The sequence below is a fragment of the Pseudorca crassidens genome, chromosome 20 (genome assembly GCF_039906515.1).
Source record: "Pseudorca crassidens isolate mPseCra1 chromosome 20, mPseCra1.hap1, whole genome shotgun sequence".
Lineage (NCBI taxonomy): Eukaryota > Metazoa > Chordata > Mammalia > Artiodactyla > Delphinidae > Pseudorca > Pseudorca crassidens.
The window spans coordinates 4,254,932-4,396,928 of NC_090315.1; the positions used below are offsets into that span (position 1 = coordinate 4,254,932).

Sequence of the window (141,997 nt, forward strand, 5' to 3'; positions counted from 1 at the left end):
GAAAACAGCCATGATGGGGAGTCAATGGAATAGTATGGCTTAGCCTTTAACAGGCAGTGGGCAGCAAGATGTGGAAATTTTTTACTTTAATTTTTTAATTAAAGTATAGTTGATTTACAATGTGTTAATTTCTGCTGTACAGCAAAGTGATTCAGATTATATATATGTATCAGTTCTTCTGAATATTCTTTTCCATTATGGTTTATCACAGGATTTTTTGGGGGGGGTGGGGCATATTTATTTATTTATTTGGTTGTGCCAGGTCTTAGTTGCGGCAGGCAGGCTCCTTAGTCGTGGCACGCAAACTCTTAGTTGCGGCATGCATGCGGGATCTAGTTCCCTGAGCAGGATCGAACCTGGGCCCCCTGTATTGGGGCGTGGAGTCTTATCCACTGCGCCACCAGGGAAGTTCCCCTATCACAGGATTTTGAATATAGTTCCCTGTGCTATACAGTAGGATCTTGTTGTTTATCCATTCTATATATGAAAGCTTACATCTGCTCACCCCAACCTCCCACTCCATCCCTCCTCAGCTCCTCCCCCTTGGCAACCACCAGTCTGTTCTCTATGTCCATGGTTCTGTTTCTATTTCATACATAGATTCATCTGTGTCATATTTTAGATTCCACATATATGTGATATCATATGGTATTTGTCTTTCTCTTTCTAAGTTCACTTAGTTTGATAATGTCTAGTTGCATCCATATTGCTGCAAGTGGCATCATTTCATTCATTTTTATTGCTGAGTAATATTCCATTTTGTGTGTGTGTGTGTGTGTTTGTGTGTGTATATGTGTATGTATACATATCTTCTTTATCCATTCATCTGTTTATGGACATTTAGTTTGTTTCCATGGCTTGGCTATTGTGAATAGTGCTGCTATGAACATAAGGGTGCATGTATCTTTTTGAATTATAGCTTTGTCTGGATATATGCCCAGGAGTAGGATTTCTGGATCATATGGTAATTCTATTTTTAGTTCTCTGAGGAACCTCCATACTGTTTTCCACAGCAGCTGCACCTACATACATTCCCACCAACAGTGTAGGAGGGTTCCCTTTTCTTCACACCATTTCCAGCATTTATTATTTGTAGACTTTTTGATGACGGCCATTCTGACTCGTGTGAGGTGATCCCTCATTGCAGTTTTGTTTTGCATTACTCTAATAATTAGCGATGTTGAGCCTTTTTATGTGCCTGTTTACCATCTGTATTTCTTCTCTGGAGAAATGTTTCTTTAGGTCTTCTGACCATTTTTTGATTGGGTGGTTTGTTTTTTTGTTGTTAAGTTGTGAAAAGGTTTTGTTTTGTTTTTTTTGCGGTACGCGGGCCTCTCACTGTTGTGGCCCCTCCAGTTACGGAGCACAGGCTCCAGACGCGCAGGCTCAGTGGCCATGGCTCACGGGCCCAGCTGCTCCGCAGCAGGTGGGATCTTCCCGGACCGGCACACGAACCCGTGTCCCCTGCATCGGCAGGCGGACTCTCAAACACTGCGCCACCAGGGAAGCCCAAGTTGTGAAAAGTTTTAAAAGAGAGAAGAACACAAGGCAAGCTCTCGATGTTGAGTCAATGGTACAGAGATGCTTGTGGGGGAGATGACTCCTTCAAGAGAAGAGATGCAGAGAGTGGCTGCATCTCTCCAGCTTTGGCCTCCCTTGTAGGTGCACAGATACTATTAGTGGAATGGAAAAGGGGGTAGAATCTTGAAAAGTGTGGGAAAGGAGAGAGCATTCTGCTATTGGCTCTGCCGGGAATGCTCCTGTCAGATATGGCACAAGTGACTCTGTTCCTTCAGAGTCTGCAAAACTGTACAGTGAAAAGAAAATTTTTTTAATAGTAAAATAAAATGAGCTAAAATATCATAATAAAAAGATGGGGCCAGACCTTGTCATGACCCTGGCAGGCTGTGTACTTCTTGTTAACAACTCTGGTTACCATGACGGTTTGAGGAGGGCTGTTAAATGTTTTGATGGGAAAGGGGGGTTCTCTCTAAACAGACACGTGAATGATTTTGAATTTTACGTCTTCTGAGTTAGGCAGTTCTAAAAAACCGCTGCCCACGTGATGTGTGGTCCAGCCACTTGGCATTTGTAAAAATCTGCTCAGATTGAAAGTTGTAGACCCATACTTGTCTTTTCAGTCTTACCAGAGAATTCCCCTCACACACACACAATGAAGCAACAAACAGGACGTCCTTGTGCAGTTGGAAAACCATTTGCATGAAAGCTTTATTTCTCTTTCCTGCCTGAGAAAGGAGGTAAGAGAGATTTCCGGGGCGTCAGGAGACAGGCATCCTTCTTTCCCGTGGCTCAGCTTCGAGCAAGCACCTCTGTCCATTGTGCTGAATATTCCTGCATCTCCCTCAATCAGTTCCTCCTCATCTTGGACCAAAATCAGGGGATTACAATGAACCCTCTAAAGGACATGGGTGTGTTATTGTTGGGGCTGCGGGTCTGGATTAGGATTAAGACCCCTCTCCCTCTCCTGCCCGTAAATAACCCAGAGGTCAGTGTCATCCCAGTGCCCCCCACTTCCCCACTCCTGTTTTCACCACTTCACGCCCCAAAAAGAAGGGATTTGGGGAGTCAAGCTTCAGTCGTTGCCCTGACTCGAGAGGGGCCGTGAGGAGGCATCTCTGCATCTCACTGGCCGACTGTGGGATTGTGGTAGATTCCCTGCGGGTCTGTGGACCTCCATCTCCTCACTGGTTACCCGGGGAACCCATTGTATCTTGTTTTTTTTCCTGCGTTTATGGAATGTGTTGTGCCATTTTGTGAGTGGGGTGGGGGTGGTGCAAGAGATCTGATTATCTTTCTTTCATTCTCCCTGCTGTCACCGCCTGGAATGTTTCGAAGAGAGAAGGTCATGCTTCTGCGGATACTTCTAGTTCATTGCCTCCAGCTTTGGGTAGTATTCAGTAAAGTCATAATTATTGATTAAAAAAAAAATCTCATACCAGTAGTTACCAGTGCTGGGTTGATGACTTATTGGGCTTCTTTACGACAGACCAGCAGGATGCAGCGCTTGCTGGATTAGGACTGGATGAACCAGGGCTGTGTGGTTGGTGGGGAGGGATGCCGAAGCGGGGCTGCTGCTTAAAACTGGTTCATGCCGCACCAGACGGTCAACCTCCACACCTGGCTGCTCCTCTGCCAGACAGAATAAACCTGGTCCCCACACCCACCTCGCTGTGTTCGAGTTAACCTCTGACTTGGCAGGAGTGGTGAACCAACCCCTCTCCAAACAACTGTTAGCCCGACACAGTTTCATTTGCAAGGAGTTACAGGAAACTCGGGGTGGGGGGTGGTGTTGTTGTTGTTGTTTTTAACACTCTAGCATGATTTTATAAGGTTGCAGAGCTGAATTCTCACCCTATTTCTGGGTTTTGGACAACTTTTCCTGAACAGCGTGCGTGCACCTCCTCTGCCCCCTCTCCCAGGGTGGACGTCCGAACAGCCTTGCGAGGCACAGGGCTACACAAGTGCTCCTGTGTGTGGCCGAGCACGGGAGTTCATCGGGGTGGGGCGGGGGCCAGGGCGTGAGTCCACCACGGACGATGCTGACACGCTACAGAATCTGGAGTCCTGCCAGCTGGTTCTGCTTGCGCCCGCCTGCACTGTCAGCAGCAGGGCACATGCTTCCTACCGCCGTGCAGAGGGTCTTTCTGTTCCATTTCAGCCTCCCAGCTTCTCCTTCCCACCCTGACCCCGGCCACTGTGTGAGCCTTGGAGGAAGGCATGGCCCATCACCAGGTGTGGGAGCCAAGGTGGGACCAGCGCTCCCCGGCAGGCAGAAAGGGGGTGCCTGCCTGCACCAGATGGGGGTGGTACCTGCGTGGAAACAGGCGAACCTCCAGCTGTCAGAGCTCTTCATCTTCCCAGCTGTCTTCATCTTCCCAGCTGTCGGAGGTGTTTTCTCCCCCTCCAACCCCTACCATGCCTGAGGCTCATCCAGCACTGTGATCCCCAGTGACACAAAGGTGGAGGGGGTGGGACATCTCGAGGGACCGTCCACACTGATGGATGCAGTGTGTTGGGGTAGGAGGTCCCCAGACGGAGGTCAGGGATGGAGGCTTAACAAGCCCAAGCCACGGTTGTGCTGGTGGCAGAGGCTGGGGCCCCTGAGCGACGGTAGGAGCTGGACTAAGTATTATTGCTGGGTGATGAGCAGACGTCAGGACGCCGGGGCCAGACACCCAGCTCAGATCTGTGACTGCGGCCCAACCACGCAGCCTTTCGATAACTTGGGCCCCTCATCTGCATGATGGGAGTAACCACAGTGCTTGCCTCCTTGGGTTATGACGATTAAAAGACCTGATGGCTTTAAGTGCTTGAAAGAGGGGCTGGCGCATGGCACGCTCTTGTCAGACCCAGTCTTCAGCCCCCAGCCCCGTGGCCTGACACCTCCACTCTCCTGCCTTGTGCTCCTGCCAGCTCCCTTGTGAGGTTCTGCAGCAGATGACGTGGCCTCTTGAAGCCGGCTTCCTCTGCTATAGACATGGCCACATGGACCTCGAGTGTGGAAGGACAGCCCTGCCACTAAAGGTGCCCTCGGTGCTCACTGCTTCTGCTGGCCTGGCAGTGCAAGCGTTTGCTGTCATTCCGTCATTTAGTTTCCAGAATGGGCCCCTTCTCAGGGGCCTGAGATCATGGAGCCTGGGAGCTGTTAAGGCCAAGACTCCAACCCAAGCCGTTGGGTGCTGGGCTGAGTCCGGCCTGTGTGCAGTGGAAGCAGGGAGACCTGCTCCTGGGGCAGTGAGTGGGCTCCATAAGGTGGCGTGTGCCTGCGTTTCCCCCACAGTGCAGACCCCCACGGGAACTCATCTCTGTCACCTCTCACGGGGTTCATCTCATCTCTAGGCTCAAGGACAAGGAACCAGCCCCCTGGGCCCAGGGCCCTGCCAGCTGGGAAGGTCTGAGGTGGGGCCCACAATGCCCCTCCCATCCTGGGCAGCTTGGGGAGGGCGGCCCCCAGGACAGAACGCACGGCACTTGGGGTCTGCACAACTTATCAGTGGCTTTATTACTCTCCAGATGCTGGTGAACTGTCGTCTCCGACACGCTTCCCACGGGCAGGCATCTCTGTCCATCCCATGCCTTCTGGCTCGCAGAGAGACAAGCCAGACCAGGGAGCCCACTGCCAGAACCCAGGTCTGTCCTGGCGGAGCCGTCCCCGACTCCGCCCTGGGGGGTGTCTCCTGGGGGGGGTGCCTCCTGGGGGGGGGTGTCCTGTCAGAGCCGTCCTCCACTCCGTCCTGGGGGGTGTCTCCTGGGAACAAGACCCAGTCCCCTTCCTCCAGCCTCCTCTAGACCAGGGGCCCCGCCTGCTGCTCCTGGCCAGTCCTGCCCCCCACCCGGGAGAGGGAAGGACTGCGGAGTCTCCTTCTATAGGCGGGAGAGACTGCGAGGACGAGGACGGCGTGAGATCCGAACAGGAGTGAGGTTTGGGACATAAAGTGAGAGTTGGTAAGGAACAGAAAGCTCTAGGGCACCAGGAGGTTCGGACAAAGGAGGGGCCGGTGGAGGAGAGAGACAGGGGGCAGAGGAGCCGGTGAGGAACGGGAGGGGTTGCACGGCGGGGCGGGGGCTACCCCAGCGGCCAGGGCGGGAAGGGACCCCCGCCTTCGGGGCCCGGCGCCGCCGCCCCGCCCGCGCCCGCCGCGCGCCCGTGGATGCGCTGGTGGCGCAGCACGTGCTCGCGGCGCCCGAAGCCCTTGCCGCACTCCCAGCAAGCGAACGGCCGCGCGCCCGAGTGCGTCTTGCGGTGGCGCACCAGGTGCTCGCGCCAGTAGAAGGTCTTGCCGCACTCGCAGCAGGCGTGTGGCTTCTCGCGCGCAGGCAGCGGGCGCAGGGCCGGACCCGGGCCGCCGGGGTGCGTGCCGCGGTGGCGCCGCAGGTGCTCCTTGCGCCGGAAGGCCTTGCCGCACTCGGGGCAGGCGTGCGGCTTCTCGCCCGAGTGGCTCTGCCGATGGCGCAGCAGGTGCGCCGGCTTCAGCGAGGCCTTGCCGCACTCGGGGCAGGACGCAGAGCCCGGGGCCGCCAGGAAGGCGGGCAGGCCGGGCGCCGGTGGGGGCGGTGGCGCTGGCTGGGGGCTGCCCGGCTCCTGCTTGTAAGGGCGCGCGGCCTGGGCGTCCCCCGTCGCCAGTTCCTCAGCCCCGGGGGCCGCGTCTCCTGCAGGCAAAGGTGCAGTCAGGGCGGGCGCAGGGCACAGGCGGGCGCAGGGCACAGCCGGGCAAGGGAAGGCCGCAAGGGCGGCCCGTGTCCTGCCTAGAGGGGTGGTCCCGGGGCAGGAGGGGAACGCTTAATGCCAGGGAGCCCTCCGGGAGGGAAGAGCGTTGTCCGCCAGCTTCTGATTCATCCCTGGGTCCCCGTACCGCACAGGGCCTGGTGCAGAGTAAGTGCCCAATAAACGAATGGATGGGTGGATAGACAGGAGGAGGAAATCGATAGGTAGGTAAGTGGTAAATGAGAGTGTGTAGACGGATGTTGGAGTGGATGGATTGGGTGATGGATGGATGCGTGGGTGCACGGGTGGGTAAGTGGGGATGGATAAGTCGGGTGGGTGGATGAACCACACATTTCCTTTCTTCAGGTTTCCAAACTGCTCTATGGAATTCCAAGGAGATAAGCAACCTTTAGGTGTCACACGAGGACAGGTGTGATAAAAACCTGTTAGTCTCTCCCTCTGTGCCGGCACAGTGCCGAGCACGTTGGTGTGCCGTCTCATTCCACCCCCGCTGTGGTCCCCGTTGAGGGGCATAAGAGGGCACTGCCTCGGGTTCCCAGTCACCGTCCCAGCGCTGCTCCCTCTCCGACCCACGCCTCTCTGGAGGTCCACAGGCACCCCCCCCCCCCCCCGCCGACCCGGGCTCTACAGATCCTGATGATGTCATCAGAAGGGCCCCCATCCTGACACCTCTATACGTGGCCTCAGAGATGATCCTCAGCTCCTCCGTCCTCTCCAGCCACAGCCCTGGCACAAGGTAAGCGCCACCCTCCCCCACCGGGTCTCGAGGCGCCTGAGTCCAGGCCGGCTACCAGAGTCACCTTTCTGCCTCTGGTGGGCATCCTCGGGTTTTGCCTCCCGGGTCTGTTCCCCGCTTTGACGAGATTCAATCTGATTCTCCCTTCCTCACCCTAATGCCTGTGGTCGGGGTGGAGCCAGCACCTTCCCCAGCTCCCGGCCGGGGCTTCGGCTCCAGGCTGGCCAATGAGAAGAGAGTCCTGCACAGTGCCTGGGTCAGGAGGAGCATGACTGCAGGAGGTCTCGCCACGCGAAGAACTGGGGCTCAAAGGCTCTGGGGTCAGGCTGCCGGGGTGCAACCCTGGCTTGGCCGGCACCCGAACCTGGGTGAGTTATTTCACTGCTCTGGGTCTGGGTTCCTGCAGCTACAAAAGGTAGCTGATGACGCCGGGGATCTCAAGGGCGGGCGCGGGATTCTGGCGAGCTGGCAGGACCACGCCTGGCGCATCATGGGTGCTCGCTGTCCTGTCTGACCCCCCACTCGCCGTGCCCTCCAGGGCACGGCGTGTCTGATTCAGCTCCCGTCCTGGTGCCAGCACGGGGCCTGGCTCACAGCAGGGATGTTCACTGGACAAATAAAGGGCGGACAGGAGAGGGCCCCCCGGGGCTGGGAGCGCTGTGGGGAAGGAGTGAGCTGCTCACCTGAGGGCGTTACCCCACCGTCTTCCTTTCCCACGCCGACCCCGGAGCCTTCTGCCGCATCCCGAGGTGCCCTCATTGCTGGTCCCTGAAACCAGAGATACCACAACCCCAACTGAGCAACCTGAGCCACAGCCTCTACTTCTCTCCCTCTCAGTCCTACCGCTCGCTCCGGGGGAAGCCGGTTGCCAAGCTGGAGGGTGCTCGGCCACCCCACGGAGAGGCCCATGTGGCGGGGACGGAGGCCTCCAGCTGACCACCGCGTGCGGGAGCCGCCTCAGGATCAGATCCTCCAGCCCTGGGCCAGCCTCCAGGTGAGGACAGCCCCAGTCGGTCTTAAATGCAACCTCGTGAGAGACCTTCAGCCAGCACTGCCCCAAACTCCTGACCCACAGAAGCTGCCTGAGATGACAAATGTTTACTGTTCTGAGCCACTAAGTTTGGTGCGATTTGTTACACAGCAGATAACTGATGCACCTGCTTTGAATCTTATTTTAGCTTTTTAATGCCTTTTGCAAACTCCTCGACAAAATGCAGAAGGAAAACAGAGAAGCTACTTTTAACTCAGCAAAAAATAAAGCAAGTTGAAAAGGGAACTTCTCCCAGCTCAGCCGGTGGACAGCTCCAAGCAGCATGGCGCCAGCCAGACCAGTGGTTTAAAAAGCAGCTTCACACTACTCTGGTTCCCTTATACTCTTTCTCATTGTTCCTCGAGCCCATGCCTCCAGGAAAAGACCAGAATTCTCCTGGTGCTGATGAGGAAGAGCTGTCAGGGGTTACAGGCACCCAACCCCGCTTCTCACGTTTCACTTGTTTCAGTGCTTTTGGACCCAAGCAGCTATTAGGCTGCAGATGCCGACAATTCTGCCAGCTGGCGAGCAGATGGTAGGAAGCTTCCAGGGCCTTTTATGAAAGCTCGTCGTTAGGAATCCCTAAGTGCCCACCTTGTCTGGTGGTGGCGGGAGAATCCACGCGGTCACCTTGCTACTGCAGCACACTAGTGTGGCTCAGGGCGTTACGGCAACGCAGGTGCTGCCACGTCACTCGCGTCTGCTGTGGCCTGGTCACTGCCACGTGCTCAGCTCCTACCTCTGCCCGGGGCCCCGCCTGCACCTCCAAGCCCAGGCAACAGCAAAGGGCCAATGGTGTCCTGAGTGTGCCAGGCGCTCAGAGCCCCACGCTTCTGCACGCGCTCTTCCCTCTGCCTGGAGCCCCATTCCCACCCGTGCCCGGCCTGCCCTCCTACACACCCTGCAGGCCCTGGCCAAGCGCCGGCTCTGCCACCTCCCGCAGGCTCAAGGGCGCCCCCATCCTGGTACCCTCCACACTGCACTCCCAGCAGCTTCACCGAAGCGTGACACGCGTACAGTGAATGCACATGGTTCACGGCACACGACCCGAGTTCCACGTGCGTATGTGCTCGTGGCTCCCACCTTCCCTCCAGCAGGGCAACCACTGATGGGCTTCCCGGCACGATACAGTGGTCTCTGTCTTCTAGGACTTCATGTTCATAGAGCCATACAGTAAATCGGTACTTCTTCGGGGGGGAGGGTCTAGTTTCTTTCACTCAACATCATTATTTTGAGATTAAGGAAGAAGGCCTACAGTTGTCTTCCCTTGGTTTTGGTACCAGGAAAACGCTGGCCCTGTAGAATGAGCTGGGACGTTCCTTCCTCTTCAGATGTCGGGAACAGTTGGTATGGTCATTTTCCCCGCAAAAGGCCTGGTCGGCCTCCCATTGGAGCTGCCTGGCTCGCACGCTCCAGGAGGGCGGGGACTGGCCTGTCCCACTTCTGTGCTGACCCTGGCACCAATCTTTTTATAAACAGCAGCTTTATCGCGACATGACTCATGCCAGAGAACTCACCCACTTAAATTGCAATTCCCCGGTTTTTGGTACATTCCGTTGTGCAACCATTACCACAATGGATTCGAGAATATTTTTATCACCCCCAGCCCCCGTACCCCGTCCCTGTCAGCAGTCACTCCCCATTTCCTCCCCGCCAGCCTCCGGGAACCGCTAATCTGCTCCCCGCCTCTATGGACCTGCCTCTTCTGCGAATCTCACGGCAACGGAATCATGCAACGGAAAGCCCTTGTGACCGGCTTCTTTCATGTTTTCCTCGTGTTTTTGATGTTCGCCCACGGTGTAGCCCGTCAGGGCTTCACTCCTCTATGGCTGAGTGGTGTCCTGCTGCGTGGACAGGCCGCGTTCTGTCGATCCACTCACCAGCCGGTGGATGTGAGGGTTGTTTTCACTTTTTGGCTGTTACAAGTGACGCTGACTTGCTACCACTCAGGTCGTATCGCATGCGAGGTACGTGTGGACGTGTTTTCACTTCTCTGGGTTCACACACAGGAGTGGGGCTGCTGGCCCACGTGGCCGCTCCACGTTCAACCCGAGGAACTGCCAGACTGCCCCCCACCGCGGCTGCACCATTTTACATCCCCACCACCTCAGAGGGTCCCGACCCCCAGAGCCTCTCACCGCAGCCCTCAATGGACACTGAGCAAGTGCACAGACAGAGGGATGGAGGTGTCCAGCCACCTGCCTTTGCTCCAATGGCTCAGGACATGCTCCTCGAGGAAGAGGGTCAAGACAAGGGCGTGCCGAGGTGTGGGGTGGGGTTGGCACGGGGCCACCTGGGTCCTGGGCGCCTCCAGCCACAGACCTGCTTGGGGGGCCCAAGTGAGTTACTTCCCACGGGGGGGTCAGTTGTGGGGGGAGGTGGGCAGCACATGGTCTCACTAGGAGACCCCGCTCAGACTGACGGACGCCAAGCTCCCAGCTCCCTGGCCTCAGTGGGGCCCAGTAACCCCAGGCGACGCCTGCCGGTGTGCAGGCAGGGGGGGAGCAGGACGCGGGCTGGCTCGCCCCGGAGTGGAGCCTGGGAAGCTGCACTGACCGGCCACCCTGCGATTCCCAAGCACACAAGCCTGGGAACTTTCTACTGCTCGGGGCGGGGCGGGGGGGGAAGGGGGGCCTGCAGGTGCCCTGCGGGCTCTCTGGTTCCAGGTCACAGGCACAGGATGTTGGACTGTGCCAAGGCTGAGCCCCATCCCCAGGAAGATGCTGGGCCAGGTGTTGGCACCCAGCAGGGGACAGAGGCAGGGATCTCAGGCCACAGCACATGGGTTCTGTCCCTCTCACCCCCCCCCAACTGGCTGTGTGACCTTGGGCAAGTCACTTGACTTCTCTGAGCCTCATACCTTTATCTCTGAAATGGAGAGGAGGATAGCCTCCAGTGCCCACCCCTCAGGACTGCATGGGGACAGGCAGGCCATGCTGATAGTGCGATCTGGGGGAGGCTTGGCCCTGCTGTATCAGCTTGACCTTCAGACGGACCTGCGATTAAGGTCAGCCTCCCCGATTGGGAAGCCACGTCTACAGAGGCTGGGGAGGCCCCCTGGTTGGCAATACTCATGCTGTCCACGTGACCCGGGGCGAGGGAGCTCCGTGAGGGTCTCCCTGCCCCACCCGCCTGCTCCCTCGGCCGATTTTAATCTGTGTCCTTTCACTGTGATGAACAGCAGCTTTCCTCGAGCTCTGAGTACTTCCCATGAACGACTGAACCCGGGGGTGGTCCTGGGACCCCCGAACTCTGCACACGCGAATCACCTGGTACCTGCCCAGTGCCCAGGCTTTTCCCTGAAAGGGCCAGGGGGCAAAGGTTTTCGGCTCTGCGGGCCCTCTGGTCCCTGTCGCGACTGCTCAGCTCTGCCCCCGGGAGAGTGGATGGTGAGGCCGTGGCCCCGTGAGGCTGTGTCACACCACAGCCCCAGAGGCTGGCAGATGTGGCCCTCAGGCTGCAGTCCGCTGACCCCTGGGGTGCAGCCAAGGGCTGACCTTACCCAGAGAGAGGTCTGGCCTTTGCCCTCACACTGGGAGGGGAACCGCTGAGCCCTCACTCAGCACATCCTCCTGCCAGTGGCCTTGGTCCAACAGCGTAATTCATGTGAAGGCTCTGGGCCACACGGTATCCGCTCAGCCTTTCGCGGGGGCTGGAGCCCCAACACCTCCAGGCGCGGAGGTGCGGGGAGCACCCTGGTTGGTGATGCTTCCCTGTGTCTTGCACACGTTGTCGCCAGGAGTTGGCACCGCCCACGAATCCCCTGGGAGGAACCCTCCTGGACCCTGCCCTGCTGCCCCCTCCTTGGCTGATTTAATCTGTGTCCTTCCGCTGTGACCAGCCACAGCTGTGCGCAGGATGGAGCTCTGAGTCCTTCCACTGAGCTGTGAGACCTGAGGGTGGTCCCGGGGACCCCGAACTTGCACTGAGCATCAGGAGGGTGGGCTTGTGTACAGTCCCTCTAAATGTCCTCGCTGGCCTGACTTTCCCACCCGACTTGACCACACCCTGGACCTCAGGGTCCCACGGAGCCTGTTGTGTTTGTCTCAGTGTGGAGCTGAGGACCCCCGGCCCTGGGGAAGGCAGACGGCAGGCCCGGGGTGGGGGGACGCGGCGGTGCAGGCCCCTCCCGCCAGCCGCCTCCGCTCACCCAGAGCTCCTCCAGCAGGGCCACGGCCTCCTCCCCGCTCTGGGGCCGCCGGCTGCACACCCAGGCCTGGAGGTCAGCGGGCAGGGCGCTCAGGAACTGCTCCAGCACCAGTAGCTCCAGCATCTGCTCCTTGGTGTGCACCTCGGGCCGCAGCCAGTCCCGGCACAAGGCGCGCAGCAGGCCCAGCGCCTCGCGGGGGCCCGGGGCGTCGCCCAGGTGGAAGTGACGGAAGCGGTGCCACGGCGAGTCCAGGGTCAGGCCCTCGGCGGCCCGGCACTCCTGCTTCACAGGCTGGGCGGCCGGGGCCTCCATGGGGCCGGCGGGACGGCAGCGCCTGTCGGGGGGGAAGGGTAGCGGTGAGAACCCAACTCCGACCATCCCCCGGAAGCCCCTGCCTCTGCCATGGGCATGGGGTCGAAAACCACGCTCCGTGCGCGCATGCGTGCGCGCCGCCCACGCCCACCCAGGAGCGGCGGCGGCGCCGCGCTCGCCGGCCTCGTGTGGCCTCCCTGTCCTCCCTCTAGCCCCGCAGCCTCTCCGCGCACCAAGATCTTAGAACGGATCCCGGCACGTAGCACATGCTCGAGAAAATGTGAGTTGTCATCACCACCATCGATGCCTGGTTACGTCCCAACCCACGTCCCCGAGGCAGACACCCTAGGATGCTTGCTCCAAAGCCCCCCCAATCTCTTCCTTACTAGCCAGTGTGCACAGAACTATGTCCGTCCGTACCCCCCACCAGGTTCATATGTGGAAGCTCTAACCCCAAATGTATTTAGAGATGGGGCTTTTAGGAGGAAATTAAGACTAAATGAGGTCATCAGACCGGGCTCCTACAGGACTAACGTCTTCGTAGGAAGCGAAGATCTGTCTCCCCTGAGTGTGAGGACACCGCAGGAAGCAGCCATCTGCAAGCCGGGAAGAGGCCCTCACCAGACACCGAGCCTGGCTGCACCTGATCCCGGACGCCCAACCTCCAGAACTGCGAGGAATAAACGTCTGTTGTTGAAGCTGCCTGGTCGGTGGTGTTGTCACGGCCGCCCAGCAGGCCACGACGCTCAGGGGCCCCCAATCACGTCTGCGTACAGGGAAACGCGAGAGACTGCAAGAGGCCCCCCTTATCCGTTCTCCCCATTCTCCTTTTCTAAGACCTGTGCCCCGGCGCCCCCAGGAAGCCGTGTGCCCTCCACTTCCTCCTCCCCTTCCTGAAGGAGGAAACAGACGTGCAGCGGCTTCAGTCGCGGGGTGACGCAAAGCAGTGGCTCTCGACCAGGGGTGATGTTACCCCGGGGAGGCACCTAGAAAGGTCTTGTTGTATGGGGGTGGCGGTGCTGCTGGCATCCGGTGGGTGGAGGCTGGGGGTGCTGCTAAGGACCCTACAGTGCACAGGACGGCCCCCCAGCAGAGAAAGACCCAGCCCCTAAGAAACCCCGGCCTAGAACTGTGGTCCTCGAATGGGCTGGGGACCCCTGGGATCCCCAAGATCCTTCCGGGGGGTACCTCGAGGTCAGAACTATTTTCCTAACACAGGTTCCCAGCCTCTTTCACTGTCATTCTCTCCTGAGTGTATGCTGGGGCCTTCCAGAGGCCACAGGCTGCGAGCAGAGGCAGATGGGAGAACCCAGCTGTTCAAGTCAGACACTGAGATGTGCAAGACAATGATGCCATGTTTCCAGCTTTTCGTTTGGGGAAACATGGTTATTTTTCATTTAAAAAGTGTTATTTTTAAAAAATAAATAAAATAAACTGTCATTTGCTGGGGGGGGATAAATCAGGAGATTGGGACTGACATATACACACTACTATATATAGAATATATAACTAATAAGAACCTACTGTATAGCACAGGGAACTCTACTCAATACTCTGTAATGACCTATATGGGACTAGAATCTGAAAAAGAGTGGCCATATATGCATGTATAATGGACTCACCTTGCTGTACACCTGAAACTAACACAACATTGTAAATCAACTACACACAAATAAAAAAAAATTAAGAAAAAAAGTGTAATTTAAATCTTAACATATGGAAAGTTGATTACTGCAATTTCTAAATGCATTAATATTTTGAAATTTTCTCAGCTTTAGTTTCTAACATGACACATACCAATAAATGTAATTCCTGTAAGCAAAAGTGCTTTGGGGGGGTCTTCAAAAAAATTTTAAAGTATAAAGGGGTCCTGAGTTTAAAACCTTCAGGAGCCACTGGCCTGCAGCCTGGGTTTTGCTTTGTCTTTTCTTGTTTGCTTGTTTGTTTTTTCCCACACTGTGTGGTATGTGGGATCTTAGTTCCCCGACCAGGGATTGAACCTGCACCCCCTGCATTGGAAGGGCAGAGTCCTAACCACTGGATCACCGGGGAAGTCCCTGCAGCCTGTTTGTTTAAGTCAAGTTTTACTGGCGCACAGCCATGCCTGTCTGCCACACACTGATGATCTTCTAAGACTCAAGGCTGGCCCAACCTCAGGGCCTTGGTACTGCCATTCTCTACCTCCATCTTTGCTCCGCTGGCTCCTTCTCACCTCTGAGGCCCAGATGCCATCCTTCCCTCCTTGGACAGCCTCCCTGAATCACCTACACACCCTCCCCTGCAGTTACTGTCATGTCACCGTATTAATTTCATCTCAGCGTTTAATAAGATCTGGTCTTCCCATGTCTGGGCGCTGATTTCCCTTGCTAGAATTTGAGCGTTGCAAGAGGCCACATACACAGAGCCCAGCATGCTGGTTGGCACTGACAGAAAATTTATAGGATGACCGGTCCTGTGTAATCAGCATTATTGCCCCCATTTTGCAGATGGAGAATGTGAAGGCCTTGCCCCAAATCACCCAGCTAATAAGTGGCAGGGGCTGAACTCACACTGGCGTCTGTCTGGCCCTGGAGCTGGTCACAGCATCACCTTCCACCCACCCATCCTTCCATTTAAGGACTGACTAGCCCAGCAGCGGCAGGAAAGATTTCCCAGAAGACCTGGGCCAGAGCCGAGTCTCAAAAGAGGCAGAGAAGCCTGCTCTGTTGTGAGAAAGGTCCCTCCGGGACAGGAGTGGAGTCTCACCTGAGTGAGTGAGGCCCTGGGAATCACGCTGAAGGGCCTTGTGACCTCAGGGACCCACGCTCTCAGCTGTCCAAGGTTAGCCCCTGAGGCAGGGCCAGACGGACTCTTCCCTGGGTCCCAGGGTCACCAAGCTCAGGGGCTGCTCCTGAGAAAGCACATACTGACTGATAAATAAGGTCACCCCATGCAGCCACTATGGAGGTTCCTCAAAAAATTAAAAATAGAACTACTGGGGACTTCCCTGGTGGCGCAGTGGTTAAGAATCCGCCTGCCAATGCAGGGGACACAGGTTCGATCCCTGGTCTGGGAAGATCCCATGTGCCACGGAACAACTAAGCCTGTGTGCCACAACTACAGAGCCTGCACTCTAGAGCCCACGAGCCACAGCTACCAAGCCCGTGTGCCACAACTACTGAAGCCCATGCGCCTAGAGCCCGTGCTCTGCAACACGAGAAGCCACCGCAATGAGAAGCCCGCACACTGCAACAGAGAGTAGTCCCCGCTCGCTGCAACTAGAGAAAGGCCGCGCGCAGCAACAAAGACCCGACACAAGCCAAAAAAAAAAAAAAAAAAAGAAGTAATTAATTTAAAAAAAAATAGGTTAAAAAAAAATAGAACTACCGTTTGATCCAGCAATTCTACTTCTGGGTATGTATTCAAAGAAAACAAAAGTACTAATCTGAAAAAACACACGCACCCCGACGTTCATAGCAGCATTATTTACAATAACCGCCAAGACATGGAAGCAACCTAAGTGTCGTTGATGGATAAATGGACAGAGAAGATGCAATATATATATATATGTGTGTGTGTATATATATATATATAAAGCGGAATATACAAATATAAATACATATATAAATAAATATAATGGAATATTATTCAGCCATAAAAAAGAATGAAATCCTACTATTTGTGAAAACATGGATGGACCTCGAGGGTATTGTGCTAAGACAAAATAAATCAGATAGAGAAAGGCAAATGTATAATTCCCCTTACATGTGCAATCCAAAAAAAACAAAAATAAAGCAAACTCATAGATACACTGAACAGATTGGTGGTTCCCAGAAGCAGGGGTGGGGGCGCTGGTAGGCAAAATGGGTGAAATGAATCAAAACTTACAAACTCCCAGTTACAAAAGAACTAATTCCTGGGGATGTAAAGTACCACTTGGCCACTACAGTTAATAATACTCTGTTGTATATTTGAAAGTTGGGCTTCCCTGGTGGCGCAGTGGTTAAGAATCCGCCTGCCAATGCAGGGGACATGGGTTCGAGCCCTGGCCCGGGAAGATCCCACATGCCGTGGAGCAATTAAGCCTGTGAGCCACAACTACTGAGCCCGTGTGCCGCAACTAATGAAGCCCACGCGCCTAGAGCCCGTGCTCTGCAACAAGAGAAGCCACCGCAATGAGAAGCCCACACACCTCAATGAAGAGCAGCCCCTGCTCGCCGCAACTACAGAAAGGCCGCGCGTGCCAACGAAGACCCAACACAGCCAAAAATAAATAAATAAAATAATTTTTTTTTAAAAAAGCATTAAAAAATATGTATCTTAAAAAAAAAGAAAGTTGCTGAGAGAACAGCTCTTAAAAGTTCTCATCATCGGGCTTCCCTGGTGGCGCAGTGGTTGAGAGTCCGCCTGCCGATGCAGGGGACACGGGTTCGTACCCCGGTTCGGGAAGATCCCACATGCCGTGGATCGGCTGGGCCCGTGAGCCATGGCCGCTGAGTATGCGCGTCTGGAGCCTGTGCTCTGCAATGGGAGAGGCCACAACAGTGAGAGGCCCGTGTACCGCAAAAAAAAAAAAAAAGTTCTCATCATGGAAAAAAAATTCTATAACTCTGTATAGCGATGGATATTAACTAGACTTATTGTGGTCATCCTTTTGCAATACATACAAATATCAAACCGTTATGTTGTATACTTGAAATGAATATATGTCAATTATAGCTTGACAAAAAACAAGAAGAAACAAAGCAAAATACATCCACACACACAAAAGGTCCCTCTGCTGTGGAAAGCAACTCCTCTTATTCAGTGAGGGCCAGTGGCTCCAGCAGCTGCCACAGTGCTCTGTGCTGCCTCCATGAAAGCAACTGTAACACGCCTTTGTGTGTCCCGGTAGCATCATCCAGCCCCACCAGGCACCCTGGAGGCCTCAGGAGACCACCACGAGGCCTGTGTCTTACTCTGCCCCACCCGTCCCTCCCAACAGCCCTGCGACTTGGGGAGATGAGCCCCACTGTAAAGAAGGAGAGAAATGGACATGCAGAGAGTGACAGAGAGGCAGGATTCGAATTCAGAGCCCACGCCTGCTGCATTAACTTAATGGTTAAGAGGCAGGGCTCTGGAAGAACAGACTGGTGGTTGCCAAGGGAGTGGGGGAGGGATGGAGTGGGAGTTTGGGATTAGCAGTTGCACACTATTATATATAGGACGGATAAACAACAGGGTCCTATTGTAGAGCATAGGGACTATATTCAATATCCTGTGATAAACCATAATGGAAAACAAAATAAAAAAGAATGTATATATGTGTATAACTGAATCACTTTGTTGTACAGCAGAAATTAACACAACATTGTAAATCAACTAAACTGCAATAAGTTTTAAAAAACGCAAAAAAAAAAATGGAAAAAACAAAGAGACACAGCTTCTGGAGCTTGCCTGCCCAGCTTCCGCTTTTAATTCAGCCATTTATCGGTGGTGTGACCTTGGGCCCTCTCTGGACTTAAATTCCCCACCTGTAGTACAGATCTAAGAGTAACTCCTTCCCCACAGGGGTTGCTAGGAGCATGAATTAGAAGAAGCGTTCAGTGAAGACCTGCTGACCCACGCCTGGGCTTCCCACCCCTGCACTAGTGACATTTAGCGCTGGACAATTCTGTGTGGCAGACATCCTATGCAACCTACAGTGTTTAGCAGCATCCCTGGCCTCCTTCCACAGTATGCCAGCAGTATCTCCCCAACTGTGACAATCAAAAATGTCTCCAGAGAGTGCCTCGAGGTGGGAGGGGGGCAGGTACAGTTGACCCTGGTGGAGAACCACCAGTCCACTGAACAAATATTTACTCAGAGCAAAGGGCCCTGGAGCAAATCCCAGCCCTGCCCTCTCCCAGCTAGTCGTCCCAGGACAAGGTATAGAACCTTTTACACACTAAATCTCCCTTCCCGGGTTGTAAAATGGGGAGAGAAGTCATACCCAAGAGTAGCAGTAAGAATTCAAGATGTAAGAAAAACAAAGATGCTGAGAAGAGCACCCAGCTGTGCTAAGCAAGCCTTCAACCAGAGTTAACCTTTACTATTACTGTTACTTGGTGAGATGCTAGGGATATAGCTTCGATGAGAAGCACACACATTCAATCCAAGTATGAGAAAGAGCAGGGGTTAAAATAGCAAATAAAAGAGGGTGATGGGGGCTGACGGGGAGGAGGGCAGCCTCACACGTTAACAAGAGCAAACACAGCCTTGAAGCACTGCACGCCCACGAAATTAGTCCCTTGCAACAAGCTAGTGGGGGGGGAGGGCACCCGAAAGAAAGAAAGAAAGAAAGAGGACAATTCAGCTCATCCTCGGGAATCTCACAACTCCACAAAAGTGAGACCCAACTTGTAAAGACATGCACGACGTGAACCACCTGCACCCCACCCACGTCTGGACCACGACCCTCCCCCAGAGCCCCTTCCAGCAAACCTCTCCGACCCGGTCCTTCCGGCGCCCCCGGACTCCTCGGCAGGGCCCAGCCCACCCGCTGCTGGAGTCCCCTCCCCCTCCCCCCACTTCCCGACCCTCCCCCACTACCCCTCCTCAGTTTCCAACTCTCCCCCGCGTTCTCCGCCTCCGGGACCCACAACCCCCTCCCACTTCCCGACCCTCCCCCTCCCGTTCACGCTCCCCTCCCCCTCCCCCTTCTTCTCGGGCCCCCTTTTCACTCCCTCCCCCAACCCTCCCGTTCCTTCCTCCTCCGGCCTCCAGCCCCCCTCTCCCCAAAGCTCGTCCAACCGGCCCCCTCCAATTCCTCCTTGCCCCCCTTGCTCACCTCACTCTCCCGGGCGAGGCCCCCCAAGCCCCCTCGCCACCTCGCACATGCGCACAAAGCTCACCAGGACTCCATGCCCCGGCAGGCTTTGCGCCAAACTCATCTGTCCCCCTCCCCCCAACACTCCCAGAAACCCAGTGGTCCTTTCCCCCAACTACCCCGCCGGCTTCACCCAGAACTACATCTCCCACGAAGCATCGCGGCAAAAGTGGATTCCCATTGGCTCTCGCCGTGGCGACCCACTCACTCCCGTCCCCGAATGGCTCCGCCAGAGCAGGAACTACATTTCCCAAGATGCATCGAAGGGCTGCCAGCGGCCTATGGGTCCTCGCAAACATGGCCTTTCAGAGCGCCAGGGTTTGGACTACATTTCCGAGAATGCACGAGTAGGTCTTCCCATTGGCCCGCGCGCGGGCGGGCCCCGGGCATGCGCAGACGTGCCGAAGGCGGGAGCCGGTGGGCGAAGGGAGAAGGAGGAGCCATGGCGGCGTTGCCGTGGAAACTGGAGGAGGCTAGAGGCTCCTGGCCCCCAGGAAATGGGGCCTCTGTACCCTAGGAGCGGGCGGCCCGGGCCTGAGTTCTACGCCAATCAGGGCCTGCGGGGTGCGTCTCCTTGACAACGGGTCGCGTTTCACCCCACCCCCACCCGGGCAGAAGCAGTGATGTCCGAGGTTGATGCGCGGTCTGAGGTTGATGCGCGATCCGAACGTAAGCCGGCTGCCGGCCTCAGGGGAGTGTGGGCCGGGGGCCGACCCAGGCGCCCTGATCTTTTCTGTGAGTCCGGCACGCGGTGTCTGGCCTCAGTTTACCCCCCTTTGAGTCGGGGAGGGAACTGCCTGAAAGTCTTCGACGTGCCCCCGTTGGACAGGGCCTCAGTCTCCCCATTTCAGCAACGGGAAGATGAGTTGGAGCTCCGTGCACAGACGGTTCCAGGCCGGAGGACGACCCAGGAGCCGCGTGGACCCAGGGCTAGTCAACGCCTGATCCACACCTCGTTTCCTCGGTGCAGGAAGGGTGAGAAGGACACTCCCCTCGCCTCCACCTCCACCGTCCGGACTGGTGTGCAGACAGGGTGTGACAGTGGCTGGCGCGTAACCATCATTCATTAGATGGACAATCACTTTTCCCCTGGTTTCACAAGCGGTCAGTGGCTGAGTCACAACCTCCTGTCCGAGAGCGGGTGAAAACCAACCTCCTCACTGATCTAACCAACCCTGGCCCACCTCTCTGCCCACTTCTCCCCTCTTGCCCAATGTGTTCCAGCCACACAGGCATCTTTTCTGCTCCAGGAAAACACTGATCTTTGTTCCCACTCACTTCTGATTGACCACTTGACGTCTCCACTTGGATTTTTTTTTTTTTTTTTTTTTTTTTTTTTGCGGTACGCGGGCCTCTCACCGCTGTGGCCTCTCCCGCCACGGAGCACAGGCTCCGGACGCGAAGGCTCAGCGGCTATGGCCCACGGGCCCAGCCGCTCCGCGGCATGCGGGATCCTCCTGGACCGGGCCACGAACCCGCGACCCCTGCATTGGCAGGCGGACTCTCAACCACTGCACCACCAGGGAAGCCCTCCACTTGGATTTTTTAAGGGACATCTCAAACCTTAAGGTGGGCAGAGGAGAATATTTTGCCCCTCCCCCAGCAAAGAAGCTTGCTTTCCCCCCAGTTTTCTCCCCTCTTAGAAAATGAATCCAGGGGACTTCCCTAGCGGGCTAGTGGTTAAGACTCTGCGCTTCCACTGCAGGGCCACGGGTTTGATCCCTGGTCGGAGAACTAAGATCCCACAAGCGGCGCGGCACAGCCAAAAAAAAAAAAAAAGAATACAGTTCCATGGCATTGAGTACATTCACATAGTTGTGCAACCATCACCACCATCCATCTCCAAAACGCGATTCGTCTTGCAAAACTGAAACTGTCCACACTGACTCCCCATTCCCCCTGCCACCAGCTCCTGGCAGCCACCATTCTACTTTCTCCCTATGAATTTGACTATTCTAGACACTTCAAGTAAGTAAGTGGAATTATACAGTACTTGTCTCTTGTGACTCTGGCTTATTTCACTTAGCATAATGTCCTCAAGTTTCATCCATGTCGTCATGGCAGGTGTCACAACTTCCTTCCTTTTTAAGGCTGAATAATATTCCATTGCATAGATAGACCACATTTTGTGTGTCCATTCCTCAGAAGGCGCCTCTTAAAACTTAAACCCTTGGATTTCCCTGGCAGTCCAGTGGTTAAGACTCCGAGCTTCCACTGCAGGAGACATGGGTTCGATCCCTAGTCGGGGAACTAAGATACCGCATGCCGAACGGTGCAGCCAAAAACAAAAAAAACTTAAACCCTTGACTCAATCGGACCCTTTCAGACCCAGGATTCCTCTAGCTTATGTGGTGCCTTTGTGCAAATTACAAGAGGGCACCCCGCAGAAGGAGTGCAGGGGCTTGGCAAGCAAATGTTCCTCTAACAGTGGTTCTCAAAGTCCGGTCCCCAAAATAGCTGCAAAGCATCCCTTAGCAGCCCGTTAGAAATGCAAATTCTGGGATTTCACTGGTGGTGCAGTGGATAAGGCTCTGTGCTCCCGATTCAGGGTGCGTGGGTTCTATCCCCGGTCGGGGGAACTAGATCCTACATGCATGCAGCAACTAAGAGTTCGCATGCTGCAACTAAAGATCCCACGTGCCACAACTAAGACCCCAGCGCAGCCTAAATAAATAAATAAGAAATGCAAATTCTCGGCCCCCAACTCAGAACCTCAGGGGGCAGGCCAGCACTTTGTTTTAACAAGCCCTCCAGGGCATTCTTATGCTCCTCACGTGCATCCACGCCTCAGCCACACGCTAGAATAGTAACCACTCCTCAGGGTTCCTGTCGGGATTCACGAGTGAATACATGCAAAGCACTTAGGACACTGCCGGCAGAGAGTAAGGCGTCAGTCGATAAACATTAGCTATTTTTCACTTTACCTATCATTGAGTCACTAATGAAGGCAAGCCCAACCCGGATGCAAAGTTGACCCCACCCCACCCCCAGCCCACCACCATGTAACGAACGAAACAGCTTATTTCACCACAGACTATCCTCTACTCATCACTTGTCCGATTCCTGTGTACTGGGCACTTATCATAACGACAGCTCCTGGGCAGGCTCAGAGAATACAGGGGCAGACGGCAAACTGGGTCCATTCCGAGCTTCAGCATCACACAGTGGGTGTGTCCAGGTTCAGAACGGCCCCCAGCACCCCTCCGCGGAGATGCAACACCCTGGGTGGACCAGTTCATCAGTGTCTTCATCCGAGTTGGAAGTGACCTGGCACACAGAGTCCTGTGGGAATGATGAGGGCCCAATAAAGGGCAGTGCTTATTGGCCTAAGCCAATCAGACGCTCCCGTTCTCCTTGCCAGCAATTGGCTGAGGCTCAGGTGTGTGACACCCTCTGACCAATGAGGCGTGAAGGCAGGTTTGTGGGGCACCTCAGGGAGAGGTTTCCCCAACTCTCAAACAGGAGGTAAGCAGTCAGAGTGGTCCTGCACTGTCTGGTCTGTGGGTGACACTTTAAGCGGCGGCGGCCGCCATGAGGGGTGACAGTCGGAGATCCCACTTAGGATGGAAGGGAGGAGAGGGGGGAACCTGGTCCTTTTTTTCCCCCCTATTTTTAGTTTTTTGAGGAACCTCCATACTGTTTCTCCATAGTGGCTGAACCAACTGACATTTCCACCAACAGTGTAGGATGGTCCCTTTTCTCCACACGCTCACGGCATTTGTTAAATTGTAGTTTTGATTTGCATTTCTCTAGCAATTAGTGATGATGAGCTTCTCTTCATTTGTTTATTGCCCATTTGTATGTCTTCTTTGGAGAAATGTCTATTTAGATCTCCTGCCCATGAACCTGGTCCTTCTTAGCATGGTTGAATTAACCGACCAGACTCCTCTTTACCATCACATCCCCTCAAGCCTTTTCATGCCAAGCTGTCTGCTCTCGAAAGCAAAGGTGACAAAAGTCACACACACATCCAGGGCCAGTTCCCTGGAATTGCAACCTGTATGGTTGCCCAGGGCCCCACGCTCGGTTTAATGCTCTCCTGTGGCCATCTTCAAATTCTTTTTTTAAAAAAAATATTTATTTATTTGGCTGTTCTGGGTCTTAGTTGTGGTATGCGGGATCTAGTTCCCTGACCAGGGATCGAACCCGGGCCCCCCTGCATTGAGAGCATGGAGTTTTAACCACTGGATGACCAAGGAAGTCCCCATCTTCAAATTCTAAATGCTTTTTTTTTTTTTTAACATGAGGCTCTGCATTTTCACTCTTCATTGGGTCCGCAAATTAAGTAGCCATTCATGTAACATCACCTGATGGTTTATGCAGTATCCACACACCACGGCTGTTTCTCCAGCATTAAAGTATACCATAGTTATTGGTGAGGAATAGAATGAAAGAAGGACTCCCTGGATGTCCTCCTTCCATTTCTTCACCTGGTAACATCGTACATCCCTCAGTGATCAATTCAGATGCTGCCTTCTCCAGGAAGTCCTCCCTGACTATGCCCACCGCAATAAACCTGGATGAAGGGCCTCATCTGAGCTTCCACGGTGCCCCTTCTCTCTCCACCTCATGCTTCAACTATGTGTGTGTGTGTGTGTGTGTGTGTGTGTGTGTGTGTGTGTCTGCCCCGCCGACCCTCTGGTGAGGAACTCAATAACACAGACCCAGTTGTTGCCAGCTCCCAGCTTGGGGCCTGCTCCTGAATGAGTAAATAAGCATGGGAGGAAAGTGGTTGTCACCCTTCTTCCCAGGCCCGAGGGCGAGAATTCCTTTGGCAGCAAACTTAGCCATACCCTATAGAAGCTGCTCGGCTCCTTTGTAGCACCAATGTAATTATTACTCAAAATAATAATTAACGTTTTCTCTTTGTATGGTGTTTAAAGCAGGGAGATCCTCCAGGGCCGGGAGGGCGTTGGGTTCACGTCTGGGTCTCCAGCCCAGAGCACCCGGGAGGCTCCGGTAACGTTTACTGGATAAACAGGTGATGGATGAGCCTGTGAACAAAGGAGGGGAAGAGTCCTGGGATGAATGGGTGGTGTGTCTGTGTAAGACTGCACCCCCCAGTGAGGGCTCCCGGGGCGGGGGGGCGTGGTGGGGGGCTGGATTTGAGAGTGAATCATCTTCACCAGGCCGCAGGTACCAGTCAAGGGTGAACAATGAAATTGTGAATGAATTGCTTAATGATGGGGTCACACTGCCCCCTTTATGTTAGCTCACCGGCACGCTCACCCAGTGAGAAGGCAGAGCAGATCAAAGCATCAGCCCATTTTACAGTCGGGATAAGTGAGGCTCTACGAGGTAAGTGCACTTTCCCCAAGTGACACAGCAGGAGAGAGGCAGGGGTGGGGCTGGACTCAGGCTTTAGGACCAGCAGTGGGTGTGGTGAGCCTCATCTGAGGCCATGGCCCAGCCCAGGGTGGGGGGCAGGTTCTCCACTGGCCTGAATACCCCCTTCCCTGGGCACGCCGACAGTGAGCAGGGCCTACAGTAGGAGGGAGTCAAACAGGCGTTTATTTTCTCACCGTTCTGGAGGCTGGAGGTCCGAGATCAGGGTGTCAGCAAGGCTGGTTTCTTGTGAGTACTGATTTTGGGTACTGGTTGCGGGTAGCACACTTTAGTGAGTCGGCGAGTTCACAGGTATGGAATCCACATGCAGTGAGGATCAACTCTTTTTCAAAAAATAATTTTTAGTTTCATTTGTCAAGAGAGAATCCCCACAAAAACAAGAAATAACATTCTTGTAAATATGAGATACAGGTCCCTGTGTTAAGCAGCCTTTTCCCAGTGCCACTTATTCTGGGATGCTGACTCCCCAGAGGGGACCACCGGAGAAGCGGGCTGTCTTTGTGAAGGTGAAGGGCCCGACCCTGGACTTAGATTGCCAGGTGGTAATTCTCAGCTCCTCTCTCCCGCGGCACAGGGTAGGAGGGGGGACACGGGGGCGGAGTCAGGGAGATGGGAATGAGAACAGATGCAGAGCCAGCAACCCAAAACATCTCATGTCCTGTGATATTGTCAGGAAAAACTGCCAGACAGAAATAAACGTTTATTTTTAAACGAACTCCTTCAGCAGCAAGAGAGCGTTCCTCATAACCTCATAACCATTTGAATTTATGCTGAACTTTTTATAGCTCCGGGAAACAACTCACCCCCTGAAGAGGAAAGTTTAATGGGTTTTATAGTTTGTTTACACCAACCAACGCCTCCTCCAACTCACATTAACTTTCTCCTGACGTTTTGTAATTGCCAAAGCAGGCTTCCCGTGAACTGAAATCTACAGGATCTTAATATAATTGTCCTATTCCGTAATAAGAATCATAGTATATTTCATAATTAAATGTAGTAAAAGCTCATTAGCTTTATACTTAAGGAGGTCTTTGGGGTTTTGCTTTATTTCTTTCTCTGGTCAACCTTTTTCTCCTTGGGTGTCAAGAGTTTTAGGAAGCGTGTGTATAGTCAATGTAGTCTCACTCGGGGATTTTTTTAAATTGTTTTATTTATTTATTTATTTATTTATTTTTGGCTGCGTTGGGTCTTCGTTGTTGCACGCGGGCTTTCTCCAGCTGCGGAGAGCGCGGGCTACTCTTCGTTGTGGTGCGAGGGCTTCACATTGTGGTGGTTTCTCTTGTTGCCGAGCATGGGCTCTAGGCACGCAGGCTTCAGTAGTTTTGGTGCACAGGCTCAGTAGATGTGGCTCGCGGGCTCTAGAGCGCAGGCTCAGTAGTTGTGGCACTCGGGCTTAGTTGCTCCGCGGCATGCGGGATCTTCCCGGACTACGGATCGAACCTGTGTCCCCTGCATTGGTAGGCGGGTTCTTAACCACTGCGCCACCAGGGAAGTCCCTTAATGTTTTATGATTCTTTTATTATTTTATTATGTTTTGGCCTAGCGTCATGCTGGGATCTTAGTTCTCTGACCAGGGATCGAACCCATGCCCCCTGCATTGGAAGCTGAAGTCCTAACCGCTGGACCACCAGGGAATTCCCCCGTCATTTGGGTATTTTTATTTTTTAACAGATGTAGTTAGAAAAGCCTTTTAATGAGACACACATTTCATTCTCAAAGAAGAAATACACAGTTATGCTTTCACACTTCCTTTACAGAGGGAGTTGCCATGGTCTGAATATCCGTGTCGCCCCAACATTCATGTTGAAATCCTAATGCTTCGTGCCTTGGCACTGGGAGGTGGGGCCCCTCAGAGGTAATTAGGTCATGAGGGTGGTGCCCTCAGATGTGGGGATCAGTGCTTTTATAAAAGCGACCCCAGAGAGCTTGCTAGCCCCTTACACCGTGTGAGGCCACATCGAGAAGGTGCTGGCTATAAACCAGGAAGAGCGGGGCCCTCACCAAGAGGCAATCATGCTGCGGCCTTGATCTTGGACTTGTAGCTTTCAGAACTGTGAACAATAAATTTCTGTTGTTGATAAGCCACCCAGTCTGCTGTGTTCTGTGATAGCAGGCGGAATGTACTGAAACAAGAGTGATACATTTATGTGTGGGTCCATATCTCTGTTTATCTTCCACGTCTAGCACCCGCTTCGTGGGATTATTGTGAGGATTAGTTGAGATCACGTAAGTGAAGAGCACACCAGTGTCCCCCTGGATAAATTTTAGTTGATGTTGTCAACTCCTTGTGTTACCAACCAGGGTTCTAGGCCTACTTAATCAATAGAAACTGATCAGAGGCCAGACAAGAAATTCAGGCAAGGCTTTATTGGGGCCCCTGCTGCAGCAAGGGGGAGCGACAACAAACAACAGGCTCCCTTGCTGGCTGGCTTGCTGGGGGGGGAATGGTGGAAGCTTGTTCCTTATCTGGGGTGAGGGTAGGGGCGTGTCCAGGGGTCAGGCCAGAGGAGTGACTTAGGTGGTTTGCCCACCCCTCTGGTAGTGTTGTGTACAGGGGGCATGCTCAATACCTGCTTTGGGTCCCAACACCCTGTTTTTGCTCCTGGCTCTTCAGAAATGGCAGTTGGGTTTTTCGGTCTCTTTGTATCTTTTGTCCATAATTCTACCCCAACTGCACTTTCTTGCAGTTATTTTTAGTCCCATACAGTTTGATGTTTGTCCAGGTGTAAGCATTGCAGCACTGCAGCAAAGGGTCCCGGGTCCCAGCCTGTCTCACTTGCACAGTGATGAAGGTAACACGAGGAAATGCCTGTAAAGTACCCAGCACGCCCACCTGTTGCCAGCCCGGACCCTTCCTTGAGACCATCTTTATTCTCCTGGTACCCACTCCGTTGTCTCTGATAACTGCACCCAGTTTTCCTGGGGAGTCGAGTGGGCCATTTCTCCCCCACTCCCCTTCCCCCTGGTTTTGGGGAAGCTGGCTCCATTACCAGCTCTAGGAGTGATCATGTGACTCACCCCCTCCCCGGCCACTGTGATTGGTTCAGGCCACCCAGTCAGATTCAACAAAACAGAATGGAACGTTTGCCAGAACAAGTGAGAGAAAGGCAGGCACCAACTTTCCCACCTAACTTTTAGGGAAGTAAGTGTAGCTTGGAAACTGCTGGAGGCTACCTTGCCACCATGTGGATGCCTAGAGTGAAACAAAAGGGAGGGTAGCAGAGCCAAAAGTTAGATGGCAAGGGACTAGGCCTTGGTGACACTCTTTGAGCTCCTGGATCAAACCATACCTGAAGGTGTCTATATATATGGGTTTTTTTGTTTTTTTTGTGGTTCACGGGACTCTCACTGTTGTGGCCTCTCCCATTGCGGAGCACAGGCTCTGGATGCGCAGGCTCAGTGACCATGGCTCACGGGCCCAGCCGCTCCACGTCATGTGGGATCTTCCCAGACCGGGGCACGAACCCGTGTCCCCTGCATCGGCAGGCAGACTCTCAACCACTGCGCCACCAGGGAAGCCCCTATATGGGTTTTTTTTGATGTTATACAAGCCAACACAATTTTCTCCTTTTTTTTGCCTTAAATCTGTTTGAACTGTGTTTCAATTTCATGCAACCTGAGCCCTAACTGTCATAGTCCTCCTAGTTTATGATCCGATTCCTGGGGATTGGAATCCTTGAGATTTGTGCAGATTGCATGGAGCAGCCACACACCTGGATCATAGAATTCTAAAGTGTTAGGGCCACAAGGGGCCTTCAAGGAAACCCCAAGCAATGACCAGAGTTTCAGAGCCTGATGGGTGTGGGATCGAATCTCAGTTCTGCCCTTGCTCACTGTGGGTTCTGGACAAAAAGGGGTCATTGTAATAATGGGGATGGCACAGGGAGGTGGTGGCGGGTGGCACAGGGGAGGTACCTAACCTGGTTGAGTCGTGAAGGACGAGAAGGAATCATCGAGACAAAATGAGGGAGGGCAACAGAGGTAGAGGGAACAGCTAGAACAAACATGTAGAAGTGGAGAGATGGCAGCACAGCTGGGAAATTTTCCAGTAGCTCTCTGTGGCTATAGTTTACTGTTCCCTTGGGGGTTGGGGGCGGCTGTCAGATATGACTCTGGACGAGTGGGCCAGAGCCACACAATGAAGGGTCTTGGAGCTCAGCCAGCTCTGACTTCCTCCGGAGGGCGTTGGGGAGCTGTAGGAGGGCTTCAGACAGGGAAGAAATCGTCATTTCGGGGTGATAGAAAGCTGTTTCTGAGGCTGATATGGGGAGAGGCCGGAGGCAGGGAGGACAGGACAGAGCCAGGGGTAGGATTGTCCCCTCCCTCCCATGCACCCCTCAGCACCTGGGATGCACGGAGTAGGTGTGGAAATCTGGGGACGGCAGTGAAGCAAAGAGGGTGGATGGATGTTGTAGGAGCACCCACCGTGTCCCCTACATGGGGCTGTCAGATTTAGCAAATAAAATTAAAGCATGCACAGTTCCATTTGCATTTCAAATAAATGACAAATAATTTTTTAGAAGTATCAAGACATTTTCTACTAAAACATTTCTCATCCAAATCTGACCGGGCATCCTGTAGTTTATGTGGCACTGGCCCGTTTCAGATTTTCACGTGGGTGAGAATCACTTGAGGATCAGGTTAAAAGGCTGATTCTGCCTCGGTAGGTCAGAGTGGGGCCTGGGATCCTGCACTTCTCAAAGGCTCCCGGGTGGGGCCGATGCTGCAGGTTGGAGACCCGCACTTTGAGGAAGTGTCCACACTACCTTGTGGGGGTGGAGAAGAGGATGACAATGTTAATCGAAACAAAGCCCTCAGCACTGTGTCCAGCCCATGACGAAACCCCAAGAGATGGTTCTCCTCAGCATGATAATTTGAATAGTGTGTGTGTGTCTCTGTGTGTGGTCTTTCTCTGTATCTCAGGGGACTTCTCAGCAGCTGTGCTGCAAACTCTCCACCTCCGGTCTGCCCAGGGCAGCTGCTCCTGTCACTTGGAGGAGAAGATATAATCAGGAGGACGTAGGAAGGGGGTTTGTAAAGGGCTCCAGCATGGGAGTGTTCCTTGAGCCCCTGCACCCAGGAATCCCTCTGGGTACAGCCCTGGGGGTTTACGTATCACTTCATTCAACACTGACCGATGCTTGCAATGCACAGAGTGCTGTGGGGGACTCGGGGCTCTTTTGGTTACAGTGACAGACACTCGAGTGGAATTTGCGGAGGCGACAGAGGGGATTTCCTGGGAGAAACTCACTGGAGGGAAGGCAGAGCTGAACAAACCAACCTCAGGAAGGTTAGGGGGTGTTGGGGGGGCACCTGAACTCAGCTGAGTCATCCTCTCTCTCCCCTCTTGCTTCTCCGTGCAGCTTCATTTTCTCCTCCTGCAGCCTGGCTTCCTGCACACGATGACAAGCCTGCCATCAGCTCCCAAGTCTCCCATACCCCACAGAGATAGACAAAAGCTTTTCTCAATTCCAAAGGGGAAAAATCCCAGGGAAGGCTGCTGATTGGCTGGCCTTGGGTCAGGTGACCACTGCTTGCTTCTTTCTTCGATCTCAGACTCCATTCTCTTCCCAGCCCCCGTGATCTTATCTGGTCCCACGGCTTTCATTTCCATCTAGATGCTGACGAATCCCTGAAGGGGAGCATTGGAACTGTTTTTTGAGCCTAGCATCCAAAAACCCTGAATTAGTTAGGGTGCGGGAAGCTTCCATAACTAGGAAACCCACACTTCTTAATCCATTAGGGCTGCTATACTAAAATACCACAGACTGGGAGGTTTATGAACAACAGAAGTTTATTTCTCACGGTTCCGGAAGCTGGAAGTCCAAGATTAAGGTGCCAGCATGGTTGTGTTCTGGTGAATGCAGTCTTCAGGGGTGTAAATGGTGGGCTTCTTGCTGTGTCCTCACTTGGTGGAAGGGGCAAGGGAGCTCTCTGGGTCTCTTTTATAAGGGCACTAGTTACAATTATGAGGGCTCCACCCTCTTGACCAAAGACCCTCACCTTGTCTTGTTCCAAAGACCCTCACCTTCTAATACTATCACCTTAGGGGCTAGGTTTCAACACATGAATTTTGTGGGGACACATATGCAGTCCACAATACCATACATTATAATGGTAAATCACAAGCTTTTTTCTCTTAAAACTTTTAATGATTGTAAATACACATAACATAAAACTTACCACCTTAACCATTTTAAAGTGTGCAGTTCAGTAGCATTAAGTACATTCACATTGTTGTGTGACCATCACCACCATCCATCTCCAGAGCTGTTTTCATCTTGCAAAACTGAAACTCTGTCCCCATTAAACTTTAACTCTCCATTCCCCCTCCCCTAACTCCTGGAAATCTCCATTCTACTTGACCTGTGAACTTGTCTCTGTGAATGTGACTACTCTAAGTACCTCATATAAGTGGAATCATACAGTATTTGTCTTTTTGTGGCTTATTTCACTGAGTATAATATCCTCAAGGCTCATCCATGCCATAGCATGTGTCAGAATAGTCTTCCTTTTTTTAAGGCTGAATAGGGACTTCCCTGGTGGTCCAGCGGTTAAGACTCCTCGCTTTCAGTGCAGGGGGCGTGGATTTGATCCCTGGTCAGGGAACGAAGGTCCCACATGCCACGTGGCAAAAAAAAAAAGGCTGAATAATATTTCATTATATGTATATACCACATTTTGTTTATTCATTCATCAATGGACACTTAAGTGGTTTCCATCTTTTGGACTAATGCTGCTGTAACATGGGTGTACAAATTAGAGATTTATTTATTTATTGATCATGTAACAATTTGGATGGATATTGGGTTTTGGGTGATGGAGATTGTCTCCATGAGATGGTTGTTAAAGGACCCTGAGTTTTGGGGCTACACCATTGCCTAGGGTTTTGTTATCCTCTCTATCCAGCTAGCAAGAGGGGAAAGAATATGGAGCAGGCATGCTTGTTTTTTTTTTTTTGTCTTGTTTTGTTTTTGCCGTACGCGGGCCTCTCACTGTTGGGGCCCCTCCCGTTGCGGAGCACAGGCTCCGGACGCGCAGGCTCAGCGGCCATGGCTCACGGGCCCAGCCAGCCGCTCCGCGGCATGTGGGATCTTCCCGAACCGGGGCACGAACTCGTGTCCCCTGCATCAACAGGCGGATTCTCAACCACTGCGCCACCAGGGAAGCCCGGGATGCTTGTTTTTAAGCACCTTGGTGTGCAAATGGCCACTGTCACTTCCATTCCAGTCCTATTGGTGGTAACCGCTCACAAGTCCACACTTAGATGCCAAGAGGACTAGTAAATATAGTCCCTGTATGGGAAGGCATTCCAGGAATAATTCCATACATTGGAAGGGAAGAGCAGGTTTTGTGGTGAATTAGCCATCTCTACTGCAACTCCATCCTGTGTTTGGGAAATAGCTCAATACTATTGCTTTGGCTGTCTTAAGAGAGACTCATAATTACCAATAGTTTAAATCAGATAGAAAGCAATTTCTCTCCTGTAACATCTCAGCCAGCACAGAGCTTCTTTTCCACAAAGCCATCAAGTGTCTATCTTACCCGTTCTAGATTGTTGCTCCACTATCCTCCATTTATGGCTTCCATCTGGTGATGCAAAAGAGCTGCTCTGGATCTTGCCATTGGGTCCTTAATTTAGTCAGCTGTTTCCCCCACCAACCAGAGAAGTTCCGAATGATCTGATTCAGAGGAGCACAAACGTGTGACCTTTCTTATACACAGGTATCGTGGGGGTGAAGTTCATACCCATATAAATAATTTGTATTATTGTTAATGTCATAGCCCTTTCCCTCCATTCTAAGATGCATTCAAAATTTTACCTATGTAGTATTTCTGAAGGTGAGACACAGGCATACCTTACTATTTACACTTAATACAGGACTTTTTTTTGTTTTTTCCTGAAAGGATATTATTAAATCAACAATGCACATTTTATGATTGATGCTGGCTGAGCCTTGAAGGCATACAGCAACCACAGTAGTAGAAATAATACTACTAGTAAGTAATATTAATCACTACCATTTCCATTGAGAGCTTACTATGAGCCAGGTATTGAATTAAGCAAATGTACACAGATCATCTCGTTAAATTGAGGCTGTGAAAGGTGTTATTCAACAAGCTAATGACTTCCAAGCTTATGACTGTTTTGGTGATGACGATAAGAAAATAATTATAAATAACATCGATAAATCATCTGTTGCTTAGGTGACAGCCAGCCAACTACAGACCCGGGAAAGGACGAGAGGGTCCCAGCCTGCAAGGACACTGTGGTGTAAAGAGGAATTTGAAAAGCATATATTTACTAACAGAAACAGCTAACTAAGCTTACAAAGCACCCTCCTCACAAGAGGGGAGGTGGATCCCTAGCTGCTATGATCAATATTCTGTGACAGATACACTATTGATACTATGTATAAAATAGATAACTAATGAGAACCTACTGTATAGCTCAGGGAACTCTACTCAATGCTCTGTGGTGACCTAAATGGGAAGGAAATCCAAAAAAGAGGGGATATATCTATACGTATAGCTGATTTACTTTGCGGTACAGCAGAAACTAACACAACATTGTAAAGCAACTATACTCCAGCAAAAATTAATTAAAAAAAAATTGTTACAGGAGGTAGTTTGCACAGGCACGGGTCAATGCAAGAATTTGGAGCCAGACTCCACGGGTTCGAGCCCAGGCTCTGCATTCTCGGTTGTGTGACTTTCGCCAAGAGCCTTGATCTCTCTGTTCCTCGTATCTGCAAAACTGGACTGGGTACTCAATAGGACTTAATGTATCTAAAAGCCCTTGGAGGCAGGCGTGCAATGTTACTTTAGAAAGGAGGACACAGGCTCAAGAGATGGACGTCGACGCCGGGCGGCGCCTGAAGTGCTCAGTCCAGTAAAGAAAGGACCAGCGTGGCAGACGAGGGACCGCTCCGGGCACGCGGGCTCCAACCGCTGAGAGCGGCGTCGGCAGGGAAGGGGTTACAACGATAGAGACGACAGGAGGACCATGGGTGGCATGAGTCGCCCTAGCTGCCGTCCTCACGAACGCCTCCCGTCCCGGGCTAGCGCCGGGAGCCGAATGCGCAGGCGCGAGAGCCCGGCGTGGGGGCGGGGGGCACCTCCCTAGACACCCGGAAGTCTCCGCGTAACGGGCCGAGCCCGGGCCTCCTGTCCTGGAAGGGGGAGGGGCCCGAAGCCCCTCAGAGCGCGGCGCCATAGAGCGTGGACGGAGGACCCTTGTCCTAGACGCATCCGGAAGTGGCTCCCTGGGGCGCCCGCTTCGCACCATTTAGCTGGGGGGGGGGGGGGTCGGCAGCTAGGGGTTGCCGGGCTCGCCTTCCTAGAGCGGCGAGGACGGGGTGGAGGCTGGAGGTGGGGTGGGAAGGGGAGGGGGGAGCGGCGCGGGCGGAAGCGGCCAGGAAGGTCACTTCCGGCCTGGGCGCCCGTCCCCCTGACCCCAGGGTCTGAGTCGCCGCTGCCGCCGCTGCCACCATCCGCGAGGGAGGAGAGAGGAGGAGGAGTGCGGCGCGGCGGCCCCGGGACCGAGGAGGTGAGGGGAGGGCGCGGGGGCGGGGGGCATGCGCCGGGGGCCGGGTGGGCGCGCGCCTCAGGGCGCCGGGCTGCGGCCGGGGGGGCGGGCGGGGAGGCGGGAGGCGAGCGCGACTGGGCGGGCGAGTGCGCGTGCGCGCCGCTGGGGGGGCGTGAGTGGGCGCGCGGCCGGTGACGCGGGGCGGGGCGGGGGCACCGGGAGGGGCTGCGGGGAACGCGCTTGGGGAGTGCGCGTGCGCCGCTCCCAGGAGCGCGCCCGAGGCGGGAGCGCGCGCCGGGCCGGAGGCTCGGGCGAACGCGTCATCCCTGGCTTCCCTGGCCGGTCGTGGCCGGAAGCGGTGGCGACTCCCGGGGGAAGTTGAGGCCCCGGTGGGGGAGGAGGCCGCGCGGGCCCAGCCTGCCTGACCGGAAACGGCGGCCCCGGGGGGCCCGTCGTGGCCCCGGGCCTGCCCCCATTCCTTCCCCCTTTCAAAGGAACTCGGTCCCGCTGTCGTCCCGGGCGGGCTGCGTGCGGCCTTTGATCCGGCCGATAATTACGGGCTTTCCGGCCGGCGGGAGGCTCATTCATTCGCCCCTGCGCGGGCGGCGGGCAGGAAGCGCGTGCGCCAGAGGGGAAGTGATGGGCCAAGGTCAGGCACCGCGTGGCCCGCGGGGCAGGGCAAGGACGGTGGCCAGGCCCGATGGCCATCCCGAGGCCTCCCGGGCGCCGAACCGCGCCCCTGAACCCCAGCTCCCAGTCTCCGCCGTAAAGGGGGACACCCCAGTTCGTGGAAATGAGTGCCCTTCGGTCCTGCGGGGTCGGGCAAGCTTGGGATGGCGTGATCAGTCGGAAAAGTGAGCCACAGCGAGTGTGGACAGAGGCTGTTACAGAGCCGTTACCAATGCTTGGCACCAAGGACAGGGAGATGAACAAGGTCCCTGAGGGAGCGGGTAGAGACCTGGACAGAGGTCCGTGCCCCTCTCCCCTCTCCACCCCCGTCCTCATCCAGGGGGCCGAGGGAGCCAGGGAAGACACCCCACCCAGCCCAATCCAGAGGGGCAGTCAGCGTTCTAGGAAAGGACTGACTTGGTTTGGGTTTTCCGTGTGGTTCCTGGTGCCCGGCCCTGCGTTGGGCAATGCTGAGGATCCAGCTAGGAGCTGGGTCTGCCCTCGCTTCTGGGGAAGCACAGTTGCTGTTGATCCTGGCTTATCTCCTAAGACTGTAAGCCTCTTTGGCTAAGTGCAGCTGGCATTCACCTACCTGTCTCTGCTGTAGTCTCCTTTGTCCTCCGCCTCAGCCACAGAGAACATTGAGATCAGATTCCTTCTAATGTTATCTCTTGTATTAGCCCTTTTCCTCCTGGAAGTCATCCAGGTCTGACCACCACCCAGCAGAGCTAGAGAACAGGGAGGGCTTAGCACCATGCTGGGCCCAGGAGCAGCACTGTAGTGTGTTAGCCCGGGGCTCTGGGGTCAGACTGACTTGCTTTCAAGTCCTAACTTCACCGTTCATCACCTTTGTGACCTTGTGGCACAAGTAATTTCTCAGTTTCTACTTGAGTGAAACAGGGATAATAACAATAGTATTGATCTTGGCAGGAAGATTCTTAACGCTTTCCTCTTAGAGCCAAAGCAAATCTCATAAAAGTGGGTGTAAAGCATGTGGACAGGCCTCTGGGGCCAGGCATTCCTAGGCCAGGCTCTGGCTCCGTCTCTTCCAGCCCTGTGACCTTGGACATGCCACTTCCCCTTTCCCAGGCTCAGTTTCCTCTTCAGTCCCTTAAGATGGAGAGCACAGTCGACCGTTCGCTGGATAAGCCTGGTCCATCAAAGCTGCTGCCCAGGCCCCGCCCTGTGCTGGGCCCTTGGACACAGCAGTGGTCCTGGTGCAGTGCTCTGCGGTGGGGTGGGAGAGGAGGGTCACTCGGCTGGGCAGCACTTCCTGTCCTGGAGCAGCTCAGAGCCCTGGCGGGGAGGCACGTGCATGGAAGCCCAAGGCTCGGGAATTTGCCAGGATGGCCCTGGGAGCTAGAGGAACCCAGAGGGAGGGCATTCTGGTCAGGGAAGGATGTCTGGGGAGATGGCGTGTTCCGAGTCTTGAAAGACAGAGGAATTGGCCAAGAGGACTCTGGGACTCCGGGGAGGAGGATGGTGAGTTCTGGGCAGGCAGAGGTAATTTTGCTCCATGGCCTCCAGCGACTGCCTGGCTGCCCTGTGCTCTTTGGTGGTCACTCCTGGGCATACAGATCTCTGGGCACCTGTGCTCAGATGAGGCCCATAGCCCCCTAACCCTGGCTGGCTGTCCCACAGTGCTGCTTGAGGTCTCCTGCCTGCCGAGGCACGTGCCGGGCACTGCCCCCAGGGACTCAGCTCTGGCCCTGGCCTCCTGGTGGAGACAGACTGCAGATCTGACGACACTCTGGCTGAGCCCTAGGCAGGCGGCTGGCCCTGTGCCCGGTACTCAGTGTCCTGAGCCCTCGGAGGCCCTGGGATGGGGTGGTCACCCCACTCTGGGGGGGACTGAGTCCCAGGCGCCACGGCAGCACCGGAGCATGGGTCTGTGTGAATCCAGAGCCTGGCCCTTTCCCATGATGCCACCGCCTGCGTCAGCTTCTTTTGGCCAGGCTTGGGGCCTGGGGGAGACAAAGGCTGTTCTGAAGGAGGTCTCTTAGGTGTCATTAGTTGGTTTGGGGACTCGGGGATCCCCTTCCGGTGGGGCAGCTATCGTGAAGATTCGTACAGGCGGGGCCGCTGGCTCAGGGGATTCTGAGACCCAGCCCCTCATTTCAGGTGTGCCTTTCACAGGTGGTGAGGACACGGGCAGTGTGTGCTGAGATGCAGGTGTCAGGAGGCCTCACTAACCTATGAGGCAGGTAGGGGAGTTCTGTTGTCACGCTAGTAGGGTCAGCAGCCCTGTCGTAGGAGCAGAGAGAGCCGTTGCCTCACCCCACTGTACAGCCAGCCAGCAGAGCTTGGGGTGAGGGGCTGGCGGGGAGGGCCCTGGGCTGCTCCTGGGCCTGCCTTGGCGGGCTTTCCCTGGCTCCGTCTGCCTGGTCTCTGGGCTCTCTCATGCCGAATGAGGAGTCCCGTGTGGGCAGCCTGGTAATGAATGTTTCTGGGGACCTAAAGACGCATCAGACGTGGCCCCAGCCTTGAGGCTCAGGGTCAGGCCGGCCAGAAAGTTGTGGCCCCGTGGGGCTCTGTGTGCAGGGTCTGCTGGGAGGTCGCAGTCCTCCAGGGCTGCGTGGGGGACACGCAGGGGTGAGTAAGCCGGGGAGATCCTCCCAGGGACATAGGCTGCATCTGTACTCGTGGAAATAAGGGGAGCAGGTGCCCCTGTCCTCGGTGGAAGGGGAAGAAGTGCCTTGGAGTCTGGCCCACTGGTTTCACCTTGGCCCTTCTGCCCTGTGGCTCTGTGGCGTTGGGTCAGCCAGTGAACTTGTCTGAACTGGGCTTTAGACTCCTGGTTCACACTTACTAGGCAGTACCGGGCACCTGGCTCCTTGTGGAGCGCGTCATCTCGTCTGATCTTGACGCCAAGCCCACGAAGAGGAGACACGGGGTGAAGCAGCTGCCCTAGGCGGTGGGTGGTGAGGCCGATCCCAACCCCGGCAGCCTGCCCACCTGCCCGGAGAGGACGGCCTCTCGTCTCTTGGTGGTGGTGGGGGATCAAGATTATGTACCTGCTGCACCCTGTGCGCGGTCTGCAGTGTGTAGCCTGTGCTTGATGAGTGCGAGCTGGCCATTTTTTTGAAAAAATTAATTATTTATTTTTGGCTGCATTGGGTCTTTGTTGCTGCGCGCGGGCCTTCTCTAGTTGCGGTGAGCGGAGGTTACTCTTCGTTGTGGTGCGCGGGCTTCTCATTGTGGTGGCTTCTCTTGTTGCAGAGCACAGGCTCTAGGCACACGGGCTTCAGTAGTTGTGCCACGTGGGCTCAATAGTTGTGGCTCACGGGCTCTAGAGTGCAGGCTCAGTAGTTATCGCGCACGGGCTTAGTTGCTCCGCGGCATGTGGGATCTTCCCGGACCAGGGCTTGAACCTGTGTCCCCTGCACTGGCAGGCAGATTCTTAACCACCGCACCACCAGGGAAGTCCTGCGAATTGGTCTTATTTGATAAGAGGGGACAGTTGAGCTGAGGGAAGGGAGAAGTCTGGGAAGGATTTCTGGAGGAGGTGCTGTTTTTGCTGGGCTCTGGTAGCAGATCTACAGGGGGAAGGCGGGTGGGCAAGGTGGAAGGAAGCACCGTGCAGATCGCACAGATTGCCAGGTTGGGAGAGTCCATGCTCACCTGGAGGATGGGGAGTCTGGCCCGTTGGCCTGATTGAGGGGTGACAGAACATGAGATGCCCCATAGGTGCAGTTCTGGTTTTTGTTTTTTGTTTTTTGTTTTTGTCCTGAAGAGTATTTTGTTTGTTTAAACAATTTTCAGTTGCTCACCAACATTTAAGAATCAGGAGTGGTCACAAATGTTTCGGAAGCTCTAGAAGCACTAGGTGGTGGCCGGTGGCTGGGACGGGGCAGAGGCTGCAGTGCTCCCCTCTACTCCTGGGTGGGCCTGCGGCCGTAACAGTAGGTCAGGGTTCTAGGAGTTCCAGAAACTTCTGTCTCTCGTGGAGCAGATGGGGAGTGGTGACTGGGGCTGTGCGTGTCTACCCTGAGCTCACTCTTTTCTGAGCCAGCCCGGCCCTGCTGGGCCCCTGGGAAGGGCTTCAAAGGACCTGAGAGAGGCCAGGTGTGGGAAATAAAGCAGTGTAATAGACTTAGCAGGAGGCAGCCTAATTGAAGGAAAGGGGGAGGAAGCAGAGAGACAGAAGGAAACTGGAGGGGGAGCCTCAGGACCTCGCTCAACCCTGTGTGTCTAAGCATGCTGGAATCCTTGTAGGGAAGAGTGGTCTGCCCAGCTGGCCCCAGACCAGACAGAAAACATCTAAATGGTCAATCCATGGAGGAAACACGGACAGTTGCCACCCAAAAAGGGGTGCAAGATCCTGATGGCATCACAGAGACATTCCCCCAACATTCAAACCACAGGTCTGACGTGGGGAGGGCTCCCGGATCACCTTGGGGGCCCGGGGGGCCCAGACAGATGCAGAGGAGGGAACAGACTGGGTCTTCAGGCCTGGAGTGAGGGGTGAAGAAGCCTACAGAACAGGGAAGTGAGGAAGGAGCTGGATGGGAGATGTAGGGGTGTGCCTGCAGCCCTGGGGGTACTGGGGGGCACCTACCATCCAGGGAGGGCTGAAGAGGGGCTGAGGGTCCGAGGCGGCCCTGTTGAGTCGGTGGTCTGAGAGCTCCAGCCCACTCACCTGCAGGGAGCTGGCGTGCACAGGAGCGGATGCTGGAGATGAGGAGGGCCATCCCAAACAGTGGTGGATGGTGGCAGCCTTGGAGGGAAGTAGGCCCTGCGCTGGGATGTCGGCGGGGCTTGTTGGGCTAGGGATTTGACATTTGAGCAGACCCTTGAAAGGTGAGAAGGGGCCAGGCAGGTGGAGGACTGGGCCAGGCTCTCTGGCGGGAAAGAGGAGGCCTGGGCGGGAGGTGGGAGTGAGGGGCTGGAGGAGGAAGTGAGTTTACAAGGGTGACTGGGGCCGATGGGGCCCTGCAGGACCTGCAGAGGAGTCTGGATTTTGGACTGAGTGCAGCGGACACATGTTGGAGGTGGTTCAGGCAGGGGAGTGATGTGAACTGAGCTACCTGAAAAAAAAAAAGTAACAGTTTCATTGTGATGTAATTCCCATGTTGTACAGTTCACTTACTTAAAGTATACAGTTAACGTATTCACAGGGATGTGCAACCATCACCACGCTGATTTTAGGACTTTCTCATCATCCCCTAAAAGGCTGTGTACCCACTCGTGTCCCCCGGCCCGGAGCCTCTGAGAACCACTGGTCTGTGTTCTGACTGGATTTGCCTGTCCTGGACTTTTCACGTGAGTGGAGTCACACACCACGTGGTCTGTGTCTGCCGAGGTCCATCTGTGACGCAGCACTGGTCAGTGCTTCCTTTTCCTGGCTGAGTAATACTCAAGCTACAGATGGACCACGTTTGTGCGTCCATTCACCTGGTGATGGGGGTTTGGGTTGTCTCCACTTTCTGGCTGTTGTGATTTATGCTTCTGTGAACACGTGTGTATAAATTTGGGGGCGGACATGTTTTCATTTCTCTTGGGTACGTGGCCAGAAGTGGAGTTGCTGGATTATACTGTAATTCTGTGTTTAACCTTTTGAGGAGCTGCTAATCTCTTTTCCACAGTGGCTGCACCATTTCACAGTCTCAGCAGCAATGCACGAGGGTTCCAACTTCTCCACACCCTCTCCAACACTTGTGTTTTCTGTTTTTATTATGTCCGTCCCAGTGGGTGTACAGTGGGGTCCCTCTGTGGTTTTGATGAGCGTTTCCCTGAGGGCTGATGATGTTGAGCATCTTTTCATGTACTTAACAGCATGCTGTCTTTGGAGAAACCTCTCTTCTGATCCTTTGCCCGTTTTTAGTTGCTTATTTGAACTGAGTGCCTTGAAAAGATGAATTGGTCCGTGGTGTGGGGAATGGACTCTGGAGGGGTGTTTGGCAGGAGTGCGGGGGGTGGGGTGGGGGGGTGGGAGTTGGGAGTTGGGAGAGGAGGGTGGTGAGGATGGCAGGCAGGGGAGAGGGAGCGGGGAGGGAGCTCCGGGAAGGGAGGGAGCGTGTGTGCACACGATGGTGCTGCCTACTGCCCCCGGGGTCAAGGCTGAGAAGTAGCCACTGGATTTGGTGACCAGAAGGTTGTGGGAGTGGCGGTTGGAGGATGGCGGGGGAGGAGGTGGGGGTCACAGCTCAGCCCGACAGTGGAGGGAAAGCAGCTGGAGAGGAGAGAGAGGCACGCGGGGTGAGGGGACAAGTGAGTGGGCCCTCAGGAGGGTCTGGGGCGGAGAGCGAGGACAGGGGGAGCAGGGAGCCGCCGGCAAGCAGAGCTGGGGGAGGAGGACGAGGTGAGATTGGCAGCAGAAGAAAGAGCTGGGTAATTGGTGGGCAGGCATCCAGAGGAGGTGGGCGGGATCTAATAACAACAATAATAACGATAATTTGTCTTACACTTAATAGCCAGCGCTAATTGAATCGCTCAAGGCCCCAGCAGCGGCGTGCCTTCGTCTCTGCAGAGCGGGGGTCCGAGCAGGGTGAGGCTGGGCCGGTACTGTTGAGCGTTTGGGGGGCCGGGGGAGAGTAGGACCCTCTGCTTTTGGCCTCCGGGGCTATCAGAGTCCACAGTCAGGCTGGCTGCGGGAATTGCCCCTTCTCCCCCAGAGAGCCGCCCGGGTCCTGAGAGCAGCTAGCTTAGGGGCTGCCTGAGGCCCTCAGCTCTGGCCGCTCCCCTCTGAGGTCCTGGGGCAGGACCCCAAGCCCCCCGGATCAGGACAAGAGGGCCCAACAGCTGCGTGAGTGGATGAGCGCATGAGTGACTGGCTGGACGGGGGAGGGAGGGACCTGGGTAGGATGGTTTAGTGAACGCCCTCGGCTCTTCACCAGGATTGCGGTTGGCCCCCCAGCACGCGCTTCCTGACCTCTCACTCAGCTCCAGGGGTACCTGCTGGTCCCTGTTGCACGGGGGCGGCAGCCGAGGCCCAGAGAGGCTGAGCCGCATGTGCAGGGTCACAGAGTGGAGTGGCCGAGGCACCAGGCTCCAGCCTCCGTGCCAGAAGCCAGGGCAGCACCGCCACCGGGGCCTTTTCCGTGGAGACAGAGGAGATGCCGGGGTGTTCTCACCTCGTGGCTGGTTTTCAGTCTCCCTGGTGGGTGGTGTAACCTCCCTCTGCTCAGGGCTGAAACCGAAATGCAGAGCGGACTGTCCCCGAGTCCCCAGGTGTGCCCTGCGCCAGGCACCCCTGACCAGCAGCGCCAGTGGGAGCCCCTGCCGAACCCCCAGAAGTCAGCGAGAGAAGCTGCCTCTTTCTAGGGCCTCGTAGTAGAGTTCTGCCTAGTCAGGGCTTCCTGTCGTGTCTGGAGTACCATGCAGACGCCTGGCTGGGCCTGCACGGCCCTGCTCTGGCCCCTCTGCCTCTAGTGCCTCATCTACTACCCCAGGGCAGGGCTGGCTCCGTCGTTTTCAGGGCCTGGCATGAAATGAAGAGGTGAGCCCCTTGGGCAAAAAGCAAGAGAAAAGCTTTTCCCTTTCTTCCGAGGTCTCTCAGCCTGTCAGGGTGTTTTTAACTTGGTATTTCGTGTCGCACTCCCCCAGGTACAGGGTTGCCCTCGGGCAGGCCTGGCTCCTGCCCGGGCCCCCGTAGGACCTCCTGTGCAAAACGCGGATCCCGAGATAAGATTAGCAGTAGTCTCAGGGCGGCGACCACAGAGTATTGACCCCCATGCGCTGGGCTCCCTCACCACTGGTGGCCCTGCTGTGGCCCCTGCAGGCACCCCACCTGCCCCTTCCCGCCCTCCATTCCACCATCCAGGACTCAGCCTCCCTCAGGCCCACCTATCCTGTCCCCGCCAGGCCTTTCCTGTGTGTCTGCTTGGCCTGGGACGCTTTCCCCTAAATCCTGGCATCCGTCATTCCTTCGCATCTGGGTCGGCAAACTCTCCTTAATGAGCCAGAGAGTAAACGTTTGAGGGCTTACAGACCAAGAGGCCATGGTGAGGGTATATGTTGACACCTACATACCAGTTAACATGTGACCATTTAAACCCCATGAGAATCGTTCTTGGTTGGAGGGCAGCTCCCAGGAGGGTCATTGTGTACAGACCCTCCCTTACGTTATCCTGTCTTGGCTCCAGTCTGGCCCATGGAGGGGCCTTTGGCAGTCTGTAGGGGGTGTAGGATTTTCCTCTGCCCTCCTAGGGCTTCCGGCTGGACTGACTAAGGCGGATTAACAGGAGAAAAGCATACGAATTTTATTTCCGTGAGCTTGGGAGCCCTCAGGAGAAAATCGCCGGAGTGCTCCTTATACACCAGGGTGAGCAGGTGCCATGGTGGGGAGTAACCGCGGGACCCAGGGGGATGCAGGAAGGAAGGTCATTTTAGCAGGTCTCTCGGGATGTTTCTTCTTCCTGGAGCCGGGAGGGCACTTTCACGTGCCCCCTGCTTTCAGGGGAGAAGGTGCGTTCAGAGCGTCCTTGTTGCACCTGCTGTTTTCCGACTGCCCTGAATTCGGGGTCATCAGTGTGGTAAAGCAGCCTATCAAGGTGGAAGTTCTGCATCTCACGTCCTGGTTCAAGAGCAGCCCCTTCCCCTCCATGCCCAGCCTCACTTTCCTGCTGGCTCTTCCCACCATGGAAATCGGGGTGTTGGTTCCCTCACTGCCTTGTTCTGGGCAGTGTGGCTCCCGGTGCTCAGTAAGCACCTCTGGGTGCAGGGAAATCTCTGGTGCAGGGCTGGCCGCTGTCACCTCCCTGTCCTCCGTCCCTTCCCCAGAGCCTGTGGGTTCCCTGGAAGGAGGATGGAGGCCAGCCCAGGCCTTGTCGCTGCAGGAAGCTGGCCTGAGGTGGACGCTCGAGGCCAGGAAGTCCCTGCTTTATTGACTTATATGTGATTGTTCCAGTGGCAGCACATGATAACCGCCTGGCAAACGAGTTTCAACCCAGAAGCCACAGAGGAGCGGCCTCTGTCCGTCCCACCTCCTCAGCCCCCGAGCCCTTGGCCTCTCTTCCTTTTCTTTCTCTTGTGTGTTTCTGTTGTTGCTGGGGTTTGAATAAGAGGGCCCCGTACGAATTCTTAGGTCTTTTTACTTTTTAATTGAGATATAAGTCACATATTGCGAAGTTCGCCCTCGTAAAGTGTACAGTCTAGTGGTTTTTTAATATAGTCACAGAGTTGTGCAACCATCACCACTGATTCCAGAACATTTTCATCGCTCCAAAAAACCCCGTGCCAGTGTGCGATCCCTCCCCATCCCACCCCCAGGCTGGCAGCCGCTTATCTCGGCCTGGACGGTTCACATCCCGGAGCCGCGCTCTGAGTGGCCTTGTGTGCTGGCGGCTTCCCGGGGCGTTGGAGTTGTCACCCCGTGTTGGCTGTCACGCACAGCACTGCTGTGAATAGCACTTAGGAGTGGGGTCCTGGGGTCACACAGTGACTTCGTCATTATCAGGACGTGCCAGGCTGTCTTCACAGCAGCTGCCCTACTGGCACACCCGCCCGCCGTGCAGTTTTCACGTTTACCTGTGATCTGAGGGCCCGCACAGTTCTCTCTCCCCAACACCCCGATTTCCCTGTTGTGATACATAGGCCTTGTCACCAGAAAGAAGCCAACCTTTAGTCTTTTCCCCTCGTTACACAAGTAATTATCCATTAATGTAAAAAAAATTGAGAAGGTGAAGGTAAAGGAGAAGAAAACGTTAAGATGGCTCTTCCTGTTATTGGCTGGGGGGGGTGGGGGCGGGGCGGCCACTTTACAGCGTTGTTTCAGAGGCTGTGAGATGTCCGTAGACCCGCTTCCCATGGTCTGTGATCTTATTACACTTTCTCCCACCACGGGGCTGGCGGGTTCTTTCCGGTTCTTACCCTGTTCTAAATCTTGCTGTGGCAGACCCTGCAGGAAGCATTTTCCGAGGTTTGGGTTTTCCCCGCAGATTAGCTTATGAAGTGGGCTTCCCCGGGCAGGGGCCGTGAGCTCCACAGCGGCGTTACCTGACTGGGCCCTCGTCACCCGATGGGTCCAAGGGCCGGTCTGTCCTTCCGGTATGGGTCTCACCACTTCCTGCAGTGGGTCCTAGAAGGGGGGTGGTCATGGGGGTCGGATTTGGGGTGCACTGCGTTCCGTCCCTCGAGCCTCTGCTCTGTTAGTTGGCCTGTCACCCACCCGTTGGCAGCACATGTCTGTGCCTGGCGCTGTCGTGGGGCCCCCGGAGGGTCTCGGCAGGGCCCTGGAGGCCGGGTACATCCCCTGCCCCGTGACCTTCAGCGAGACCGTGGGCCCGGGAGGGAGGCAGGGCAGCGTCCTCCTTTGTCCCCTGGCTGCCAGGGTCCTGGGAGTCGTCTCAGCCCTGAGTCCCGCACCACCAGCGCTGAGTAACTCCTGGCTGCTGTCCAGGTGCTCCCTGCTGTTGCTGCAGGGGACCCGGGATCTGGCCCCGCTGCGTCCCAGATACAGTGACGGGAAGCTGCCTTGGTTTTGTCATCAACCCTGCCGTGGCCTCCAACCAGAGCTTGTCCGCCTCACCACCGGCCTCACCTCTCGCCACTGGCTCCATTCCCGTGAGCTGCCTGGTTCAGGCTCCCACCTTCTCGTCAGATTTCGGCAATTCTTGCGTGCTTGGTGGGGGTGTCTCCCTCTTCGTGTCCCGACGGTCTGCTCACTGCCGGGTCCAGGGGGTGCTTGGGCAGCTCCGCCCGGAGGTGGCCCAGGCCCCGACAGGCCTCTTTGAGGGGCGTCTCCCTCCCTGGCCTCCTGGCTTGTCTTGCCCTTGGATTGTGTCCCTGCTCTTAGAGTCCTTGTGACCATTTGTTGAGCGTCAGGATGGTGGAGCGGGTGAGCCACGCGGCCTGTGTCCCTCCTCTGCTCCTGGGCGCTTCCACCTCTGTGCCCTGACCCGGGGGGTGGTGGTGGTGGTCACGTGGGGCACTTGGGCGCAGGTTAATGTAGGGCTGCGTCTGACTGTGGGACCTGGGCCCGCCTTCCCTCCTGGCCCGCGAGCTCTGCGGCAGGCCTGGCCTCTCCGGTTACTGCCCGTCTGCTGGTCTCAGGACTCCGTGAGTGAGCGCTCGGGAGAGCCAGGCCCAGACCCTGAGCGGCAGCTCTGCTGGTTCTGGGCACAGCCTTGGAGCCGGGACGGTCTGCCTTCACGTCCCGGCTCTGCCGCCCCTGCCTCGGAATCCTCACGGCTGGGGGTGAGAGTCGCATCTGCCCAGAGGGTTGCATCAACCATTGAGAACAGTACCTGGGGGCTTGTGAGCGACTTGCTCGGCACAGCCGCGTGCGTTTATTACTTAACTAAACAGGCCGGTTAAACAGGCCAGTTCTCTGAGCTTCTGGCAGATGTCAGCAGAGGTTACTGAGGGGCGGGCCATGGAACGGGCTCCTTTCCGTGCCTGGATGGTGGTGAGCCCCTTGTTACTGGGGGATTCAAGAGAAATGGGTCAGGCTTGTTGTGCCAGGGTGTGTGATGCTTGGGGCTGGATGGCCTCGTTCCCAGATGCCAGTTCCCCCAACTGGAGTGGGGGACAGAAGGACTGTGTGGGGAGAGGTTCTCTGAGCTGTGTGCATGCAGACAGACGGGCCTTGGTTTGCACCTGAAGGGGCCTGAATACGAGAGGAGGAACCGAGGCGCCGCCCCGGGTCCCAGTCGGTGTGCCCCTTCTTGTCAGAAGGCCTGCCTGCCTGCCAGCGTCCTGCTGGAGAGGGATGTCACACCAAGGAGCAGGGCCCAGAGGGGACCAGAATGCCGTGGCCCCAGTACCAGGCTCCGCTGCCGGGGCTGGGTGCCTGCCCACACCTCCCCGCCCTGCACACTGAGTCCAAGATGCAGGCAGACCCCTGCCGGCTCTGCACCTCTGCGCAGCCTGGAGCCCAGGCCTGGCAGCTCCTGCCCTGCCCACCCTGCAGGGGCCAGAGCGGGAAGGGGAGGAAGGCTGAGCTGTGCACCCCGAGGGCCAGATTCTGCTGTGGCGTTGCCCCGGGCAGCGGCGGGGAGTGGAAGTGTGGGCTCTGGAGGCAGGCCACACAGTATGTGAGGGACGTGCACGCCAATGTCCACAGCAGCCGTGCTCACTTTAGCCAAAGGGGAAACACCCAGGCTCTGTCTGTCACCCAAAGAACAGAGAAACAAACAACACGTGGTCTGTCCCTGCAGGGGAGCATTACTCAGCCGTGAAAAGGAAGGAAATCTTGACACGCTGCTCCGTGGGTGAGCCTTGAGAGCGTGCCACTCAGCGAGAGAAGCCAGACGCCAGAGGCCACGTGCTGTGTGATGCCATTCATAAGAAACGTCCAGGGTTAGGGCGAGTGGTGGCCAGGGGCTGGGACCAGAGCAGCCGGCGCTCCTCCCGTGCAGGTCCCTGGAGGGTCCATCGTCGCTGTGTCCAGGCCTGGTGTGGAGTTTTGCTTGGCTGGCCCATGTCTGGAAGCAGACCTCAGACTGTGAGCTGCTCAGACGCTCAGTGCCCGCGTCACCTGTCTCCCTGTCACACACTGTCACGTCTCAGTGGGGTTTGCCTCATCCTGGTCCAGGGAGAGGCCTTAGGACGGGCCTGGCAGGGGAGCCCTTCTGGCCTTGATTGGTGGGATGGGCCCTGGCCTGGAGTGGATTTAGGGTTCCCTTGCTTGGGGTGAGAGCACCGTCTGTACTTGTCTCGCGTAGACTTCACGACCCATGTGTCGGGCTGTCCTCCATCTTCCTGGTGAGGAAACCGAGTGGGGGGGTGGAGGGGGTCTCTTGCCCCGGCCCCAGCTGGGCAGCAGTGGAGCTGGGATGCTAGCCCCGGCCAGGTGGCCGCAGCCGGAGCACTTCCTCCTCTCCCAGGTTGCGTGTGGCCTCGGGCTGGACCCCTGTCCAGTGGGGGAGCAGAGGGCCATCTCTCCCTTGGCCCTTAAGTCCCCGCCACCATGCACCTCCTGTCTGCTGGGCCTGAGCCGGGCGCCTGGAGCCCACATAGCACCTGTCCCCCCACCCCGGGGCCCTCCGTCCAGTCTGGCGTCCTGTAAACTCTGTCCTCTGTCTCGTCCCCTTCTAACAGGGACCCAGACATGGAGCTGCGGGAAGAGGCGTGGTCTCCGGGGCCGTTGGATTCTGAGGACCAGCAGATGGCCAGCCATGAGAACCCAGGTGAGGCGGCCTTGAGGAGTTCTTCCCAGCTGGTCCCTCACCCTTCCCTGGACCCTCGCTTCCTTTGTCTCCCCTTCCCCTCCCGTGGCTCGGGGCTCACCATCCTTCCTCTGGGGGCTCAGCCAGGCTGCCTCCCGGGCCTGTGTGGAGTCTCTGAGTTCCCTCCCAGCTGGGAGCGCCTGGGGGCTGCCCCCTCCCCTCGCTGGGTGCTCGGCACCGTTTCTAGGTGGCCCCTTGGACCTCCTGGGCGGGATGCTCTTTAGACCAGGGTGGCAGGCCCACATACCAGTGGGCCAGGACGTGGAGAGCTGGGGACAGACTGTGATGTGTGGGGAGCGGCAGGCTCACAGAGCAGGGCCAATGACCATCCTGAGGGACAGCTGGGTGTCTGGGCTTTTATGGGGCTTGTATCTTTCTGGGGTTTAATCTGTCACTCTTTAAATATTGGCCACATGTTTTGTTTGACAAAGTGTTATTTGGGTTGAATAAAACTCATCTTTGAGCCCTTGGGGACTAGGCTTTGCTTGCTGAGACCCCATCTGGCCCCGCTGGTCCCTTCACGGCCTCACCCCTTGCCCTCTGGTGAAGATGTGCTCCCCGTTTCCGGGGGTTTTCATGCAGGGCACCTGAGAAATAAAGTATGAGCTCTTTTTCATGCTGCTTTTGATGCGTCTTCGTGCGGGCATCCCGTCCTCGTGCGTTTTGGACGGGGTCAGCCAGCATTTCTTGCTGTGAGGGGGCAGAGGGGAGGTGTTTTCGGCATTGTAGGCCTTGTGCCCCTGCAGCATGGAAGTGAGTGGGCGCGACCACCTTATTTATAGAACAGGCTCTGAGGTCGTGATCCCGGTGCCAGCGTGTCATAGTCGTCCAAGAGAGGTTACGAGGGCCTGGGCGGGCTGGGGATAGATTGCATAAAGCACTCGAGCCCCTTCGCCTGATCTAGTTCTAAGATCCACTGAGGGGGTGAGGGAAGCTCCTTGCACTGGCTCCGGGCAGCCGTGGTTACACAGGAGGAAACAGATTTCAGGGCACATGGCACGTGGGGCACAGACCCTCCACCACCCAGCAGGAGGGCGCACGGCCCATCCTTCCCCATTTCATGCTGCCGGGCCTGCCCCTTCCTGCTTTCCCTGTCTTTTAGCCTTTTTAAAATTAATTTTACAGTCTGTTTCATGCTGGAAATTGCAAACATCGATAGTGTGGTGATTGCACTTCCCACTGCCTAGCCTTAGCGGTGAGCAGTACTTTGCGGTCTTTTCCCTGGTTGTGCCTGCTTTTTCTTCTGGAGAATTTTAAGGAAAATCCCAGATATTGTATCATTTCACCTACAGATTCTCCAGCAATAACAAACGCTCATCTCACCTGACGAAGCGTTGCCCAGTGTGTGAAGGTGTCCCCAGCTGTCTCCAAAATGCATGTTTGCCTTGAAGTAAGGTGGTTTTAATTTTACACTCCGTCCACTAACTCATTCTCTTGAGGAAACCTCTACAAAGCACAAGTGGGTTCTCATATCCCCTTTGTCCGGCCTGCTGTCCCCAACCCAACCCCCCACCGGAGTGTGTTGCAAGTCTGCTCCGGCCCCTCCCTGCGTGGTACCCCCAACCGCATGACACCCCTCCGCTCAGCTTGTAAGCCGTGTGGCCCAGATGCCTCCAAGCTGCCGTGCGTCCCCTGGTTCTGGGCCTGCCCTGTTGGGTCCTACCTCCGTGGCAGCCTCCTGTGATGGCACAGGGCCGGACCCCTGCCCTGAGACACCCCCCCCCCCCGGCTGATGCCTGGACGCAGGAGCAGGAGGCTTGGGCTGGCGGTAGCCCCTGTAGGCTGTTTCCCTGTTGGGTCGGGACGAGGGGTCCGTGAGCAGGGCTGTGAGCGCTTCCTGTGTGCCCCGAGCTTGAGGCCAGGCGCCTCGGGCAGGCCCTCTCATGGAATCCTCACACCCTTCGAGCTCGGGGTGCTGATCAGAGGGTGCTGGGCAGAGAGAGGCCAGGCCACCGCCCAGGGTGAGGCAGCCGGGAGCCAGTGGAAGGGGCCTGGGGCCTGGACGGTCCATAGGCTGCAGCCAGAGTCTGTTGCGCTGCCTCACTGGCGCACTGACCCCAGCCCACCGCCCGCAGGTGCGAGAGCTGTCCAGGCTCTGCCTGGGGCCTTAGCTACAGGATGTTCAGAAAGAGAAGCCATCCAAAAATGAATAATAAAGAGACATCCCAATTCTGAGGTGGGAAAGAGTCTTCAGCTGGTGTGTTGGAAATCACCCACCAGGGACAGGGTCCCGGCCTCCCGCTCTCACGCCCGCCTCTCACGTCTCAGTGCCCTCCAGAATGACCCCGCAGAGTTCACCGCAAATGCCACGTCTGAGCCGGATGACAGCAGACCCACGTAAAAACACAGCAACTGCCTGCGGGCAAAACCCATGTTCCCGGGTCACACTGGCAGCACACCTTAGGTGCAAAGCCCCAAAATACAGCTGGATGGGGACAAGCCAGCAGCCAGGGCAGTGTGGTGTTAGCAGGGGCAGGAGGGGAGGACGCCCCAGGTAGCCCTCGGGGGTTCACCGGAGGACTTGGGGCTGGTCACGCTGCGGCCAGCAACTGAAGCTGGAGGGGTTCTGTCCAGACCAGGAGCAGGGAGCGCGGGGCTGCTGGGGCCCATGGCTTCCTTTACCCAGGTAAAGTGCCCTGCCCTGGCAGGACCCACGCAGAGCAGAGCCCGTCAGGAGGGGGTTCAGGATCGAGTGGGACCCCTGTCATTGGCCACAAGGGAGAAGGGAAGGTCCAGATAAAATCAGGGGTGGCCGCAGAGCAGGCAGCCCTGCACTCGGAAGAGGGAGCCCTGAGGAGCCAGAAACGCTGTCCAGAGTGTAGCCTCCCAGAAGTTCAGGGAGACTGACCACAGAAATGAGCGAAACTGGAAAATGGTGAGTTCAGTCCTCTTGCTTCCACCCCCCAGGAAGCTATTAGAATAAAAAAGAAGAGGGGCAAATAGTGTCTCCACAGACGGGGAGGGTGGTCAGAGATACACCTGCAGACAGGTCAGGATTGTTCAGAGTGGCCAGGAGATGACGGCCCCTGGAAGTGCAAGATCAGAACAGCTCAGCCCAGGGGGCAGAACTCAGCAGAGAATTAGAAACAGAGTCAAATTAATTTCAAAGTGAAGTAGGAGGAATTCGAGACTGAATAAAAATAACACATTGTTCCTTAAGAAAAATCGAAGGTGAAAAAGAGGGCCATTTTAAAATCAAAAAGAAATGAGTAAAGATTAAGGCAGAGTAAAAAAAAAAAACAGGTACTGAAGTTAGGTAAAGAAAGCCCTTTGAAGAAGAAATCCAAAGGAATATAATGGTAAAAAACTACGAGTCCAGAAAACATTCCTGAAATGTCAGAGTTAGGTATTGAAGGAGCAAATCACAGATCTGAGAATATCAGCTCGGATGAACAAGACATATTCTATTCAAGTCACGGGGCTTTAAAGGAAGAAGCAAATCCTTTGGGGCATCTAGGCAAAAAGAGCAGATGACTTACAAGGCAAAGTAGATGGGATTGCTGTCAGACTTTGCCAGCAATGCTTTATGCCAGGAGAAAATGGAGTCATATTTATGATTCTCAGGGGAAGAAAAGGTAGAGCTAAGGATCGTATTCAGGAAGACTGCCTTCCACGTTGGAAGGGCGCAGATGACCTCAGCCAGCAGGAGCTGAGCAAACAGGGTTGTCGTGGGGCCTTCCCGAGGAGTCTGCAGGCAAGTGAGCCTTGCGCAGCCCCCGTGGCCAGAGAGATGGGCGCTGAGCCGGGGCAGGCTCCACGAGGGCTCAGGCGGTGGAGGTCTGGCAGTGAAATCAGTGAGGGGAACAGGAATAGTTCACCTGATTTCTCAGGAATGGTACTTGGCAGTGGTGGGGGTGATTCTAACCGTTCAAGTTAGAATGCTTATCGTGAAGCTGTGTGATGTGGGTTCAGCAAATAAGCAGTTATGGGCTAGTCAAGTCCTCTCCTCCCCTAGTGAGGAACAGAGATGCAGATGTCCTAGAAAAGACCGCATAAAAGCCTTTTGGCCTGAATTTGTATGGGAAGTATCAGAAGTCACAGGAATTTTATCTTAAAAAAAAAAAAAAGTGAAGATCATTTCCACATTTTGGTTTTGAAATTGTTTCCCACGAAAAGAAACCAGAGTCCCTTGGAGAAACGGCCAGTTGCAGGTTTGGGGTGGGAAGTATGGATGAACCTGTAGCCCCTTGTTAGGCTGGATGGCAGAGAATCTGTTAAAGACCACCTGGGTCCCGTCCAGAGGACTCGGAGCTCACTTGAGGCTCCCACGCGCTGAAGATGGCAGGCAGTGCAGCCTACCGGATATATTTAAATCCGTGATCTCCTAATGATGTTAAGAAAGGAAAGACTATGTGGTTACCTTGGAGGGTGGTAGGGAACCAGTTCGTAACCTGGAAAACTGGGCAGGTAAGGGGAAATGAGATTCATCCTGCCATAACCACATGAAATTTACCACTGGATACCAACCAACAGATGATGTAGAGTCTCTAAAAGCTATTCCAGCTCCTAAACGCAGGAGAAACCACAGAGCAGCCCCATTTTGCACCCCTCGACGAATCAGCAGACCTAAGCGTTGAGCATCGGTGGCCCTTGATATCACAAAAAGAGAAACACGAGATATCGGGTGCCTTCAGTGAAAGAACAGGATTGCACCTTCAGAATGACTTCAGGGGCCGGCGGGGCTGGGTGAGCCAGCTGCTAACCGGCAGCAGATGCAGGGCACCAGGAGCATGCAGTCAGCAAGGGTCCAACTGGCCTTAGGGCTCCGCTTCTTAAAAGGAAAATCGTAAGGAAAAGCAAGAGATGGAGGAAGTCGTGTCTTACAGGAGACTTAAAGACATACTGAAGTAGGGCTTCCCTGGTGGCGCAGTGGTTGAGAGTCCGCCTGCCGATGCAGGGGACATGGGTTCATGCCCCGGTCCGGGAGGATCCCACATGCCGCGGAGCGGCTGGGCCCGTGAGCCATGGCCGCTGAGCCTGCGCGTCCGGAGCCTGTGCTCCGCGCAACGAGAGAGGCCGCGGCGGTGAGAGGCCCGCATACCGCAAAAAAAAAAAAAAAGACATACTGAAAAAGTAACGGGCCGAACTGTAATGTCTGGGATGTTGCACTTGGGTGACAACCGTACAGAGATGCAAGGGAACGATTACTGCACAGGTCAGGATGGTGGTTATATTTGGGGTTGAGAGGGGGTGAGCTTGGGAAGGGCACGGAGGGACTCCCGGTGGGTGGCCAAGACCTGTATCTTGACGGGGCATTTGTCTTTCTGCATTGATTGTGGTCAGCTCTGCATTCCGGGCTCTCTGCATGTCGTGTGTTTTAGGGGAAAAAGGTTAACATCCGGTAAAGCCGCAGGTCCTGCCCTTCCCCAGAAGGTCTGCTTGGGAGGATCCACCCTGGGGCGGGAAGCTGCGTGGGCGGCAGGACCCTGCCTGGGCCCAGAGCGCAGGAGCCGGAGCTGAGCCCTCCTTCAGCGAGAGAAGGACAATGACAGTTGTTGTGGGATGACGGGACCTGGAGCCTGGGACACCCCTCCCCTTCCCTTCGGGAATGGCGATCACTCGTCATTTCTGTGCTTTTGATTGAGTGAGCCCATTGTGCTGGTCGCTGTCCTCTCCGCTTTCCGGGAATTCTTGCATCCTTTTAAAGATGACGTTTGTGCGGCAGTGAAGTTGCCCCCATGAGGAAGGCGGCCCAGAGGGAAGCCGCTGACTTCCAGCCTGACCTGGAGGGGTGCAGACTCAGACTCTGGTGTGCGTGAGAGCCGCCCGCTGCTTGGAGAGCGCCGGTCCCTGCACCCACTCGCAGGGGGAGCCAGGAATCCGAAGGTTGAGAGAGAACCCCGCCTCCCGAAATGATTAGACCCTTTTCCATTCAACAGCTTAACACCTGCTTAAAAAGTAGTGAGTGGGGGAAACAGAACGCAGCAGCGGAGAGAAGAGTCAGGTAGCCCAAGGCTACAGAGGAAGCCTGCACCCGCTGCACGCACCTCACTGCCCAGCCGGCTCCTCGGGCCTTCTCTCCCTGTTTCTGGACCTGGACGGGTGGTCGGCCCCTCGCCAACCGCCCCCCCACCCGCATCCAGGGCCCCGGATTGAGTTACAGGTGTTTCACAAGTTCAGATGGGCTGTGTTCAGTTCCTGTCATCATGATTGTAAATACTCTTCATCGCTGAGTCAGGCGGCATATTGTTAAACTTTCTTGACAACTTTGAAAACAAGACGTTTATTTCAATCAAAGGAGTGCAGAATACTTGCTATGGGTCAGGTGGTGCGGCTCATTTCCCGCAAAGAGCAAGTCTCCTTTCCAGCCCAGCCCAGTCCACCCCTGCTGCCCGGACACACTGCTCAGAGGCAGACAGCTCCCCAAGGTTCAGTTTTTTATTCTTGAATATCTCCACATAATGTGCTTATGACTCTATTGCTTTTTCTTTCTTTTGGCTGTGCCTGGTGGCTTGCGGGATCTTAGTTCCCTAACCAGGGATCGAACTGGGGCCCGTGGCAGTGGACGCCTGGAGTCCTAACCACTGGACGGCCAGGGAATCCCCATGATGCCACTTCTTGATTTATGTTGACACCAAAGTGGGCCCTGTGTCATCTCTTGAAAAGCGGCCCCCACCCGGCCCAGACTTCCTACCTGGATTTTTTTTTTTCCTGCTCCATATATGATTCTATATCCCATTACCCTTTCCAGTACAGGCGGTCTTGGGACCCAGACTACCCGTGCAGATACTGCTTTGCTGCTCCCAGGCCGTGTAGCCTTGGGCGGTGGTTCATCTTCCTGGTGCCTTGGTGTTCTCACCTGTAAAGACCCGAGTTCCATGGAGCCCACCTTACAAGACTTAAACGCATGGATGCTTATGAAGTGCATGGGACCACTGTCTCAGGACAGTTGGAGCACTTTGTTCCCGGCCAGGTGCTGGAACACAGGGATCGGGCCGCTGTCCTTGTGGGCTTGCAGGCTAGTGAGAGGGAGAGGGAAAACAATGTTTGGTAGGTTATAATAGGATTCACCTTTGAAAGACACCTTCGCGGTGCACCTAGGGGCGGGGCCAGGGGCGGGAGGGCGGGGCTGTGATCAGGGGGCGGGGCCGGAACCCAGGCACGAGTCCGCGCTCGAGCATGTGCTCCACCTCCATTCTGTAACTCAGGCCCAAGCCGGACAGGGAAAGCAAATGTCGCCAAGGGTGCACACAGAGCAGGCCAAGCGTGCACACAGAACAGTCTCGGAGAGCTGGGCAGGCTGCGGGGAGGGGGCAGGCTCTCGTCTCTCCCGGGAGGCCGGCCGCTCAGGCCAGGCGCGGCGTAATTGTGTTAGAGGCTTTGTTGGGCAGATGGCCCGTGGTGGTGTCCTCAGTTTGCAGACGCCAGGACCAAGGCCCCACGCTCCTTTATTGTTTGCACTGGGCATACAGTACCTACAAACCCAGGGACCAGGGTGAGGAAGTCTGTAATAGAGGCTGCGGTGTTTGGAGGTTGCACTCCCAGTTAATGGAGGGTCAGGACTTCCATGCGGCCTGTGATCCCATTAACCAGTCCGGTGACCCCTTGCTCTTCTCTCTTCTCCACCCGCAGCCAGGATTATCTTCCGAGAGCCCAGATGTGACACCATCGTTTCCCGCTTGTACACCCACAGGGTGCTGCAAGCCCTTGTCCCTGGGCTAAGGTGGAAACCGCGCTGCGGCTGCCTTCCGGTCTGGCGGGGACGCGCTCTGCTGGCCCCCAGCCTGGGGCCTGGGCTTCGGGAGGCATTCTTTACTAGGAGCCTTCCCTAGACCTCCATCCCGTACCCCCGTTGGTTTCTGTTGTTTCCTTTAGCAGACATTTCTGGCGTCCCTACTAAGTCCCGGGCATTGTTCTAGATGCTGGGGAAACGGCCGTGAAGGAAGGAAGAGTCCTAAGGGATGGGTAATGAATGTTTAGTAAAATGCCGGGGCGTGTTCGATGCCCTGAGGACAGACACTAGGAGGGGTGAGGGGAAGGGGACCGATGGGAGGGACGTCTGACCAGGGCCAGGTCCGTGAGGAGGGCTCCGCACTGGCAGGGCCCAATTGCCCTCTGAGGGAGGTTCTGCCACCGCCCCCGTTATAGGGAAGCCTGGGAGGGCGCACAGGTGAGCAAGGTTCCTGGGGGCACGCAGAGCAGCAGGTGGAGGGGCCCCAGGCCGCCCTCGCACGTAGGCTCTCTGACTCCCTCCTCTCCCCTCTTGCCTTCCAGTGGACATCCTCATCATGGATGACGACGACGTCCCCAGCTGGCCCCCAACCAAGCTGTCCCCGCCCCAGTCGGCGACCCCGGCTGGTCCCCCGCCCCGGCCGCGGCCGCCCGCCCCCTACATCTGCAACGAATGCGGCAAGAGCTTCAGCCACTGGTCCAAGCTGACGCGGCACCAGCGCACACACACGGGCGAGCGGCCCAACGCCTGCAGCGACTGCGGCAAGACCTTCTCGCAGAGCTCGCACCTGGTGCAGCACCGGCGCATCCACACGGGCGAGAAGCCCTACGCCTGCTCCGAGTGCGGCAAGCGCTTCAGCTGGAGCTCCAACCTCATGCAGCACCAGCGCATCCACACGGGGGAGAAGCCGTACGCCTGCCCCGACTGCGGCCGCAGCTTCACGCAGAGCAAGAGCCTGGCCAAGCACCGGCGCTCGCACAGCGGCCTCAAGCCCTTCGTGTGCCCGCGCTGCGGCCGCGGCTTCAGCCAGCCCAAGAGCCTGGCGCGCCACCTGCGGCTGCACCCGGAGCTGTCGGGGCCTGGCGTGGCGGCCAAGGTGCTGGCGGCCAGCGTGCGCCGGGCCAAGGCACCCGAGGAGGCGGCGGCGGCGGACGGCGAGATCGCCATCCCGGTGGGCGACGGCGAGGGGATCATCGTGGTGGGCGCGCCGGGCGAGGGGGCCGCGGCGGCCGCAGCCATGGCGGGCACGGGGACCAAGGCGCCGGGACCCCGCTCGCGGCGCGCCCCGGCCCCCAAGCCGTACGTGTGCGTGGAGTGCGGGAAGGGCTTCGGGCACGGGGCCGGGCTCCTGGCCCACCAGCGCGCCCAGCACGGGGACGGGCTCGGGGCGGCGGGGGGCGAGGAGCCCGCGCACATCTGCGTGGAGTGCGGCGAGGGCTTCGTGCAGGGCGCGGCGCTGCGGAGACACAAGAAGGTCCACGCCGTGGGCGCGCCCTCCGTCTGCAGCCGCTGCGGACAGAGCTACTACCGGGCAGGCGGGGAGGACGACGACGACGACGACGAGGAGGCGGCGGGCGGGCGGTGCAGCGAGTGCCGTGGCGGGGAGGGCCGGTAGGGGCGGGGGCCCGGGGGGGCAGGGCCCCTCGGGCTTGGCGGGGACGACGGCGCAGGACCCAGAGACCCGGGGAGAAACGGACAGAGGGCTGCCCCGGACCGGCGGCGCGCTCTACCCCCTCCCCTCCCGCGGCCTGTGCGGCCTGAGAGGTGCGGCGGGCCTGGGGCGGGACACTGGGGACGCTCACCGGGCCGCCCGGCCCCTCCACGCGCCCGGCCCTCGGCCTGGCCTGACCCTTGTAGGTTCTCGGCCGAGCCCGAATCAAGACGTGTGAGAACTAGAGAGACCAAGATACGACAAAACCCACGAGCGAAAGACCATTTTCCCTCTTTCTCTTCCCCACCAACGGGGGGTGTTGAGAAGATGCCGAACATTGGGACCTTTCCACTCGGAGGGGCCCCAGAGAGGGAAGGGAAAGAGGGGTCCTTTTCCCTTTTAGAATTTTCTTTATAATCATATCCCCTTCCTGACCCCGCCTACCTATTATTTTCTCTCTTCTTCGCGGGTCCCATCCTTTTTCCTCGCCCTAGTCCTTCCTCCCCCTCCTGGATCTGGGGTAGCAGAGAAGTGCTGGAGCGGAACTAGCCCCTGTCCCAGGCGCACCCCGCAGAAAACGGGTTCCCGTCTCATCCCAGGCCTGGGCACGGTTGGAGGAGGGGTGCGGGGGGCAATAAATCGCACTATCCAATTGTCCCTGCTGTGCGTGTTTCTTGAGTTCGGGTAAACGGAGGGCTCTGCACCGGGCAGTTGCTGCTGAGGGGGTACTGACCACGGGCCAGGCCCGTGGAGAGAGGCTGCCGGCTCGGCCCGCACTCGCGCCCGGGTGCAGACTGGGCGGTTGTCCTGGAAGAGTGACCGGCCAGGTCACCGGCAGCGGGTTCTGGGCCCCAGCGGAGTGGCCGTCAAGTATCCAGGCTGGAGGATGGGCAGGCCTGTGAGGAACTGGGGCGGTTGTTCAGAGTAAGGCCCACCCACTGCTGCTTTTGAAAGGAATCTCACCGTCTGGAGCTGCAGGTGGGAGTTGCACAGGCCGTGCCTCACCTCACAGTGGAGGGCAGCCTCCCCCCACGCAGTAAATGAGCCCATGCTCCCGTCTGGGCGTCCTCCCCCAGCCCCTGCAGCCCCTTCCTGCATCCAGCTTCTTGGAAGACTTGGCCTGGACGTTGCACCTGTGTCCCCCTGCTCAGATCCCATCGGGGGAGCAGGGGACAGTCACGGGGTCACATGTCACTGCAGAGGAGGCTGGAAGTGTCCCTGGCCTGCCACTGCTTCCTAGCAACAAAACTATCCTAGAGGCGGGAGATGGACTCTGGTGGGTGGGTGGATACCTGCCTGCCCCCAGGGCCCCACTGGAGGAGCCAGCCAGGGGTCTGGCGGGAAGACAAGGCTGGGCAGTTGCTTTCTGGTGTTTCTTGTGTTCTAGGCGCTGTGCTACTTGCCAGATGGACCTGGTCCTGCAGCATCATCGCAGCAGTCCTGGGACGTTGAGGACTGCTAGCAGGTCAGTCCTCAGGGTGGGGCCCAATGATGCCAATTCCAGTGTCCTGGGACCCTCAGCTGGAGTCCTGGGGACCACGTCCCTGGGATCTTCAGGGGTTATTTCCAGCCTGGCCAAATGCCGTGGCTGGACTCAACGTTCCTTTTACCTCTGCAGAAAGAGAGAGGAGTTTACCAGCAGAAGGGGAGCTAAAGGAGGAAGGAGGGTTTCTACCTTGAGCCCTGAATCTCCCCCTGGTGCTTTGCTGCCCTTGAGCAGATCCTGCCCCCACCCACCTCAGGGCCTCAGGTTCTCACCTGGTGAACCAGGGGCTCAAAACCAAGGTCACGGATGGCCATCTGGTGGGCAGAGACGTGACTCCCCAGGAGGATATATTAGAACATCTTGGGTGCGATCGTAGGTCAGAGAACCCTGTTCTCAAGTGGCCATCGCCTCGCTTGGAAGTTGGTTGAGGCCGTTCAGTTTGAGATCTCAGACCCCTCCAAAGGAGGGAGGGGTGACGCTGTTGTTTGTCCAGAGCGGGCTTGGGTAAACAAAGGCTGAGAACACATTGCCCGTTGCCCGCAGTCCCTTCCCTCTCATCCAGCGCTGCCCTTGGGCGCTTCCGGAGGTGGGGGAGGGAGGGAGGGAGGAGTCGTGCCTGGTGGGTGGAAGGGACGTGCCCCGTCACTTGGGTTGAAGTAAGGGCTTGGGTTGAGTCATTCTCTCCCTACCCCTGGGGCAAGAAAGATTCTGGGCCAGTTTCCACGGTGCTGCATATAGGCTGTGTGACTCTGGGCAAGTGAGCTAGTCCCTCTCACCCTCGGCTTCCTCCTCTGTGCAGAGAAGATCTTGCCTGTCTCGACTGTCTCAAGGGATCCCTGGGAGTGTCTGTAAGTGCCTGGTCCTTGGTCACTGACAGCTAATTCCTGTCCCGGGAAGGCACCTAATGCAGGGGTGAGGAACCAGGGTTCAAGTCCCTGTTCTGCCAGCAGGTGCCGCTTACCCTCTCCAGGCCTTGTATGCACTCACCTCCTGAAGGACATCTTGGTTGCTTCCAAGTTTTGGCAGCTATACCTTTGGGTCTACGAAACAGCTGTCCTCCTACGAGGGAAACGAGAAGTGGCCACACCCTCAGCATTACACGCCGATGTGGGCTTGCCAGGGAAGCAGTTCTGTCCCGCGGGGTGTGGCGGTGCTTCCGAGGGAGGTTTCTCTGTTTAACGTAGAGTGGCAGTTCTCGGATGGTGGTGAGTGTGCCCCAAAGGTAGCGTCTTGGCGATGTCTGGAGCCGTTTTTAGTTCTCAGGACCGGGGGTGGGTTGCACCTGGCATCTAGTTGGTAAACGCCAGGGATGCTGCTCGATGCCCTACCGTGCACAGGACAGCCCCCTTGCCCACCACAAAGGAGTATCCTGCCCCAAAGTTCGACAGTGCTGAGGATGAAACACCTGCCCTGGGGACGTGTGAGCCGTCCTTTCTGGGTGACGCTCTACCGCCACCTAGTGAGCTCCAGGGGAGGTTCAAGGGAATGGCAGGGAGGTGGGTTGAGATCCTGCTCTCCCGGTGCTGCTGAATTCACTAAACTCACCAGTCGAGGAACTTCTACTCAGTGACCTCAGGTCAGGAATTCTGTGACTTGTAGCTTAGAGGATCAGACCTGACATGGCTTCACACCACACACACCCCCAACATTACCCACCTGCAGAGTGTGAGGAGTGGGTAGAAGGGAGTGCTCCATCACATGACACGGGGAAAGGATCCAACTGGAGAAAATGACAACGGAAGAGCCCAGAGTCATCCAGGAGGCAGCATGTGCCCACCCTGGGTCCCCACCCGTGGCCAGACGTACTAGGTCAGGGCGATGTCCCTGGATTTGCCAACGGTCGCCTTCCAGGAGATGTTCCCTGTCCTCTTGCTCTGCCTTCCGGGGGGCGCAAATATAAAAAGAAATGTGCATGCAACTATGCATCATACTTTAGATCCCACATATAAGTGATGCCACATGGTATTTGTCTTTCTCCTGATTTACTTCATTTAGTATGATCACCCATGTAGCTGCAAATGACATTATTTCATTCTTTCTTATGGCTGAGTAATACTCCAGTGTATACGTGTACCACATCTTTATCCTCTCCTCTGTTGATGGACATTTAGATTGTTTCCCTGTCTTGGCTATTGTTAATAGTGCTGCTGTGAACATTGGGGTGCACATGTCTTTTCCAATTAGAGTTTTCTCTGGATTACTAATTGACTTTGTGACACCAGACAGACAAATGTCAACATCCATCGGCCTCTGTTTCCTTATCTGTAAAATAGGGAAACTATTACCTACCTCTTGGGGTTGGTTTGAGGGAGAGACTGTGGTAGACCAATTGTTCTTTACTACACTAAGCAATAAATTCAGCTTTGTGTTTATATCTCAGATGTTGAATGATAGTCACATCCTACTTTGAAATTCAGATATGTGCTTTAAAAAACCAGCAGATCTGTGTTATCAAAATTTGGGGGCACTTTTAAGGACCTAAGTCCTCCCTCCTCTGCTCTGGAATCACACCCACATTGATCAAGAAGGCCACCAGAGGGACTTCCCTGGCGGTGCAGTATTTAAGAATCCGCCTGTCAACGCAGGGGACATGGGTTCGATCTGTGGTCCAGGAATATCCCACATGCCGTGGAGCAACTAAGCCCGTGTGCCACAACTACTGAGCCCATGTGCCACAACTACTGAAGCCTGCACGCCTAGAGCCCGTGCTCTGCAGCAAGAGAAGCCACCACAATGAGAAGCCCACACACCACAATGAAGAGTAGCCCCCGCTCGCCACAAGAGAAACCCCACATGCAGCAACGAAGACCCAACGCAGCCAAAAAAAAAAAAGAAGGCCACTGGATGCTTTTTCCAAATGCTCAGTGTTTATTTGATTCTCTCTCCATGCCCTCTGGACAGACATTTCACAGATACTGAGGTCCTATAACATGAAGTTCACAAGCACACCTCAGGCAAATGCAATGACCAAGTTAAAGTGGACACACAAGAATCACTACCTATGAGGGCTTTATGAGAATCAGAAATCATTATCCATCTTTGAAAAGGAACCCCTGGGCACAGCTGGACCCTAGAAGTTTCCTCCATCGGAGTGAGTGTGGGTGGGGAGGGTTTTTACGTCTTCAGTTTTTCCACCAGTACCGGTCATCTTCCGCAAAAGAATACCAACCGTCACCAATTACAATGTGCGGCTTGAGTCGCTCTAGCTCCTCCAGAAGCCTTCTTATTCGAGCAGGGTATTGCCATTTCCACAGCCTGGGGAGCAAAAAGGGGACTTACTACTCTGAGAATTTGCTTCTGACGCTTCTCCCTTCCTCAGAATTCCTGGACACCCCACCAAGGGGCTGAAACCTCCTCTTGCACTTTTTTTTTAAATTTTTGGCCACACCACACGGCATGTGGGATATTAGGTCCCTGGCCAGATATCAAACCCCCATCCCCAGCACTGGAAGCACGGAGTCTTAACCACTGGATCGCCAGGGAAGTCCCTCCTCTTGTATTCTTGAGGAGAAACAGTGTGTTCCCCATAGAATGAAAGTCAGTCCCTCCTTGTAAAGGAACTCTTTACCAGGCAGACACTACACTGAGTTTTTACAGGCACCTGTCCCTCATAGCTATCTGAAGAGACAGACATGGTTATTCATCCATTCACGAACTCCTTCCTGAGAACTGACTTTGTGCCAGGTCCTGTTACAGGGTTTAGAGGCACAGTGATGAACAAGGCAAAATCCCCACCATCATGAAGCTTATATTCTGGGAGAGAGAAACAGGTATTCAGATAGACACATGGTATTGTCCCCATTTGACAGATAAGGAAACAGCCTCCTGAAAGGTCCATTAGTAAAATCTAGGTCTGCCTCTTCTCATCTTTACCTGCTAAGTCCCCTAAGTCACAAGCTTATCTCATCAAAGGCTCCATTGCCTCGTGAGTCACCGACACAAATATGCCCCTTTTCAACACAGCCTTCTGCCTTTTCAGCTCACTCGCTGAAGTGATCGCTGAAACCGTTCTCTTTGGCTGCATCAAGATCTCCAAATCCACTGAGCCATGCTTTCCAATCCACCCTCCGCCTCGGATTTCACACCACAACCATTGTGTTCTTTCTGGTGACGTCCATCAGTCAAAACTTGACCCCTGGATAAATCCACCTGCTGTACGCTGGACCATACAGGAGAAACCAGTTAGTCAACCGGGAAGTTTGCTACTGATATAAATACATCACAATCGACCACAAGGGGCCTTCTGTGCTGCCACAAGTTTTATGTTTCTCCAGTCAGGTCTTTACTTCCCTCAATCACAGCTGTACTTCTTCACCTCCAGGGGTGCCCTGAGCTTCTATTTTGTCTACAAACATGAGGTGCTAAGCAGCAAATACTTTTTCTATCGTCAAAATTAATTCCACACCCGGTCACTCTCTCTTACTCTTTTGTTTCCTTCTTGGTGTTTACCACCTGCAGTAATCCTGAACATTAAAAACATTTAATGGTGGGAAAATACACATAACCTTTACCATCTGAACCATTTTTCATCGTACAGGTCAGTGGCACTCAGTCCATCCACACTATTGAGCAACCATCAGCACTGTCCATCCTTATAACTCTTTTCATCTCCCCCAGCTGAAACTCTGTCCCCGTTAAACAGTAACTCCCCGTCTCCCGCTCCCCAGGCCCCCACCATTCCACTTTCTGTCTCTGTGGATCTGATGAGTCTAGGGACCTCACCTAAGTAGTATCATGTAGTATTTGGCTTTCTGTTACTGGCTTATTTCACCAAGCATAATGTCCTCAAGGTTCTTCCACGTTGTAGCATGTGTCAATTTCCTTCCTTTTTAGGCCGAATAATATTTTATGGTATGGACAGACCACACGTCATTTATCCATTCACCCATCAGTAGATACCTGGGTTGCTTCCACCTCTTGGCTATTGTGAATAATGCTGCTACGGACACAGATGTGCAAATATCTCTTCGAAAACCTGCTTTCAATTTTGTTGGGTGTATACCCACAAGTGGGATGGCTGGATCCTATGGTAATTCCAGTTTTAGGGTTTTTTTTGAAGATAAACATTTTATTTGTATGTCATCCCTCCACGCTCCCCAAACCCATCCCCAGAGGAAACCCCATGGTACCAGGCACTGTACCCACCCTGTATCCACAGCACCCCAGGCGATGCCTGGAACACGGTGGGCACTTAGCGGTTGGATAAAGATCTGGTTGATGAGACAAGGTCTCAACTTCTCAGATCCACTGCTTCTCCGCCAATTAGTGTGCCTTAGCAGAAGGAGGTTCGTATTTCAGAAGACATCGCCGGGGACTTACCCGATGGTTTGTAGATTAGATGTGGGTTGTGCAAAGGCCAAACACAGCTTTGTCATCCCTCTGGGACCGAAATTGTTCTGCATCAGGTTTAGGCTGGTCAGGTGCTGATTGCAGGAGAGGGCAGAGGAGAGGGCCTCACAGCCATTGGAGGTCAGTCCACATGTCTCCAACCTATAGAGAGCACAGCACAGCCAAGGAATGACCCCAAGATCCGGATCCTTCCTTCAGCACATGTTTGACTTCCACCACAACTTTAAAATCACAGCGGGGGGCTTCCCTGGTGGCACAGTGGTTGAGAATCCGCCAGCCAATACAGGGGACATGGGTTTGAGCCCTAGTCCAGGAAGATCCCACATGCCATGGAGCAACTAAGCCCGTGCACCACAACTACTGAGCCTATGCTCTAGAGCCCGCGAGCCACAAATACTGAAACCTGCGAGCCACAACTACTGAGCCCGTGTGCCTAGAGCCCATGCTCCGCAACAAAAGAAGCCACTGCAATGAGAAGCCTGCACACCACAACTAAGAGTAGCCCCCACTTGCCACAACTAGAGAAAGCCTGCACACAGCAACAAAGACCCAATGCAGCCAAAAATAAATACCACAACGGAATACTACTCAGCCATGAAAAAGAACAAAATCTTGCCACTTGCAGCAACATGGGTGGACCTGGAGTGTATTATGCATAGTGAAGTAAGTCAGACAGAGAAAGACAAACACTGTATGTTTTCACTTAAATGTGGAATCTAAAAAATAAAATGAATGAATGAAGAAAACAGAAATAGGGTCATAGACACAGAGAAAAAAACCAGTGGTGGGGGAGGGGCAATAGAGAAGTAGGGGATTAAGAGGTACAAACAACTAGGTATAAAATAAATCAGCAGCAGGACTTCCCTGGTGGTCCCCTGGTTAAGAATCTACTTTCCCAATTTTTTCAGATTCCACATATATGCATTAATATATGATATTCGGTTTTCTCTTTATGACTTACTTCAGTCTGTAGGACAGTCTCTAGGTCCATCCACATCTCTACAAATGACCCAATTTCATTTCTTTTTATGGCTGAGTAATATTCCATTGTATATATGTGCCACGTCTTCTTTATCCATTCATCTGTTGATGGACACTTAGGTTGCTTCCACGTCCTGGCTATTGTAAATAGTGCTGCAATGAACATTGGGGTGCATGTGTCTTTGAATTACAGTTTTCTCTGGGTATATGCCTGGGAGTGGGATTGCAGGATCATATGGTAGCTCTATTTTTAGTTTTTTAAGGAACCTCCATACTGTTCTCCATACTGGCTGTATCAATTTACATTCCCATCAGAAGTGCAAGAGGGTTCATTTTACTCCACACCCTCTCCAGCATTTATTGTTTGTAGAAACAATGTAGTTTTTTAAAAATATTTATTTATTTATTTATTTTTGGCTGCATTGTGTCTTCGTTGCTATGCGTGGGCTTCCTCTAGTTGCAGTGAGCGGGGGCTGCTCTTTGTTGCCGTGCGTGTGCTTCTCATTGTGGTGGCTTCTCTTGTTGCAGAGCATGGGCTCTAGGTGCGCGGGCTTCAGTAGTTGTGGCATGCAGGCTTAGGTGCTCCACGGCATGTGGGATCTTCCCGGACCAGGGATTGAACCCATGTCTCCTGCGTTGGCAGGCAGATTCTTAACCACTGCACCACCAGGGAAGTCCCAAAACAGTGTACTTTAATTAAAAAATACTTTATTGCTAAAAAATGTTAATCTTCTGAGCCTTCATCAAGTCATCAACTTTGGTTCACCAATCTGGAATTAACAGATACAAACTACTGTATATAAAATAGGTAACCAACAAGGACCTACTGTATAATGCAGGGAATATGCTCAATATCCTGTAATAACCTATAAGGGAAAAGAATCTGAAAAATAATATATGTATAATGTATAACTGACTCACTTTGCTGTATACCTGAAACTAACACAACATTGTAAATGAACTATATTTCAGTTAAAAAAAATTAGAAAGTAAAAAAAAGCTCATTGCTCACAGATCACCATCACAAATATAATAAAAATGAAAACGTTTGAAACATTGGGAGAATCACCAAAATGTGACAGAGACACAAAGTGAGAAAATGTTGGAAGAATGGCACTGATAGACTTGCCTGATGCAGGGTTGCCACAAACCTTCCATTTGTGAAAAACACAGTATCTGGGAAGAACAATAAACTGAGGTCTGCCTGTAATCTACTTTCTGTCTTTATGGATTTGCCCATTCTGGATATTTCATAGAAATGGAATCATACAACACGTGACCTTTTGTATTTGGCTTATTTCACTTTAGCCTAATGTCTTCAACGTTCATCCACATTGTAGCATGTGTCAGTGCTTCAGTTCTTTTTTTAAAAAAATTTTTATTTTACATTATATTGTTGATTTATTGACACAATGTTGTGTTAGTTTCAGGTGTACAGCAGTGATTCAATTGTGTATATATATATATATATATATATATATATATATAATATATATATATCCATTCTTTTTCAGATTCTTTTCCCATATAGGTTATTACAGAATATTGAGTAGCATTCCCTGTGCTGTACAGTAGGTCCTTGTTGGTGATTTTATATATATATATATATATATATATATATATATATATATATATATATATTAGTGTGTATATGTTAATCCCAAACTCGTAATTTATCCCTGCCCGCCATGTTTCCCCTTTAGTAACGATGTTTGTTTTCTATGTGAGTCTGTTTCTTTTTCGTAAGTTCATTTGTATCCTTTTTTTTTAGATTCCACATATAAGCCATATCATATGGTATTTGTCTGTCTCTGTCTGAATTCCTTCACTTAGTATGACCATCTCTAGGTCCATCCATGTTGCAGCAAATGGCACTATTTCATTCTTGTTTTATGGCTGAGTAATATTCCATTGTATGTACTGGCACACTGTTTTAAACAAGCCTCTGGGGTGATTCTGATGCTTACTAGGGTTTGAGAACCAGCCATGTCATCATTTGCTCTTTGGTCCACCTTTCTCACTAGACCATAAATGCACCACTCCATGGTCCATATATGTCCATACCTCCACCATTTGGCACTGTGCTCAGCACACATGGGTTTTCCAGTAAACATGCATCTATTTAGTTCTCACTACCTCCAGACCCTGTTCTCAAGCGTTGGCTATTTAATTCATCCACATAAAGGAGCCCAGTTGGAATTTGTGCCTCAGTCTGTTACTCTGCCATGGTTGTATGCTGTCTAATTTGATGGAATTGTGAAAATCAGAACACGGTCTTTGTTCAAGCGACTTAACGTTTGGGTCCCCTTCACTCTGTGCCCAGCCCTCAAAGAGGTGATCCCAGGAACGTACCCAAGTCTCCTCAGAGAATTCTTCTGTTTCAATCCCTCACACAGCGCTGCAATCCCGTGGTCACCCAGGGCATTGGCGGCTAGATCCAGGCTCTTCAGGTGTTGATTTCTTGTGATGACATAGGACAGATTCTTGCAGCAAGCGGCAGTGAGACGGCACTTTACCAATCTGCAAGAGGAGGGAAGTGGGGGTCGGTGGGGGAGAGAGAGCGTGAGAGAGAGAGAGAGATGGAGAGAGAGAGAGAGAGAGAGAGAGAGAGATGAAGAGAGAGAGATGAAGACAGAAAGAGAGATGAATAGATATAGAGAGATGGAGAGAGAGAGGGAGAGAGAGAGAGGTTGAGATGAAGAGGAGAGAGATGGAGATTATTGAGCAAGATTTAGAGAGAGAGACAATATCTGTACCTTTTGAGGAGAGCGCCACAGTGGGATAAGGTTCAGAAACGTTAGTAGAGATTCCCCTTGTTCCTTCCTAACTGGGGATCTTTCTGTCCATCCCTGTGAACAGCTTAGGACAGTTTATCATCTCAAGAGACAGATAATAGCAGAGGGTGGGGAAAGTCTTTGAAGAGACTGGAGGTGTCTTCAGACAAAGAAATGAGCTATCAGAGCATTCTTTTCACCTGAAAATGAGATAAACATTCTCCCTGGTGGAGGGCAGGGAGAGAGACGGAAAAAAACACCAGTAGAAATTGGTAGAGCCTCTGACAAAGGGACAGAGTCCTGAGAGGGACAGAAAAGATGATAGAAGTCACTGAAACACTAGGTAGGGTTTGGGATCCAAAAGGAGAAGGGGTCTTGTGTGTCTGTTCCCAGGAGGAGTGGGAGAGGGTGGAAATGGCCCCTTCAGTAGTGACTATATGAGTCATCTGAGTAGACATGACAGAAACAGCTCCGGAGTCTCACATCATCAACTTAGTGTGCTCAGCACAGAATGATCCCACTGGGTCCATCTCCATGAGGCATTCACATCAAGAACGAGGAAGGAGGGCTTCCCTGGTGGTGCAAGTGGTTAAGAATCCACCTGTCAATGCAGGGGACACGGGTTTGATCCCTGGTCTGGGAGGATCCCACATGCCGTGGAGCAACTAATCCTATGAGCCACAACTACTGAAGCCTGCACGCCACAACTACTGAAGCACGTGCACCACAACTACTGAAGCCCATGTACCTAGAGCTTGTGTTCCGCAACAAGAGAAGCCACCGCAATGAGAAGCCTGCACAAAGCAAAGAAGAGTAGCCCCCACTCGCAACAACTAGAGGAAGCCCGCATGCGGCAACGAAGACCCAACGCAGCCAAAAATAAATTTAAAAAAAGAAAAAGAAAAAAGAACGAGGAAGGACTCACTTGTGAAGACCAGGTGGGAATGAACAAGTCTTAGAGGCCAGTATGGACCAATGGTGATGGTGAGGACCAGAAAATCTCCTAGCACTTAAGTGCAACCCCAAAGAAATGGCATCTCCAATGGACTAAGCTGAATTTTCTATACCATGCAGCATTAGGGCTCAAAATGCCAATTCCATGAAAAGAAATAGAAGAATTAATACTTGGGGGCTACTCAGAGGTTTGTGTACTATGATCTCTATCCAATTCCTTTCGTTTACTTATTTTTGGGGAGGGAGAGCTCTCAAAGTGGTCCCACGTTTTGGTCCACTAACTCTACCTTTGTAATCGATCATAAGAAAAGGCTATCAAGCACACAGAGTTTGATAAGGGACACATGACTAAAACACTGGACATAAGCCCAGTGTCCAGCTTTTGGGGATTTTATTTATTAAAATTTTATTTTTTGGCCACACCACTTGGCATGTGGGATCCTAGTTCCCTGACCAGGGATTGAACCCGTACCCCCTGCAGTGGAAGCACAAAGTCGTAACCACTGGATCGCCAGGGAAGTCCCAGCTCTGGGGGGTTTTAAAAGTTATTATGCACCATTAAATGGAATACCATATCGTGCTTCATTTATTATTATGATTTGCTTATCCTCAAGGACAGAACGTGAGACCCAAGCAAGGTTTATGGTCCTTGGGAGTTTTAGTTCCCCCTGGTGTATGATTGGTGGGGGAACTGCAGAAATATTGAGAACCACATGCCTGCCACATGGTAAGAATACCTGAAGTGGAAACTGCTAGGATCCTTTCTTTGTGACACATTCAATACTGCTTATGCATCCGGGAGACATTAACTGAAATATTGAGTGATTATTGCTTGGTTTCAAGCTTAGAGATTTATTTCTGTTCGTTGAGGTCCTTTAATTTTTTCTAGTTGGTTTAGTGATGGAATACTCCTAGTATATAAAAATGTTCCAATAGGGGTGAAGAAATTTGAGCCCCAGAGAGAAAAGGGATTGAGAGATAGACAGCTGCCCCCCTCCCCCTCCACCCCACAAACAGAATGAATAGCTGAAGATTAACCTGGTGCAAGATGTTCTGAAAAGTAAAGAGGTTTTAGAGATCAAGCATGTCCTAGAATCCCACAGATCCTTCCACGGGGCTCCCATTCAGAATACTTTCTCTTTCCTTCCCATACTCACTGCAGTGTCAACACATCAACTTACGCAGAGTGTCCACTGGAAAGAATGAGCCTCAGTCGACCCTAGAACTCATTTGTGGTACCATCGCTCTTGACATTCTAGAACCTCAGGCCCCCCCATGGTAGAGTTGATCCCCAACAACCAGGGAAACTTACTCAAGGTCCTGGAGGAGACAAGACGGCTCCATCATGACCTCACACAGAAGGTTCATCCCGTCATCTTCCAAGGGGTTCATGCTCAGGCTCAGATGCGTCAGATGTCTGTTGCCCATGAGTGCAAACGCAAGAAAGCCACAGCCAGCCACATCCAGGTTGCACGCGTTTAATCTGCAGGGCACACACAGGGAAAGAGGACGGTCATACATGTTCCTCAGTGTGACCTCACGTGAGCAACTCCCCTCGGCCTCAGTTTTCTCCTCCTGTGGGTGTCAGGGATGGGATGACCTTGGAACACCTGGCACAGTGCACGTGCTGGATGCTACTCAAAATCCATCTTTTTAAAATTTTCCTCCATACTCAATGCATTCGCTTCCTGTGGCTGCTGTAACAAGTGGCCACAAACTTAGTGTTTTAAAAACACACCTATGTTATCTCACGGTTTTGGAGGTCAGGGTCTCACTGGTCTGGAAATCAAGGTGTCAGCAGGGCTGTGTTCCTTCTGGGGAGAATCTGTTCCCTTGCCTTTTCCAGCTGTTAGAAGCTGCCCCCATGCCTTAGATCTCGATCTCCAGCCAGCAACTGTATCACTCTGTTATCACCCCTCCACCTGTGAGTCTCCTACCTCCTTCTTTCCTCTGAAGGACATGTGTGATTACATGGGGACCACCCAGATAATCTAGGAGAATCTTCCCATCTCAAGATTATTTTTAAAATTTTTTTCTTTTGCTCTTTTATTCTATTCTATTTTATTTTTACTTTGGCTGCACCGCACGTCTTGAGGGATCTTAGTTCCCTGACCAGGGATCAAACCTCCGCCCCCTTCAGTGGAAGCATGGAGTCCTGACCACTGGACCGCCAGGGAAGTCCCTCAGGATTCTTAACTTAATCACACTGCAAAGTCCTTTTTACCACGTAAGGTAACATATTCATAGGTTCCGGGGATTAGGACACGGACATCTTGGCGAGGGGGTGGTGCCCACTAGTCTCTCTACACTGCTATCTCCCCATACTTACTCACTGGGGAACCTTAGAACTCGTCGTAAGGTAGACATATGAATCAAAGTTATATGCTTCAACAGAATTTCTGGCTACAGGTACACCATTAATGCACGAATATTTTCCCCTCACATGACGTTGTTGGTGGACTAATGGGTCAAAGAGGTGAAACGGCAGAGCTGGTTGTCGGCCCTGAGCAGGGCTGACAGTCTCACATTCTTACCGTCAAACCAAAGATTTCTGATGGAAGAGTCTGGCAACACGAGGGGGCAGTATTTAAAACAGTGACAGGGACACCTACACCTACTGTAAAATAGCTAGGGTACGCAGCACCCCCAGATATGTGTGGGTGTCACACACACTTTCTGGCTAATAATCCTACATCACCAGTACCCTCGTCTAAAAATCTCATCTCTCTCTTTTTTTTTTTTGGCCACACGTCACGTGGGATCTTAGTTCCTTGACTGGGGATCAAACCAGTGCACCCTGCATTGGAAGTACAGAGTCTTAACCACTGGACGGCCAGGGAAGTACTGAAAAATCTCATTATTCATGGACTGTGCATTCCTGAATCCGCCTCCTTGCGAACACTGGTGTCCCCCAAAACCGATATTTTCAAATCAATAATGTGCAGAGCAGAGAAAAATTTGAGTTGTCGGTTGCACATGCTCCTAGCTGAGGTTGGAATTTTTCAGCTGTCCCACCATAAACAGGCATCCTTTTCACGGTCCAGTTAACGCCATGATTTTTTGCATTTTTGTGTTTTTTTTGGTTGTTGGTGGTGACTTCATTGTTTAAAATGGCCCCCAAGGGTAGTGCTAAGGTGCTGTCTAGTGTCCTAAGGGTAAGAAGGCTGGGATGTGCTTTATGGAGAAAACATATGTATCACATAAGCTTCCTTCAGGGAGGAGATCTAGTGCTGTGGGCTGTGAGTTCAATGTTAATGAATCAATAACATGCATTAAATAAAGTGTCTTTAAAAAGAAACACACAAAACAAGGTTATGTATTGATTGGTTGAAGAAAATGTGACACAAGTGAACTTACCTATGAAACAGAGACAGACACACAGACATAGAGAACAGACTTGTGCTTGCCAAGGGGGAGGGAGGCTGGGGGAGGGATGGATTGGGAGCTTGGGATTAGCAGATGTAAGCTATTATCTGTAGGATGGATAAACAACAAGGTCCTACTGTATAGCACAGGGAACTATATTCAGTATCCTGTGAAAAACCATAATGAAAAAGAATATATATATGTATAAATGAATCACTTTGCTATACAGCAGATGTTAACACAACAATATAAATCAACTATACTTGAATAAAATAAATTTAAAAAAATATGACCAGCGGCTCCCAGGAACCTAACCCTGTATTCCCCCCAGGAGCAATGGTTCAGTATTCGCTAATTCAGCATTTGCTAATTCAGTATTCACGGCAACTTTACAGAACACAACTGCCACCAGTAATGAGAATCGGCTGTATTTGGATAAATGAGGACTTCCCACTGTAAGAGAACACAGAGGCAGAGGTGGAATTTTCCACGGAAGGATGAAATATAGACGCTCTCAGGAGGAGCAGGATGTGGCACTTATCAGGTCCCTTCGTCCTGACAATTTCCACGTTCCCCACTGCTTTCTGCTCTTTGTAATAAAGCTACGAATCCTCGCAGGGCAGCGAGTTGGACTCACATCAGTCTCTGTAGACCACAGTTGGGAAGTTTCACGGCTCGACACAGCAGATTCATGCCTTCACTCCCCAGGCTGTTTCCTGACAGGTACAGGTGTGTCAGGCTCTGGTTCTTGGTGAGAGCCGAGGCCAGATGCTGGCAGTCAGTGGCTGTGAGGCCGCAGTTCCCCAGTCTGCAAGGAGAGAGTCCCAGAAAGGCAATGATATCTATTCTTAGATTTCCATCTCTCCCTCCCTTGCAAGGAAGGGAGAGAAAGGTCACCCCCATAGCCGACACGCCCTGGCAGATATCTGGTGATGTCACATCATGTCCGTGTTTAACTTGCAAGCTCAACTCCAGTGATTCAGTCCCCAAATTGCACTCTGAAAGAATGAAATAATGCCATTTGCAGCAACAAGGATGGACCTAGAGATGGTCATACTGAGTGAAGTAAGACAGAGAGAGACAAATATCATATGATATTGCTTATATGTGGAATCTTAAAAGAAAAGATACAAATGAATTTACAAAACAGAAATATGACTCACAGACATAGAAAACAAACTTATGGTTACCAAAGGGGAAAGGTGGCGGAGAGGGATAAATTAGGAGTTTGGGATTAACAGATACGGACTACTGTATATAAAATAGATAACAAATAAGGACCTACTGTACAGCACAGGGAACTCTACTCAATGTCTTGTAATAATCTACAAGGGAAAAGAATCTGAAAAAGAATATATATATGTGTATATACATACGTATATATACCTACACATATATATACATATATACATGTACATTTTTATCTGAATCACTTTGTTGTACACCCAAAACTAACACAACATTGTAAATCAACTATACTTCAAATCAAAACTAAACAGAACAAAGTAAAACAAAAATACTACTCTAAATATCGTGGGTGATTAAATCTTCCATCAACCACCATGGGCAGCGCCTGGGCAAAGCAAATCTCTCTATCTGGCTGTTTTACTGTGGTGTGAGGTTTTGCAGAGATGGGTGACTTCCCTATTTAGAAGGACTTAACATTTAATACACCATGACCCATAGATACAAACTAGATAGTCCACCACTCTAGCAAAGCTTAAGAAGCAACAGTACTTGAAAATGAGAGTTTAATAGTACTTCTCTCATGGGATTGTGACAAAATTAGATGAATTGACACATCTGACGTGCTTAGAGCAGTGCAATGCCCATAGCAAGCACTTCCGCTGTATTATTGGTGGTGGTTCCTTTCGATGAAGGAAGAAATGCTTGCTGGGTTGGACTTGAAAGGGATCAGGACAGGCCACCTCAAAAATATGCTACTTTGACTTAAACAGTATTTTGAGCTGGAGGCAATTAAGAAAAACCAGACACAGGAGGAGCTCTCTGCCCTCCACCTATCTGCCTGAAAGCAGCCTGAAAGCATTTCCCCCACTTCCTGTACCAGGGAAAGAACAACCTTTATCACAGAGATAGAGGTGGCACTGAGGCAAGTCTTCCTAGAACCCTTATTTTCTATTAGTTTCCCCCATTTACTTCCTAGTCACCTTCCCATAATTTATCAGCCCATAGAAGCCCCAAACCCCTTTCCTTTGTCTAGTCACTTCTCCGCAATTCATTACCTTTTGTTAAAATGATATATAAGCTCCTGAGTCTAACTGCTTCTTCGGGTTTTTCACTTTCTTTCCGTGAAGGCCCCACGCGCGTTAAAAAAAATTAACATCAATAAAATTTGTATGCCTTTTCTCCTGCAAATCTGTCCATTGTCTGTTTAATTTGCAGGCCCCAGATACTGATCATAAGAGTGCAGAATAAAGTTTTTCTCCCCCACCCCTCCACAGGTTGATGGCTAGAAGGTATGTTGGCTTCCACTGTGATTTTTTTTCCCCCTTCTGGGCTTGAAAGGGTAATTAGTGCCACTTGGTTTTCAACTTTTGCTCGGATTCAGAACCAAACTCCCACTGAAGGAGGATGCTCCTGCCATGGCACGCTTTGGGAATGGTGGGGAGAAACAACCTTGTCCGAATTGTGGGATGTCAAGGAGGAAATTCCCAGGTAACAGAGCAGTTCCCTAGGTATCAAACGGGAGCTCAGAGTTTAGTTGTGCCTTTTATTCCCTGTGTGACCTGAGACAAGAGACTTCCCTTCTTCTGGATTCTGTTTTCCTTACCAGCAAGTGGGAGGAAAAAATTCCCAGCTGGTAGGTTTCTTGTGAAAATGATGTTAACGGGAGAGAACACTTAGCACAGAGCCTGGCGCTTAAGGATGCCATAGATGGCAGCTGAACCACAATCCTACGTCTCTTTGGGATTTGGGCATTGGAGAAAGTTTCAAGTATATAGTACAGTGTTGTTAACTGTAATCTGAATGCTGTATGTTAGATCCCCAGAACTTATTCCTCTTATAACTGGAAGTTTATACCCTTTGACACATAGCTCCCCATTTCCCCACTCCCAGCCTCTGGCAACCTCCATTCTACTCTGTTTCTGCAAGTTCAGCTTCTGCTCTGGTCTTTTATATCCGTTTGGAGTCAGTAGCAAAGACACAGATGTTAGTTTTTGGGTCTTTCTCCAACCTCCACATTGGGCTCTCCCACGAGGTCCCATCTCCCATTCTAACCCTCGGCTTACTCAGCCAATTCCCCTCCCTTTTCCCACAGACTTGGATGATCTCAAGAGAAGATAACTCTGGTGAACAGAGTTCAACTCACATAAGCTTCTGCAGGGTGCACTGTGTGACCTTCAAGGCATCACAGAGAGACTTTATGCTCTGGTCCGTCACCTTATTTCCTGCCAGGCTCAGGGATTTCAGGCTGATGGACGTAACAAGCATTTGGGCGATCACCTGACAACAGGTGTGGGTTAATTCACAGTGATCCAACCTGCAGAGACAGGCAACGGGAGACACATCCTCACCTCTTCCCAGAAGCAAGCCATTTCCCCTCCTTCCCTGCACGGCAGCCACTCTGTCCATTTGGCTGGTTCCTGGATGCTGTTTGCTCCGGCCTGAGGGTCTGAGCATTTGCTGTTTCTGTTTGCAACACCCCTTCTCAGCCCAGCCCCAGGTCTTTTTGTGGTTCAATTTTCCATTCACTCTCCGGAGTGTCATTTCTTCTGAGTAAGCGAGTCTCACTACCTTCCTTAACTATGCCTGCCCTTCCCTACCCAACCCCATCCTCTTGCTTCAGTATTATTTTATTCATAGCAATTATCAAAAGCTGACATCTCATATATTTATCTGACATATAACATTGTGTATCAGGTGTAACTTGATATATTTATACATTGCAATATGTATACATTGATTTGATACATTCCTATATTGCAATATGATTGCCAATGTAGCAGTAGCTATAACCTTTATCACATCACGCGTTATCATTTCTTTTTTTTTGTTTTTGGTGGGAATAATTAAGATCTAGTCTCCTGGCAATTTTGATGTTTATAATACAATACTGGGGCATCTATAATCATTATACTGTGCGTTAGATCTCCAGGACCTATTTATCTATTGGCAAGTTGGTACCCTTAAATAGTATATCCTCTAGGCCTGATGTGTCACGTAATCTGCCGTTTTGCAAGTAGCTTTACCGTCTGAAACATGGAGATAACCGCTACCAATCACAGTGGCGCTCGTGAGGATTAAAAGAGTAAATACCGCGGCCAGGCATTGCTCTAATTGTGCAAACCTGTTCTTGCTTTTACCTGGATGCAGAGTTGGACTACATTTCACAGCCTGCCTTGCAGTGAGTATGATCACACAACTGAGTTCCTGCTAAGAGAAATATGAGGGGAAGTGATTTGAACCACTTCTGGGTCAGGTCCGTAAGACCTCCAGGTTTCCCCAAGCTCCCTCTGCTTCTATAAGCAGACTGCCTGTGCCCAGCAGGGTCTTGGAAGCTGCGTGTTAACAGTAGGACCTGGGCTTCCCTGGTGGAGCAGTGGTTAGGAATCCGCCTGCCAATGCAGGGGACACAGGTTTGAGCCCTGGTCCACGAAGATCCCACATGCCGCAGAGCAACTAAGCCCGTGCACCACAACTACTGGGCCTGCGCTCTAGAGCCCGAGAGCCACAACTATTGAGCCCGTGTGCCACAACTACTGAAGCTTGCACGCCTAGAGCCCGTGCTCCACAACAAGAGAAGCCACCTCAAGAAGCCTATGCACCGCAGCAAAGAGTAGCCCCTGCTCACCGCAACTAGAGAAAGCCCATGCGCAGCAAAGAGGACCCAACACAGCCAAAAATTAATTAATTAATTAATTAATCAAAAAGAAATATAATGTTATATAAGTTTCATATATACAAGTCAATGTACCACAATAAAAAAATGTTTTAACAGCCTAAATAAAATTGGTTTTTGCCAGAAAAAAAAAATTGAAAGTTACTTTTTTCTTGTGGTGAAATATACATAACACAAAATTTACCATCTTAACTTTTCAGTGTACAATTCAGTGGCATTAATTATATACACACTATTGTGCAGCCATCGCCACCAACTTTATCCAGACTCCTGATTCTCTATAATATTTTAGCAGCTTTCTGTGAATGATTATTTCAAAATAAAAAGTAAAAACAATAAAGCCCTGAAATCCGCCAAGCAAAAACCATACCCAGGACTTACCTCAGAGACTCCAGCAAACAGTTTGGGTGCTTTACTGCTTCACATGCCATCATAACATCTCTATCCTTCAGGTGAGTGCTTTCCAAGTCCAGGTATTTAATATTTCTGTTGATAAGCGTTAGCCAGAGGTGACGGAGACCAGGGGTAATCTGGGCACCTGTAAATCTACAGAAGAGGAAAGAAAACACTAGTTAGACATTTGGTTGACATTTGGTTGTATCCTAATGTTTCCTTCTTGCTCTTTCTTCCATTTCAACTCTGATCTCTCATTATTTGCATTTACAATTGCCCCTCAAATAACATGGATTTAAACTGCACAAGTCCACTTATACATGGATTTTTTTCAATAAAAATATATATGTAGAACATTGTGTGCAAAACTTGTATTGAAGTGGATAGCCTATCATTACACAGGAATAAGGTGAGTGATATTCAGTATAAAATTAATGTGTTTGTTTTCTCACTGTTTTAAAACTTTGCTTTCAAAGAATTGCATTACTGTACAGTCTGCCTTTCTCTCTCATAATTGTAGACACTGTATCAGCTGATCGTCACAGGTAAGTGTTTTTTTTTAAAAATGTAACAATGTTTCCAATACTGTATTATGAGTATGACTGTAATATGGATGCCATAAAAACTTTATAATGGGGCTTCCCTGGTGGCGCAGTGGTTGAGAGTCCGCCTGCCGATGCAGGGGACCCGGGTTCGTGCCCGGTCCGGGAAGATCCCACGTGCTGCGGAGCGGCTGGGCCCGTGAGCCATGGCCGCTGAGCCTGCGTGTCCGGAGCCTGTGCTCCACAACGGGAGAGGCCACAACAGTGAGAGGCCTGCATACCGCAAAAAAAAAAAAAAAATTTATAATGATTCATTCATTAGTGTACAGGCTAGGCTACCATAAAGCAATCTTATTGCTGCTTCCTCATTATCTATGCATGAATCATTACACCTGTAAATAAATATGAATTTCTTTCACATTATATTTTCATTTTTGATGTCCACTGTAACACGTATGTATCTACACATATGTATGTTATACATATAACATCTAAAGTATTTTGTATCATATAATATTGATGGAGATACTGACAAATGATTCCCCTTATAAACAGACAACATCAATTTATGGTATCAATACAGTACTGTAAAAATGTACTTTCTCTTCCTTATGATTTTCTTAATAACATCTTTTCTCTAGCTTACTTTATTGTAAGACTAAGTATATAATACATATATAAATATGTATTAATTGACTATGTTATTGGTAAGGCCTCTGGTCAACAGTAGACTATTAGTGGTTAAGTTTTTGGGGAGTCAAAAGTTATGTTTGGATTTTTGACTGCATGGGGCCAGGGCTTGGCATTGTTCAAGGGTCAAAACAATTCCTGCATTGTTCAAAGGTCAAAAGTATTTTATTTTAAAGCAGCAAACACTTGAGTACCTATGATGCATCAGGCACTGGGAAGAGTGTATTAAACAAATGCTAATATTCTGTGCCTTATGGAGCTTAACCTATCAGGGAAGACATTCAACAGAGGCAAAAGAGTTATGCATAAGAAAGCTAAAAATAGAGCTACTATAGGATCCAGCAATCCCACTCCTGGGCATATATCCAGAGAAAGCCATAATTCAAAAAGATACATGTACCCCGATGTTCACTGCAGCACTACTTACAATAGCCAGGACATGGAAGCAACCTAAGTGTCCATCAACAGATGAATGGATAAAGAAGACATGGTACATATATACAATGGAATACTACTCAGCCATATAAAGAACAAACGAATGCCATTTTCAGCAATATGGATGGACCTAGAGATTATCATCCTAAGTGAAGTAAGTCAGACAGAGAAAGACAAATATATGATATCACTATGTGGAATCTAAAAAAAATTGGTACAAATGAACCTATCTACAAAACAGAAATAGAATCACAGACGTAGAAAACAAACTTATGATGACCAAGGGGGAAAGGGTGCGGGAGGGCTAAATTGGGAGATTGGGATTGACATATACACACTACTATATATAAAATAGATAACTAACAAGGACCTACTGTATAGCACAGAGAACTCTACTCAATACTCTTTAATGACCTATATGGGAATAGAATCTAAAAAAGAATGGATATATGTATATGTATAGCTAATTCACTTTGCTATGCAGCAGAAACTAACACAACATTGTACATCAACTATATTCCAAAAAAATTATAAAAAAAGAATGAAATATGTTATAGTTCATTAAGAATAGAGCTACAGATAGCTAGCCAAGTTCAAGTGGAAGAAAAAAGTCACATGTCAGACTGTGCAATGTGATATCATTTGGATTAAAAACTTCATATGCCACTAAATATTTATAATTGCATGGAAAATTTATGAGAATACGTGAAAGTAATTAGGCAAACAGGAAGCTGAAGAGGCATCAGGGGACTTACTGAAAATCCTCTGTACTTCCTGAATCTCTTTACGATTATCATGTATTAGGGTTGAATGACAAATAGTGATGACATGGATTTTTTTTTTTTAGAGTTACTGTTTTTTCTTTTAACATCTTTATTGGAGTATAATTGCTCTACAATGGTGTGTTAGTTTTTGCTGTATAACAAAGTGAATCATCCATACATATACATATATCCCCATATCTCCTCCCTCTTGCGTCTCCCTCCCACCCTCCCTATGCCACCCCTCTAGGTGGACACAAAGCACCGAGCTGACCTCCCTGTGCTATGCGGCTGCTTCCCACTAGCTATCTATTTTACACTTGGTAGTGTATATATGGATGACACGGATTAAAGCAAGTGACAGGGTGTAACAATAGCTTAACATAGGGGTGGCTAGTGGGGAGGGATTCCCAAGGGAAAAACAGTTAAGATAACAGCTGACAGAGCAATCAAGTTTGGTGTAGGACTTAAGGTGAACAAGGCATTATTCCTTATTCTGGGATCACCAAGTTCCTTGGCTCAGCCCAGTTTAAGGAAACTAATTAGGGAAGAGATAGAAGTGGCCACAGGAGAGGAAAATGTTTGCAGCCAAGAACTTGACTTGGTCTAGTCTTGAGTGTCACATGTGCTTCACTTGGTCCTGGAGGGAAAAGTAGAAACAGAACCTTTGTTGAAGTAGAACAAGCCCTTCATTTCCTGTTCTAGGTATCTGGTAAGTACCCTGGCATCTCCAACAGACCCAGGAACTTATTGGGTTGGCCCAAAAAGTTCATTTGGGTTTTTCCGTAAGATGTTATGGAAAAACCCAAATGAACTTTTTGGGCCAACCCAATATATTGGATATTTAAATATTTGTTACCTTATTAGCCTAAAAGCATTAAGGACTGAGTTAAAGGCTCTCACAGATCATGCACTTTGATCTTGCTATTGCCTCATGCTCTACCATTTATTGAAATGAGCCTCCCTCACTTTTCCCTCACTAACAAACTCCTATTCATCCTTCAAGACCCCGAGTAAATGAACCCACCTTAGTAATCCCTTCACAAGGTCTTTAGTCATTCCCCATCCTGTGCTTTTGGGAACTTGGTTCCTATACCTTCCATGGCACTTATTCCCTCCAAATACATTTTATAGATTGGTCTTCCTCAGTAGGTGGGAGAGGAGAGCCATGACACAGCCAGGCAAAGGGGCATGTACAAGGGCTGGGAAGCCTTACATCAGATTCTGTATTTTACAGGTTGGCTGCCTCAGCTTGATGCAGAGGGTCTTCATGGCCTCTTCACTCAAGATGCTGCCACTCAGGTCGAGCTGTCGTAGGTTTGGGTGGGTGCTGAGCACAGAGCAGAGGTGTTCCCAATGCTCATCATGGGTCTTGATCTGCAGGCTATGTTGGAGAAGGAAATAAGCATTTGCTTCCACAGGATGGATTTTGACATGAACAACTGCCCCAGAAATGCCCGGGGGAGAAACCAGTGTATTAGGGCGGGACAGGGATGGTTTTAGAGACTCTGAGGCTAGTGTAGCAGATCTCGCCTCATGCTCTGGAGAAGTGCTCTCATAACCACCTGCCTCCTGAATATTTCGACACCCACGGGGCACACCTCCAGCTCTCGAGTAAGATTTGTGCTTAAATTCTAGCTCCCCCTTGAATGTCAGAGGGTGCAGCCACTACTGAAAACAGTATGGAGTTTCCCCCCCAGATTAAAAATAGAACTACCACATGATCCAGCAATCCCACTTCTGGGGGTATATCAGAGAATTGAAATCAGGATCCCAAAGAGATATTTGTACTCTATTATTCACAATAGCCAAGACATGGAAACAACCTAAGTGTCCGTCAGTGGATAAGTGGATAAAGAAAATGTGGTATACACACAAAATGGAATATCATTCAGCCTTAAAAGAGAAGGAAGTCCTGCCATTTGCAACAACTGGGATGAAGTTAGAGGGTATTATGCTAAGGGAAAAAAGCAGTAACAGAGAGACATGCATGATCTCACTTACATGGAGATTCTAAAAGAGTCGAATTCATAGAAGCAGAATGTAGAGTGGTGGTTGCCTGGGGCTGGGGGAAATGGGGAGATGTTGGCCAAAGGGTACAAAGTTTCAGTTATGCAGGATAAATACATGCTGGAGAGCTAATGCACAACGATGTGCCTACGGATAGTAGGTAGTCTTAACGTGTTTTCACCACACACACACTCTCTCTCTCACACACACACAAAGAAAATGATAACTATAAGAGGTAATGGGTATGTTAATTCGCTTGATGGTGATGATTATTTCAGGCATGCATCTTAAATATATGCAATTTTCATTTGTCAATGAGAGCCCCCCTCCCAAAGATGGAAAGAAAAAAACGAATTGCAGAGATAAGGTACTCACCCTTGGGGAATGCTGGGCCATGACTCAGCAAATTCATGCTTTGGGACCTCTCTGACATCCAACCGAATTTTCCGTAAATACTGGCAATGCCGGAAACAGAAAGAAGACACTATTAAGTCCATTGGCTGGTTCAGCGGAAGCCACACTTCTTGGAAGCTGTTCAATGCCGAGCGAACAAACTCGTCATCCTGTGTCTCAAAAAGACAGTAGAAGGCGTCAAGGAAGTCTAGCGGGGCAGTGGTGTTGGTGTGTTGACCCAACAAAGAGATCCAGTGCAGAAGCCTCTGCTTTGCCACCAGGGGGACAGGAGATCCCAGGAGGGCTCCCAGCGCCCCCATCACCTCTTTGCTCATGAGGCCAAACAAGAACCTCTTCATCTGGACCAAGTGGACGTTGAAGTCGATTTGCTTGAGTTCCATCAAACTCTTTACATTCTCAGTGAACAGAGGGTAGGGGTCCCCCTCTCCTTCCCATCCTTCCAGGACATAGTACAAGGCAGCAAAGAACTCCTGGAGGCTGAGGTGTAAGAACATGTAACACTCTTCACAGCGGCTGCCTTGGAGAAGGATGCTTGTGTGAAACAGAGCGGAGAGCTCAGGTTCCTTCAGTCCGTGAATGCCCAGGTCATCGCTGTAAAACACGAACTTCGTATTCCACACGCCTTCCACAGCCATCTGGCACAAGCCCTTCAAGGTGACTCTTTCCTCCTGACGCAGACAGCTCCTGACTGCATCTTTTGGAGCGAGCTGATGGAACACGAATGAGGCATACAAGCCCGTGAGAGTCTGGCAAGTGATGGAAAGGCTCTTTCCTGGTGCCTCTTGCAGGTTGAGAGCCTCACAGACCAGGGAGCACACGACGGACACCTGGCACTTGTCAAACACCTCATGGTTGCCCACTACCGAACGCAAGGTTTGCATCTTTTGATGTTCATGCTTCATATGCTCAAGAAGCAACTGCATCCTTTTTTCCACTGAGAGTCCCCCCACCAACAGGTAATGGGGAGACAGGAGCATGGACTGGAGCTTTTCTATGCCCGAGTCTCGGACGGTGATGATCAGGGAAGACTCGGGAAGTAAGACTTTCTTCAGAAGACTGTGCATCAAGACGGACACGGGCTGCTTCTCCGCCCAGTCTCCAGAGAGATTTGAGTCATCGTCTTTGAAGGCGAGGTCCAGGTCCTCAAATCCGTCAACCACAAACAAGAGCCTTTCTGGTTGGGACAGGATCTCCTCCACCTGGACCTGGGTGTCTGGCCACTGCCTGGAGATTAACTCTGCAAAGCTGCACTCCCTCGTCCGCTGTACCTCTCTGGCGTGGAGGAAAAAGACATAGGAGAACATGCCCTGGTAGAGCTCACCTTGTGCCCAGAACAGCAGGATCCTTCTGGCCAGAGCTGATTTCCCGATCCCCGCCTTTCCGTGTAGAACCACAGTGAGAGGCCGGAAGCCCCCCTGGTCTGGATTAAAAGCCCCCAACAACACGTGCACATCTGGACAGTCAGAGGCAAATTTTTCAAAGCTGTGGTGTGCATCCAGCTTCGTGGAGAATTTCCTCATCACGTGACTCTTATAGTCTTGTTGGTCATCTCTGTGGCCTGAGTCGGACAGGAGAGAAGAAGAACGAGATAGAGAGTTTGAAGAAAGTCTGGATTTCAGTAAAAAAAACTAGCAGAAAAGCAAAACAAAAACCGCAGACCGAGTGGATCCTAAGTCACACAGCCTACAGCTGTGGGTCTTTTGTTTCTTCCTAGCAACGTACATATAACAAGCTCTGTCCCTGTATGAAGATCACTTCCTCAAAGTTTACTGATGCTCTGCAAAATAGCTCTGTGTCCCTTTAACCTGATTTCTCTTTCCAGGACTTCATACCTGATAGGTTACATTTTTGTTTGCTTATTGTCTGTCTCCGGCAATGGATTCTGTGCAGGGACTTTGCTACTTGCTACTGTTTCTTCAGTATTGTAACAGCGCCTGGTGCCCTGTGGACACACAACTACGTATTCACTGAATAATCTACATTGAACATGCCTATGTGGTCTCTGAAAGACAGAGAAGCTTGGGGGAGCTGAGGATGCGTGCCTGGCCCTGCGTTCCAGACCTCGGGGTGGGCGTGCACATTCAGTTCCAGCCCAGGAATCCCGGGCTACTGTGGAGAAACAGCTCCATGTGACAGGATACTGCTGTTTACGGGGAGGTAAGCACAGCCTTTGAAGTTAGACCGGTACTGCCTGCAACTCGAAGCTCTATAGTGTCTGTGATTTGGAACAAGTTGCCTCATTTTCTGGACCTCCATTTCCTCACCCATAAGATGAGATGGACATCCTCTTCAAGGGCTGCGACAAATATTTAAGGAACAGAAAGTGCATTCGATATTTATCGGCACGGGGCTTGGCAAAGATGAGCAATGGCCAGTATTAGCATTAAAAAGTGTAATGCTTTCAACCTTACCCTCTTTATTTTATTCCCAACACTTGTCATAAATGGCAATTCTTTTATGTGTTTAATCATCTAGCTCCCAGCTTCCAAGGTGAGCTCCATGAGTAAAATACCTTGTCATTTTACCTCCATCCCTGTAGCCTCTTTAACCGTCTCTGACATCCAATAGGTATGCACTAACATAAAAAATTAGATGATCATACTACGTGAAGTAAGTGGGACAGAGAAAGACAAGTATCATAGATATCACTTATAAGTGGAATCGAAGAATGGATACAAATGAACTTCCTTACAAAACAGGAGACTCACAGACCTAGAAAAGAAACTTATGGTTACCAAAATGGGAAATGGCGGGGGCGGGGAGGGAGAAAAGTATACACACTACTATATATAAAATAGGTAACCGACAAGGACCTACTGTATAGCACAGGGAACACAATATTCTGTGTTGGGAAAAGAATATGAAAAAGAAGAGATATATATGTGTTACTGAATCACTTTGCTCTAAACCTGAAACGAACACAACACTGTAAATCGACCATACACCAATATAAAATAAAAATAAAAAAAATTTAAAAATTCCTATCCGGTCCTTTACATTTGCTGGTACTACCATTATCTTTAAAAAAAAGAGAGAGAGAGTAAGACTCTCTCTATACAAGTGCATGAGACAGTGACTAGCCCTACATAAAATCTCTACACAAAAGTTCCAAATCTTAAACTTCATTGTTCTGCATCAGGAAGGTCATGAACAGATCTGTATTGAACCCACAAGCAGCAGACCCTCTGAGATCTGAACAAGGTCCATTTGCTGAGGTCACACTGATGTATTATCTTCCGTCAAAAGGACAGACTGTGCTCCTGGGTTGTAGGTTTTTGCAGAGGTAGAGGAACCCCAGAAAGAGAGGCTGCAGTTGAATTCAACCCTTCTTTGCCTCTTCCTCAGCCGCTTTTTCTTTTTCTTCTTTTTTTTTTTAAATTGAAGTACAGTTAATTTACAATGTTGTGTTATTTTCAACTATATAGCAATGTGATTCAGTTTATATATATTTATATTAATATTTGTATATATATTTATTTATATATATTTATGAGTATATATAAACACATATTCTTTTTCAGATTATTTTCCATTATGGTTTATTATAAGATATTGAAGATAGTTCCCTGTGCTATACAGTAGGTACCTGTTTTATATGTGTTTTAAATATACCTATTTTATATACAGTGTTGTGTATATATACAATGGAATATTACTCAGCCATAAAAAATGAAATAATGCCATTTGCAGCAACATGAATGGACCTAGAGTTTATCATATTAAGTGAGGTAAGTCAAAGACAAATATCATATGATATCACTTATATGTGGGATCTAAAAAATGATACAAATGAACTTATTTACAAAACGAACAGACTCACAGACATAGACAACAAACTTAGGGTTACCAAAGGGGATACTAGGGGTCGGGGGGAGACACCTTTTCTTCTTCCATGGATTTAGTGATCATGTCTGTACTTAAGAGTTCCAAATATTGCTCTCTAGTGCTGATTTCTTCCCTAAAAATCCAGGATCATATGTCTAACTCACTACCTTAAAGGGACCTCAAATTCAATGCACCAAAAACTCATTTCAGCTTTTACCTCTAACCAAAAACTTACTCCTTCTGGTAAGTGTCCCGTAAATGATAATTAGAAAGAAGCTTCTCTTTCTGAACTTACCTTGGAACAGATATTTGGCTCATTCCCTTATACAGAAATCTAATTTTAGCCCCACACCATCACTCTATGGTAGTTTTTCATCAATAAAATGGGGATATTAATACCTCCCTTATGAGACAGGTGTAGGATCCCACAACATAATCCCAAAATGTGAGAACAGCGCCCGGCCCACGGCAAGTATTCTAGAAATGTCGTCATTGTTGGTATTTGTTACTACCCATTCCAACTGAAAACGGACAATACTGGCCGCTATTAGGTTTTCAAGTATTTGTCCAAGGAATGATTAAAGTAACCCACACCTGCCAACATACGTTATGTTGTACAGATGGAATAAAAGCCCAGCTTGAAGTGATTTCAGAGTTTGAAATTTACTTCATGGACTTTCGGGACTTCCCTGGTGGTCCAATGGCTGAGACTCCGCGCTCCCAAATGCAGGGGGCCCAGGTTCAATCCCTGGTCCGGGAACTAAGATGCCACATGCCATGCCACAATGAAGAGTTCACAGGCTGCAACTAAGATCCTGAATGTGGCAACGAAGATCCCGTGTGCCACAACTAAGACCCTGTGCAGCCAAATCGGTCAATCCATCAATCAATATTTTTGAAAAAAATCATTGACTTTCCACATCACCATCCACCAGGTTGTCTGAACAGAAAGGTGGGAGCAATTTCTGAACCTCTGTTTTTCTGAAACCCTCAACGCCAAATTCTACTAGATATATCTACCCCATATCTTACTGAGATATTACTATCTTAGATCGCAATAAATATTTTTCTGTGATAATTTCCTTATACATAAATGTTAATAGCAGCATCATTCATACACATCCATTTTCCACCCCCCTCTCCCCCACTAACTTGGTACTTCTTCCATGCTTAGACCTTGGTCCGTCTTTGTTGGTGTAGAATGTTCTGGTATTTCAGCCAGTAAATATTCTGCAATAGAGAGTAGATGAGATAATGTCTCAATAAAGTCATGGCAATTCCCCAAATCAGGGATGAGCACATCCTCTGCCCAAATTACTGTGGGCAACAAAGACTAGTCTCAGGATCTCACAGTTTATTCCATGACTAGTCTGAAATGAGAAAAATGGAGACAGACCCTCAAATACCACCAGCACGGTGAAGCAGCAGAGATTTATAGTAAAGACTGTCTAATTTTGAGCACGTAAATGTACATTTCAGTCCCATTTTTGCTGTGTGATACTGGGTAGGTCATATAATAAGACAGTATATTATGGTTATTAAGAGTTAATTGTCAAGGGCTTCCCTGGTGGCTCAGTGGTTAAGAATCCGCCTGCCAATGCAGGGACACGGGTTCGAGCCCTGGTCCAGGAAAATCCCACATGCCGCGGAGCAACTAAGCCCATGTGCCACAACTACTGAGCCTGCGCTCTAGAGCCTGCGAGCCACAACTACTGAAGCCCACGTGCCTAGAGCCCGTGCTCTGCAACAAGAGAAGCCACTGTGATAAGAAGCCCGCACACCACAACGAAGAGTGGCCCCCACTCGCTGAAACTAGAGAAAGCCCGCGTGCAGCAATGAAAACCCAAGGCAGCCAAAATAAATTAATTAATTAATAAATTTTAAAAAAGAGTTAATCGTCAAGAGTCATCTTAAACACCTCTCTCAAACATCAGAATAGTTCGTTAACTACTCAGATGCCTGTGAGTTCTCCAAATAGAGGTACCTTCAACTCATAAGCTCTAACATTGACCAATCCTCCCTCCCCCTCCCCCTCCCCCATCTACTTGCTGCAAAAATCTCTTCCAGTATTTCCTGGGATGAGGCAATGGAACCCCATTCACCCCGTAACTCATGCCAGAAACTTGGGTACCATGCTTGATTCCATATTCTCCATCTGCATTTAGTCCTCAAAAACTGTTGTGTCTGTTTCCAAAATATCTTCCAATTCCATTTCTACTTTTTCTTTAACTGCCATCATCACCCTAGTCCAAGCCGCCTTTATTTCTCCCATGGGATGCTAGAATGGACCCCTAACTGGTCTCCCCATATCCACTCATGACTCTTTCCAGACCACTCATGACTTCAGCAACAATGGTGAAATGCCAGTTTGATTATTTCTACCCCTACCCCTTTAAAACTATTTAATTGCTTGTGCTTTGCTATTAAAATTATTTTCAAGATGCTGTCTGACTTCTAGACCATCTTTTTTTTTTTTGCGGTACGCAGGCCTCTCACCGTTGTGGCCTCTCCCGTTGCGGAGCACAGGCTCCGGACGTGCAGGCTCAGCGGCCATGGCTCACGGGCCCAGCCGCTCCGCGGCATGTGGGATCTTCCCAGACCTGGGCACGAACCCGTGTCCCCTGCATCGGCAGGCGGACCCTCAACCACTGCGCCGCCAGGGAAGCCCCTAGACCATCTTTTTATCTTCATCTCCTGCCATATTCTCTCCAATGCTTCATGGTCTATCCAACCTCTTTCTTTGTTAAAGACTTCATAATGTTGCTCTCTTTTGCTCAGAATGTTCTCCTCTACCCAATTAGCTCGGCTAATTCCTTTTCTTCATTTTTGTCTCAGTCTAAACCTTACTTCTTCTAGGAAGTGATGCTAGTCTTCACATATTTTTCTACACCATCCGTTTAAAAACTTGCCCATTTATCCCTCTTCCCTATTGCATTGCAAGCTATAAACCTCTGGCACACGATACACGAGAGTATGCAAAATGAATGTTAAAGATACGCAAAATGAATGTTAAAGATGATACGCAAAATGAATGTTAAGTAATTTTTGTCACATATTAGGTCATGAACCTGGTCAGCTTACACGAGGATTTAAAGATACGCAAAATGAATGTTAAGTAATTTTTGTCACATATTAGGTCATGAACCTGGTCAGCTTACACGAGGATTTAAAGATACGCAAAATGAATGTTAAGTAATTTTTGTCACATATTAGGTCATGAACCTGGTCAGCTTACACGAGGATTTAAAGATACGCAAAATGAATGTTAAGTAATTTTTGTCACATATTAGGTCATGAACCTGGTCAGCTTACACGAGGATTTAAAGATACGCAAAATGAATGTTAAGTAATTTTTGTCACATATTAGGTCATGAACCTGGTCAGCTTACACGAGGATTTAAAGATACGCAAAATGAATGTTAAGTAATTTTTGTCACATATTAGGTCATGAACCTGGTCAGCTTACACGAGGATTTAAAGATACGCAAAATGAATGTTAAAGATGATACGCAAAATGAATGTTAAGTAATTTTTGTCACATATTAGGTCATGAACCTGGTCAGCTTACACGAGAATTTAAAGATACGCAAAATGAATGTTAAAGATGATACGCAAAATGAATGTTAAAGATACGCAAAAATGAATGTTAAGTAATTTTTGTCACATATTAGGTCATGAACCTGGTCAGCTTACACGAGGATTTAAAGATACGCAAAATGAATGTTAAGTAATTTTTGTCACATATTAGGTCATGAACCTGGTCAGCTTACACGAGAATTTAAAGATACGCAAAATGAATGTTAAAGATGATACGCAAAATGAATGTTAAAGATACGCAAAATGAATGTTAAAGATGATACGCAAAATGAATGTTAAAGATACGCAAAATGAATGTTAAAGATGATACGCAAAATGAATGTTAAAGATACGCAAAAATGAATGTTAAGTAATTTTTGTCACATATTAGGTCATGAACCTGGTCAGCTTACACGAGGATTTAAAGATACGCAAAATGAATGTTAAGTAATTTTTGTCACATATTAGGTCATGAACCTGGTCAGCTTACACGAGGATTTAAAGATACGCAAAATGAATGTTAAGTAATTTTTGTCACATATTAGGTCATGAACCTGGTCAGCTTACACGAGGATTTAAAGATACGCAAAATGAATGTTAAGTAATTTTTGTCACATATTAGGTCATGAACCTGGTCAGCTTACACGAGGATTTAAAGATACGCAAAATGAATGTTAAAGATGATACGCAAAATGAATGTTAAGTAATTTTTGTCACATATTAGGTCATGAACCTGGTCAGCTTACACGAGGATTTAAAGATACGCAAAATGAATGTTAAGTAATTTTTGTCACATATTAGGTCATGAACCTGGTCAGCTTACACGAGGATTTAAAGATACGCAAAATGAATGTTAAGTAATTTTTGTCACATATTAGGTCATGAACCTGGTCAGCTTACACGAGGATTTAAAGATACGCAAAATGAATGTTAAAGATGATACGCAAAATGAATGTTAAGTAATTTTTGTCACATATTAGGTCATGAACCTGGTCAGCTTACACGAGGATTTAAAGATACGCAAAATGAATGTTAAGTAATTTTTGTCACATATTAGGTCATGAACCTGGTCAGCTTACACGAGGATTTAAAGATACGCAAAATGAATGTTAAGTAATTTTTGTCACATATTAGGTCATGAACCTGGTCAGCTTACACGAGGATTTAAAGATACGCAAAATGAATGTTAAGTAATTTTTGTCACATATTAGGTCATGAACCTGGTCAGCTTACACGAGGATTTAAAGATACGCAAAATGAATGTTAAGTAATTTCTGTCACATATCAGGTCATGAACCTGGTCAGCTTGTGTAACTTGGTAGAATCTCTATTTTAGCTTCTGTCATGGGGAACCTATTTTTTGGGTGAGTTTGAAAATCAATAGCAGAGCACATGACAACTTCAACAGGGTATTTAGACTGGGGTACTGACTGGTAAACACCAACCATTATTTAGTTTTATAACCCTTATTTCCTGTGAATAATACTAATATGTTTTCCACCCAGGGCTTTTTTGAGGCTCCGAAGGAATAGCTTCCGTTCAAGTCCTTTGCAGCTACAGCTGATGAGCTACATATAGGCATGTAATACCTGTAAGTCTTTAGGGCCAATCTGATTGCTTACGCTTGGGGCTCTTCGTTAAGTTTTTGTCCACAGTTGAGGAGACAATTCCTCCTGATGAAGGACAGCTATTATTTTTTTCTACTACCTTTCTCCTAAATACCTTAAGATAACTACACAATTTGATCTAAGTACGTTGCTATAATATGGGCACCAACATTCTGAGGAAGGTCAATCCTTAGAGAAGTTCCTTGAACCTTAGTCCCTCAGTCTGGGGCAAGAAATAAGGGAGATGCCCATTGTACAGCCATTAGTGTTCTCAAAAAATGAGTGAAGCTTTGTTAAGCACTCTCTATACATTATCTTATGGAACCTCTGCAACAGCACAGATAAGCATCACAGTTACTGTTCCCAGTTGTCGAATCCAAGGGTCAGGGTAGGAGAAAATTTGCCATAAGTCATACTTGTGGTGGCACCAGAGCTATGCACTTCTGACTACAAATCCCATCTACTAACTTTGACCAAATTCTGTCCAGATAGAGGGTTAATCTACCCCTGTCTTCTCCTTCATTGTTTCACAGGCTGGAGATGACTCTAGCTTCCAGCCAGGGAGGTTGACCAATGAGTGAGTTAGCTCTCCTAGTTCAGACTCATGCTGTAGAGGTGGACTCCCTGAGAGAACAATGATACCTTTCCCATTCCCACGGGAACTTGAGGTCACCTCCCTTTTCTCCTACCCCTAGATCTGCCCCAAATCTGTCCTACTCACTTTTCATCTCATCCCTGGCCATCTCTGAGAGGGCCGACAGGCTCATCTTTTCAAAGATGTCAATGGATATCTTCCAGGCAAAAGGTTCTTTATAATGCTCATGCAAGAGGGAGGTGAGCTGTTCCGAATCGGCATTATCCACTTCAACCAGTGGAAAAGAGCAGGCTGCTGGTTCCGAAGCGCTTTCCTTTAGTAATGCCTTAAATATCTGAAACTCTTCTTTGTGTAGCTGCTTGAAACACCATTGCAGTCCATAGCTGGAAAAGGAGGATAATTTGGCTTCTCCCATCTTAACGCAAGGCTGAGAGCTCAGGTTTTGTTGGAGAAGTAGATTCTTTGGTAAACGAAGCAAATGGGACCTGTTGGAAAAGTGACACGATTCAAAAGAGAACCTTGCATCCAATTCTCAAGTTTGTACAACCAGCCTCAGTGGACTCACCAGATGGAATGACATTCTCTATTCCTTCTGTGAAAGATACTGAGAGAAGCCCCATTAACAGGTAACAACTCTTCATAGACTTAGAATTACTTGACGCCGTATCTATCTTGTTACCAGAATCTAAGCTCTGGGAATATTTTACTGCCTGTATCCCTAGTTCCTGAAATAGCATCTGGCACAGAGTAAGACTGAAAACACTTGCCAGTGAATGATCTTGGCTCACAGGCCAGACTCAGGGAATTGGCACATAGGTTCCCACCACTTACTGAAAATCAGTCACACAGTTTTTAGATCAGTTGATTCCGGTTGTGCCTGTTAATATAACATTCAGTTATACAAACACAGTAAAGATTTTTGGTATAAAAGTATACTGATAGGGCTTCCCTGGTGGCACAGTGGTTAAGAATCCACCTGGCAATGCAGGGGACACGGGTTCAAGCCCTGGTCCAGGAAGATCCCACATGCTGCAGAGCAACTGAGTCCATGTGCCACAACCACTGAGCCTGCGCTCTAGAGCCAGCGAGCCACAACTACTGAGCCCACGTGCTGCAACTACTGAAGCCTGCGTGCCTAGAGCCCCTGCTCCACAACAAGAGAAGCCACTGCAATGAGAAGCCCGTGCACCGCAACAAAGAGTAGCCCCTGTTCATCGCAACTAGAGAAAGCCCACGTGCAGCAACAAAGACCCAACACAGCCAAAAATAAATAAAATAAATAAATTTAAAGGTAGATGAAGGAAGGTACTACTTAAAAAAAAAGTATACTAATAAGTATCTGAAAATATCTGATCTGGAACTTGTATCTAGAAAATATAAAACTGCTCTCAAGTCCAAGCTCGCTCTGCTCGCCAAATGACAGGCCAATAAATTGGAGACGAGGTGTTCAGAAAGCCGGCAGACTGAGAAGGTGGCAAACTAAAGTCTCCAAATAACCATCTTATCAGGGTTTGGATGCCCCCTTCTTTTATAGAACAGAGAGGGGGAGGAGATGAGGAAGTAAAGTAAAAAAGGCCGTAAGATTTGCAAATATCTCCTGGAATGGCCAGCCTCCGGGAGGGGATGTGTTAATTTCTTCTTTCTTGCAGCCATTCACAGGTCGAACAGGGTCGGGATGTTTCCCTGAACAAAGGCGCTTTGGTTTAACCTTCAGGCAGAGGGCAGGTTTCCCCAAGGCAGGCCATTATGTATAGACAGTATCCTTTTAGTGAACAAAGGCAACAGGAAGCAAAGGTTAAAGTAAAAGAAACAGATCCAACACGTAGTCAGTTTTGGCTCTTCCCTGTAAAAAAACCTCCTAATAAAAGGATAAATAGGGCTTCCCTGGTGGCGCAGTGGTTGGGAGTCCGCCTGCCGATGCGGGGGACGCGGGTTCGTGCCCCGGTCTGGGAGAATCCCACATTCCGCGGAGTGGCTGGGCCCGTGAGCCATGGCCACTGAGCCTGCGCGTCCGGAGCCTGCGCGTCCGGAGCCTGCGCGTCCGGAGCCTGTGCTCCGCAATGGGAGAGGCCACAACAGTGAGAGGCCCGTGTACCGCAAAAAAACAAAAACAAAAATTAAATGAGTACTTATCTAAATCCCTTCTTAGGAGATTTGCAGCATCTCAGGTAAACTTTCTGTAAACAGTATCAATATATAACGATTACTGTATTATTACTATAATAATAATATTATTATTGTCCTCACTTTACAGAGTTGAAATCAGAGGTTCTGTAAAGTTCTGTAAAGTGGAAGAGCTTGCTCTCTTTTAGAAAAGAGCATTGTCCTGTGCATCTGATTCTAACACTCCACCTCTTCCAATACATCCCAGACTGGGAACTGATACATCAAACACAAAAGACAGGTGAGTTGATGGGAGGAGAGCCCAGGTGGAAGGATTAACGTGGGATAGGCTGACGGACACCTTCTGCTGTAAAATCGAGGCAGGATTGGTGAGAAGGCAAAGACATTATTCCAATAGAAGCAGGACTGTAGGTTGTAGGGATGTAAGTTAAGACTGGTGGTCAGGGACTTCCCTGGTGGCGCAGTGATTAAGAATCTGCCTGCCAATGCAGGGGACATGGGTTCGAGCCCTGTCTGGGAAGATCCCACATGCTGCAGAGCAACTTTAAGTCTGTGCACCACAACTACTGAAGCCTGTGCACCCCGTGCTCTGCAACAAGAGAAGCCACTGCAGTGAGAAACCCACACACCTCAACGAAGAGTAGCCCCTGCTCACCACAACTAGAGAAAGCCCGTGCACGCACAGCAACAAAGACCCAACACAGCCAAAAAGAAAAAAAGACTGGTGGTCAAAGCTATTTTCTGGGAACAAATGACTCACCAAAACTGTGTTTGTCTCTATCCTTTATACTCTTTCCTGAAACACCTTTCTGCACAGGTATCTTAAAAAAATTTTTTTATTGAAGTATAGTTGATTCACAATGTTGTGTTAATTTCTGCTGTACAGCAAAGTGATTCAGCTATACACATATATACTTTTTTTATATTGTTTCCCATTATGGTTTGTCCCAGGGTGTAGACTATAGTTCCCTGAGCTATACAGTAGGACCTTGTTGTTTATCCATTCTATATGTAATAGTTTGCACCTGCTAACCCCAAACTCCCAACCCACCCCTTCCCCTTCCCCCTCAGCAACTGCAAGTCTGTGAGTTTGCTTCTGTTTTGTAGTAGATAGGTTCATTTGCTGCACAAGTGTCTTGAATGATCCCACAGAAGCAGTTAAGATTACAGGGCTTGACATAAGTTAGACCCCGTTTCAAATATTGAGTCACCTCTTAGCACCCCAGGCAAACACATTTAACTCACCTGTAACTCAGTTTCCTCCCTTGACAAACACCCTCAGGACCATATAGCACTTTGATGGCTGTAAGCCATAGTGAACATATTATTAGCAGAATTAAAAAAGGAGTCTTGTAAGATGTGGACCAGACATCAGCTGGTCTCGACCCTTTGAGTCAGAGCACCCCAATTCTGTCCTGCACTTTAGACCTAGAGATTAGGAAGCATTGAGAGCTGTACCGAAACACCCCAAACAGATATGTTTTGTGGGTAGATCTTTTCAGCAAAGCGGGGAAATGGGACACTTCCTTCTGTCTAAGGGTATCTTTGGTCTCTGGGCTCTGACTAGTCTAAATGGAGAGAGAGGGAGCACAGAGCAGGGCGCAACAAACAGTTCCAACCAGGAATGTAGAAAAACGGGGAGAGAAAGGTACCAGGAACAAGACAGGAGAAACTACTCACCAAGTTCACTCCTCGCTCCAAGACCAGATCCCAACTGGCAACCACGTGGTGATGGGTCTTTGGGGAATCTTGGGCCGGTGACGTTGTTGCCGTCCATTGGCTGCCACGGCTCTAAACGGCCAGACCCAGGGTAGATGTGGAGCCGCTGCTTTCTGCACCTGCATGCCCCGCCCCCTTCCCACCTAACAGGTGAGGATGCTGCAGTACCCTTAGCACACCTGTGCCCAGGACCTCTACAGCCCTCACCTGGTTGTCCCAGAGCAATGATGTGTGTGTGTGTCCTCATTTTACCAGACCTGGCATTTACTGACCGCTCTCTAATGATGCTGCTGTTGTTTGTTCAATTGACTTTCTCCATAAAACTCTCTCACCTGGAGTCCTGTGAACTCATAATATATATACCTGTTTGTTATCAAATGAATCTTTTCCAACATTCTAAAGTGCCCCTCTTCTCACCATTGCTAATCACCAGGGAAATGCAAATTAAAAATGCAATGAGCTATCCCCTCACATCTGCCAAAATGGCCATCACCAGAAAGACCACAAGTAACAACTGCTGGACAGGGTGTGGAGGAAAGGGAACCCTCATTCACTGTTGTGGGAATGTAAATTGGGGCAGCCCCTATGGAGAACAGTATGCAAGTTTCTCAAAAAACTAAAAATAAAACTACCATATGACCCAACAAGTCCACTCCTGGGTATATATCTGGAAAAAAACAAAAACTTTAATTCGAAAAGATACCTGCACCTCAACGGTCATAGCAGCACTATTCACGATAACCAAGATATGGAGGCAACATAAGTGTCCACCAACAGAGGAATGGATAAAGAAGATGTGGTACGTACATACAATGGAATATTACTCAGCCATAAAAGGAACATTTTGCCAGTTGCAGCAACATGAATGGACTTGGAGGCATTATGCTAAGTGAAATAAGTCAGAGAAAGACAAATACTGTATTTTATCACTTATATGCAGAATCTTAAAAAAATGCAACAAACGAGTGAATATAACAAAAAAGAAGCAGACTCACAGATATAGGCAACAAGCCACTGGTTACCAGTGGGGAGGGGGAGGGGTAATAGAGTGGTGGGGGAGTAGGAGGTACAAACTATTGGGTGTAAGACAGGCTACAAGGAGGTAGTGCACAGCATGGGGGAATTTAGCCAATATTTTGTAATAAGTGTAAGTGGAAAGTAACCTTTGAAAATTGTGTAAAAAATAAAAAGTGCCCATCTCGGTTAATAGCAACACCAGCTACCTTGTGCCTCGAGCCTCCACATTAATGGTTACCTCCCAAAGCAGTTCTTTCTTTTTTTCTGGCTTTATTGAGGGAATCATCAACGCTGTGTAGGCTTAAGGTGTATAACATGTTGATTTCATAGACATATATTGCAAAATGGTTACCACAGTAACAATATCTCCTACTTCAGTGGTTCCCAAACTTCACTGCAGGTTGGAATCACCTGGGGGAACTTTTTTTTTTACATCTTTATTGGAGTATAATTGCTTTACAATGGTGTGTTAGTTTCTGCTTTATAACAAAGTGAATGAGTTATACATATACATTTGTTCCCATATCTCTTCCCTCTGGGGGAACTTTTAAAATCCCTCATACTCAGGCTGCACCCGTTCCAATTAAGTCAGGATGTCTGGAGCTGGGAGCTAGGCTACAGCATCTTTAAGGATTCCGTGTTAATAAAGTGTGCCACGAAGATGGGAAACCTTGATCATACTTTCAGCCTTGCTCATCTCAAGGCATATTCCCTCCTTGCTTTAGCAAAGTGGGGGTCTCCTAGGTCCTTCTGGGGAACGTGTCAGTTGGGGAGGTCTCTGGCTTTACATTGCCCACCTCCGAGCCTGCCCACCCCCGGCAAAGCATTTTGGGCAGCCTCACCTCAGTCACTGTGAATCCTTTTAGCAATGCATGACATGTGAAATTCTGGGCTCTGGAGAACAAATTAAAGCAAATTTTCACTTTAGAGTCCGACTTTGGATGGACATTTATTTCGTCCACCCCTGAAGAATGGACTGGGGGTAGGGTTGAGGGTCTCAACTGCTCTGACTTTTGCAACAAAACCCCTTTAGAGAGCTGAGAAACCAGTGTAGGTAATACCCGGTCATCACTTTGTGTAGAATAAGAGGACTGTTTCAAAAGAAAATACTTGTATGACTGCTTTCTAGATCTTTGAGTTCTAAATGCTGCCCTAATACTTTAATCCTGTGCTAGATAGCTAGGACCTGAAAAACTGCAGTCTGGGGAATTCCCTGCTGGTCCAGAGGGCCTGGGTTCGATCCCTGGTTGGGGAAATAAATCCCACAAGCCACATGGTGCGGCCAAAAGAAAAAAAAAGTGCAGCGTCTGCCCTGTGATGTGCAGTCTATTCCACGACGTTGCACAGGAGGCCACCTGCACATTCTAAAGCTTCTCAAGGTCCTGTGATGGTCACTAGGGAGACAGAATTCAGGAAACCACCCTCTAGACCTTCCAAACTGGGTCCAGGTTCAGCCTAGTACACATCCAAGAGAAATTCGCTTTAATTTGTTTATTAATGGACTAAACTCCTTCAAAAAAAAAGTTGAGTCATACTTCACTTTTTATTTTTATTTATTTATTTTTAATTAATTAATTTATTTTTGGCTGCATGGGGTCTTCATTGCTGTACGCGGGCTTTCTCTAGTTGCAGAGACCTGGGGCTACTCTTTGTTGCGGTGCGCGGGCTTCTAATTGTGGTGGCTTCTCTCGTTGCAGAGCATGGGCTCTAGGTGCACGGGCTTCCGTAGTTGTGGCACACGGGCTCAGTTGTTCCGTGGCATGTGGGATCTTCCCGGAGCAGGGCTCGAACCCGTGTCCCCTGCATTGGCAGGCAGATTCCCAACCACTGCGCCACCAGGGAAGTCCCACACTTCACTTTTTAAAAAAGAGTTCCTTAAACATGAGGTGATTTCCCTGTTCCATCACTTGCTATATTATCTCCCTCAGAAATTTTCTCTGGACACTGTTTTTTTCCTATTTTTTATTATTATTTTAAAAACTTTTTATTTTGTATTGGATTGGAGTATAGCCAATTAACAATGTTGTGATAGTTTCAGGTGCACAGCAAAAGGACTCAGCCCTACATATACATGTATCCATTCTCCCCCAAAGTCTCCTCCCATCCAGCCTGCCACATAACATTGAGCAGAGTTCCCTGTGCTATACAATAGTGGACGCTCTTTCGAGGCAAGATGTTTTCCTTCGTAACAGTTGATGTACAAGTCTATTTGTAAATAAACAACACTTGACAAGTTTTTGAATTGCATTCATGCACATTTTTAATTCAATTCTCACAATACTCCAGTAGGTGAGTCAGATATTTCCCAGAGACAATGTTAACATGACATATTCAATGACTTCCAGAAGCCAGGAGTAGAAGTGAGCTGGAACGCTGCTTACCGTGGTGCCCCCAATTCCGTGACTAATCTATGTCTGACATGTGACCTTCAGTATCTCCGAGGGAGCTATTTGGAGGTCACGCGTTACACCATTTCCCAGAACTAACTGAGCCATTGTAGACTCAGAAGGGCCCACAGAATAGGAAACCATTGCCCAATTTTTCATCAGGAAAAAGTTATCCAGGGCGTCACCGGATCAATTCGTCCACTCTGCCTTATCACAGCACTCATCTTTCCAATCCTGAACTATCTTCAGGATTTTGTTGTTCACTACTGGGCCCTCCAGTCTTCTCATCATATCCACTCCATCGCTCTGTTTCTTCTCCCTGAGAAGGATAAGAATCAGGTTTGGTTCTCCTGTGCTCAGTTTTCTTTTGCAGTGCTGGAAAATATGTAAGACCTCTAGGACAGAAATTTACCACCCATGAGATTGATATAGTAAGTCCCCTACATATGAACACATTCCGTTCTGAGAGCACGTTTGTCAGTCCAATTTGTTCATAAGTCCAACAAAGTTAGCCTAGGTACCCAACTAACACAATCAGCTATATAGTACTGTACTGTAATAGGTTTATAATACTTTTCACGCAAATAATACATAAAAGCAAAGAAAACATTTTTAATCTTTCAGAACAGTACCTTGAAAAGTACAGTAGTACAGTATAACAGCTAGCATACAGGGGCTGCACTGAGTGAACAGGCAAGAAGAGTTACTGACTGGAGGAGGGAGAGGAGGTGGGAGATGGCAGAGCTGAAGGATCCTCAGCCATAGGAGACAGAGGGCAAGATGCACAACCAGTAGAGGACGCACGCACGAGACAATGTATGCCAGACAGGCATACACAGATGTGAATGCATGTTCACATCTCTGAAAGCTCGCAACTTGAAGGTTCATACGTAGGGGACTTAATGTAAATGGAATATTGCCTGCCGTATCAGTAAACAAAGGATGTCACAGTCATCAGTGATTGCAACCCAGTGGTGAGCTGGTGAGCACCGAGGGAACTCAGGAAGGAAACAAAGAACACCTGCCATCTAGCAGCCATCAGACTGCAGCCACTCCCCACGGTGAGCCCTGAGGGAACTCAGGATGAGAAAACACAGGATACTAGCCCCAAGTAGCTGAGATACATAGCAAAGGAATGATTTCAGTGAGCCCAGACTCTTGCATCTTCCCATACATAGAAAAGTGCTATATGCCTTAACTCGAGGTATCTGCTTTTCTTTTATTAAGAGTAATCTTTTGTTCCTACCACCTGCCCTTTGTTGCAAAACTCCTATATATCCTAGCTCTCCCCTCACCTCCTCAGAGCAGTTTCCTCAGGGTTACTTGAGACTCTGACTCCTGGGCTTGAAGTCCTAAAAATTCCTACTGAATAAAACCTACCTCTCAACTTTTAGGCTGTGAATATATTTTTCAAGTCAACAAGCTCAAGATCAATGGTGCAGCTCTCAAGAGCTCAGGGATGAAGCCCAGGTGCCTTGGATCCACCAATTACAAGGTGTGGCAGGTGACTCCAAGTGGCCCCAAAGATCCTTCTTCCTGTTATTCACACTATCATGTAGCCCCCTCTCTCACTGGGCTATAGTGGGTCTGTGTGACCGTTAGAGTAAAGCAGAAGGGATGGGTCTTTCAAGATTCAGTAATAAAGGACTGTGGCTCTGTTTTGGGCACTTTTGCCCCCCCTCTTCCCCCTTCTTCCCTCTCCCATCACTTGTTCAGGAGGGAGCTAGCTGCAACATTAGGAGCAGCCTTGCAGAGGGCAACTGAGGCCTCCTGCCAACAGCCACATGGGTGAGCTTGGAGGTTGGTCCTCCAGCCTCATCACCTTCCAGTCAACACCTTAACTCAGCTCGTAAAAGAGCCTGAGTAGAACCATCCAGTTAAACTGCTCCTGTATTTCTGACCTTCAGAAATTTTACAACAGATGTGTGTTGCCTTATTAAGCATTGAGATAATTTGTTCCAGGGCAATAGATAATGAATACACCAGCTGTTTCCTATGACCTATACCCAGAATCCATCGATAATTGAGATCATGATGGTCTCAGGCACTGAACTTAGTGCCTTATAGATGCACTTTCTTCCAATCCTCATAGTATCTCCTGGAGGAGGATGCCAACCCAAAATTACAGATGGAGAAACAGAAAGATCCACTAAGCCCTTCACAGCCGCAGATCTGGTAAGTGATGATAACACATTCATTTGTTTAAGACAGGAGAGAAGATGAAGAAACAAACAGTTTAAGAGCAGATGGCTACGTTTTTACTTTTTTTTTTTTTACAGTTGGCCAAGAGGCACATGAAAAGATGCTCAACATCGCTAATTATTAGAGAAATGCGAAGCAAAACTACAATGAGGGGACCTCCCTGGCGGTCCAGTGGTTAAGACTCTGCACTTCCAATGCAGGGGGTGCGGATTTGACCCTTGGTCGGGGAGCTAAGATCCCACAAGCTGTGAGGCATAGCCAAAAATAAATAAATAAAAAATTAAAAAAAAACTGCAATGAGCTACCATCTCATACCAGTCAGAACGGCCATCATCAAAAAATCTAGAAACAATAAATGCTGGAGAGGGTGTGGAGAAAAGGGAACCCTCCTACATTGTTGGTGGGAGTATAAATTGGTACAGCCACTATGGAGAACAGTGTGGAGTTTCCTTAAGAAACTAAAAATAGAGCTACCATAAGATCCAGCAATCCCATTCCTGGGCATATATCCAGAGAAAACCATAACCTGAAAGAAAACATGCCCCCCAGTGTTCACTGTAGCACTGTTTCTGATAGCCAAGACATGAAGCAACTTAAATGTCCATCAACAGAGGAATGGGTAAAGAAGATGTGCTACATATATACAATGGAATATTAATTACTCAGCCATAAAAAAGAACGAAATAATGCAATTTGCAGCAACATGCATGGGCTGGAGATTATCATACTGAGTGAAGTAAGTCAGACAGAGAAAGACAAATACCATATGATATTGCTTATATGCGGAATCTAAAAGAAATGATACAAATGAACTGATTTACAAAACAGAAACAGACTCACAGACTTAGAGAATGAACTTATGGTTACGGGGTTGGGGGGAAGAGTGGGGAGGAGGGGTAGATTGGGAGTCTGGGATTGATATGTACACACTATACTTAAAATAGATAACCAACAAAGACCTACTGTAAAAAACAAACAAATATTTTTAAAATGCAAAAAAAAAAAAAAAAAAGAGCAGACAGTAGAATCCAGGTTTATTTTCTCATTTCACACGCAGGAGTTGTGGTTTGTCAGCCACATGAAGGAAACTATAAATCCCCAGGAGGGCTTCCCTGGTGGCGCAGTGGTTAAGAAGCCACCTGCCAATGCAAGGGACACGGGTTCGAGCCCTGGTCCGGGAAGATCCCACATGCCGCAGAGCAACTAAGCCCGTGCGCCACAACTACTGAGCCTGCGCTCTAGAGCCCACGAGCCACAACTACCGAAGCCCACGCACCTAGAGCCCGTGCTCCGCAACAAGAGAAGCCACTGCAATGAGAAGCCCACGTACCGCAACGAAGAGTAGCCCCCACTCGATGCAACTAGAGAAAGCCCATGCGCAGCAACGAAGACCCAATGCCACCAAAAATAAATAAATAAAATAAAAAATTTATTAAAATAAAAATCCCCAGGAAAGGAACAAAGGTCGTTAGCAACATCTGCCAACAGCATTTGGGGTCCAGAATCTCACTGCTGCTGAGGAGGTTTCCTAGGGCTATGCATCCTGCACAGGGAACCCAGCGGAGACTTACAGAGAGACCTCAGATCCCCACTTCCTCTTCCTGACGGCCTCACGCAGGTGGAGGATGCCCCCGAACCCGATGTCGTTCTTGCTCAAGTCCAGGTATCTCAGAGTTTGGTTGTTGAGGAGCACAGAAGCCATGGCCTGGCAGCAGCCGGAGGTGAACAGGCACTTGTCCAGCCTGTGGGAGAGAAACAGGCAGCAGAAAAGTCACCACATCCCTCCCCTGAGAGCTGAGCCAGCCTAGCTGCTCACAGCCTGGAAATCACACTCTGACCGGAATGAGTCATTTCATTCCAAGGAGCTTATTTTTCTTTTCAAAAATGTTATTTTAGGGCTTCCCTGGTGGCGCAGTGGTTGAGAATCTGCCTGCTAATGCAGGGGACACGGGTTCGAGCCCTGGTCTGGGAAGATGCCACATGCCACGGAGCAACTGTGCCCGTGAGCCACAACTACTGAGCCTGCGCGTCTGGAGCCTGTGCTCCGCAACAAGAGAGGCCGTGATAGCGAGAGGCCCGCGCACCGCGATGAAGAGTGGCCCCCGCTTGCCACAACTAGAGACAGCCCTCGCACAGAAACGAAGACCCAACACAGCCAGAAAAATAAATAAATAAACAAATGTGGGGTTTAAAAAAAAAAAAAAGAAAAGAATTAAAAAAAAATGTTATTTTATTTTGGAGTATAGTTGATTAACAATGTTGTGTTAGTTTCAGACATACAGCAAAGGGATTCAGTTGTAAATATATATGTACCTATTCTTTTTCAAATTCTTTTCCCATTTAGGTTATTACAGAATATTAAGCAGAGTTCTCTGTACTAAGTCCTTGTTGATTATTTTAAATATAGTAGTAGGACTTCCCTGGTGGCACAGTGGTTAAGAACCCACCTGCCAATGCAGGGGACAGGGGTTCGATCCCTGGTCAGGGAAGATCCCACATGCTGTGGAGCAACTAAGCCCGTGCGCCACAACTACTGAGCCTGTGCTCTAGAGCCCATGAGCCACAACTACTGAAGCCATGCACCTAAAGCCCGTGCTCTGCAACAAGAGAAGCCACCGCAATGAGAAGCCTGCACACCGCAACAAAGAGTAGCCACTGCTCGCCGCAACTAGAGAAAGCCCGCGAGCAGCAATGAAGACCCAACGCAGCCAAAATAAAATAAATTAAAAAATAATTAAAAAAAAAACGCAACCCAAGACTAACTTTCTGGAGTAAAAGAATTGTGACCTCCAGAACTCCCTTCGAGTAATTATCAACAAAAATGAAATCCATTATCAGGACTAATCCTAGAAATTAAGGATGTAACCTACTGTGATTTAAATGCTCTAGAGTTATGTGATATCACTTATATGTGCAATATTAAAAAGAACACAAATGAGTATATATGCGAAATAAAAGGGAGGCAGGAGATAGATGGGCTCCAGGCTAGCCATTTACAACTGGCCTCCTGTTCACACTTCCTTGGGTGAGAAGAAGGTGGGCTCCAGGCCAGACATTCATTATCAGCCCCCTGTTTACATTTCCTGAAGCAAGAGACAAAAGGACTCCAGGACTACATATTTATGACCGGATTCCTGTCTATATTTCAAGATCTGCACCTCGATATAAAAACCAATAACAGAAACAGGGTAAATAACTAGACACTGGACGTTTTTATGGCAGGGACAGAGTGGGACAAGCCCTGTTGAAAGATCAAGAGGTTACGTATTTCCCATCCTTGGGGCAAGGGAGACATTGCACATGTGCAGAAAGGCTCCTTGGGGGTCAAAAAGGAGGGGCACCACCCCACAACACGTGATGCTAAGGCCCTCCCATAGGCCTCTGGGCTGAAATCCATCTTGGAAAAAAGTTGCACACGCAAGTTGGGGAAGGTCCTAGGGAAGGTCAGGTGTGGAAAAAGAAATCAGATAACTGGCCAAAGGTAAACAGAGACCCGGAAGAACTGCCGTATATGAATGACTTAACGGCCTCTTTACAGCTCTCCTCCTCATTAGGGAGGACACCCACACCCTTGCTCTCCGGGTGTGCGTCTCTGCCCTGCTTCTATCTTAACTAAGCAAACTGTTTCTGTGTGCTCTCCCACTTGTTGTTGTGCTATGTCTCTAATAATAAACTTTGTACCTGTTTTACAGGTTTCTTTTTTTGCCTCCGTGAGAAATGCATTTTTCACTGGGGCAAGAGCCAGCGGGTGTGGTGGCTGGGATTCCTGGTTTTCATCCAGGCTCCCCAGGTTCAATCCCTGGGCAGGGAATTAAGATCTCGCTTCACGCCACCGCTCACTGCTGCCTCTCCTAGATCAGAAGCAGTCTCAGAGACATAGAAAACAAACTGGTGGTTACCAAAGGGGAGAGGGAAGACAGGAGGGACAAATTAGGTATACTGGATTAAGAGATACAAACTATTATGTATAAAATAGATAAGCAACAAGAACATTTTGTACAGCATAGGGGATTGTAACCATTATCTTATAATAATGTTTAATGGGGGTATAATCTATCAAAATACAGAATCACTATGCTGTACACCTAAAACTAATATAATATTATAAATCAACTATACTTCAATAAAAAATAAAAGCTAACATTTCTGAAAGAAAAAAGTGATCTAGACTTAGAACCCAGATCATACCAATAGTGAACAGAAAATGCAGGTAGGAAAGAGGCAAAAAAAAGTTGTATATGTATAACTGAATCACTTTGCCGTACATCTGAAACTAACACAACATTGTTAATCAACTATACGCCAATAAAAAAAAATAACTCAAAAAAAAGTTTCAACCTTTGTCATCAGAGATGTCTATAAATCTTTTCTAAATATTTAGGGTAACCACTAAAACAATTAAAAATAGGATGAATTCTTTCGAATCACTTGGCTAGTATGCATGTTAGCATAGAGACCTTTAGGAGAAGGAAAAAATATACACACAAAAAAGATTCCCTAGGCATAAACATTGATTTTTGAAGACTCGCCATCTAAGGTATTAGTCTAAGATTAACAAATTCTTCTTTATCTTTCATTGAATGGAAGAATTTAACAATGGTCCTTAAACTCTAACATTCACAGGAATCATGGGAGGTGTTTGTGAAGCACAGACTGGGGTGTCCCCCACCCTCAGGGCACCACAAGATCCAGCAACCCCACTTCTGGGAATGGACCCAAAGGAATCGAAACCAGGGTATGGAAGAGATGCCTGCACCCTCATGTTCATAGCAGCACTATTCACAATAGCCAAGACACGGAAGCAACCTCTATTCCCATCGACAGATGAATGGGTAAAGAAGATGTGGCATATATGTACAATGGAATACTACTCAGCCGATAAAAAGAATGAAATTCTGTTTGTGACAACATGGGTGGACCTTGAGGGCATTATGCCCAGTGACATAAACCAGACACAGAGAGACAAATGATGCAAGAATTTGCCTTTCTAACAACTTCCCTGATGAAAAGGTTCCCAGTCTGAGGACTGTACTTTGAGAACCACTGCTCTGAAGTTTCCAAGTCCTCCAACCAAATGGAGGGAACACCCCAGAAGTGCAAAACACACTCCCACATTCTACCCCAAGAGAATTTTACAGACACTCGGTCTCAAAGAAGGAAACGGGGACAACTTACTCAAGAATCTGTAGGCCAGAGTCAGGGTTCATCAGGGCCTGACAGAGCAGGATAAGCCCGTCGTCCTTCAGGCTGTTAAAACCAAGGTCCAGACTTCTCAGGTTTTTATTTTTATCAAGAGCAGAAGCCATATCCGGACAGCACTCAGAGGTCAAGGCACAATTTCTCAGCCTGCAGAGAAACACCAACCAAAACACCCTTAGCTTTCTTTCCCGCCTTTTTTTTTTTTTGGTATAACAGCTTTATCAAGATATAATTAACGTGCCATATAGTTCACCCATTGGGAGTGTACACACCATTGGTTTTCAGCATATTTACAGAGTTGCACAACATTTACCATGATTCTAGACCATTTTCATCACCCCAAAAAGGAAAACGGTGTACCTTTTAGCAGTCATTCCCAATTTCTTCCCCCACCCACCCCAGCTCTAGCAACCACTAATCTGATTTCTCTTCCTGTCAATTTGCCTCTTCTAGACATTTAATATAAATAGAATCATACTATATGTGGTCTTTTGTGACTGGCTTCTTTCATTTAGCATAATATTTTCAAGATTCATCCACTTGGCATGTATTAATATATAGTTTGTTGCTTTTTATGGTTGAATAATATTCCATCATATGGAGAGACCACACTTCATCCATTCATCAGCTTTTGGACACTTGGATTGTTTCCCACTTTTTTGTTACTACAAATAATGCTGCCATGGAAATCCGTGTACAATTTTTTGTGCAGATTTTGTTTTTATTTCTCTTGCATGTATACCAAGGAGTAGAATTGCTGACTCATGTTACGTTTCTGTTTAACCTTTTGAGGAGATACCCGTCTGTCTTCCGAAGCAGCTGCACAATTTCCTGCTTCTTTTTGGGATCCTGAAAGCTTCAATGGGTTCAGGGGGGTATTGCGCGTCAGTTCGGCATTTCTGGTTTTACCAGCCAGCAAATTTCTTTACGGTTTAAGACAGTCTGAGTTTAGTTTCTGTCAATGACAGCCAATGTGCCCTGATACCTAGGGGAAGTCATTTAAAGAATTCAGGATAGAGTGAGACAAACACCAAACAGGATATCACTTAGTATGTATGCTGGTCCATATCACTGAGGTTGATACACGACTCACTTCTGAGCAGAAAGCCAGGTCACATTACATTATTCTGATCTCAGAGGTATAACACTCACTCCCAAACTCTGGGAGTTAGAGGAATGCATTGGATCAGAGGTTCCCAAACTTTCTCCATTTATGCCCTCCTTAGCATCTCACTTTTTTCACATCACCCCTGTACTTCATTAAATTTTGCTCTGTGGAATTCCCTGGGGGTCCACGGGTTAGGACTCTGTGCTCTCACTGCCGCGGGCCTGGGGTTCAATCCCTGGTCAGGGAACTAAGATCCCACAAGCCGTACGGCATGGCCAAAAAAAAAAAAATCTGTTAAAAAACATTCTTGCAATGCACTTGCTCTCGTGACCGCAATTGCTAAAGACAGAGCTTTGCAAAGATATGACATCATTGAAAGGAAAGTAGCAGAACCTGATGTTAGAACAGAACTACCTCAAGCTAATAGTTCTCGCGGCGATGATGTCAGTATCTCTTACATTTAAAATATCCTGCAGCGCCTCTGTGAGTTCACCCCTGGGTACCTCGGCACACAGTTTGAGAACTCTGCCGCTAGATAATTTATCTCTGAGACTGAAATCATAACCACCTTCCTCTTCATTATGCTTTCTTCCAGTATCAGCACAATGCCTAATATGCAGTAGGCGCTTAAAAAGTATGTTGCATAAATGGACACACATATCACAGTTGCTCTCCATTGCCCTATTCTACCCCAGGGAGTTCCAAAAAGAGGACATTTGGAGACTTACACCAGCCTCTGCAGAGGATACTGAGAGCACTGCAAGGCATTCCAAAGCTGTTTCGCCCCATCGTCCTTCAAGGCATTTTTTGCCAAGCTCAAATGGGTCAGATTCTTGTTACTCGCAAGAGAAGAGATAAGACTTTTGCAGGAAAGTGACGTGAGGTCACAATTCTCCAACCTGTGGGACAGACACACACAGACAGGGTGCAATTTAAGTCATGCCTGTGACAGGATTTTCCTCGTCTCGTGCTGAGAGATGAAGATTTCAATCAGGGCTTTCCTTCTAAATGCAAACGCCTCATCCTACTTCTGTTACCAGCCCTTAGGGCTTCTCAGATCTAAGGGGGAGGATAGAACTTTGATGTGAGAAGCAATTGGGGATCAGGAAAACAGTTACAGAGCGGGATGAAGAGGGAAGAGAAAGGGACCAGCAATGACTAAACAGTAAATAACATATATGGAGGTGACCTGGGAAGAGACACCATCTCACAAGGTAAAGAAAGATAGAAACACGCACTGAAGACAGAAGCGGGCACTCGTATTAGAGAAACTAAGATGTATAGGAAGGTCCTGCAAACGTTTTCATGTGTGGTGAGGGAAGTGCAAACGTAAACAAGAAAGTATCTAATGTTGTAATAACTTTGTATGGTGACAGATGATAACTAGACTGATCATGGAGATCATTTTGTAACGTAGAAAAATATCAGGTCGTACACCTGAAACTCATATAATATTGTAAGTCAATTATACTTCAATTAAAAAATAATAAAGTGGTACTTGAGTCATAAATAAACAATAACGTTATTTTCTGCTCAACAGATTGGCAAAAGCAGTAACAGTAACAAGAGTCGGATGAGAATTTGGAGTTGGGGGAACTTTCATACACACCGTTGGTGGGACTGCAAATTGGTACCAACTGTCTGGAAACAAGCCTGGTAGAACTGAAGATGAATGCTCTCCATGACGTGGCAACTCTACTAGCGTGTGTCGGTGTGTGTGTGTGTGTGTGTGTGTGTGTGTGTGTGTTAATAGCTCAACCCTCGGTGGCAAGTAAGATGGACACCTAAATTGTTGCACATTTATACAAATGTTATCATTCAGCACCAAAGAGGAACAGCCTATAGAAACTACAAAACACTGATGAAGACTAAAATGTCAGTTGATTGGAAAAAGCACACATGCTCAATGAGGCCACTTACGTGAAATTCAAAGCACTGCAAAACTGTGCTCTGTTTAAGGATCCATGTACAGTATTATCAGTGTAAATACAAATAAGGAGCCTGATCAACCCAATTCAAGATGGCTATGGGGGCGTGGGGGTCATGGACTTGGGGATCGATATGATCAGTGGGGAAGGAAAATAGTACGGTTAAGGTTCTATTTCAAAAACTGGATGATGGATACATCAGGCTCACTATAGTTATATATTCTAGGATATTAGGTGCAAATATGTACTTTTATGTAGTTCTGTCTCTCTGTCTCTGTCTCTCTGTCTGTCTGTCTCTCTCTCAGCTCAAGCCTTCATTGCCCCATCTATGTCATTAACAATCACGACTTAATTTTGCTCCATTATACACACATTCCCCCATTTCTGTTTTTCTCCTAGAAACACTCAATCTACCAAACAACTGGGCAACAGCAGGACAACCACAAAAAGACTTACGACAGCTTCTCCAGTTGGGCCACTGGCAGGTGGTGACATGGCTCAAACCTCTCCAGGGAGCTACGTTTCAGCATTAGAGTCTTCAGGTGAACATTGTTTTTGAGATTCCTGGCGAGATCAGCCCAATTTCTCGGGCTGAAAGGGCAATCTTCCAACCTACAGAAGCCACGCAAAAACACTGAACCTTAGCTCCTGGGGAAAATGGTACCCACATAGCCACCTAGACCTCACCTACTATCTCACATCCTTGTTCTTCACCCAAGAGTGACTGGAGGGGTGATTTCCATCTTGCCTGAGTGAACCTGCATCAAATTCAGCGTCTGAATTGCAAATAATCAATAGAAAATAATACACACTCAGGGCCATGACAAATTGGCATGGGCTGTCAGGCTTTACTTCCAAACCAGGGACTTGATTCTGCCCCTGAAACACAACTTCTTTTAAACATTTATTGGCCAAACCATTTTCAGGATAAAGAATGAGATTCAGTTAAACTATGGCCCGTGGACCAAATTTGCATTACCACCTGGTCCTGTACAGCCTGTGAACTGAGTAATCTAAAATTTTTCTAAAATTTGGGCTTCCCTGGTGGTGCAGTGGTTGGGAGTCTGCCTGCTGATGCAGGGGACGCGGGTTCGTGCCCCGGTCTGGGAAGATCCCACATGCCGCGGAGCGGCTGGGCCTGTGAGCCATGGCCGCTGAGCCTGCGCATCCGGAGCCTGTGCTCCGCAACGGGAGAGGCCACAACAGTGAGAGGCCCGCGTACCGCAAAAAAAAAAAATTCAAATTCATTTTTGGCTGTGTTGGGTCTTTGTTGCTGCACATGGGCTTTCTCTAGCCGCAGCGAGAGGGGGTTACTCTTTGTTGCAGTGTGCGGGCTTCTCATTGCGGTGGCTTCTCTTGTTGTGGAGCATAGGTTCTAAGGCGTACGGGCTCAGTAGTTGTGGCTCGCGGGCTCTAGAGCGCAGGCTCAGTAGTTGTGGCGCACGGGCTTAGTTGCTCCGTGACATGTGGGATCTTCCCGGACCAGGGCTCGAACTCATGGCCCCTGCATTGGCAGGCGGATTCTTAAGCACTGCACCACCAGGGAAATCCCTAAAATTTTTTTTAATAGTTAAAGAATATTTTGTGACACATGAAAATTAAATGAAATTCAAATTGCAGTGTTCATACATAAATAAAATCACTAGTAAATTATATAATTATTAGTTATTAATAACACAATTGATACTTAATAAATCATTAAAGTTATTGATGAACTCTATGAATACATAATTATTAATCATAATAAAGTTTTATTGGAACACGACCATGCCTATTCATTTGCATATTGGCAATGGATATTTTAGCACTCTGTCACCACTATTTAATTCAGATGTTATAGCAGAGTTGAACAGTCGTGACAGAGACTGTACGTCTTGCAAAGTTGAAAATATTCCTTACCCGGCCCTTCATAGAGAAGGTTTGCTGAACACTGACACCGATAATAATATAGTAAGAAAAATTAGGAAGTAATGAGTTTTAACTATTGCCTTTGTTTTTTAATACAATTTATTCGATACTAAGTTTATGTGAGTTAGTTTTTTAATAATGCTGTCTAACAACCTTCACCAAATTCCTGAATGTTTAACGATCAGCTCTTGCAAGCCAGGGTGGGCTGGCCCAAGCTCACCCCTAAGGCTATGGTTTCTCTATCTCAGACACACCTGGGACATCAAATTGTAGTTTTCAAGCTGAGTGAAACTTAGAACCAGAGGGTAGAATGGTGGTTGCAGGGGCTGGGGTGGGGGAAATGATGGTCAAAGGGCACACACTTCCAGTCATAAGATGAATAACTTCTGGAGACCTAATGTACATCATGGCGACGATGGTTAACAAGACTGTAGTGTATACTTGACGTTTGCTAAGAGAGTTGATCTCAAGTGTTCAGATGGTGGCTTTGTGAGGTGGCACATGGGTTATGTAGCCTGACTGTGGCAATCATTTCACAGTGCATACATATATGAAATTGTCACCTTAAAAAATATCTGAGTGAACAGCCATAAAAAATAATGAAATATTGTCATTCGCGGCAACATGGATAGACCCAGAGATTATCATACTGAGTGAAGTGATTTAACGACAAATATTTTGATATCACTTATATTGGAATCTAAAACATAATATAAATAAATGTATTTATGAAAGAGAAACAAACTCACAGACATAGAAGATAAACTTATGGTTACCAAAGGGGAAAGGGGTGGGGAGAGGGATAAATTAGGAGTTTGGGATTAACAGATATACACCATTATATATAAAATATATAAACAATAAGGGTTTACTGTATAGCACAGGAAACTATGTTCAATATCTCACAATAACCTATAATGGATGAGCATCCGCAAAAATATATGTATAACACAACAATAAAGCAATTATACTCCAATAAAGATGTTAAAAAAATATATATGTAGGGCTTCCCTGGTGGCCCAGCGCTTAAGAATCCTACCTGCCAATGCAGGGGACACGGGTTAGAGCCCTGGTCCGGGAAGATCCCACATGCCGCAGAGCAACTAAGCCCGTATGCCACAACTACTAAGCCGGCGCTCTAGAGCCTGCGAGCCACAACTACTGAAGTTGTAGGCCCGCACGCCTAGAGCCCGTGCTCTGCAACAAGAGCAGTCACCGCAATGAGAAGCCCGCGCACTGCAACAAACACCCAACTCAGCCAAAAATAAATAAAAAAAATATTAAAAAATATATATATATGTATAACTGAATCACTTTGCTGTACACCCGAAACTAACACAATATTGTAAATCAACTGTACTTTGATAAAAGAAAAAAGCTGAGTGAAACTGACAACTGATTACAGTAAGATGTCAGGCAGGCTGAGCATGTAACCCCCCACCTCTGAACGGACTGCCTGGGTACCAGGGTTCTCTCCCCATCCCTCCCAGTCTCACCTCAGACACTGTAGAAAACACTGGGGGTGTTTCAAGGCATTGCACAGAAACTCCATGACCTGGCATCTCACTTCCGTGTCTTGTATTTCCAAGTATCTCAGGTAGTGGTTTTCCACCAAAACCCTGATTAAGTCTTCATTCAACACGAGGGGGCTCACGCGCCTAAAGCTGCAGAGGTAAGCAGTGTCCGGTTATCATAGGCTCGCATCAGCCCATCAGCTCTTTTTTCTTGAACAGCTTTATTGAGGTATAATCGACACACCAAAAAAAGTGCATCTATCATATACCTAATGCACCCAACTTCATGAGTTTGGATGTGTTCATACGCCCATGAAACCATCACCACAATCAAGGTGGCTAATGAGTTTTTTTTCCCCTCCAGCTTTGTTGAGATGATACAGATAACAATGTATCGCTTTAGTGTACATCGCTTGTTGATTTGATGCACTTACATATTGCAAAATGACCACCACTTGAGCATCAGCTAACTGCCTCCATCTGGCCACATACTTACCATTTCTTTTTTGGGGTGAGAACATTGAAGATCTATTTTCTTAGCAACTTTCAAGTATACCATACAGTATTGTTAACTATAGTCACCATGCTGTGCATTAGATCCCCAGAAAGTATTCAATGTTTAACTGGGAGTTTATAGTACTTTTTTTTTTTTTTTTTTTTTTTTTTGCGGTACGCAGGCCTGTCACTGCTGTGGCCTCTCCCGTCGCGGAGCACAGGCCCCTGACGCGCAGGCTCAGAGGCCATGGTTCACGGGCCCAGCCGCTTTGCGGAATGTGGGATCTTCCCAGACCGGGGCACGAACCTGTGTCCCCTGCATCGGCAGGCGGACTCTCAACCACTGCGCCACCAGGGAAGCCCTATAGTACATTTTGACCAACATTTCCCCATTTGCTAATTAGTTCTTCTTCGTTCAATCAGTCCATAAATGCGTGAGGCCCCTTTCTGTGCAGCCCAAGGCTCCAAACTGGATTCTCTTCTCAGCTCAGCCTCCTAGTTGGACGACCTTACGTGAGTCACTTAATCTCCCCAAGATTCATTTCACATCCTCGAGAGAGCTCATGACATTTTCCACTTAGGATGGTCGTGAGAATTAACACTAGTGATGCCTGTAAGAGGTTCTGCATAGGACTTGATGTAGAAAGGAAGGCACTCAAAAAAGGGGAGCTAGGGACTTCCCGGGTGGTCCAGGGGTTAAGACTGCGCCTTCCAATGCAGGGGGTGTGGGTTCGACCTCTGGTCCGGGAGCTAAGATTCCCACATGACTTGTGGCCAGAAAAGCAAAACATAAAACAAAAGCAATAGTGTAACAAATTGAATAAAGATTTTTTAAAAATTGGTCCACATCAAAATAAATCTTTTTAAAACAATGGGAGTTAATGATAATCTTTATAATAACAGGAGAGAAAATAGGTCAGATACTGGTCAAGTGGGCTATTTCAAGGAATTTTGATGAAGTATTGAGTTTCTGGGTTTTAAAAACCATAGGGAGAGGGTGTATAAGGTAATAGCTAAGAGAACTGATTCTGGAGTTTAAATCTGTATTCCGATTACATACCAGCTGTGTAACCTCATGCCCTAGCTTCCTCATGAAATACCTACTTCTTTAGGATGGCTGTGAGTTTTAAGAGTGCTACATAAATGTCTGTACATTTTTTGGTATTGAAGGTAATGTTGCAGTGATGTTCTCAACCATTCCTCCGAGTACGTGCATATGTATTTACCTTGGGTGGATTTAAAAAAGTGGACCTTGGGGTCAAGGTGTACATGCATTTTTCATTTCGTAGAGCCTGCCAAACGGCAGTTGGATCTGGCTCACCTTCTTCCCTCTTTCATGGAAATCTTGACCTGTGACACGCAGGGGCCTGCTAAGCGTGTGTGGTGTGGTGATGGAGGAGGCGAGCCTCAGACCACCTGAGATGGGGAGCGTTCCCCAAAGCTTACCAGCTGTGTGATCTCAGACAAGTCACTTAACCTCTCTGGTTCTCCCTTTAAAAAAATCAGGATAACAGTACTTACCCCAAAGGAATGCAGTGGTACACCACACTAAGTACCTGTTTAGCACATCACCACTCAGGCAGTAAAAACAACTAGGAGTTTTCGTTTTTTGAGGAACCTCCATGCCGTTTTCCACAGTGGCCGTCAATTCATGTTCTCACCAACAGTGCACTGGGGTTCTCTTTTCTCTGCATCCTCACCAACACTTATTATCTCTCGTGTTTTTGATGACAGGTGTGAGGTGATATGTCATGGTGGTTTTCATCTGCATTCCTCTAATGTTTAGTGATGTTGAGCCTCTTTTCATGAGCCTGTTGGCCATCTGTATGTCTTCTTTAGAAAAACAACCTCACTTACACGTGGAATCTAAAAAATAACGAAACTCATAGAAAAAGAGATCAGATTTATGGTTGTCAGAGGCGGGGGTGGGGGAATTGAGCGAAGGCGGTCAGAAGGTACAAGCTTCCAATTATAAGACAAATAAGTGCTGGGGTGACTGTAGTTAACCATGCTGTGTGGTAGATTTGAAAGATGCTAAGAGAGTAGACCATTCAATCACTAGGAAAGAACATTTTGGTAACTGTACAAGGTGATGGATGGTAACTAAACTTACTGTGCTCGTCATTTTGCAATATATGTATGTCAAGTCATCAGGCTGTAACACTTAAACCTACAGTGTTATAGGTCAGTTATATCTCAGTAAGACTAGGAAAAAAACCTATGGACGTGGATGCCTTGAGCACGTCTAGCGTGAGCAGAGAGGGAAACAGACTGTTTCCATGGAATTCCTTCCAACTAGGATTTGTTTTATACTCACATCAGTTTTTGGAGTTTACAGTGTGGGTGTTTCAGTGCTGTAGAAAGGACCTTCACTGAATCAGGGTCCATAGTACTGTTTGTCACAGCCAGGACTTCCAAATTCTCATGTGTCCTAAACACAGAGCAGAAGTCTTGCCACCAGAGATAACACCTATCACCGCCCTCTGGTCTGTGTGGGAGAAAAAGAGAAAAGGGCTCATCGTTAGAGATTAAGCTTGAGAAAACCTACTAGCAAACCCAGGGCTTCCTTATGATCACAGACCCCTTTGTGACTTTCAAAAGATGCCCTCATTTAAGAAGATGCCCAGCAGAACTGTTACAGGATTTTTCATTTCATTCCAGGAAGACTCGTGGCCTCACTTATATGGTCCTATGACTTAGGGGAAAAAGGAGTTGCTTTTTAATCACTTAGGATTTATATGAGGGCAGAGAGTAGGATGCAAAATATAATCCATATTCTTACTCTGTGCTTATGAAATTGTTACTAAAAAGAAAAAACTCTATATAGGAACAGAATAAGGGAAAATTATTCTTTCTTTTGGGGGGGTGGGGGAGGGGCACGGTGAACCAGAATCCAAAATCCAGAGAAAGATCTGCACGTAGTGTCTTTGGCTCTGGGAACACCTCGAATTTTCTCCTTCATTCTTCCCCATCATAGGAAGTCTCGTTGGACAGCACTTCCTTACAGACTAAAAGGCTTATGATATACAGAATTGGGGTGATAGATGAAACAGAGTCCCCACATACATGGGAAGGAGGGTGTGCAGCATAGAGGCAAGGTAGGTGAACCACTCGTCTTGTTTTTTTCCAGGATTCTCCCAGTTTTAGCATGGAAATCGGCACCCCAGGAACACCTTCTGTTTGTTTTTGTTTTTAACATCTTTATTGGAGTATAATTGCTTTACAGTGGTGTGTTAGCTGCTGCTGTATAATAAAGTGAATCAGCTATTCATATACATATATCCCCATATCTCCTCCCTCTTTCGTCCCCCTCCCACTCTCCCTATCCCACCCCTCTAGGTGGTCACAAAGCACCGAGCTGATCTCTCTGTGCTATGCGGCTGCGTCCTACTTGCTACCTATTTTACGTTGCGTTCTGTTTTTAAGACCGAAAGTCCCATGTGCAAGGGATCCCCTCAAGACGGAGGTGGTCGCCCTAGATGCCCAGGAGATGGTAGGCAAGGTCCCCGATAGGACCGTGAATCTACCAAGGGAGAGATGGGCGCACTTACCCAGAGGCAGGAAGGGGATCCGGGCAGAGCCTGCTCGCTCTGGTGATGATCAGGGTGATCGTCAGCTCTAACTCCTGCAAACGTCGACAGAACTTGAGGCAAAAGGCAGACACTTGCACATCTTTACTTCTGCTGATGACCAAAGTAGCTTTACGATAGCTGTTTAGGATCTGACTCACAAATACCTCCTCCCGGATTTCATGCAGACAGTGGAACAGCTGTGGGACCCCGTGGTGCGGGGTTGGTGGGTCACATTCATGAGGCTCGGCTGCGACTTTCAGCAATTTCTTCTTGTTGCCCAAGGACACCTTGCATCTGAACATCCGCTCCACGGCTAGAGCGCACGCGTCATTTAAAAGGCCAAATAAAAAAAGAGCCATCTGGGCGAGATGGTTCCTCTTTCTTCCGGGATGTGCTATCAGACGTAGGACGTGGAACCGGTCCAACACATGGAAATTTCTGAGTCTTCGTGGGAAGCAGAGAACATACAACAAGGCAGCAAAAAACTCCTGGAAGCTCAAGTGGGCAAAGGCGTAAAGGTCTCTGTTGCCCACCACCCTTCGAAAGATATTCGCGCTGAGAAAAGTCTCGACGTCTGTTTCATCCAGTCTGGCCAGATTGAGATCTCTCTTATTAAACACCCATCTCCTTTCCCACATACCCTCTGCGGCCAAGGAGCACAGACCTTTCAATTGCTCTTGGTGAGTCGTATTGAAAAGGTCTCTAACCCTGGTTGGAAACAAGCTGGAAAGAAAGTGGACGAATACAGCTGTGGCATTTGGAAATGTGTGCGGGAGATTTGCTCCTCTCTCCATCTGCTGTTTCAGACAAGAACATACCATCCAGCAGATGACAGGGACCTGGCACATGGAGAAGAGAATCGTGTTTCCCATGACAAAACTCAAGGCTTCATCGGCTTGGCTCTTGTTTCTGAAGTACGTCCTGAAATACCTGGATCTCTCAGGCACGCTAAACCCTGTAAGGGTTATCAGAGACGGGCATTTCAGAAAGGGATTCAAGTTCTTCCAAGAGGTGAACCTCAGGAAGATGATTAGCGTGGCCCCGGGGAGCATTCTTTTGCTCAGCAAACTGGTCAGGAGGACAGACCAGGGCACCTTCTGGCTCCAGTCTTCACTCAGGTCCTCCGGTCTATCTATGAGGGTTGAGGTTAGTTCCTCAAAACCATCAAAGAAGAGCAGAAGCTGGTCTGCTTTGGATATGATCTTGGACGCCAGAGCCCGAGACCCGGACAACTTGCGTGCGATGAGCTCAGCGAAGCTCTGCTCGTCCAACTGGTCCATCTCCTGGCAATGGAAGTAGAAAGCGTTCCAGAGCTTGTGGGCATAGAACTTGTTTTCTGCCCATTCTAACATCACTTTTTTGGCCAGGCTTGTTTTTCCAACCCCGGCGACCCCCTGAAGAACCACAGTCTTGGGCTGTCTTCCTTGAGGTTTTCTGGGAAGAAGTAGACAGGGTAAGAATGTCTCTTCTCTGTGTAGGTCTTGGTAAAAGAAGTCCATGTGGTTCCCAGGCCAAACGGTGCTGTTCCGTAGGGTCGAATATTCATTCATCAAGTGTAGTCTGTACTCCCGTAATTTATCTGGATGAATGAGAAGGGAGAGATGCAGGGTACAGCATCAGTTGTTTGTGAGAACTGACTGAACAACCAGAAAACGAGGCTTGACGTCTACATCCAGCTCCAGGACACAGTGCATCAATCACGCACGTTTCCGGAGAGCAGTGCATCAATTAAGAAGCTGCAAGGAACAGAACAGACAACTTGAAGTGGCTTAGACAAAGCAAGAGCTGCTCTTTACATAAGAAGTGGGGGGCGGTTATAAAGTTCTTGAAATTGGTTCAGTGACCCCATAGCTTCTATTGGCACCGCAGTTCTTTTGGTCCCTTCTTCCTATTTCTTAATTCTCAGAAGATGGCTGGGGTAGCTTTACCTATGTTATTTGTATTTTTTAAATTAAAAAATATATTTTTAAAATTTTATTTTGGCTGCATCACACGGCTTGTGGGATCTTAGCTTCCCCAACCAGGGATGGAACCTGGGCCCTCAGCAGTGAAAGCGCTGAGTCCTAATCACTGGACCCCCAGGGAGTTCCCTAGAATCCTACTTTGATGGTCCAGGATAATGGAGTAGGGGAAGGAGGGATGGATTAAGATAGCTGCTGTGTTTGCCTATCTACTGACCATTCCTAGCCTGGCAACAGCACCCTAAATTTTTTGGAGAACTGCCCCCTTCGCACTCTCCGACCGTTACTTTGGACTGTGGCTGGACTTACCATCAAGCTGTCTCATAAGCACATAAGCCAGTGTCCACCCGCCAGAGCATTTCACCACATTATTCATCGAGGAGCTCATGGTCTCAGTTCATTCAGGGGAGTGAGCTCCAGGACTTGTGTTGGAAAAATGAGAAATAAGCACTCTGTTTTCCTGCTGGTGTTGCTAAGGGCAGCTGGTGGCAGAAACGGCCAGTGTGCAGAGGACGGACCACTCAAGACTGAATCCAATGGAAGGAGGGAGAGAAGTGATGTCTCAAGGATGTAGCCTGAGCCCCTGCATCCAGCTGGGTCAGTGGCTGGACTTCCCGCTTAGGTGAGTGCACAGCTGCTCTCTTTTCTGAAGTTCTGATTCACAGAAGGGACACTAGACATATGCATTTACAACCTGCCTTGCCTTGGGGACTGGGCTTCTCATCCCCACCCATAGCCTGTTTTCCACCAGAATCTGCACAGGGCCAGCACGTACCAGCCTCATCTTCCTCCAAGTTCATTTGTGTTTCTCTTGGGTTCAAGGCCTCTGGTTCCAAGTTAGGTAAAATGTCTGGAACAGACAAACAAAGAGCCCCTCATTGGAATGACAAGGTGGACAGAACAGGGAGAGCACCACGGAGGTAACGGGACCTTTTAGGATAGCGGCAGCCACGTCATTCACGAGTCTCATTCTCTCACCACCTTAGTTCAGGGAGAAGAAGATGACCTAGACCTCCCATCTCGGTGTTAGGAAGTGTGAAAAGGGTGGTGTGTCAGAAGGTCCTGAGGAGGGTGTTTAATAACATATAAATGTACAGCCCAGCCAAACACTGCGCTCACACACACACACGTAAAACACATAAACACTTTAATACACACGTATGTGCATTTAGGAAGCAACCTAAATGTCCATCGACAGATGAATGGGTAAAAAAGATGTGGTGCATGCATGCAATGGAATAGTACTCAGCTCCAAGAAAGAACGAAATAATGCCCTCTGCAGCAACATGGATGGAATTAGAGATATGTGGAATCCAGAAAATGATACAAATGAACTTATTTACAAAACAGGAATAGACCCCCCACACACAGAAAGCAAACTTATGGTTACCAAAGGGAAAAGGTATGAGGAGGGATAAATTGGGAGGTTGGGATCACATACACACACTACTATATATAAAATAGATAACTAATAAGGACCTACTGTATAGCACAGGGAACTCTACTCAGTACTCTGTAATGGTCTATATGGGAAAAGAATCTAAAAGAGAGTGGATATATGTATATGTATAACTGATTCACTTTGCTGTACTAACACCTGAAACTGAAACTAACACAACACGGTAAATCAACTATACTCCAATAAAAATTTAAAAAATAATAAAATAAACAACAATATCCTACTGTATAGCACAGGGAACTCTACTCAATATTTTGTAATAAGCTATAATGGAAAAGAATCTGAAAAAGAATATATATATATACATATATATATATACATATATATGAATCACTGTGCTGTACACCTGAAACTAACCCAACAGTGTAAATCAACTATACTTCAATGAAAAAGGGAGCCAATTTCCAAATTAAAAAATAAAACCAAATTAAAAAATAAACGCTTTAATATCCATGTATGTATTGCTATATGTGTATATAGCTATGTATGTGCATGTTTAGATGTATAAGAAAATAGAGTGTACCTACACAGGAGAGGCTAGTGAAGCGCTTAGGTCTGCAGCACCCAAGCCCAACCGCATCTTGTATACCAGATTCTCACTCACCATTCAGCTCCATCTGTACCCGAAGGCACAGTTCTGCCTGGTCCATCTTGGCGAAGATGTCGTGAGTCACCTCCCAAGCGAGGCGTCCAGGGAAGGACTCGATTAGGAGGTGAACCACCTCCGCCCACCGGGCTGTCTTCAGCTGGTCCCAGCTGATCTGGAGAGAGCCAGGTCTGGGGCTCTCTTCCACTAAAAGCTGCTTGAACCTCTGGAGATTCTCCTTGCTTAAATAGACCATGTACAGCATGACTCCGTCTTTGAAAGGGAAGGCGGAGGAGGAAGAGGATGGGAAGAAAGAAGGCGAGTGAGCGGAGGAAGGGGGGGGAGAAGGAGGTGAGGAAGAGCGGGGGGAAGAGTCAGAATCCCAGCTCACGTCACTCATCTTTACCCGAGGCCGAGAGCCTCAGCGCCAGCGATAAAGAGGACCAGTTGGAAGAGAGAAGAGACGCGACCTGGGGAGACATGAAGTTATAGGAACGTGAGAACACCACCCCAGGGGACAGATTTATGTAATCCATACCTGATGGAGCATACCATGTGCTGGATATCCTCTTCCCCTCCCTTCCTCCAAGATTCTCTGGCCTGCGGAAAGACCTGGGAGCCCCTCCACTATTGGGGCTCAGTGTTTAGACTCAAAACCACTTTGTAGTTTTTAATTCTCTATGCCACTTATTAGCAAGGTGACTTTGGGGAAATTGCAGAGCCTCTTCGCGCCTCTTTTCTCATCTCTGGTACCAGGATCTTATCATATGTGCTCTGGGGGTTGTGAGGATTCTCAAAGAGATACACCCACAAGTACATTTAAGACAGTGCCTGGTTCATCATAGCTAACAATGACTCGGGGCTTCCTTCTATTGTGTGTAAAAAGTGGAATGTGGAGGAGAAAAGAATGAATTCACTAGGGGGAGTGGGGCTTTCGCCTTGGTCTACCTACTACTCCTATCCTATTGCTTCTCTGAGTTATCTTTTTTATTATTATCATCTGTTAATTCTCATCTCCATCACCCGAGAACTTCCTGGATACTTAAGTCATCATGTATTGGGCACTAACTCAAAGTTTTATCTCCTTCAATTCACTGCAGTGAATTTGGAGAATTGCAAGCTCCCCGTGGATGACGACCACCTCTGAAGTAGCCTCGCTACTTAACCTTCACCTCCACTCTTGATTCTGTTATTCTGATATTGGAGCAAAAAGAAAAAGTCTACCTTAAGAGAAAAGAAAGGTCTCAAATAAACAACCTAACTTTACACCTCAAAGAACTGGAAAAAGAACGAATTTAGCTCAACTGGACCTGGTGAACTCAAGTATCTGGTGTAGTAACTGTAAGAAAGTGATGTGGAAAAATAGGAGGTAGAAGAGAGGAAAACAACACCACCACTCACCGCTGAAGGGAATGAGGCTTCCTGTCTCCTTCCTGTCACAAACATCTCCCAAGGCAGAAAGAAAAAGCACTTGGTCTGCCCCACTTTCCACCTTAATAGGCCCTGGGGTTCTGGGCAACGTGCATCCTCCCTTCCCATTGGCTGGGGCTGGGCGTTATCGTTCTTCATGGCACAGATTTGAAAGCATTTAGCATCCTCGGTCAGAGGAATTGGGCTACAAGGCTTATTCTCACAGGTGCTTCCAGTTTGTGAAGGAGCTGGTCTCCTACCTCTTAGATTCAGAAGAACAAACAACTTTAGAAAATTACAGGATTGGAGTGTTCCCCAAACTCACAGAGGGCTAACACTGCTGTCAGCCCAAAGGTGCTGCATCCAACGGAAAACATCTAGAGCAATTAATTGGATGATCTCGTTCACATGAGCATCTTCCCTATTTGGAATGTAATCTTACTAAGCAAAAGGAGGGTTTCTGTATCACGGGGACCTAATGTGGGTCCCAAAGCAATAGACCCTGTCGAAGGAGACTCAGAGACAGAGCAGGTAGGAAAATGACACACACACACACACACACACACACACACACACACACACACACATACACACACCAGACATATATATAAACACATATATTGGTAGTAGGTTTCCATGGGGTCTTTTGGGTCTTCTGAAATGTAATCAAGTTATCTGCACATACAGTTTTACCGGTTCCTTTCCAATTCTTATGCCTTTCTCTAATTGCTGATTTAAATTTAAAATTAGTTACAATTGTCAACTGCCTGTATCCCCAGAGCCTATTAAGGTGGAAGGTAGGGCAGACCAAATGCATTTTCTTTCTGCTTTGGGATGATGTTTGTGACAGGGGTGAGTTAAATTAGTTAAAATTGCTAATTTAATTGGCTAATACCTCCAACATGATGTTAATTAGTAGTGGCCATGAGATCATCTGTCTCGTTCCTGACTTCAGTATAAAAGCCTCCGTGTTATGATGGAACGGTTTCACAGGTGGTTTTCCTGGCATTGGGAGAAGAAATGGTCCCTAGATGCGGTTGCCTCTGTGGTTTTCAGGCCTCAAGGACACTTTTTAAAAATTTTATTGTAGTTGATGTACAATGCTGTGTTAATTTCCACTGTATGGCAAAGTGATTCAGTTATACATATATATACATTCTTTTTCATATTCTTGTCCATGATGGTTTATCCCAGGAAATTGAATATAGTTCCCTGTGCTATACAGTAGGACCTTGTTTATCCATTCAATATATAATAGTCTGCATCTGCTAACCCCAAACGCCCAGTCCTTCCCTCCCCCACCTCACCTCCCCCTTGGCAACCGCTAGTCTGTTCTCTGCATCTGAGGCCTCAGGCACTCTTGATTCCTCTAGTCGTTCATTGTTCTACAAGACGGTAGGAGAGGTATTCACATCCGTGGCCTTTGGCTGAAGTGGAAGATTCCATTTACATCAGATGGGTTTTTAATTAGAAACCCATGGCTGCCTCTCCTCTCCCAGGTGGGGATGATTGACACCTAAAAGAGAAGGACTCAGCAATTACCTGTAGCAGCTGAGTTTTGACCTATGCGGGGATAGGCTGCAATGGAGGGGGCGGGACGCCCAGAGACAGATCTGATAGGAGCTGAAGGGACCCGAGGGCCAATCACAGGCTGGGGAGGGCGTGGAGTTGACTTCATCTTTGAGGGTCCCTGCAAAGGGCATCTGGAAACTTGTATGAGATTAGAGGTCTGATGGGTAAGTGATGTCTCCTTTCTCTGGGGCTTCAAACTTTCCTGTCCTTTGGGTTTTTTTTCTTTTTTAAAAGAACAGCTTTATTGTGATTGATTTAAAGTAGTGGGGTGGGTAGAAACAACCAGCTTTTTTGAGGTATAATTAATATATGAAAAAAACACTGCTCGTATTTAACACACGTAACTTGATGAGTTTGGACACAGGCATACACCACAATCAAGGAAATAGACATAGCCAGCACCTCCAAAATTTCTTTGTGTCGTGTGTGTGTGTGTGTGTGTGTGTGTGTGTGTGTAGCAGGAACATTTAACATGACACCCATCCTCTTAAAATTTTCAGGGTACAATAGAGTATTGATGACTATGGGCACTTTGCTGTAGGGCAGATCCCCAGAACTGATTCATCTTGCATAACTGACACTTTACACCGTGGGAGATACGTACAATAGGAGTTTATTCAGCCTTAAAAAAGAAGGAAATTCTGCCATTTGTGTGATGACCTGGAGAACATTATCCTAGGTGAAGTAAACCAGCGCCGGAAGGAAAATACAGCAAGATTCCACATCTGTGAGGTACCGAAAAGACTCCAGCTTTTAGAAGCAGAGACTAAAACGGTGGTTACCAGGAGCTTGGGGTGGGGGAGCGGAAAATGGGGAGTTGTTGCTGGCGTTTTCTTAATCAGCAGGAATCTGTTGCGCCTCTGTCCTCATTTGAAGCTTCCTGCTTTCTAGACCCAGAAGATTCTACACAGGTCTTTGAGAAATCGCAGGTGAATTTCTCCCCTCTTGTTTTTTCTCCCTCCCACCTGTCTTCACTGACCACTGCTCTGTAAGCCTTTCCACCCTCCTTGCCTCAAGATGATGCGTCCTTCGAGTCTCTTACAATTCCCTTTCCTAGGCTCGCTTGTTCTACACGGTATCATCTCATGGCTCCTGTCGGGGGGAAAATCCCGTCTCACACTCAACACACGTGATACTAATTACAGTCGATCTCCTTATTGTTGGAGTCCATGTTTGTGAATTCAGCTGCTTGCTAAAATTTATTAGTAACTCCCCAAATCAATACTTGGGGTACTCTCCCTGGTCATTCTTGGGCACGCACAGAAAGATGAAAAATTTGAGTCCCCTGACACACGCTCCCAGCTGAGGTTGGACCAGGCTGTTCTTTGCCTTCTTGGTTAAGTTCAGCTCTCATCCTCTATACGAGTGTCGTTTATGTGGATCTATTTGGTGCCAATTTTTGGGTGTGACATTGCTGTTTAACAAACCCAAGTATAGTCCTGAAGTGTGGTCTAATGTTCCTGAGCACCTGAAGGCTGTCATGTGTCTTCCGGAGAAACAGGCGTGTTATATAAGGTTCCTTCGGGCATGAGTTACAGTGCTGTAGGCTGTGAGTTCAACATTAGTGAACCAACAGTATATTTTGAGTAAGGTGTCTTTAAACAGACACACACATAAAATAAGGTTACGTATTGATTTGTTGACCAAAATGTTGTAACCAGAGGCTCGAAGGTACTTAATCCTGTATTTCACATAGAAGCAGTGGTTCTGTTATCATGTGCACCTCGTGTACCTGAGAATGGAGGATTGAACGAGGCAGACAAGGATTTCCTAAACATGATCTTCATCACCAACACGTAAGCTTGTGAGATCTGCTCACTCACATCCGTGTCACCAGTTCCTAGTGTAGCTCTGAGGAACTAATGTAAAACGTGCAGACTCTAGCTGCCAACACTGTCTTATATAATGGAAATTTGATCAGGGAGCAGAACTTCAATTTTCTCACCCCAAAATATGTGTATATATATGTTATCACATACAGTGATGGATGTATTAACCAGATGGGGCCAGTCCTTTTACAATGTGTACATACATCGAATCACTACAATGCACACTTTATCCTACAGTTTTGTCAGTTACACCCCAATAAAACTGATTTTTTAAAAAGGGGGAAGAGGAAAGTCTCTGTGCCTGTTTACATGAGTGAGAATTAAAGTTAAAAAATGTTGACTTGTATTTGTGCTCACAATGGCTTAATGCTTTTTTTTGTTTGTTTGTTTTGCGGTACGCGGACCTCTCACTATTGTGGCCTCTCCCGCTGCGGAGCACAGGCTCCGGACGCGCAGGCTCAGCGGCCATGGCTCACGGGCCCAGCCGCTCCGCGGCATGTGGGCATGAACCCGCGTCCCCTGCATCGGCAGGCGGACTCTCAACCACTGCGCCACCAGGGAAGCCCGCTTAATGTATTTTATGTCGACACCCACAGGCCATCTCCCTGCTCAAGCTCTGCCTCCAAATGCCCCCCTCAGCACTGACCACTCTTCTCAACACATGGTAGAGTTGGTTCCTTTTTGCCCATTTTTGAACTCATAGAAAGGTATTATGCAGCGGGAGCCTTTGGTTATCTTTTCTGCTCAACATAATTGTGAGGGTCACGTGTCCTGTTGCCTGTATCAATTAGTTATTTGTATTACTCTAGAATTCCATCATACGAAGGTAACACGTTCTCCTTGGTGGACATTTTATTTGTTCCAAATGTTTATCGTTGAGTAGAGCTGCTGGAAACATCCTTGCACATGTCTTTGGAGGGGAATTACAGGGTGCATGTACATATATGCTGCAAACAATGTTAGAAATTGGACGTATCTTTTAAAATTCTCACAAGTAACGTATGGGCATTCCAGTTGCTGTGCATTTTTGATAACAGTTGGTGATGTCAACTCTTATCGTTTTAGTCACATGGAGGGCAATATTATTTCCTTGGGGTTTTAATGGAAATTTTCTGAGGCATGCTTATTGGTCATTTGGTTAACCTCATTTGTGAGGTTCCTGTTGAAGTGTTCTGACCCCCTAAATATTTTTATTGCAGTTGTTGGGTGTAGTTGTATCTATATCAATTAGGTCAGGTTGATTAATGATGTGATTCAAATAATCTAGATCCTTACATGATTTTCCTGCTTGTTCACTTTGCTATTGAGATGTATCTCCCATGTATTGTCCTTTTAGTTCTGTTTTTGCTTTCTATATTTTGAAGTTATACTATCTGGTACATAAAATTTTAGACTTGCTATATCTTCCTGCTGTACTCAACAATATATAGTGTGCTATGTATTTAGTAGTAATTTTGCTTTAAAATCTACATGACAATGATATAGCTATGCACATTTATTTCTGGTTAGGGTGTCCATACTGCATTACTCCCCATTAATTTAAATGGTTTATGCTCTGAATGGTTTATACTTGAAGTGTATCTTCTTTTTCTTTATTTTTTTAACATCTTTATTGGAGTATAATTGCTTTACAATGGTGTGTTAGTTTCTGCTGTATAACTAAGTGAACCTGCTATACATATACATATATCCCCATATCCCTCCCTCTTGCATCTCCTTCCCACCCTCCCTATCCCATCCCTCTAGATGGACACAAAGCACCGAGCTGACCTCCCTGTTCTATGCAGCTGCTTCTCACTAGCTATCTAGTTTACATTTGGTATTGTATATATGTCCATGCCACTCTCTCACTTCATCCCAGCTTACCCTTCCCTCCCCGTGTCCTCAAGTCCATTCTCTATGTCTGTGTCTTTATTCCTGTCCTGCCCCTAGGTTCATCTGGACCATTTTTTTTTAAGATTCCATATATATGTGTTAGCATACAGTATTTGTTTTTCTGACTTACTGACTTACTTCACTCTGTATGACAGACTCTAGGTCCATCCACCTCACTACAAATAACTCAATTTTGTTTTGTTTTGTTTTTGCGGTGCGCGGGCCTCTCACTGCTGTGGCCTCTCGCGCTGCGGAGCAACAGGCTCTGGACGTGCAAGCCCAGCGGCCATGGCCCACAGGCCCAGCCGCTCCGCGGCATGTGGGATCCTCCCGGACCGGGGCACGAACCCACGTCCCCTGCATCGGCAGGCGGACTCCCAACCACTGCGCCACCAGAGAAGCCCCAAATAACTCAATTTTGTTTCTTTTTATGACTGAGTAATATTCCATTGTATATATGTGCCACATCTTCTTTATCCATTCATCTGTTGATGGACACTTAGGTTGCTTCCATGTCCTGGCTATTGTAAATAGAGCTGCAAAGAACATTGTGGTACATGACTGTTTTTGAATTATGGTTTTCTCAGGGTATATGCCCAGTAGTGGGATTGCTGGGTCATATGGTAGTTCTATTTTTAGTTTTTTAAGGAATCTCCATACTGTTCTCCATAGCGGCTGTATCAATTTACATTCCCACCAACAGTGCAAGAGGGTTCCCTTTTCTCCACACCCTCTCCAGCATTTATTGTTAGTAGATTTTTTGATGAGGGCCACCCTGACTGGTGTGAGGTGATACCTCATTGTAATTTTGATTTGCATTTCTCTAATGATTAGTAATGTTTAGCATTCTTTCATGTGTTTGTTGGCAGTCTGTATACCTTCTTTGGAGAAATGTCTATTTAGGTCTTCTGCCCATTTTTGGATTGGGTTGTTTGTTTTTTTGATATTGAGCTGCATGAGCTGCTTGTATATTTTGGACATTAGTCCTTTGTCAGTTGCTTCATTTACAAATATTTTCTCCCATTCTGAGGGTTGTCTTTTTGTCTTGTTTATGGTTTCCTTTGCTGTGCAAAAGCTTTTAAGTTTCATTAGGTCCCATTTATTTATTTGTATTTCAATTTCTCTAGGAAGTGGGTCAAAAAGGATCTTGCTATGATTTATGTCATAGAGTGTTCTGCCTATGTTTTCCTCAAAGAGTTTTATAGTGTCTGGCCTTAAGTTTAGGTCTTTAATCCATTTTGAGTTTATTTTTGTGTATGGTGTTAGGAAGTGTTCTAATTTCATTCTTTTACATGTAGCTGTCCAGTTTTCCCAGCACCACTTACTGAAGAGGCTATCTTTTCTCCATTGTATATTCTTGCCTCCTTTATCAAAGACAGGTGACCATATGTGCATGGGTTTATCTCTGGGCTTTCTATCCTGTTCCATTGATCTATATTTCTGTTTTTGTGCCAGTACCATACTGTCTTTTTTTTTTTTTTTTTTTTTGCGGTACACGGGCCTCTCACTGTTGTGGCCTCTCCCGTTGCGGAGCACAGGCTGTGGACGCGCAGGCTCAGCGGCCATGGCTCACAGGCCCAGCCGCTCCGCGGCATGTGGGATCTTCCCAGACCGGGGCACGAACCCATGTCCCCTGCATTGGCAGGTGGACTCTCAACCACTGCACTACCAGGGAAGCCCTGTGAAGTTTTTTTATTCTAGTTCTGTGAAAACTGCCATTTGATAGGGATTGAATTGAATCTGTAGATTGCTTTGGGTAGTATAGTCATTTTCACAATGTTGATTCTTCCGATCCAAGAACATGGTATATCTCTCCATCTGTTTGTATCATCTTTAATTTCATTAATCAATGTCTTACAGTTTTCTGCATACAGGTAGGTCTTTTGTCTCCTTAGGTAGGTTTATTCCTAGGTATTTTATTCTTTTTGTTGCAATGGTAAATGGGAGTGTTTCTTTAATTTTTCTTTCAGATATTTCATCATTAGTGTATAGGAATGCAAGAGATTTCTGTGCATTAATTTTGTGCCCTGTTACTTTAACATATTCATTGATTAGCTCTAGTAGTTTTCTGGTAGCATCTTTAGGATTCTCTATGTATAGTATCATGTCATCTGCAAACAATGACAGCTTTACTTCTTCTTTTCCAATTTGGATTCCTTTTATTTATTTCTCTTCTCTGATTGCTGTGGCTAAAAGTTCCAAAACTATGTTGAATAATAGTGGTGAGAGTGGGCAACCTTGTCTTGTTCCTGATTTTAGAGGAAATCAGGTTTCAGCTTTTCACCATTGAGAACGATATTGGCTGTGTGTTTGTCATATATGGCCTTTATTATGTTGAGGCAAGTTCCCTCTATGCCTACTTTCAGCAAGGTTTTTATCATAAATGGGTGTTGAACTTTGTCAAAAGCTTTTTCTGCATCTATTGAGATGATCATATGGTTTTTCTCCTTCAATTTGTTAATATGGTGTATCACATTGATTGATTTGCATATATTGAAGAATCCTTGCATTCCTGGGATAAACCCCACTAGATCATGGTGTATGATCCTTTTAATGTGCTGTTGGATTCTGTTTGCTAGTATTTTGTTTAGGATTTTTGCATCTATGTTCATCAGTGATATTGGTCTGTGGTTTTCTTTTTTTGTGACATCTTTGTCTGGCTTTGGTATCAGGGTGATCGTGGCCTCATAGAATGCGTTTGGAAGTGTTCCTCCCTCTGCTATGTTTTGGAAGAGTTTGAGAAGGATAGGTGTTAGCTTTTCTCTAAGTGCCTTGATGAGTCTGGCTAATGGTTTATCAATTTTGTTTACCTTCTCACACAACCAGCTTTTAGTTTTATTGATCTTTGCTATTGTTTCCTTCATTTCTTTTTCATTTATTTCTGATCTGATCTTTATGATTTCTTTCCTTCTGCTCACTTTGGGTTTTTTTTTGTTCTTTCTCTAATTGCTTTAGGTGTAAGGTTAGGTTGTTTATTTGAGATATTTCTTGTTTCTTGAGGTAGGATTGTTTTGCTATAAAGTTCCTTCTTAGAACTGCTTTTGCTGCATCCCATAGATTTTGGGTCGTCGTGTTTTCATTGTCATTTGTTTCTATGTATTTTTGATTTCCTCTTTAATTTCCTCAGTGATCTCTTGGTTATTTAGTAGCGTATTGTTTAGCCTCCATGTGTTTGTATTTTTTACAGTTTTTTTCCTGTAATTGATATCTAGTCTCATAGTGTTGTGGTCGGAAAAGATACCTGATACAATTTCAATTTTCTTAAATTTACCAAGGCTTGATTTGTGACCCAAGATATGATCTATCCTGGAGAATGTTCCATGAACACTTGAGAAGAAAGTGTATTCTGTTGTTTTTGGATGGATTGTCCTATAAATATCAATTAAGTCCATCTTGTTTAATGTGTCGTTTAAAGCTTGTGTTTCCTTATTTATTTTCATTTTGGATGATCCATCCATTGGTGAAAGTGGGGTGTTAAAGTCCCCTACTATTGTGTTACTGTCGAGTTCCCCTCTTAGCTGTTTGCATTTGCCTTATGTATTGAGGTGCTCCTGTGTTGGGTGCATAAATATTTACAATTGTTATATCTTCTTCTTGGGTTGATCCCTTGATCATTATGTAGTGTTCTTCTTTGTCTCCTGTAGTAGTCTTTATTTTAAAGTCTATTTTGTCTGATATGAGAATTGCTACTCCAGCTTTCTTTTGATTTCCATTTGCATGGGATATCTTTTTCCGTCCCCTCATTTCAGTCTGTATGTGTCCCTAGGTCTGAAGTCAGTCTCTTGTAGACAGCATATATACAGGTCTTGTTTTTGTATCCATTCAAGCCGGTCTGTGTCTTTTGGTTGGAGCATTTAATCCATTTACACTTAAGGTAATTATCAATATGTATGTTCCTATTACCATTTTCTTAATTGTTTTCGGTTTGTTTTTGTAGGTCTTTTCCTTCTCTTGTGTTTCCTGCCTAGAGAAGTTCCTTTAGCACTTGTTGTAAAGCTGGTTAGGTGGTGCTGAATTCTCTTAACTTTTGCTCGTCTGTGAAGGTTTTAATTTCTCCATCAAATCTGAATGAGATCCTTGCTGGGTAGAGTTATCTTGGTTGTAGGTTTTCCCCTTTCATCACTTTAAATATGTCCTGCCACTCCCTTCTGGCTTGCAGAGTTTCTCCTGAAAGATCAGCTGTTACCCTTATGGGGATTCCCTTCTATGTTATTTGTTGCTTTTCCCTTGCCGCTTTTAATATTTTTTCTTTGTATTTAATTTTTGATAGTTTGACTAGTATGTGTCTTGGCGTGTTTCTCCTTGGATTTATCCTGTATGGGACTCTCTGCACTTCCTGGACGTGACTGTTTCCTTTCCCTTATTAGGGAAGTTTTCAAGTATAATCTCTTCAGATATTTTCTCAGTCCCTTTTTTTTCTCTTCTTCTTCTGGGACCCCTATAATTCTAATGTTGGGGCATTTAATGTCCCAAAGTTCTCTGAGACTGTCCTCAATTCTTTTTCTTTATTCTGCTCTGTGGTAGTTATTTCCACTATTTTATATTCCAGGTCACTTATCCGTTCTTCTGCCTCAGTTATTCTCCTCTTGATTCCTTCTAGAGAATTTTTAATTTCATTTATTGTGTTGTTCATCACTGTTTGTTTGCTCTTTAGTTCTTCTAGGTCCTTGTTAAACGTTTCGTGTATTTTCTCCGTTCTGTTTCCAAGATTTTGGATCATCTTTATTATCATTACTCTGAATTCTTTTTCAGGTAGACTGCCTATTCCCTCTTCATTTGTTTGGTCTGGTGGGTTTTTACCTTGCTCTTTCATCTGCTGTGTATTTCTCTGTGTTCTCATTTTGCTTAACTTACTGTGTTGGGGGTCTCCTTTTTGCAGGCGGAAGGTTCATAGTTACCATTGTTTTTGGTGTCTGCCCCCAGTGGGTAAGGTTGCTTCAGTGGCTTGTGTAGGCTTCCTGGTGGAGGGGACTGGTGCCTGTGTTCTGGTGGCTGAGGCTGGATCTTGTCTTTCTGGTGGGCAGGGCTGTGTCTGGTGGTGTGTTTTGGGGTGTCTGTGAACTTAGTATGATTTTAGGCAGCCTCTCTGCTAATGGGTGGGGTTGTGCTCCTCTCTTGCTAGTTGTTTGGCATGAGGTGTCCAGCCCTGGAGCTTGCTGGCCATTGGGTGCAGCTGGGTCTTAGCGTTGAGACGGAGATATCTGGGAGAGCTCTCGCCGATTGATATTACATGGGGTCGGGAGGTCTCTGCTGGTCCAATGTCCTGAACTCGGCTCTCCCACTTCAGAGGCTCAGGCCTGACACCCAGCCGGAGCACCAAGACCCTGCCAGCTGCACGGCTCAGAAGAAAAGGGAGAAGAAAAGAAAGAAAAATAATAAAATAAATAAAATAAAATAATTAAAATGAAAAAGTAATTAAAAAAGAAAAGAGCAACCAAACCAATAAACAAATCCACCAATGATAACAAGCACTAAAAACTATACTAAGATAAGCATAAAAATCAGAAACAAGTCAGTTGCAGACAGCAAACCCCAAGTCTACAGTTGCTCCCAAAGTCCACCACCTCAGTTTTGGGATGATTCGTTGTCTATTCAGATATTCCAGAGATGCAGGTACATCAAGTTGATTGTGGAGATTTAATCCGCTGCTCCTGAGGCTGCTGGGAGAGATTTCCCTTTCTCTTCTTTGTTCGCATAGTTCCTGGGGTTCATCTTTGGATTTGGCCCCACCTCTGCGTGTAGGCCGTCTGAGGGCGTCTGTTCTTTGGTCAGACAGGACGGGGTTAAAGGAGCCGCTGATTGGGGGCTGTGGCTCACTCAGGCTGGGGGGAGGGAGGGGTACGGAATGTGGGGCAAGCCTCCGGCTGCAGAGGCCAGCGTGACGTTGCACCAGCCTGATGCACGCTGTGCGTCCTCCTGGGGAAGTTGTCCCTGGATCCCGGGACCCTGGCAGTGGCGGGCTGCACAGGCTCCCAGCAGGGGAGGTGTGGAGAGTGACCTGTGCTCGCACACAGGCTTCTTGGTGGCTGCACCAGCAGCCTTAGCATCTCATGCCTGTCTCTGGGGTCTGCGCTGTTAGCCGCGGCTCGCGCCCATCTCTGGAGCTCATTTAGGGGGTGCTCTGAATACCCTCTCCTCGTGCACCCAAAACAATGGTCTCTTGCCTCTTAGGCAGGTCCAGACTTCTTCCTGGACTCCCTCCTGGCTAGCTGTGGTGCACTAACCCCCTGTAGGCTGTGTTCACACCGCCAGCCCCAGTCCTCTCCCTGTGCTCCCACCGAAGCCCGAGCCTCAGCTCCCAGCCCCGCCCGGCCTGGCGGGTGAGCAGACAAGCCTCTCGGGCTGGTGAGTGCGGGTCGGCAGCGATCCTCTGTGCGGGAATCTCTCCGCTTTGTCCTCCGCACCCCTGTTGCTGCGCTCTCCTCCGCGGCTCCCAAGCTCCCACCTCCGCCACCCGCAGTCTCTGCCCACGAAGGGGCTTCCTAGTGTGTGGAAACTTTTCCTCCTTCACAGCTCCCTCCCGGAGGTGCAGGTCCCGTCCCTACTCTTTTGTCTCTGTTTTTTCTCTTTTCTTTTGCCCTACCCAAGTACGTGGGGAGTTTCTTGCCTTTTGGGAAGTCTTAGGTCTTCTGCCAGCATTCAGAGGTATTCTGTAGGAGCTGTTCCACATGTAGATGTAATTCTGATGTATTTGTGCGGAGGAAGGTGATCTCCACATCTTACTCCTCTGCCATCTTGAAGGTTGATCTTTTTTATTTTTAATCTAGTTTTCCAGATAGTCTTTAAATAGTGTTCAGTCCACTTATGTTTATTAATTTATTTTTTGAGGTCAAAAGTTTTTATTGAAGCAGAGCTGATTTACAGTGTGTTAATTTCTACTGTACAGCAAAGTGATTTTTATACATATATATGCATTCTTTTTAATTAATTAATTAATTTATTTATGGCTGTGTTGGGTCTTTGTTTCTGTGCGAGGGCTTTCTCTAGTTGTGGTAAGCGGGGGCCACTCTTCATTGCGGTGCATGGGCCTCTCACTATCGCGGCCCCTCTTGTTGCGGAGCACAGGCTCCAGACGCACAGGCTCAGTAATTGTGGCTCACGGGCCCAGTTGCTCCGTGGCATGTGGGATCTTCCCAGACCAGGGCTCGAACCCGTGTCCCCTGCGTTAGCAGGCAGATTCTCAACCACAGCGCCACCAGGGAAGCCCTGCATTCTTTTTAAATATCCTTTTTATTATGGTTTATCCCAAGATGTTAAATATAGTTCCCTGTGCTATACAGTAGGACTTGTTGATCCATTTGATATATAATAGTTTGCTTCTGCTAAAACGCAAACTCCCAGCCCTTCACCCTACCCACCCACCCACCCACCTACCTACCTACCTACCTACCTCACCTCCCCCTTGGCAGTCAGTAGTCTGTTCTCTGTATCGAGGCCTCACAAATTCTTGATTCCTATCATCTTTCATTGTCCTACAAGACCCTACAGATGGTAGGATACTATCAGTGGCCTTTGGCTGAAGTGGAAGATTCCATTTACATCAGATGGGTTTTTAATTAGAAACCCATCTCTGCGTCCCCTCTCCCAGGTGGGGATGATTAACACCTAAAAGAGGAGGACTCAGCGATTACCTGTAGCAGCTGGGTCTTGGTGGCTTCTTGCCCTATCCCGAGACACGCTGCAACAAAGGGGGTGGGATGCCCGGAGACAGACCTGATAGGAGCTAGAGGGACCCAAGGGCCAATCACAGGCTGCGGTCCACCATCCTTTGGGTGCACTAGTCTTGCTTTAGCTGTAGGGCCCCCCCCGGATCTGAAGATTGTGGGCCCATGCAGAGGGGACCAGGCACTCCAGGTCAAAGGGCGTCCTTTGCTGTCACATCGTCCCCAGCTCCCACCCCTCTGCACAGTCCAGCCTTGGGACCCACGCTGCTTAGGTTCCAGGGATGTGACACCAGCCCAGATCACTGAGGCATGAAGAGAATAGAGTCAGCATTTCTTTTATTCTCTTATTTTAATTTTTATTATGTATTGGTGTATAGGTAATTGACAGTGTTGGGGTATTTTGTTGTTTGTTTTTGCGGGGAGTAGAGCAACTTGATTCAATTGTACATAGAGGTATAGTTGTTCCTTTCTGGGCTCCTTTCACATTTAAGTTATTACAGTGTAGAGTTCCTTGTGCTATCCAGTGGGTCCTTGTTCATTATCTACTTTACAAATATTTCTGTGTATATGTCAACTTCAAATTGCTAATTTCCCTACATGCTGCTTTCCCCTGTGGTAACCATTAGTTTGTTTTCTAAGTCTGTGAGCCTGTTTCTATTTTGGAAACAGGTTCATCTGTTTCCATTTTTACATTCCGCCTGTAAGTGATATCATCTTACTTGTCTTCCTAGGTCTGAGTTACTTAACTTACTATAATCATCTCTGCTTCCATGCCTGTTACTGCAAGTGGAATTCACTCGTCCTTTTTTATGGCTTAATAATATTCCATTGGGTACAGGGGCCACACCTTCTTCATCCATTCATCAGTCATTATACAATTTGTTTCCATGTCTTGGCTATAGTAAGCAGTGCTGCCATGAAAGGTAAGGAGGAGGTGTCTCTCCAAATTTAGGGTTTCTCCAGATCTCGGCAGTGTGCAGTGATACCTGATTGTAGTTTTACTCTGCATTTCTCTAAAAATGAGTGATGCTCAGCGTCTTTCCATGTGCTTTTCTTTTTTCTACAGTGTGAGTTAAATGACATCTTCAAATTGCCTTCTTGAACGGCTGCCCTGCTTTGCATTCATTTTTGATGAACTAGTCCCGGGTTTTTCTGGAGGGCAGCTGTTATTTATTCACAGCCCCACAGGCCTTGGGATTGTTCAGGGCACACCAGCAACGTTTTCCACGTTGTTGTTACAGGAAACGTCCACAAGGCGGCAGCATTTCTTCAGGCCCAACTGTGGTTACTCGGGGAAGCCGAGCCTGAGGGAAAGTCCTGTCCCTGGGTCCTCAGTGTGAGTGGAATGTGCCAGAAGAAACACCGAAGGGGTTGTGTCTCATCGCTTCCTCACCCTTGCCCTTCACCACCGAGAGAAATCCCAGTGCCTGGGAAACTGCTCTGATGATGGAACTGTCGTCCTTAGGTGGGGCGACTCCATGGAAAGAGGCTGGAGGAGGGAACCCCACCCCCAGGAGACATGGGCAGCCAGGGATCTTTGAAATCTCTCCTTCCCGCCCAGAATGCAGCATCGTTTCTGGTGCCCGAGGCTTGGTGTAGCTGTAGGGGAGCCCCCCTTGATGTGGAGATTGTGGGCCCATGCAGACGGGGCCAGGCACTCCAGGTCCAAGGGGGTCCTTTGCTGTCACATCGTCCCCAGCTCGCTCAGCACCGCGACGGTCCAGCCTTGGGACCCAAGCCTGCTCCGCGTCCATGGATGAGACTCCAGCCCAGGTCCCAGAGGCCGTAGGGGAATGGGGTCGGCATTATTTTTTTAATTGCAATGTGTATTTTGTACTGGAGTATAGTTGATATAGTCAGGTGAGTGGGTTTTTTTTTTTTTTTGGTTACAGCTAGTGATTCAGTTATACATAGATGTATATATGTTCCTTTTCGGGTTCTCTTCCAGTATAGGTTATTACAGAATGTCGAGTCGAGTTCCTTGTCCTATCCAATGGGTCCTTCTGGATTACCTGTGTGTTAAATATTAGCCTGTATACATGCATCTGAACGTGTCAATGTCTCCCTCACCCCACCTCTCCCGTTTGGTAAGCATTACTTGGTTTTCCCTATCTGTGAGGCCTTCTCTGTTGTGCAAATTAATTCCTCCCGATTCTTATTTAGAGCCCACCTCTAAGTGATATCATATGACACTTGTTTTTGTGTGTCTCCCTCGTTGACTAAGTATGATCATCTCTCCTTCCATCCCTGTGGCTGGAAATGGAATGATTTCATCCCTTGTTTATGGCTGAGTACTATTCCATTGGGAACCGGGGCCGCACCTGCTGGACCCATTCTTCTGTCCTTCTACACTTTGGTGGCTTCCGTGTCTTGACAGTTGTAAGCAGTCCTGCCGTGAACGCTGGGGTGCAGGTGTATGTTGAAATTTTGGTTTCCCTGGTTCTCTGCTCAGGAGAGGGATTGCTGGGTCTCGTGGTATTTATAGTTTTAGTTTTTACCAGGAGCCTTCCTATCGTTCTCCGCAGTGGATGTAGCGATTTACATTCCCACCAAGAGTGTAGGAGCGTTCCATTTTCCGCACACCCTGTGCAGCAATTATTGTTTGTAGATATCATGATGATGGCCCTTTTGAACTCTGTGAGGTGATACGTCGTGGTGCTTTTGATTTGCATTTTTCTGAGAATTATTGATCCTGAGCAGCTCTTCCTGTGCTTTTCAGCCACCTGTAAGTCTTCTTTAAAGAACTGTCTGTTTCCTACTTTTGTCTATTTAGTGTGGTTTTTTTTTAATGTTATTCAGCTGCATGAGCTGCCTGTATGTTTTGGACAGTAATTTCGTGCAGGTAGCTTTGATTGCAAGCCTGTTTTTCCATTCTGCATGCTGTCTTTCTGTGTTGTTACGGTTCCCTTTGCTGTGCAAATGCCGTTAGGTTTAATCAGGTCCCATTTGCACATTATTATTTTTCATTTCTTTGCGTCATAGTTCAGAAAAACCCTTGCTGTGATTTATGATGAACGTTTTCAAAAGCGTACATTTTCCTCAAGGGTTTTATAGTATCCGTCCTTACCTTTAAGTCTTCCCTCGAGTTGCGGTTTATTTTTCTGTAAGGATTTGGGAAGCGTTCCATTATCATTCTCTATTGTGTAAGGCACCCCCTCAGTGCTCTCCATAGAGGCTTCTACCGTTTTACGCTCCCACCCACAGTGTAGGAGGGTTACCTCTGCCCCACGCCCTCTCCAGCATTTCTTATTTGTAGATTAACTTGACAATGGCCATGTGACTGGTGGCAGGAGGTATCTTGTTGTAGTTCTGATTTGTAGCTCTCTAACGTTCAGCGAGGTTGAAACATGTCAGGTCCTGTTTTTAAATCTTGTTTTGATCATAGTGTGAGCAAAGTAACCTGTTGAATTTGGCTTCTTGAACCTCTGCCCTGTTGTGAGTTCCTTTTCAGTCGCCTACCTCAGCACATTTCTTGAGGGCAGGCGTGCTTTTCCGCCCCGCAGGGGTTGTGAATATGAAGCGCCCAGCAGCACCGGTTTTAGTAACGTTTAGTGAAGGGAAACGGCCCCAAGGCACGTGTCGTTCCGAATTATGATCATATCGGGATGCAAGGCCAGGAGTGCGATTGCCAGGTCACCTATTGGTTCTCTGTTTAGCTATGTTACAGGAAGGTCCATACAGATCTCCATAGTGGCTGCAGCAGTTGACATTCCCAGGAAGAGTGTAGGACAGTTCCCTTTTCCCACGTGCTCTGCAGCCTTTGTTCCTTGTAGATTATTTTGGCGGTGGCCAGTCTGAGTGGTGTGCGGTGATACCTGATTGTAGTTTTGCTCTGCGTTTCTGTGATAATGAGTGATGTTGAGCATCTTTCCATGTGCTTTTTTTCCTACAGTGTGAGTAAAACTGACATCATCGAATTGGCTTCTTGAATGGCTGCCCTGTTTTGCATTCTTTTTCCAGGAAGTAGCCCCGGGTTTCTCTGGAGGGCAGGTCTTACTGAATAACAAACAGCCTCACAGGCCTTGCGATTATTCAGGGCCCGTCAGCAGCGTTTTCCACATTGTAATTACAGGAACGGTCCACAAGGCGGCAGCATTTCCTCTTGCCCAGGTTTCTCTGTTTTTTTTTTCTTTGCTGTTTTCCGTTTCAACTTAATTTTTATATTATATGGGAGTGGAGTTGATTTGCACTGACGTCTTTTGGGTTTACCTGTTCAGCAACGTCATTCCCTCGTACAGAGAGGTCTATCTAGTCTTTTTCGGGTTGGTTTTCCAGAAGGTGATCGTAGTGTGTTGAGTAGAGCTCCTTGAGCTATTCCCAAGGTCCTTTTGGATGATCTACGATCCATCATAGTGCTTATACGCCAATCCCAACCTCAAAATATATCCCTCACCCCACCTTTCCTGTACGGTCATCGTAAGTTACTTGTCTGTGAGAGTCTCTTTCTGTTTTTTCAATTAGATCATTTGCATGAATTGATAGGTTTCACCTATAAGGGCTCTCTTGTGCTATTTGTCCTTCTCTCTCTGACCTCATTCACCTAGTATGATCATAGGTTAGTCCATCCTTGCTGCTGCAGATGGTATGTTTTCATTCTTCTTGTCGGCTGAGTAGTATTTCTTTGTATGTATGTAGCCCATAATGTTCATTTTTCTGTTGATGGACATTTGGGTGGAATGTATGTCTGCACTGGTCCTAATCGTGCTGCTGTGAAAATACAGGTGGCACGTGTTCCGAATTATGATTATATTGGGATGCAAGGCCCGGAGTGGGATTGACACATCACCTATGGTTCCCTGTTTACTTATGTTACAGGAATGTCCATACATTTCTCCGTAGTGGCTGCACCAGTTGATATTCCCAGCAAGTGTGTAGGACGAATCCCTTTTGCACGCGTCCTCTGCAGCCTTGATTCCCTGTAGATTTTTTTGGAGATGGCCAGTGTGAGTGGTGTGAGGTGATACCTGCCTGTAGTTTTACTCTGCATTTCTCTAATAATGAGTGATGCTGAGCGTCTTTCCATGTGCTTTTTTTTCTACAGTGTGAGTAAAATTGACACCTTCAAGTTGGCTTATGAACGGCTGCCCTGTTTTGCATTCATTTTCGAGGAAGTAGCCCCGGGTTTTTCTGGAGGGCAGGTGTTATTTATTCACAGCCCCACAGGCCTTGCGATTTTTCAGAGCCCGGCAGCAGCGTTTTCCACGTTGTTGTTACAGGAAACGTCCACAAGGCGGCAGCATTTCTTCAGGCCCAGCTGCGGTTACTCGGGGAAGCCGAGCCTGAGGGAAAGTCCTGTCCCTGGGTCCTCCGTGTGAGTGGAATGTGCCAGAAGAAACACCGAAGGGGTTGTGTCTCATTGCTTCCTGACCCTTGCCCTAAAACCCCGAGGGAAATCCCAGTTCCTGGGAAACTGCTCTGATGACGGAGGTGTAGTGCGTAGGTGGGGCGACTCCATGGAAAGAGGCTGGAGGAGGGAACCCCACCCCCAGGAGACGTGGGCCCCCGGGGATCTTTGAAAGCTCTCCTTCCCGCCCAGAATGCAGCATCGTTTCTGGTGCCCGAGGCTTGGTGCAGCTGTAGGGGAGCCCCCCTTGATGTGGAGATTGTGGGCCCATGCAGACGGGGCCAGGCACTCCAGGTCCAAGGGGGTCCTTTGCTGTCACATCGTCCCCAGCTCGCTCAGCACCGCGACGGTCCAGCCTTGGGACCCAAGCCTGCTCCGCGTCCATGAATGAGACTTCAGCTCAGGTCCCAGAGGCCATAGGGGAATGGGGTCAGCATTATTTTTTTAATTGTAATGTGTATTTTCTACTGGAGTATAGTTGATATAGTCAGGAGAGTGGTGTTTCGTTTTTGTTTTTTTTTTTTGGTGTACAACAAGTGATTCAATAATTCATAGATGTATATGTGTTCCTTTTCGGGTTCTCTTCCAGTATAGGTTATTACAGAGGGTTGAGTCGAGTTCCTTGTCCTACCCAGTGGGTCGTTCTGGATTATCTGTGTGTTAAATATTAGCCTGTATACATTAATCTGAACGTGTCAATGTGTCCCTCACCGCACCTTTCCCGTTTGTTAAGCATTACTTGGTTTTCCCTATCTGTGAGGCCTTCTCTGTTGTGCAAATTAATTCCTCCCGATTCTTATTTAGAGCCCACCTCTAAGTGATATCATATGACACTTGTTTTTGTGTGTCTCACTTGTTGACTAAGTATGATCATCTCTCCTTGCATCCCTGTGGCTGGAAATGGAATGATTTCATCCTTTGTTTATGGCTGAGTACTATTCCAGTGGGAACAGGGGTCGCAACTGCTGGACCGATTCATCTGTCCTTCCACACTTTGGTGGTTTCCGTGTCTTATCGGTTGTAAGCAGTCCTGCCGTGAACGCTGGGGTGCAAGTGTATGTTGAAATTTTGGTTTCCCTGGTTCTCTGCCCAGGAGAGGGATTGCTGGGTTCCGTGGTATTTATAGTTTTAGTTTTTACCAGGAGCCTTCCTATCGTTCTCCGCAGTGGATGTAGCGATTTACATTCCCACCAAGAGTGTAGCAGTGTTCCATTTTCCGCACACCCTG

General features: G+C 48.9%; 4 protein-coding genes across 15 annotated transcripts; 1 reads left to right on the forward strand and 3 right to left on the reverse strand.

Moving 5' to 3' along the window:
• Positions 1-4,997: 4,997 nt before the first annotated feature.
• ZNF444 (zinc finger protein 444) lies at positions 4,998-22,553 on the reverse strand. Of its 6 annotated transcripts, XR_010939274.1 has the most exons (5): positions 19,263-19,903; positions 12,164-12,497; positions 7,667-7,751; positions 5,283-6,171; positions 4,998-5,211 (listed from the first exon to the last, which is right to left on the reverse strand). XR_010939274.1 is itself a non-coding variant. In XM_067720578.1 (4 exons), exons 2-4 carry the CDS (start codon positions 12,473-12,475, stop codon positions 5,588-5,590), a joined length of 981 nt encoding a protein of 326 aa, XP_067576679.1. In that variant the 5' UTR covers positions 12,476-12,497; positions 22,330-22,553; the 3' UTR covers positions 4,998-5,587. The 6 variants fall into 6 exon arrangements, 5 of the variants coding, with proteins under 5 accessions (XP_067576679.1, XP_067576675.1, XP_067576678.1 ...); XM_067720578.1 differs by lacking the exon at positions 19,263-19,903 and adding an exon at positions 22,330-22,553 and having other exon boundaries at positions 4,998-6,171; XM_067720574.1 differs by having other exon boundaries at positions 4,998-6,171.
• Positions 22,554-33,750: 11,197 nt separating this feature from the next.
• ZNF787 (zinc finger protein 787) lies at positions 33,751-57,934 on the forward strand. Of its 7 annotated transcripts, XM_067720588.1 has the most exons (4): positions 33,751-34,197; positions 47,827-47,915; positions 49,247-49,344; positions 56,169-57,934. In XM_067720588.1, coding segments are annotated over exons 3-4 (1,074 nt in total). In that variant the 5' UTR covers positions 33,751-34,197; positions 47,827-47,915; positions 49,247-49,343; the 3' UTR covers positions 57,242-57,934. The 7 variants fall into 7 exon arrangements, with proteins under 7 accessions (XP_067576689.1, XP_067576683.1, XP_067576688.1 ...); XM_067720582.1 differs by lacking the exon at positions 49,247-49,344 and having other exon boundaries at positions 34,011-34,197; XM_067720587.1 differs by lacking the exons at positions 33,751-34,197; positions 49,247-49,344 and adding an exon at positions 34,465-34,825.
• A 3,876-nt stretch (positions 57,935-61,810) lies between these two features.
• On the reverse strand, positions 61,811-92,311 carry LOC137214648 (NACHT, LRR and PYD domains-containing protein 5-like). The gene is made up of 11 exons (XM_067718706.1): positions 92,023-92,311; positions 87,271-87,348; positions 82,255-83,851; positions 81,086-81,253; positions 77,430-77,594; positions 75,519-75,689; positions 72,825-72,995; positions 70,134-70,304; positions 67,446-67,613; positions 64,083-64,253; positions 61,811-62,018 (listed from the first exon to the last, which is right to left on the reverse strand). Exons 1-11 carry the CDS (start codon positions 92,309-92,311, stop codon positions 61,886-61,888), a joined length of 3,282 nt encoding a protein of 1,093 aa, XP_067574807.1. The 3' UTR covers positions 61,811-61,885.
• A 6,774-nt stretch (positions 92,312-99,085) lies between these two features.
• On the reverse strand, positions 99,086-121,475 carry NLRP8 (NLR family pyrin domain containing 8). The gene is made up of 10 exons (XM_067720695.1): positions 121,094-121,475; positions 119,806-119,880; positions 117,049-118,648; positions 115,815-115,985; positions 112,985-113,152; positions 110,037-110,192; positions 108,381-108,551; positions 106,521-106,691; positions 102,917-103,087; positions 99,086-99,462 (listed from the first exon to the last, which is right to left on the reverse strand). The coding sequence occupies exons 1-10, from the start codon at positions 121,473-121,475 to the stop codon at positions 99,333-99,335; spliced, it is 3,195 nt and encodes a 1,064-aa protein (XP_067576796.1). The 3' UTR covers positions 99,086-99,332.
• Positions 121,476-141,997: the final 20,522 nt, after the last annotated feature.

Bases quoted from the DNA above. Each gene is read 5' to 3' on its own strand.
- ZNF444 (XM_067720574.1), bottom strand. From the start codon at position 19,600: ATGTTTGCGAGGACCCATAGGCCGCTGGCAGCCCTTCGATGCATCTTG. The intron at 7,752-12,163 runs GTGAGCGGAGGC...CTCTGGTTTCAG, and splicing joins CCCTGCTGGAGGAGCTCTGG to GGACCAGCAATGAGGGCACC. The intron at 6,172-7,666 runs GTGAGCAGCTCA...CTTTGCCTGCAG, and splicing joins CGGTGGGGTAACGCCCTCAG to GAGACGCGGCCCCCGGGGCT.
- ZNF787 (XM_067720581.1), top strand. From the start codon at position 39,121: ATGGAGGAAACACGGACAGTTGCCACCCAAAAAGGGGTGCAAGATCCT. The intron at 39,210-47,826 runs GTCTGACGTGGG...CCCTTCTAACAG, and splicing joins CCCCAACATTCAAACCACAG to GGACCCAGACATGGAGCTGC. The intron at 47,916-56,168 runs GTGAGGCGGCCT...CTTGCCTTCCAG, and splicing joins GGCCAGCCATGAGAACCCAG to TGGACATCCTCATCATGGAT.
- LOC137214648 (XM_067718706.1), bottom strand. From the start codon at position 92,311: ATGGGAGAAGCCAAATTATCCTCCTTTTCCAGCTATGGACTGCAATGG. The intron at 87,349-92,022 runs GTGAGTAGGACA...TCTCTATTGCAG, and splicing joins GGCCAGGGATGAGATGAAAA to AATATTTACTGGCTGAAATA. The intron at 77,595-81,085 runs GTAAGGCTTCCC...CCTCTTCTGTAG, and splicing joins TGTAAAATACAGAATCTGAT to ATTTACAGGTGCCCAGATTA.
- NLRP8 (XM_067720695.1), bottom strand. From the start codon at position 121,475: ATGAGTGACGTGAGCTGGGATTCTGACTCTTCCCCCCGCTCTTCCTCA. The intron at 118,649-119,805 runs GTACGTGCTGGC...TCATTCATCCAG, and splicing joins CTTGGAGGAAGATGAGGCTG to ATAAATTACGGGAGTACAGA. The intron at 106,692-108,380 runs GTAAGTCTCCAA...GTTTCTCTGCAG, and splicing joins TATCCTCTGCAGAGGCTGGT to GCTGAGAAATTGTGCCTTGA.